The 112,198-nt window shown below is 39.3% G+C and overlaps 5 protein-coding genes, 1 long non-coding RNA gene and 1 other non-coding gene across 11 annotated transcripts; 4 read left to right on the top strand and 3 right to left on the bottom strand.

Moving 5' to 3' along the window:
- Nucleotides 1-59,603: 59,603 nt before the first annotated feature.
- On the bottom strand, nucleotides 59,604-62,915 carry pomp (proteasome maturation protein). Its single transcript, XM_028005832.1, has 6 exons — nucleotides 62,781-62,915; nucleotides 62,358-62,455; nucleotides 62,229-62,289; nucleotides 60,352-60,453; nucleotides 60,146-60,239; nucleotides 59,604-59,923 (listed from the first exon to the last, which is right to left on the bottom strand). Exons 1-6 carry the CDS (start codon nucleotides 62,856-62,858, stop codon nucleotides 59,856-59,858), a joined length of 501 nt encoding a protein of 166 aa, XP_027861633.1. The 5' UTR covers nucleotides 62,859-62,915; the 3' UTR covers nucleotides 59,604-59,855.
- Nucleotides 62,916-63,059: 144 nt separating this feature from the next.
- trnac-gca (transfer RNA cysteine (anticodon GCA)) lies at nucleotides 63,060-63,131 on the top strand. The gene has a single exon. It is a non-coding gene; the product is annotated as a tRNA-Cys (tRNA).
- Nucleotides 63,132-64,018: 887 nt separating this feature from the next.
- LOC114136590 (uncharacterized protein C11orf65 homolog) lies at nucleotides 64,019-68,413 on the bottom strand. Of its 4 annotated transcripts, none has more exons than XM_028004643.1 (9): nucleotides 68,246-68,411; nucleotides 67,161-67,239; nucleotides 66,311-66,403; nucleotides 66,177-66,230; nucleotides 65,857-66,042; nucleotides 65,623-65,753; nucleotides 64,763-64,960; nucleotides 64,265-64,320; nucleotides 64,019-64,107 (listed from the first exon to the last, which is right to left on the bottom strand). In XM_028004643.1, exons 1-9 carry the CDS (start codon nucleotides 68,266-68,268, stop codon nucleotides 64,094-64,096), a joined length of 834 nt encoding a protein of 277 aa, XP_027860444.1. In that variant the 5' UTR covers nucleotides 68,269-68,411; the 3' UTR covers nucleotides 64,019-64,093. The 4 variants fall into 4 exon arrangements, with proteins under 4 accessions (XP_027860444.1, XP_027860443.1, XP_027860445.1 ...); XM_028004642.1 differs by having other exon boundaries at nucleotides 65,857-66,060; nucleotides 68,246-68,410; XM_028004644.1 differs by having other exon boundaries at nucleotides 65,857-66,060; nucleotides 67,161-67,292; nucleotides 68,246-68,371.
- A 756-nt stretch (nucleotides 68,414-69,169) lies between these two features.
- LOC114136589 (uncharacterized protein C11orf65 homolog) lies at nucleotides 69,170-74,695 on the bottom strand. Of its 2 annotated transcripts, none has more exons than XM_028004640.1 (9): nucleotides 74,545-74,695; nucleotides 73,415-73,493; nucleotides 71,511-71,603; nucleotides 71,377-71,430; nucleotides 71,056-71,259; nucleotides 70,827-70,957; nucleotides 69,918-70,115; nucleotides 69,420-69,475; nucleotides 69,170-69,262 (listed from the first exon to the last, which is right to left on the bottom strand). In XM_028004640.1, the coding sequence occupies exons 1-9, from the start codon at nucleotides 74,565-74,567 to the stop codon at nucleotides 69,204-69,206; spliced, it is 897 nt and encodes a 298-aa protein (XP_027860441.1). In that variant the 5' UTR covers nucleotides 74,568-74,695; the 3' UTR covers nucleotides 69,170-69,203. The 2 variants fall into 2 exon arrangements, with proteins under 2 accessions (XP_027860441.1, XP_027860442.1); XM_028004641.1 differs by having other exon boundaries at nucleotides 71,056-71,241.
- A 1,649-nt stretch (nucleotides 74,696-76,344) lies between these two features.
- LOC114137202 (sialic acid-binding Ig-like lectin 13) lies at nucleotides 76,345-79,843 on the top strand. The gene is made up of 6 exons (XM_028005823.1): nucleotides 76,345-76,372; nucleotides 76,567-76,953; nucleotides 78,300-78,599; nucleotides 78,676-78,921; nucleotides 79,036-79,117; nucleotides 79,516-79,843. Exons 1-6 carry the CDS (start codon nucleotides 76,345-76,347, stop codon nucleotides 79,841-79,843), a joined length of 1,371 nt encoding a protein of 456 aa, XP_027861624.1.
- A 10,277-nt stretch (nucleotides 79,844-90,120) lies between these two features.
- LOC114137201 (vascular cell adhesion protein 1-like) lies at nucleotides 90,121-97,423 on the top strand. The gene is made up of 6 exons (XM_028005822.1): nucleotides 90,121-90,193; nucleotides 91,007-91,309; nucleotides 95,812-96,078; nucleotides 96,168-96,246; nucleotides 96,565-96,604; nucleotides 96,685-97,423. Exons 1-6 carry the CDS (start codon nucleotides 90,121-90,123, stop codon nucleotides 96,901-96,903), a joined length of 981 nt encoding a protein of 326 aa, XP_027861623.1. The 3' UTR covers nucleotides 96,904-97,423.
- Nucleotides 91,481-92,872, top strand: LOC114136559 (uncharacterized). The gene is made up of 3 exons (XR_003593832.1): nucleotides 91,481-91,812; nucleotides 91,915-91,945; nucleotides 92,170-92,872. It is a non-coding gene; the product is annotated as an uncharacterized LOC114136559 (long non-coding RNA).
- Nucleotides 97,424-112,198: the final 14,775 nt, after the last annotated feature.

Below are 112,198 nucleotides of genomic sequence, written 5' to 3'. Positions count from 1 at the left end.
CGCGGCTGCATCTGCTCCCGGTCAGACGTCGCTCATCTCCTGGCAGCATGAACCCAAATCGTTCCGTCTGTCTCCCTCTCTCCAGGAGCAAAGAGGTTAGCGGAAAAGATACGACGAGGAGAGGCCTGCAATCTGCCGAGGATAAATTGCTCCTGTTTTAAAATCAAGAGCTCCAGAGATGGCATAAATAAGGCGTGGTGTCCTGGAGATGAACAAGTCGTTCACATTTCTGATTTGGCTGGACATTTAAAAAGAAGTCTAAAATCTCTTTAGGTTTTGTGGCGTAAAAGAAAAACAAAAAAATCATCAATGTCCAGGTGTTTTGTTTGGATTTTATGAGATGGAACCAACACAAAATAGTGAAGTGGTAAAAAAATAAATTAATTCTTAAATAATTTGCAGTGTTAACATTTCTGCGTCAGCTCTGCAGATCTAGTGTTGCCTATTCTTCAACGCAAAGAAGCTCAAATCCAACAGATTGGACGGAGCACGTCTGTGAACATTACGGCAATTTTCACGTTTTGCCACCAGGTTCCCAATTGGACTTATGTCTGAACTTTGACTAGGACAATTCTGTAACTACTGTTGTCTGCCTGTAAGGTGAACATCAGATGCGCATGTAGTCTGAAGGTTTTTTTTAACCCTCTAAGCTTGTTCACTACCTTTTCCCTGATAACATTTGTTGCCCCTCATCATGGTGTCTTACAGAAAAGCTCAGGTGGACTGCCTTCACTAATTTACTTCTTAAGGAAAACAGTTGCGCTGAATTTCACTAAGTGAGTATCACAGCAAACAGGGCTGAATCCACGGAGAAGAAGTAACACATAAAATACAGATTCTTCCACTTTTGTGTGTGTGTGTGTGAGAGAATCCCATCTTAGGAGGCTTTGTTTCCTATATTACTCCTGTGTCTGGGTGGGATCAGGAGCGGATCGCATTTCCTCTCCAGATGTTGCTTTGAATTCGGCTCGAAGCTACAGCACAGGCTGATCGCTGCGCAGTGAGAAGCAGCCTTTTCGACAAGGCCAAAGACTGACTGATGTTTAATCAGCCAGCTGAGCCCAACTAAACAGGTCAAAAAGCTCAAGAAAAGCTCTTCATATTCCAACAAGTATTTTCCACAGTTGGATGGTTATTTGGCTCTAAATCCCCAGTCGATGCAGAGTGGCTTAAGCTTACATGCAATTTTTTTTCTCTCTCTCTATCTCTATTTCTCTGACTATTGTTTAATAGTCAGAGTCTGTTAAACAACAATAGACTCTCACTGTTGTTGTTTAAAATGAATCAGGAAGTCTAATTTGGCTTTTAAATGAACATTTCTGAGTGCACATTTAGTCATGCGGTTCAAAAATTTTGTTTCCCAGCTTGTACAGTAGCCGCCTCCTACATATCAGAAACAGCCTTGCCAAAAAACTGTGCAAAGAAGAAGAAGAAGAAGAAACCCCCGCTGTGATTTTCACCAGCGTGCATCCCAACTCGAGGAGCACATCCTAAAAAATCCGGCTTTGCTGTCCGAAACCTTTCATTTTGTCATTTTCAATCACGCCTTGGCTGAGCTCTGACGACCAAATGACACAGGAAATGCACACATCTGGGGTCCCTGGCTCCGACCACCCGCCCATCAGTGATGTAATTGCGCTTGCTTCCTGGACGTTTTAACACAAGGCAGAGAGGCTGCTCTCTATTAACCCAGCCGTAATGCCCTGCCATGTGAAGCTGTGCGCTGGCTTGTTTAAACCTTAGGCACACACACGTGCACCCCCACGCACGCTCACAGTCAAAATGGGGGCCTGTTTTGTATTAAAACAGCCTGATTACATCCCACACATTGCCATCATTGGAAAAAGAAGGAATATTTACATAATGTGCTCGACTTTACACCCGCCTGGAATGAGAGGGGGGGGGGGGGTCTCTCAGTCATGGGTTTAGGATAAAAATAAAAAAAAATTAAGCAACTTGCAAAACGCAATTCTATTTACCGCGAATCAGAACAGAAAGAAATTAATGAGACGAAGAAGCTCAGTTAGTAGAATGGGTGGTTGATTTTATTCCTACATTAGCCGGGGAATCATGTGGATGACAATGGATTTCTCTGGTTTTGAAAACAGGCTGGAAGTCTTTAAAAACATATATTACATGTAGAGCTTAAAAGAAAGCTGCAGCTGTAATAATCAAAGCATCTAACTGGTGCTAACCCTTTGAATGTTTGGTTTTTTAACATAATAATTTTTAAAAAAAGTTCATTTCTTTTTCTTTTTTTCCAGTAGCAGAGCTCATGGTGAATCATCTAGGAAAATCTTTAGAAATGTTTAAAAGTAATTCACCCCCCCCCCCCCCCCAAACTATGAATATAGTGATACCAGATATTCTAAAACATTTATTTAGCACCTATTTCCTATATTCCCTATTTGAAAGAGCTTTAAGCCTGCTATCCTGTGTCTATGTTTGAGACTCTTATTTTGAAGCAAGACAGGAAGTAGAGTTCCTTCCTGTAGAGTTTTGTTGTGATGACAGTTTGTTGTGTCGGGTTTTTTGCGGGATTGACTGACAACATTCGGTTAAAAAAGGCATTAAAAAGCCCTCCAGATTGTCAATCATGCCTGTGTACGCGCTGCTCAAGGTACTAATGGCGATGAAGCGGATTACTGTTACAGGAAAACTGTTTATCTGCCGACTTTGGTAGCTATGCTAACTAGCCTGAGCATTACAGGCACTGCTGTGGGGAAGAAGTTGCAACATAGCATACAGCAAAGAGGAGGGCATGAGCACCATTTACATAAGCATGATAGACTCTGCTAAGACCCTCCTCCTGGGTCTGATTGGCTGTTTCTAACAGAGCTGTGTATTTTTGCAGATTGCCCTGGAAGAGCTAAATTTTTTTCACAGATTATTTGTCTCATACTCTACTGCGATGGCATGGTGACAGTTTTAACAAATATGTAAAAAAGAAAAGAAAACTTAAAAAAAAAAACTGACACTGCAGCTTTAAAACTAAAAAAATTTAATAGGTGAAGGGAAAAGTAAGGTGTCCGTATTCTGAGGTAGCGTCACAGTGAAAATGACACTGCACAGACGTATCCATTTGAAAAGGGTACGAATCCCTGCTTCTCTATTTATGAACTTAATCATCAGTTTCTTAATCGTCACAGCAGAGTAAGAATTTAAGATAACAGAATTCGAGAACGTCTTTCCGAGTTTTCTTCTGTTTTAAATCCTGTCATCCCTTCTTAAAGGTCTCTTTCATAAAACTTTCACATTAGACCTCTCCTTAGAAAATTATGACTGATCTGAAGCTCAGGAATTACCTCCAATCATTCTTCTCAAGTCTTGAGAGAAGTGATAAATCTACAGGGATCATAAGTTAATCGTGTTTCTTCCTCCCGGGCTTTACACACTGTCATACTCGCAGTTGTCTCTTCCTGCCAACTCTTAATAGACAGACAGAGCATTGAGATAATTCAGGAGATCATATCCTGTGCTTAATTTATTTTTATTTTTTTATTAAGTCACAATGTAAATATCTGGTTCTGAAAAGACTAAATATCACAATTCTCCAACTGCTGCAAAGTACTTTGAAGGAAAAATGCTTGAACATAAAATATCCATTTTATCGCTTTTAGTATCTTCGCATGCAGACATGTTAGAAGAAGAAGCCAGAAGAAATGAGGCCAGATTCATGTTTCTTTCTTTTTTCCCCGCTACCCTCTCACCAGGTGGAAATTTCAGAACGTGGATGTCCTGTAAAATGTTGTCAATCTGACAGATTTTTAATAACGTGTATCAGCCGGTATATCGAGCTTAGATAGTTCGTGTAATAGCTCCTCGGAGAGACCTCTCATAAGCCTGGAAACTGTAAGCTTCAAAGACGGAACGGGGGGAAGTAATTCACCACGCTCGCACACAAACAACCTCCGGGGAGATTTTCCCTCTGATTGGACGTGGTTACAGTATCACAGAAAACTAGAGTGCCCCCCTCCCGCTCCCCTCTGCACCGAAAATGTTCTGAACGTTTCCTGTAGAGAGCTAACAGTTCTGTACGCTGCACGGTGCAACTACCCCTTCGCTTTTAGACCTGTGACTGATCCTCAACACGGAATTGGAAGTGGGTCAGATTGTGCTTCTGGCAAACGCTCTCTTTCTCTGGCTAAGAGGTCAGGCAAGAGTTTATTCCTTTTTAGGCTTGGGCTCGTGGGACTGCAGCAGATCGTAACAGAACTGTCAATAATTTCAGTGGGAGAGGAAGTGCAACACCAAAAGAGGGAATAGCCACCCGGTCTCCTGTTTTAAGGTTGAAGCTGCAGTATGTAACTAAATAAAATATGTTAAAAATGTTTCAGGTGTGACAATGTCATTACTGTATATTATGTGATAGATAATCTGTGGGGGGGAAAAAAACAAAACTCCTCTGCCTTTGTCCAGTGTTAACTGCAGAAATACACAGCTCAGTCAGAAATAACCAATCACAGCCAGCGGGAGGGTCTTAGCGCTGCCAATCATTCTTGGGTACACCGCTCACACGCTCACCCTTTTGTATGCTATGCTACAGCAGAGCCTGCCAAGAATGCTCAGACTGTTTTCCTGTAACAGTAAGTTGTTTTTCCGCCATTTAGCGTATTAAGCTACATGTTCACAAAAGCATGAGTGACAATGTTAAGACCCTCCTCCGGGCTCTGATTGGTTATTTCTTCAGACAGCAATAGTAGCACTCGAGGTGGTGGAGGAGCTTCATTTTTTTCCCCAGATTATTTGTCTCATACTGTCACGATATAGTACTAGTTCAACAGATTTTCTAAAACAAATATATTATTTTATTTTTTTAGTTGCATAGCCAAGCTTTAAGGTTATAGCTTCCAGAGTTTTGTCTTCAATAAAATCTTAGATTTACCTTCCCAAGCTACAGCAATGAGCTGATGGGTTAATTTCTGGGATTTGTGTTATCTTTTATTAAGGCTATTTCTGCTACCCACAGCTGGGGAGGTTGCACTCCAGTCCCAAAAAACAAAAACAAAACCACAACAACAACAAAAAAGCATTTATTTGTCATTGAACTGAAACGGCACACCAAAATACAAATTTTCCAAATGATGAGATTAAAAAAATAACAATAAATGCAGACGTAAATAAATAACTTCAAATACAGTTATGAAACATTTTAACTACATACTCTAAAACGGAGCACAAATTCATTGTCCCTGATTATCGCAACTTCTTTTATAAGCTTAAGGATCAACATGTTGTTGAAGACCTAAAACCCAGAAAACATCCAAACATTTTTTGTGGACCATCATTTACATTAAGGCTGCAGGATTTGGTGTTTTAACAAGGATTATGTTCGGGAAGCAGAAAGGATCATTCAGCATAGAGAGAGAGAGAGTGGAGTCGCTGCAGCAAGGTGAGCAATACCATCAACGCTCTACTTTGAGCCATTATAATTGATTATCGTTTCCAGAAACAGTTATTGCGCCGGTCCTCGCTGATTGCTGAACTGGTTCTTGGCTCTAGGCAACGCGTCGTCTTCCTCTGAACCAATTGGAAGAGCCGCCTGCAGCCCGGAAAAGTGGGTTAGCCAAAACCGGTTCACAGAAAGAAGAAGAAGAAAAAAAAAAAGAGCATGGATTAATTCTGTGATTCACTAGATGAGTTTTATTCTTATTCTAAGAGCGACTTCGGTAACCCAGCTGTCGGAACAGATTAGACCTCAGTGTGAATCGGCTGAACAGTGAACACCTTGAGTGTCTCGATTATTGCTGACGCTCGGGGCCAGTCAGCCACCCAAATGATTTTTCAAATGTGTCTGAATTGTAGCCCAGGTTCATAAAGTGTGAAGCAGAACAAGACTTCACAGACTCAGTTTCTTTTTTTTTTTACCCCCCTTCTCTCTCTCTCTCTCTCTCTCTTTCTTCTTTTGTCACTTCAGCTCAAATGTTGGAGGGGAAAATGCGCTCTACAGAAACTAAAGTCATTTTGAACTAACCTCAGGTCAGACTCTGGTCTGCTTCAATTCAAATTTAGATTTTGAAAAGATAAGAAAAAAATGTTAAGTGTCTCACTGTGCATAACACATTGAAAGGAAATGTATTTTTCATTTTTGTTTTGCCAGTTGGTTATAATTGTGCAAAGATAAAATCCATAAAAAATGTCTTTGTTGGAAATATTTAAAAATATATATTTTCCATACACATTTTTTTTTGCTTGATTGCTTTGTGATTAATTCAGTAAGCAAGCTTTAAGTTTTCTAGGTTGTTTGCAAATTAAAGGTTTCTAGTTGCTTGCAAAAAGACATTTGAAATTTGGGTAATCTGAATGTATAATCATATAAATTTGTGTATAAAACCCATAATATTACATAGGTTGCCTAAGTAAAACTCTTTCAATGGCATTTCTTGAATGCTATTCACTCAGCTATTCTCACGCAACATTGATACCAATTTATAGGCTATATAGCTTTTTTTTCAACCCCTTAACTCGTAAGCGAGTTCCTGTGATCACATTTCATCTCATTTGATGCCAATTGTAGACCATAAAGTCAAAAAGCAAAAGAGTAATTTGTCTTTTCTTTGTCATGTTTTACTGTCTGGAAATTTTAAGGAACTCTTTTGGTTGCCTGGCATATTTATTATTTATTTATCTATTTATTTTTCTTATCAACGTCCAGATATAACATCTTCCTGCCTCGGCGTTAAAACGGCGAGGCTTTCAAGCTATCGCTTTTCACCAGGCGTATGAAGGTGTAAATGCGCAAAACCGCAACAAACCAAATGAGTTCAGGGCCGGGAACAATCATGTGCCACGGGGGGGAAAAAAAAAACGTTAGCCTGCACACGCTTCTCAGTTGAGCGATCAAGATAAAATAAAGGTGTTATGACAGTAGAGGCCTTTTTAAAATGTTAATTGTAAGCAAAAAGCCCAGGGCCGTCGTTGGCAAATTGGCTTCATCAGCCGAGAAGCACTTTGGAAGACGGCTATGTTGCAGATGTTAAGTGGATATAAATTGAAGTCAGGAGGACATTTTCCTTTTAAATGTTATAGGAAATCTGTCGGTCATTAAGCTGGGGGTAGCATACTGATGGGGATGTGTTCCGTTTCACTGACAAGAACGAGTTTCCAACCGGCGGTGCGGGGAAAGGATGGAGAATTTCAGGACTACTCGACTCCGGCTCACACAGCCTCATTTAAACATTTTTGTGAGAGTGCATCTGAAGCTAGGCTAATAAATTATGTATCCATAAATTGCATCAGCGGGCAACTACACTTCATCTATTGTTTATTTCTTGCCTCGCCCTGTTGTATTTAACATAAATCCCTCGTGGTGTCGTGATCATTTTGAAATAAGAGGAAAGAACAAAGAGACCTGAATATGTGCTGCCGCTGCGTCTTCCAACAGGATAATAATCTGAAACAAAGTCAGCACAGAAAAGGTTCAACAATCAATATTTCGACCTAAATCCAATAGATAAAAGGCTTTGTAAGCTGAAGAGAACTCTGTATTCTCCCACCTTCTGTAAGGTTATAGGAGAAGACAGAGAGCTGTCCTATTAGCAACATGTAGTTGTTCTGACACCAACAAGTGTGCAGTTTAGCTAAAAACTACTATTTCTATTTCTGGATTTCTCCCAGTGAAATTTCATCAACATGACCTTTGCGAGATCTGTGCAGCCGTAATAAAAGATGAATTAACTTTAAGCCTCTTTAGACGTCTTTGCCAGGGCAGCCGATAAATGTGGCCAGCGCTATAAAATACTAATAAATAATACAGTACACATTTCAATTCCCAGCTCTCCACGAGTTTGTCAAATTTGTGACAAGTGAGCCGTATATCAAAACGAATGCTAAGACACTTCGCCGACTTCCACAGCGATCAGCGGAAATTTCAACAAAACAGGGGACAAACGGACGGAGGGCGTGTGTGGGTGTGTGTGCGTGTGTGTCTCTGCACCCTGGTCCCTGTCCAACACCATCCTGGCAGCTTCGCCGATGAGACAACATGTCTTTCCTGGCAGGGCCCCGGCCCCCCTACACACATATGTGACAGCATCACAGGAAGCATACCTGCTGTTTTTGACCCTGACTCATGAACCACACTGCCAACTAGGGTGAGAATGATGTATAATGTGTTTATGTGTGCCGCACCAGTTTTTTTCTCTCTCTCTCTCTCTCACTCTCTGCACAGAGGATGTAATAGGTCACATCCTGTGATATTTACTGTATGTTGACCTTTTTCCTCTTGAGTGCGATCTTCCGATGGCACGTAGTTATGAAGTTCTCACGTAGTCTATAGTGCCGAGAGAAAGGTCCGGAACGTGACATTTTCCATCACGCGACAGCAAAGACGCCCCAAAAAGTGAAATGCCAGCAGCCTCTCCGATTGCGAGTTTGTGCAGAAGTAGCGATTAGCGTTCACCTTCAAAAAGTGTTCACTGTGCATTAACGAGTTAGATGAACACTGTTGACTGAAGGTTGAGAAAGCAGGTTTTTGTTGGGTTTTTATCCACAGTTCATGATGTGGGCCAGCAGTCTGCCCCATTGGGGTAAAGGGCTGACCTTGATAAATACAGTGATCCACATCACAGCTCAATTCCACTGTCTCTATATAAAGAGGTACAAAAAATTTTCTTTTCCTTTTCCTTGATAAGCTACTCATTGCTCTGGAAAGGTTTTCAATACCCTTCTACTTATTCACAATTGGTCACAGTAGAAACATATTTTAGTGTTTTATATTGGGATGTAATCTAACAGACACTAGTACATCACTGTGAAATGGACGCAACCTAATAGATAGCTATATAAATATATTACCTAAACAAATTCAGAAAAAGTTTGCTATGACTGAGCAATTTTAAAACATGGATCTTCTTTGATCTAAACTACAGCAGCAGGCTTTAATCTCCAATGGCATTGCATAAAGTGAGGTTCATTGTTACACACATGGACTCTTTGGACCAATCGAGTGAGTTATGAAGACAGTGGGTTGAACTGGTTCTTATTTAGGGGTGCCAGAGTAAAAGTGGATGAAGACAAACGCGTGTAGACTTACAAAATGCTAAAAATCACATTTCATTTTCCTTCAGCGTTACAATTTTGTGCTCATTTCTGCTAGTTTGTCAAATGAAACCCACCAAAAAAAAAATCAGTTTGTAGGTGTAATGCAACAAAAAAAAATGTTAAAGGTTTAAAGTACTTTCAAATGCCATTGGCAAACTTCATACCTATTTACCTGTCGAGACCTGAAGGTATTCACAAGACGATCACGTACTTGCTAATTCCACTGCTCAATGACAACGATTTCTCTGCGCAGATAGAGTCGGAGTTTGTAGTAAGGCTGTTTATTTCCTCAGAGGAAAGCCGGGGATATATACTGAACAATATGCAGATAATAACTCGTGCTGCCTGCTCGGGGAATGGAGGCCCCTCAAGCAACATTCTAAGCAGGTTCCCCTGTCTGATGCTGATTTCTTTGCTCTCATCCTGTCTAATGAGCACAGGGATGACTAACATCATTAACATGCAGCCATTCCCCCACCGGTTTGTTGTTGGATGTGATCTCACAGTGTGTTCTGTGCGTCTCAGTCTGCACCCTTGAAGGACTCATAAAACCCCCGCCGCGGTTCTTCATCGCCATTAAGCCGCATTAGATGTGCAAACATTGCTGCTCCTGTTCTGTTTCGCAGTGAACCCATTCCAACGTCACCAACCTCACCAGCGGACGATCCAAACAGCTGCCGGCGTCCGCTTGCTGTCTGCATGTCAAACCCTTTGCGCGCTGCTGTCAGCATTATCATTCGTTTGACCCAGTAAAGCCTCGCAGCGTCCTGGCGCTAAAAGCCTTATCTAAAGCTGCGACGGGCAATCTGTGCAAGCTGTAATCAACGGCTAATAACCATCCAGGCGGCTCAGCCAATTGTTTAGACAGCCAGGTGGAATTGGATTAGCTGATTGGGTCGTTCGCAATTTAACTGCGAGGCTGAGGGGTTAGATGCTCCAAGTGGGAACGGCGCAATCGCTCTGTCGGAACCACGTGTCATAAACTCAAGAACGGGCGAGCAGAGATGCTACCCGGAGATAGCCTCCAAAATGGCTGAGCAATTTCTGCGATTTGATTTGTGGTTTTTAATATTTGGATGCCTACGCTAAATGGTGGCAGGGTCATCGTGGGTTCTTTAGATGTGAGAGTGACTGCAGATTCTGTTATTAAAAGGGAGATAATGCCTGGTGTGGCCCGTCTAATTCACTTGTTAGTTGTCGTCATGAGGAAAGCCAGTCGGAACAATGAGTCTGTAAGGCTTGCAAGTACGAAACAAAGTAGTTATGTTGCATTGCTAATACTCTAAAAAGTAGCATATTCTATGTGGTGAGTCATGCGAATATTTTCTGCAGATAAAACTTTAAAAAGGGACATATTATGCAAAATTTCCATTTAACACATTTTTGTATTTCCATTTGGGTTTCTACTGCTTCTGAAAATAGTCCAAATGCTGGGTTAAGTCTTTAGTTTGGTTCTGGAAAATGAGCCGTTTCAAAAAGAATGTAACGTCACAAGTCAGCAAACACTGTCCCTCACCTAACACAATCTGCTCTAGTGGGCCAGTTTCACGTCCCTAAATAGCCTGTTAAAAAAAAAAAGATAAAAGAATGCGTTTCACCCAACTGGAAAAAAAAAAACTGGCCCAGGAACAGCTCAGTGGTACCTGGCTTACATATGTATGTATTGTATGTGGCGTTTGAGTGCAGGAGTTGTAGTTTCTCATGACTTTTCATGTCACAGACATAAACTTTATATGATTGAGTCCTACACACAAAACTGACTATGTCTAATGATAAGGTGAAATGAAAATGACGCATCTTTTTTATTGGATTAAATTCTTCCCTTTGAGGTGTCCAAAAATCTGAAATCGTCTAGAATCATTTCATCTGTTCAGCATGTTGCTGTTTTTATGCGTTTCTCTAACTATAGTGGCCCCAATGTCAAAGAAAGATGCGTATCTTTTTAATTTTGTGTTTTTAAAAGCAGAATAATTGCTTTATACTCTATACAGGATTTTTGTAACAACTGAAGATAACATAGTTACTTGGCAGTGCTATAAAACAGAATCATGTGCCCAGACAACAAATAGTACTGCCTCTTTAAATAACCCAGTTCAAGTTTGAGAAGTTTAGCTGTATTCTGGTTTGACCAAGAAATGATCAGCTGCAGGTTAGCCTCCTTCTACAACAGAAAAATAACCTTTGCTGTCAGAAGCTGAGAACCGGATTCAAATTTTAGCCATATTAGCCGTCCATAATACTCAACCACATTTCCTTACAGTAGTGACACCAGACAACACAGTTCCTCTGCTCTCTAATGACTAGACATGCAGATAAGGAATGGAAAAGTTGACAGATACACATATTATCTGAAATCCATCCTTGGGTGTTAGCCATGTTAGCCACATCAAAAATCTCCAGTCTCAGCATCATGCAGGCCCAGAAAGATGCTTTTCAATAATGTTAGATATGTAACATGAATCTTCACACACACAAAAAGTGTAAAAATAAATTCATGACCCTGGCCAGAGTCCTGAGGAAATAGGATGTATCACGGCACATTTCAGGGTATTCTGCTGGCCAACGAGCAAAGCCAAATTAGACTGAAAATAACTAAAGAAACTTGAAGCAGAAAGTAATTTGTCCCGTTTTTTAGTTTTTGTTTCATGTTGTAAATCGGAGCAGAGCAATTCGAAATCAAGTGAGAATATTTCCACACGTGAGGGAGAGGTTAGCTGTGCTCACACGCTGTGTGGAGCGAGAGGGTGAGGCGCAGAAATCAGCCGGCAGAGGTATTAAGAGAAGCGCCGTTGAGCAAGAAAGAGGCCGCACGGCGGCATAAAAACCGCCGGCGGCATAAAAACCGCCGGCAGCAGCTCTCAAGCTGTCACTCAACAGCTGCTGAGTGAAACCCAATTGGATCAAAGTTCAGACAGTTTTCATTAAAAAATAAAAATTCCTAAGACGGTCGTTCCCTGTGTTGCTAAATGAAAATTTGCTCACAACAGCTACAGAATCTGCTTAATGGATCGAATGTTTGCAGAACAGGTGTTAAATTGGATCCCATGCCAACAAGCTGGGGTTTTTTTGTTATTCTCGCATTGGTGTGTTCAGCGTCTTACTTTGGGATTTTTGACTCTGTCTTTTCCTTCTGTCCGTTTCTCCACAACTGGCAGTCTCTTTGATTAAAATTATGCTGTCATCTGCTTTCTGTGTTACTCACCCTCAGAAATGGGACATGTCCCACCCACTGCAATCTGTCTCTGTTACATAGCCGACATTGGGGAGGGACTCCGGCTACTTCGCGCGTGCACACACACGCCTACACACGCACGCACTCTTATCCTTACACACCCACTTGTCATTTGGTGCCCAGATGGAGCCCAGGCAGGCAAAGCAAGCTAGCTGTGCACCCTACTTTTTACAGGAGGATCTGCCTCAGGGCATGGATGGTAAAAGAAAAACATTAATGAGTAACTGTGATATTCTATATGTAGTAGAGGAAGGAGCAAGGTGGTAAAACTTAAGAGTTTCCTTGAACAGTAGCAAGACCAGATAATAACTATGTTTGCATTCAAATTTGCAGGAACGTATTAGAAATATCTGTAGGAGTTTAATCATAAAGTGGATAAAGTTGCTCTCAAAAGTTTAAACACGTTCTGTTAAAAGGTTTTGTAATTTACCAACACTCCGACACGTGAAATATTGTTAGAAACTAAATTAACAGAGGACAAATAAGCAGCTACAATAATTAAATGCTTGCATTAGCATCATGTGACTTCACATAGGTCGCCAAGTGTCCCAAAGTTGCTTTGCTGTATGTTTTTAGTTCTCCCTCCAGGTATCGAGAGGAGATCCTTGTTAAAACTCGATGGTCTGATAACTAGGATGCGCTAAAACCACTAAAAGCTTTGAATACAGTATGAACACCTGAAATCAATTCTTAAATGGACAGGTAGCCAGTGTGGGGACTTTAATATTGATGTGATGTGAGCTTGCTTTCTGGGCCTCATTAGTATTCTTGCAGATGAATTCAGGAGCTATAGATGTTGTAAGATCAGAAAGCGAGGCATTACAATTATCTATTCTAGAAATCTTTAAAAGCCTTACCGTCCCTGGATTGGACGTGGAGAGAAACAGCTACACTCTGGCAACGTTTTCTCAGTTGATAGAGCGCTTTTTGTGACATTTTTGATGTTTTGTGTGAAATTAAAGTTGCATAATCTGAATGGTTCATTTCCAGTGTTCCAAGTTGGGTTGCAGGTTTCTCTCTATCTGAATGTCTGTTTCAATAACCAAAGCTTCGGCTTTGACATGATTTAACCAAAGAACATTCGATGCCATTAATGACTTAATAGGAAAAATACAGCTGAAATGGACTTTTTTGAGCTTTATAGCATGTTATAATGTTATTCCCTTATCAAAAACACATCTGGAGTGTTGCTCTGATCCTTTCATGTATGATTGAGAAATCCTATCTTCGATAGAAACCATTAAGCTGTGCTAAAGGTGGACTTTGTGACTCCCCCACTCAGCTCCTTCAGACTAGCCAGCAGCAATCAGCAAACACAAGACAGAGTTTCGTGAAGCACAAGAGATTTTTAGAAACAGACACCCAATTTCCAGGCGTTGAATTACAAAGTCAAATTTCTTTTAAGTCATATTTGATACGTGTAGCATTTTTTGAACAACCGAAGGCAACATAACAGAGTTATTTTACTGTGCTGCCCCTTTGAAAAGCACGTCAATGGATCAATATGCCTGAGGTAATCGGAAGAGATGACAATAATCAGAAGAGCTGTGCAGCAAGAGGAGAACATAAAGCTCTGTCTGGAAGACCCAGTACTCTTAGTAGATATAATGCTGCGACTTGTATTTCTTGTAAGTTGGATAAGAGGGTTATGTAAGTGACAGCGATTAATCTGAAGCGCACTGTTGTGCACCCAATGCAGTTTCCAGGAAAGCTCAAACACATTAAACACAAGAGCTCAAAGCCCGTTTTGCCGCTGCATGCAGAGAAGGCCACTGCTGACCTGGACTGTGACTTTGGATTGGCATGAAATATTTCAGAGCCGTTTTTGAACTACATGCAAACAGTGACACGGTGATCCCAGGGGAGTGCAAGATTTCTATTGTAATGCTTTCTGACCATAAAAATTTGCGAAGTTGTTGTTTGAGCAAAACCTTTGGGTAAAATTGTACAGAGTTAATGAAGGTCACTTATATTAGTAATTCAAATAATACACAAGTCAGTCTGTGGCCTTTTTCTTACTTACCGCATTTAGACACATTGATATGTACAATTAAGTTATACATATTAATTTCATAATATGTATAGAGCTAATATATAACTTTATACATATTAAAGTTACATATTAGCTTTAATATGCAGCGTTTCCCACAGTGTATTATAAGCCTGGAGGGCCACCAGGCTTTAGTTGTTTTTTTTATTATTGGCTTTTTTAAGACTTTATAATTGGTGTTTATGTATTAATCTTCCAGTCTTCCAATAACGCATAACTATCAAGTGATATTTTCATATTTCCTGTCAACTTTAAACATTTTTTAACTCAAAAACATGGCTGCCGACTGGATAATTGCCCTAGTGCCCTGAACACCAGGCTTAGCAAGTTTTCCATATTGTGGAATTATGCCATAATTCCATGATTATTCCAAAATATGGAGTAATTCAAATAAAATGCAGCTTTATAAAACATTTTAGAAACAAGTTCTGCTGGGTAAAAAACTAAGACCCTCATATTTATTCCCACTTAAAGTTGCATTAGTTATCTATAGGTGGATCACATCAGGAGGTCACAGTAAAAAACAGTTGATGCCTGACATGTTAGGTTTTAGAAAGTGGAAGCATGTCCTACTTTTGTTGTTAATTTTTGTTTAGTGATTAAAACTAAGTACATTTTTGTTGTTTACTTGAATTTAAATCAAGTTCTTTTCCAAAACAGAATTTTAAAAAAGATCAACAATTCATATGTGAACACTTTTTTTTCAAAGGAATTGAATGTCTTTATATCTTTGGACATCTCATCACTCATGCTTTCCCTGACCTAAAAAAAAACAAAACACATTTAGTGCCCCGTTTTTGCATTTTGATTTATTCCCATTTTTGGAAATCGGGGAGCGAACACCGTGGCTCTGCAGAGTCCAGCCTACAGTCGGTCCTGTTGTTGGGGGAAATCTGTGGTCTCCTCTCTGCAGCTGGCCACCACACAGAGGATGCACGTTTCCCTTTGAACGAGGACGCTATCGGCGCCGATGCCACACGTGCTACTTGATACTGGCGGGGAGGTGAGTCTCTGAAGAGATGAAATGCACTTCAGCGTGTTGTCAAAAAATGAAAAAACAAAACCACCAGAGGCCTGGCTCAAGACTCCCATCAGCCAGGAAGCGGGGGGCTCGGCTTGGATTACAGGTTATCCTGAAAATATATCCTCCCTCGTGGTCTGCAGAGACATCAGCTGCACACTCAACCTTCTCCTGGAAAACTAGTGTTGTACAGACTTATTTTCTCACTTGACAACATGCTTGAGCGGAGTTAAGTCAGCGATCCTGACAGCAAATATTACTACAGATGCATTCAGTGGAGCCAGTAGTTGACACTTGTGATTAAATTGGGAAAATCCCGACCTTACACATGCCACAAAGACGGATATTTTACTTCTTATTGGCTTTTCCTCAATGATCTCTGTAGAGCCATTCCCCTCACAAAACGTTAGTTTTTGTTTCAGTTGTACGCCTTCCATTTTTGTACGATTTAATTTTCTGTAAAGACAGTTTGGAATACGTACCAGATTAAATTTGAATAATTAAACTAAGAATGACTTGCAATTTCATGCTACCTTCTGGGTCAGAGTAATCAGTGGTGAAGTCAGCTTTTGTCAAAGTCAACCCAGAGTCCACAATTTCAACTCTGAGATGATAAACTCTTGGCATTGAAGAATGCTGTCAGATTCTCCAATAGAAGAACTCCTCTTTCTATGTTTCTATGACTTTTTTTCTTTTCTTCTGTGAGACTTTAGTGAACAGTTGCTAGGTAACTTGTATAAATTTCCTAGAAAGTCTCAGGTTAAATGATTAAAATGTCCAAAGTGCTTGCCAATACCAGTGTTCGCGGTTATATTCACAGTATCCTATTTCATTAATTTGTCTTGAAGGACCTTTTCGTTTCAGAAAGTATTGGAAGGATAATAACGCAACAGGTGGCAGTTATCTATTTTTCATAACCCCCCTCAGGCAAACTGTCTAAAATCCTTTTCTTTTTTTTCAGTAGCACTGTCTTGCAAATATCATTCCTGCTTGTGTGACATTATTGGACAAACTTTCCCGATGACAGTGCACCTACAAGAGCCATAACAATAAACCTGATCTTAATACGCAGAGAAATTTCATGAAGACATTATCCCGTTATTGTCTGTGCTGCAGGCAGGCGCTATGAAAGTGGCTAGAAGACAGGAAAATCACCTAATCATCAGCGTCCATAAAAACCTAATGCTTGTCTAGCAATGCCAGTTATGGGAGGACATGAAGATTTTATGGAGTTAGAGATGACTGGGGCATAAAATTCAAGCTGGTAAGATTGCCTTGAAGGGGGGCTTTTATGTCCAAACTGTATGAAACTTTGAAAAATTGGACACGTTGGATGGTGATGGGCGTTACCTACTCCAGACACTCCACAGGAGCCTGTCAAGGTTTCATCGGCCTCCCTCTGTTTCAAGCCTTGCCGTACTGCTCGTTTTCACCCAGGTCACAGTGCATCGGCAAGAAGAAGCGACGGATAAATGTCGATTCAACCAGCATGGCGGTTTCTGTCCAGGAAATGCCAGGGTCTCAGAGGGAGGTCGGCCGAGACAGCGTCAGCGGCGTCACCGGAACCGTCTTTCAAAATTTCTTTGGGTGCAACATGCCGTTCAGTGTCGCTGCAGCACATTGAGACTGCGCTTGCAGCACTTTTCTGTGTGTGTCAAGGCTGGTTGGTCAAGGGCAAGCTAGCTGTAAATCTAATTGGGAGAGTTGGATCGCAGAGCCTGTCACTTAGTCCTGCCAACAGCTGTGCCCTGCCTTTGACTTATATCCAACATAATTCTGATGAGAGGATATGACCTGACCTCTCTGTTTAATCTTCTTCCCCTCTTTTCCTCTGTTTACCTTTGTTCGCAACAGCTAAACCAAGGGGAAAAAAGGTCAAACATTCAGTCACAACGTCACATCTTATCCGAAGCTTTGATGAATCAAACTCAACGGCTCATCCTGAAGAAAATCTCTGGTCATGGAGCACCAGTCTCATTAGGCATTGCTTAGATGTTCTTGTTCATGTATTCATCTATAACGGCTGAGTTAATTGTGCCAATGAGGGATAACACAGCTTACAAAACTCTTCTTACATACGACTCCCTCAGTGATGCGAGGAGAGCTAGCTCTCTACTCAGAGGCACATTGGGGTGAACAAAAGGACAGATACATTGAAGAGACGTGCACGTGGCATCAGTTCATTATCTGTTTCCTGAGGCAACCTTGGCACATGACAAAACAGTATGTTTGCTGCTTAATTCAAGGTGTCCTGATTGTGTTTTCATCAGTCAGGAGAGGCACTCTAAAGAGAAGTCGTGCATATCCATGGTTCTCAAACAGTGCCACTTGTTGGTACTCTGCTAACATTTTACGGTCCTCAGAAAAAAAATTGGTGGTGATCAACAGTTTTACAGTGTAAACAAAAGGCTAAATACAAGACGATGAGAATAATTGCTTTAAAGAACTAGAAGAAGTCAGAACATGGATCTGGGAATGACATCATTTCCATTTTAGCTGTTTTCAGCAAGATAAGCTATTGGGTGTTGGTAATGCTAAAAAAGCCTTATTTCCTTAGCTTTAAACCCATATGTGCAGAAGCCTTGGAGTTCCTGCAATCTGCGATTTTGCTGACCAACCTAAACAACTGGAGTGCCTCTTGCAGTGTTTCAAAACCTTTCAGCCTGGATTGATTTAGATCTGTATCTGTACTCTTTGGATCCCGACAAACAGCGCACGTGTTTGATTCTATCAGCATCGTTGTTCTTTACAAGGAATGTTCCAGGATTTTTCTCCATGGCCAACACGGAGACATTTTACACCGTGTGCCTTTGAGCTGTTTTCTCTTGTTTCGCCTCAAACATTCATTCATACCGTCAGCCGGCCTTGACGTTCTGAACACACTGCATGGGGTCTTTTAATCAGTCTGTGCTTACCTGAATAAATGAACACATTATGTTCAAAGTTTTTTGATCTTCATGTCAGTAGGGAACGTCCAGTTTCCATTTTTAATGTTGTTTTTTTTATTTCCCCGTTAGCTCAAGAACACAGCATCGTTATGCTCCGATCTCTGCACAGGTTTCCAACTTCTGTAAGAGTTTTTTTTGTTTGTTTGTTTGTTTCTAAGATAGCAGCACAGTGTTTAGCGAGAGCTACTATTGACAATCCAGGAACATTCCCAGTGTTGGCTTTAAAAGTAGTTTTAAATCAGTAATATTTTAATCAAAGCTATAAGATTTTGTAGGAAAATTCTAAATATATTTTTTCCCTTGAAGATTTAAAAGTTTGGACGGAAATTATCTAAGGATCCATCCAAATTTGTGTGTGTTGTAATTCTATAAATTCCTTGTCATAGCAATCTCTCGCTGTTGTTGCCAAAAGACGGAAATTCAAATTCTTATGAATGATAAAACTTACTGATGCCCTGATAGATATAGAGTATATCATGCAGTCTAAAAGGGTCTAAAAATGTTGTATTCCAACTTGTATTTTCACTAAGAAAAAGAACATTTGTTAAAGCAACCATGTCTTAAGGATTCTGACTGAAACACTTGGTGACCTTAACCAAATCCTGTTATCTTCTCTATTGCATTGATCCCTTCTGCCTTCCTGACCTAAAATATGCACTAATCGTCCCAGTAGATCAGCCAAGGCCATTAGATGACAACTGTCTTCAGTTGACTGCTCAGCTGTTAATGGAAAGACCTCAGTACTCAGCCAGTAGGACTACGTTTTAGGCTCAGCAGGGCCTCTCTGAGCAGGTGTTTCAGCTTAAAGTCAGCAGACATGAACAATGGCAATAATGTTGAACAAACACGCAGAGGATCCCTCTCCTAGAATGGTATTTCCTTTTTTTTTTCCCCCTTTCAAATCTGGAAACCATTTTAGCCAACTGGGTTTGCCAACTCCCTCTTTTCACCACTCACTGGCATGTGTTATATGGCAGCGTACACACACGCACACACACACACACCCCATACCTGCTCTCTCCTTCTTTGTGGTCTCTGTAGCTTTCAGTATAGAAGTCATTTTTGATTGATGGGATTCTGTTTCATAGACCCATCTGGGCCCTTTGATACTCAGAAGAAAGATGGAGGATAAAAAATGGTTTTGAAAATACTTCCACGATAAGATAATGCTTCCAATGAAAGTTGTCTTCAGTGTGTATGGATTTCATTTTTGTTTTTAAGGATGGGTAATACCACATCGAAAGACTGGTGCTTTGAATAGTTTTCCTGAGGTTCACTTAACCGTGAAATCCTCAACATGAAGTTTATTATTTTTGACGAGACATCTAGGATGTCTCCGCAAGGTACTTCTGATCTTGACCGTTCTTGCCACATATCTCCAAGGGTCACAAGAATAGATTTTTTATTTTAATCCAAACTTTTAATGTAAATCTGCTGGAAACTGAGCTTGACATGCACTGAACAAGAACAACAAGCGTCTCACTGGTCCCAATTTAAGATGGGAAACTTTCACACAGTTGTTGCCGCCGCATTCTCGTGGGGCCGATCTGACAAACACGACAAGAAAAATAAATCTTTAAGAAAGTCACACAAGACGTTAAGTTCTCAGACAGGCAGAAGTCGATTTGTCAGAGTGATGTTCAGTTGCTCGCATGCTGTAATCTGTTGGAATGGGTGGGAAAGTCCTAGCTGTGATTGGTTTGCGTTGAGGTTTAGAAACATGACTGTCTAGGAACCCTGCTGTCTGAATGTGTGACTGTCCCCTAAGTGGTAACAAACCTCTCTGACATGGTGTCAAGACAATGTTTGCTTGGTGTGAGTGCCTGGTGGTAAAGGGGGGGCTGGAGACTCTGCCCGAAGTCTGTATGCTGTACAATGTAGCCGGACTGCTCTTTGGGATTTTTATGAATTGAGCCTCTAGGGGGCGCGCCATCTGCAGTTATTGTGTCACGATACGCCTTCAGGGATGTGGTCACGCTACCCCTTGAGCTTTGTTTACTTGAGATTGACTGCTGCCTTAAGTCCAATGTGTTTTGTTAGCAAATCCTATCAAGACATTTATTGTACTGCATGTCTTGAGAGATGGCATAGTAGAGAAAATATGTGCTGAATTTAACACAATAAACAGAAGATATTAACTTATTCAGAGAAAATTGGTGAATAACAAATATTTAGATTTGTAACACATGGTCCAGAAGTGACCTCCCACATTACTTTCTCATACATGAACTGGAATTTTCCATGCATTATAAAATTAAAGACGGAATGTGCAATTTTGCAATCTTGAGATTTGTCATGTGTCAAGGAGGCTGAATGAGAAAAATGTTCTCTATTATAATTGATAACGACTTCATCTGATCACGTGGTGACGATCCAAGATGCAGCATCCAAAATCCTTTTCAAACCTTGTCTATGTTTGAACTATTTTTTAATACCACACTAGAATTGAAAATATCCTGCCTAGTGTACACCGTTAATTCAAAGTAAATAGTTCATTTTTGTTTCTTTTCTGATTGTTTTAAAGGTTCATTTATTATTGCCATTTAGGTTTGCCGTATTCTTCATTCCTCATTCATTCATTCCTACGGTTTAAGTGCGTAGAAGGTCTCACCATATTTGTCAATGTTTTTGTTTCCCAGTTTTTCTTTGTACATTTCAATTTAGTTTCCTTAAATTAGTGTTTGCTTTCTCCCCTTGGTTTATTGCTTATTTATGTCTACTTCAACCTCCCTTGTGTTAATTTGTCAGGACGTAAATAAAACCGTGTTGCTTCTGATTTCTCTGAAAGATAATGGAAAATCTTACTGAAAAAGTAAGTTAAGTGTGCGTTAATTAACTTTCTTTCTAAATTAAATGAATGTAGCTTAAAAATAAAGTAGCTGAACAAAGATAAATACTGGAAAAAATACTGAACACTTTCTGTGGTTTTACCAGCTTATTTAGTTTGTTTGCTCGGTTATTCAATTCTACCTATTTTTTAAAACTAATTTTGACTTTTGCTGGTAAATTCAGATCTTCTGCACTTAAAAATGTAACATCCATACTCTATGATAATGATCACTGTGTTATGATGGTTTTTTTTTCTAATTTCAGGAAATATTCTATCAGTAGTATACTCAACCTCTTTAACTCAGAAGTCATCTGCTTGCAAGCTTTCACTAGCATCTTTATTCTATACACCTCACACTAAAGCCAAAAACGCTTTGGCAGAGGCTAAAAGTTGTTTTTTTTCTCCTCCATCTTTGTAATTGCATTCAAGTTGAGATCAATATTTACGGCACATGGACCCCAAAGGGCCGAAGGACTAAGCATTTCTTCTTTTTTTCCGGTCTTTCATTTGATTAAGGAAGACTGCAGGCAGAGCTAAAGCATGCCTGCTGATTAAAAGCTGAAGCAAAGCAGGGGTTATTCTCTCCTGGTAAAAGGCGTCAACCTTTGACCTTTCACTGTACCTTTAGCGTAAATATGGTTCTTAGGAGAAAAACGGTTTAATTCGGAATTAATCTCACCTAACACGATTGAGATTTAGGCAACTGACAATAAATCAGACACGAAAAAAAGGTGAAACTGAGTAGAGAATTTATTTATAAAGAATAAAGTGAGTAAGTTAGATGGCAAAAAAAGACAAAAATGGTTGGTGAAGGACAAGAAACACAGAGAAATGAAGTCTCCAGAGTGTGAAAGGCCAACGTCCCACACTGTGATTCCATCTGGCCTCCATCTCAGCATGTGTGTGTGCGCGTTTGGGCGAGTGGAGGAGCGCCAGAGCGAGAAATGACCCTGTGTGTGTTTGTGCATGTAAGCGCCAGGGCTGCGTTTGTGTGTGATGACATTCTTGTGGGTCTAAGCATGTAAGTGTTTTTATTTTGTGTGTGCGCGTGTGTGTTAATGCGCACTGCCTCTTCTTTGGCGTTGCAGTGTGTGTCATTACCTGACCTGCTTACAGAAACTTAACTAAGCCAACAGGGAGGCATCTGTGACACAACATGACACGCCGTTACCGGGACGACTGGAGGTGATTACGGAAATCGGCCATTTGAATTTTAGAGTTTTGCTGTTTTGAAATTCCCAGCAAACAACCGTGTGATAAGACAAGTATTTTTGCTTCACATCAAGCTTCTTGCCTGGGAGCCATTTGAGTGAACTAAATACAAGTGAGAAACCAGTTAGGTGGGTGACGCTATTAGATGAAGCTCAAATGGTTGGAAGGAAAATCTGGAAAGACTCATATGAGCGCCACTTGTTACTCAGAGTTGTCCTGAGTCACACTCATTTTGGTTATTAAAATGCAGTGGTTACATAAATCACAGAAAATACTGTTTGTGACTGACTTTTCTTTATTTCCTAACAAAATAAAGAAATATGTGCCTCACACACTAATTTTGACCTATTTTAACCTTTTGTCAGGCCAGTAACAAATGGATATACTCACTATAAGCATAGACCCTTTACTACATCAATGTATCAATGTCAACGATTTGAAAAGTCATCATTTTGAACCGTTTCTCCATTTTTTTGTAAAGTGCCTTGAAACGACGAGTTGTCAACCGGTGTTATTTAGAGAAACTGACTTGAATCAAAACTGATCAAAGTCTTTATTACACCATTCCTGTGGCTTAAAGACATTCATTGTGATGGACCTCCAGCCGTAAGGCTAGTGTAAGGACCCATAATGCACTACTTTCAGTGTCATAAAGCTAACAAGTAGCTAAGCTACATTTGGCTAAGGGCTACAGCATTCCAAATATAGCTTTTCCTGCTCCTGCAGTCAGCTGTAGCGAATCGCTCACATTGATAAACAATGTTGCTATTTGCACTCAAGAGATTGTTTAAAACAGCAAAACATTTGCGATTCTCTTCTTTAAGCATGTGAGCAAGTAAGTAATTAAATTCTATTTCACCTTCCAGACATGTAGACCACAAAGTGCTACACAAAGGCAAAACTATGAGAACAAACAACAAAAAAAGAACGTTAACAAAAAGCCTGCCTGAATAAAAGTGTCTTTAGTTGTTTCTTAAAAGAGTCTTTGCGGCGTAGGGCCAGTGGGAGGGTATACCAAAGTCTAAGAGCCACCGCTTGAAAAGGGTTTTTAAAACCGGTCAGATGTACAGCCAACAACATTTGACTCAAGTACCTCGGAGTCGTAGACGGAGCTGGAGGATCCAAAAGGTCCAGAATGTACTTAGGAGATTGGCCGTGGATTGCCTCGAAGGCTAAATCCAAAATTTTAAAATTAATCCTCAAGTGCACAGGAAGCCAGTGCAGGGAGGCAGGGATAGAAGTTATGTGTGATATTCTGTGGGTTCTAGTCAATAGCCTCGCTGCAGCGTTCTGTACGGACTGAATTCGAGCCAGAGACGCTTTATTCCAACATTAAAAAGAAAAAGACCATTGCAATCGTCTAAGCAGGACGAAATGAAATCTCTAGCTCAGTCTATGACACAAATGGTCGGTATATTTTGGTATAAACTTATCTGATTTTGTGAAAACTAATTTACTTAGATTTCCAAATTCCTCTGAAATAAATCTGGTTTCTTAACATTTATAGTTTGTACTGCGCTGTGAGGTCATTAAATCATTTTATTGGTTCCATTTTAATATTTTTCCTGTGTTTACCTTTTGCAGTTTTATCAGTTTCGTCATTCTCTTTCTCAGTTTAGTAGTTTAGTTGAGTGTAACTAGTTTAGTGAGCTTGTTGATTGAAGTGTAAGGTGAATTCTTTGTTAATTTAGACTTGTACATTGGAGAGACGTTGTCTGTGTTTACTCCATGCACATGTGTTGCATATTATTTTCCAGGGAATGCCAGAGCTGGACTTATGTCTCCATTTATTGTTTTAAAAGCCTAAGCCTCATCAGGCAGGTAAATCTAACAGACTTAACTCCTTTGCTACTATTTTCTCAATTACCAAGTGGTGCCCTGACTTGGTCATTTTAATTTAAGTGACCAGTTTTGTTTATCATTACCCTAAGCGATTATTTAAAATTATTACTAACCAAAGTAGGCTTCTCTGTGGCACAACAAGTGGATGCCAGAAAAAGTGTGACACTGTCCAGATTCAGAACCGCCTGCCACTTTGGAACAAAGAGTCATAAAACTCAACCATGCGCTAAGGGTTAACCATAAGCTGGACAAAGAATTGTGTCTTTGGGCTCGGCACAACAACAGAGCGTTTGGGATGAGAGAAGAAAAGGAAACGAGTAAGAAAAAGATGGAGAGGAAGAGGAAGCGGCGGGGATGGACCGACAGAGTGCCAGATGCACGTTCATTTCAAAAGTTCTCCAGGTTACACTTCAAAGGTTTGAAAAGCCTTTTCTACATCCAACAGAATGCAACGGGAGCAGATCAAAGCTGTGTGTCTACATAAGAGGCCAGGTCTCAAAAGACGACTCTCATTGGTCCAACTTCGGGTTTTATAGAGGTGGTCAGTTTCTTGTCAGTGACTCAATAAATGCTGGGGAATGCGGTTCTCTTAGTCCATGTGAGTCAAATGGATGATTATGTTTGTGTTCCTCAACAGGTCTTGCCATGTTTAATTCCATTATTATTGCTTTGGTAATTAATTTGTATTTAGTATCCTAATTTGTCCTGGTGTTTTGCTCTTTGTGCGTTGGATTTTTTTCTCCTTTTGTTTAGTGTTTTTTTTTCTCTTGCCCTTTTTTGTAGTTTCCTGGCGTCCCATCTGTTCTCCAGTGTTCATTCATCTATGTATTAATATTGAAATAAATTAATAGTTTAGTTTAATTTTTTTCTCTAACTTTGCTATTTTTATTGAACGCAAATGAGGTGCAACGACAGAGCTCAAATATTTAGCTTTATTTTTTCTGAAAAAATAAATATTCAAAACTAAAACACAGGTAAATAATATTGGTAGCTGCTAAAATTGTACATTTCATTTAAAATAAATGCAACACACACGACACGTATTTGAAATTAGCTCAGTCAGTGTAAGGCGATTCTGTCGATGGCCTGTTCTTGGAAGCTCTTTGCGGCACCTATTAGATTAAATGTAAAGAAGCCATCAGCAAATTCCCTGCAGGTTTGCCTCGGGAGGAACACTAATGTGTCGGAGCCTCCGCTGTAGCCAGTGGGCAGCGAAATGTGGTTTATGCAAAGGATGAAGGCACACGAATGAAGAAAATTACGGTCAAATGAAAAGGTAATTTTAAATTGAAACTAAAATATTTAAGTCGGATGTCATAAAATAAGGTTGAATCACATCAACAGGCAGACAAAACCTGAAACTGCGCTGAACTGTCTCAGATGTAGCTAGCATAGCAAAATTACTGTAAGACTCGCTCGGTTTGTCTCACTTTTGCCTAAAATCGTCTTAATGATTCAAGACTTTAGGGAAGCTTCATGTCCCACTGAATCTGGTGTGAAACAATCACGGCAGTTTAGAAAAAAAGAACAGCGTGCCGACTGTCAGGCATAGTGGTGGTAGTGTGATGATGTGGGGCTGCTTTGCTACATGGGCTGACACAACCATGAATCAAATCGCTACGCGAACATCTTAAAGGAGAATGTCGGGCCACCAATTTGTCTCTGCAGTGACTTAAAGCAAACCTGCAAGTTCACCTTTGAATAGCTCAAAACAATAGAATAGAGTTCTGGAGTGGAATAATCCAAATTTTTGCATACATTCTAGACTTCAACTATGCCATTCATTCCTTGATGTACTGCAGCCTGGCCTGAAGAAATACAGTTGTGTTTCAAAATCCTTCTTAAGTCAGTAAATCAAAAGAACTTAATGCATAAAACAGTTGGACCAGTGATTTGAGTCAATTACTTTACCACGTAAGTCCAAGTTGCTGTGGATAGCTTTTCATCTGTAAATCATCATTTGAAAACCGTGTTTTATTATCTGTGTCTGTATATTGACCTCCTGACGTAATATTGCTGATGAAATTTTTGACTTGGATTCATTGCAATAGGAGAATGTGGCATCTTCGTAGGGCGAGTGGTCAGATAAGAATGTGGAGTCAAACAAGACAAGAGAGGAAGTGTGCAAAGGAAACACGCAGAAGACGTTGTGAAAGAAGACAGACAACAGTTAAGTCCTCGTCCTGGTAAGAATAATGCACAGAGCACATGACAGGACATATAGATCTTTTTCAATGAGTGACGGCAGCAAAGCAGAAGGAAGTTTGCCCCATAATTACATCTATTGTGCTTCAACATCAGCTCTTTTAATTCCACCGGTTGTTGTGTAACTTATACTGGTTTTCGAAACCAGTGTAAGATCTTTTGCAGATCTGCTTTTCAAACTTTGACAGCTTTCCCCTTTATAGCTCCCTGAACAATCCCAGCTTCCTGTGACATCTGCACAGCCCACAAGGTACAATGCAGCTCCCTGCACATTAAACCAATTACATACCGATCTCTTGTCTGCATGTGTACCAAATTACATTCAAATCCCCCCCCCTCAAGTTTCTTGACTTCTTTTTGTTGTTGTTGTCAGTGAGCGCATATGCAGCTATGGATACCTTCCGTGGGTATCAATCAGACATCTGAGCGTATGTTATGAAGCACTGTAGAATCCGAATCTGATGCTTTGCAAACCTCGAGTAGATGGGAGCACTCCTGGAGTACTCTCCAGGATCTGACAACAAAACATCAAGCGATTGTTTTGCGGTTACTTTTGGGTATCATCTACGCTTATGTTAGCTCAAAAGAGCTTCTACTAAACGCAAGAGTCCGCTTTTTGTGTAGAGAGTATATTCTTTCTGTTTCTTCAGCAAGTGTTGGTGGAATAAGTCAGAATATCTTGATTTTATAAGATTTCTCTACTTCGCTTGTTCTAGTAAGGAATTAATAATCAATGTGGTGAAGGTCCAGAAAGCAAAAACAATCGCTAAATACATTCCCAGGGAGCTTATGATGTAAATGGATTACAGTCAGTTGGTGACCTCAAAAGTATCTTTTTGCATTTTATGAAGCGTTGCCCTTTTGGCCTAGACTGCTTAGCAAAAGCAAACTCCATATAGTGCTAAAAAGAGTGATAAAAAATGCAACCCCAGCAGTATAATCCTAACCGCCTCGCTAACAAATGGTGATGAAACAAATAGCTCCATAAATCCCTGTGATTCTTCCCTCCTTCACTCCCCGGGCGCTCTTGTCCCTAAATATCCCCTGACCCACTTCAGGCTTTTGTTGAGGCCCAGTTTAGTTAGTCTTGCATAAATTGTTGTCTGGAGTTGCTGGAACAACTCCAGACAAGTGCCTGATCCACTGACAAAATGGGGCGGGGGTGGGAATAAGTTTGGCACCGTTAGAAAAATCTTGCTTCATTTTATGGGCAGATTATGTGGGTTAAATAAGGAAATGAGAGGGAGTTTGGAGGCTTATTCATTTAAACGGCATTAGTTTGCATTTGTCAGAGGTTCATTGTACAGTAATTATGGAGTCAGTGTTAAATTATCGTGTTGTTTGACATAACAGAGTATGGCAAAGCTGTAAAGCAGAAGGAACATTTTAAAGAGATATATTTGTAAAAAATCACAATAAAAATCTGAATTTCAGATACTCCGAAATGAAATCTAGTGCAACTAACTGTTCTTGGTAGTCACTTTATTGATAAACAGAGTCTGGAAATACACCCCTCGAAGCAACCAATCAGGAGGCAGGAGAAGGGTCTTAGTGCTGTTCATCACTCTTGTGTACGCACACAAGAGTGATGTGTGCATACACAATATTAGGTGATATTAGATGTGTCATGCAATATCCCAGGAAAATACATTGAACTTTCTGGTTGTGACAAAATGTGAAAAAGTTGAAGTGGGTGGAATAATTTATCCAAACGTCATTTCAGCATTTGTTTTGAAATCTTTATAATTCACCTTGTAATATCAGATCTTTTTTAACCTACAGTAAAAAAGCTTAACTTTCGCCCCCCCGTATTTAGTTTTGTGTAAACGAAAAAAATCCCAAAAACTCGAAGTTGTTTCCAACAAAATTTCATCCATGAAAAAAAAAAAAGAGACCCCTGTAAGCCCCTCAATGTGCCTCAGGCTGACCTTTATCTATTCCAGTTTTTTTTGGGTCTCCGCGGGTCAAAGTTTCTATTTCGTATTCTAAGGCTTTGCTGCTTCACATTTGAGTTCCAGGGATGAGAAGCAAGGAAAAGATTTAAAGAGGAGAGGGGGGAAAGTGTGCACGGAGACGTTCTGTCTGTGCAGAAGTGGCCTTTGACATGTCTTTCCCAGCCACATGAAACGACGGGATGAGCACATATTTTGAGTGAATTCAATGAAATCTACAGACTCGTACAAGCCAGCCAGATGCAGCGGGGAAGATTTTTCTTATTCTGCCTGAAGGATCCAGACGGAGTGGCCTTTTACAGCACTGCAATAAAGAATGCTGGCCTCCTCCAGCTATTCATTATCTTAAGTGTGTCTGCAGCAGACTGTGAGCAGGGAGCATTCAGATGCACAAGGGAAAGGACTGCTGAAACAAGCTTTTGAAAAGAGAAAATCTCGGCGGACGCTGTTAATTAAGCAGAGGATGTGATGGCTCTGACTGAGAAGGCTGGCATGTTCGTCCTGTCAGCTTGTTGTTCAGCAATGTTTGACTCGCTGCTCCAAAAGGGTAATGCATTACTTTAAAAGAAAAAAAAAAAAAAGCCCGCAGCCTTCCTGTTAAGGTCTACTGAAAATGTCTGTGCAGTTTGTAAAAGTAGTACTCATACGCTGTGCCTGAATAGAAACCCCCCCCCAAAAAACAATGCAAAAACTTTAAAAAGATTTGCAGGGTACATTGAATAAAAGTCAGCATCCTGAACTTGTAGCTGGAATGAATTTAATATCTTCACTGATGGTGATCAGCTGGTGCATTAGACTTTAATATTCAATCATATTTAACCAACACTTAGTCGTAGTGTACTATAAAAAAGGGTTTCTTAAACTACTCCGAGACAAAACACCTTTTGCACAATATCCATTGATTGAACCAATAGCTGTAATTGCTGCGTAAAGTGAGGCGGTGTGTACAAGAGTGAGCCAAGTTGCCAAGCCAACAATAAGTGTGCACTTTTGATCATCTAAAATACAGAAATAGGTGAATTCACACCAGCCAACACCATTTATCCCGCTGTAATCAAACTCCGGTTTGTTTGTCTCGAAAGTCCTGTTTGTTTGGTGAGGTGGGAATGCGCAGTTGCACGAACCAAAAAAAGAGAAGTCTGGTCCACCCAAAAACCTAGGTGTTGGTTCTGTTTAAGTGACCGCCTGAGCGACACGAATGCATGTGTGGATGCAAGCGGACCAGAAACTGCACCCAAAGCAGGAAGCAAACTATAGTGTAGGGAATGCTGGGTAAGAGTCTCACACTATCGAAAAGAAATGGGTCGTGGTCTTTCCCCAAAGGTAGAGGAGAAACCCTACGATAGCTAAAATCTGACGTTACTCCATTTTTGTTTGCATTTTGCAAAGAAGGGTGTTGCATTGATGTCTTCTTCAGTGGTTTTCGTGTCATTTCCTTCAGGAGGTCTTGGTGCAGCGCCACCACAGGCGAGGCGGTGAACAGGATTTTCAAACGGTTTGGATCACTAGACGCAGTGCAGCATGAAAGCAAACTGCAACACCTGAAAATGAAACAAATGTTGCAATTTTGGTCCCCAGTGGAACCGAGACAACCGGATTATCAGATCTAAAAACAGCCTCACTGCTTATTCATTCTTAAAGATTATTTCTCCTAATTTGAGTGTTTTCTTCCTCATTCATCTTCTTTTAGGAGAACTGAAATCAAATCTCAAGATATTGACACTGCATGCATTTCACTTTGTGAGGGGCTTTCCAGGGACCGATATCTCTAATCTAGACATTAAATGACTTATTTTAAGCATTTTTAATAAATGACAAAGGTGGGGTGATTTTAGAGGAGCTGGGATTGCCGTTTGAGTGGAAAATGGAAGAAGAAACCTTCGTGGTATGTGAAGAAATGTCAAAAGACTATCGGCGTAAACAAGATGCGACCATACCATGCGACATCCATTGTAATTTGTAATGTACGACTTGTGGATTTAGTTTATTAATAGGAATTTCTGTTATAGTAATTATGTGCAGCACATACCTGAATGACACAAGCATGTTATTGCTTGAAATAATCCCCTTTCGACTCGTCTGTAAAGACGTCCTCCTCTCCATTTGCCTCTGCTTTTCTAAGTCTGTACAAGAATTTGAGCATGGGAACTAGTACTCCACAGCCGCTATAGTAAAATGTATATTATCCTTCTTATATCATTGCTGGTTGTTCCTATATACAAAGCAAGTGTTTACTTTTTCTGAGGCAAGAAAGGATTAAAGCTTATAAGTTTTGTCTTCCTCATATACTGGGCTCATAAAAGAAATACATGAACACAAGGAAAGCAAGCAAAATGTGGTGATGCGACAAGTAGCCAAATGCAACTAAAGTTACTCTATTTATCTCACAGCATCATCTGACTGTATAAAGTCTAGACAGAGATCAAGAAATACTGAAAATTAATGCATTTTTAAATTATTGTTATTGAACTGTTTCAATCTGTCTTTTGAGCTTTGAGCCGGTGCTTGTAAAGAATGAACCTGCGCAGTTTTATAAGCCTTCTCCCTGTACGATCATGTAAGATTTCTCTACTTTCAAATGCTAATGTTACGACATACTGGATAAAATTTCTAAATTAAAACAATGGCATTCTTTTTCTTTTCTTTCCTTGTGTTAATATTGTATTGAGCAGCAGGGAGAAAATGGAAAATTTGCACTTGCGGAAAAAGGTTTTCAAAAAGTGAAACGAGAAAAATAGAAATGAATTACTCGTGCTAATATAAAATATTAGCACCAGTTTTTCACCTTCGTTAAACTAGTTTTGATTTGTTGTTTTTTTCTTTGTTTTAGCAAATACAGTCATATCAAACGAATTAGGCAACTGAACATTTCCTTTGTTTAGATAACTCAATTCAAGTTAAGTGAAGCAGATTAATTTGCACATTGGCTGATGCTTTCAAGCTTTCCAAGCTTTTATTTTTATTAAGCGTGATGATTTTTCACTTGCAGCTAATGAAAACATGACATACAATTTGACTTCCAGAATTCAGAACTGTTGACTTAATAAACAGTATGTTTAATATATATTTAAAGGTTGTTGTTCAAGACGTATTTTTGAGCTGGCAAACAAGCCTCACTGGAACAAGTACTTTAATTTACTGAACACAGCTGTAAACATGGAAGCCAATTTGTTCTTTAGAGAGATAATCACCCTGGCTAGACATTCAACATTTTCAGGCATTCATCGTTTTTATTGGCACAATAATGTGACTGGTGATATGAGTCAACGAATTATGTTCTTCTTCTTTCTGAAACGCTGATTTCGTTACATTTTTTTTTAAGCGTTCTACAAACATCCACCATTTCTATAAGAGCGTGGCCTCAGGCGTCTTGTTTATCCAACCATCCATTTTCTGTTCACCCTTGTCCCTAATGGGGTCGGGAGGGTTGCAGGTGCCCATCTCCAGCTACGTTCCGGGCGAGAGGCGGGGTACACCCCGGACAGGTCGCCAGTCTGTCGCAGGGCAACACAGAGACATACAGGACAAACAACCATGCACACACACACTCACACCTAGGGAGAATTTAGAGAAACCAATTGACCTTACAGTCATGGTTTTGGACTGTGGGAGGAAGCCGGAGTACCCGGAGAGAACCCACGCATGCACAGGGAGAACATGCAAACTCCATGCAGAAAGACCCCGGCCGGGAATCGAACCCAGGACCTTCTTGCTGCAAGGCAACAGTGCTACCAACTGCGCCACTGTGCAGCCCTGCGTCTTGTTTAATTGGTTTTAAAATATCCAGCTAGCTGTGCTGTGGGCGGTCATGGAATTAATTTACTTTTCTTGAACGTTAATTATCGTTGGTGCCAAACAAGTCATTTGAGCAGACATGTCGGATCCCAAAAGCAGTAAGCGCCACCATTGTTGAGTTTGAATCAATCCCCATACAATTTCCTTCCCAATCAAAGCAAACAAAGAACCAATTTGGAAACATAATAGAAAGGCAGATAAAAGGTGATATTTTGGTTGAAGCTAAAATAATTTTTCCTGTGATATCACTTTTTCTTCCCATTTCTGCGACGGCACAGGAGGTTAGAGGAATGAAAATACAATCAGAATTAGAAAAGGCAAATCTGCGTTAAGTCACATTTCCCATTCAGCCTCTACTTGTAAAAAGCCGGTCATGCTTTTCAGCAACACAAAGACAAGGAAATTCAAATGACAGCTCCTTATCTTTCCAGTTCCGCAACAATGAAAACCCAATATATTTTATTACTTACAGGAATTGTAATTAATGTCTGCTTTCTAAAAAAAAAAAAGAGAGAGAGAGAGAGAGTACAATCACTCGGGTTTTATCTCCAGCTGGAGCTCGACGCATTTGAAGCTGCGGAGGAAAAATAGCGAGGACTCCGAGATGACAGAGCGTAATATCTCATTTCTGAGTAAGGAAAAGGTGGAGCCCCAGACTTTCTTTATGGTGAACGGCCTGACGCTGCATCTCGGGCTGCCTCGTTCTGCTTCACTTCACTCACTTTGCAGATGAGGTTGGCAGTGGCAGCCTGCTCCGTATTTCAGACTAATTTATGGCCTCTGCAGAGCAGGGTGCATTAGGAAGATAAGCCACGTCAATGGTTGCCATGCGGCAACAACTGGCCACGACGGAGGCCCGACAATGGTATAGGACACGTGGAAGCAAATATGAGTGCCTGTGCATTCAGTGGAAACCGAAATTGATCAAACCTGAAGACCTTTTGGTTACTCTTTAAAGGTTTAGCTGTTACATTTCTACTGCTTTTTGTTGTTAGTTATATTCTGTGCAGTTAATTGGTTCTAAAGTCCAGCTAACATGTAAAAACAGTGCAAAAACATACAACCTTACCAAGTACTTTTTGTCTAGTTTCCTGTGTAAATGTCCTAGTTCACTGGAATTAATACAAAACTAGCATTAAAATAACTTAGCAGCCAGATACAGCAGCTTGTTTTAAGTAAATAATTGCTTGATATTAATGAAAAAGTACTACTTCAATTGGCAGATTATTTCACTTTTACAATAGCGAAATTTTGCTGTAGTAATTTATCTGCCAATGGAACTACTTTTTCATCAATATTAAGGAATTAACTTACTTAAAACAAGCTCTTGTGTCTGGCTGAAAAGAAACTTGTTTTACTTCATTAGACTAAACTACTTGGCAAGATTTTGTGTTTTTGTAGTGAAACTGAAAAAGCAAATCTATAAATTCTTTTGTTGAGCCTAAGAAAATGGATGGTAAAGGACAGAACACTGACTTAACTGACCTTTCTGTCTAAAATAGTTGGATTGCCCTGTTAACCATAGGCACAAAAGCCTGACATTTCTCTCAGCAATCAGTTGTATACGAGCCTCTTTTTCTTTTTTCTCCATTCTTTGTTGGGGTTTTTTTTTTTCCCCTCCCTGATGACGGAAGGGCAGATGTATAGCCAACAGGACGCAGGCACTGCTTTGCCTCTAGCGCTGACCTCCTCTGATGACAGCCATATGTTTCTGCATTAAATATTTATGGCTGTGGGAAGATCTGACAGAAATTCAGTGTGGTCTAACCGGCTTGAGTCGATCAAACCTACACGCGTCTATGGGGCTCGATGTCAACAGCCTGCGCTCCTGTCACGTTAATTTATGCGATTAATCTAAAAAGTATTACATAATGCAGAATAATAGCGTCACCCTTTTTGACCTAAAAGCCTCTCTCCTGTGGAGCTTTACCCAGTTTAAAGCAGAGTGTGAAATGTCTTAACGCTTATCATTAACTGATGATGCAAGGAAGTAAATCTATTGTATATTCAAGAGCACTCTTGCTCAAACTGAAGAATCATTTTGTAACATTGCTAACGAGGACACGCATGAATTCTTTCAATGCCGCTGTAGCTCTACCTGAAGCATAATGTGTGGAGTATTTTCCGAGGGTTCTCGTCATCACGGCGAGAGTGCTTGCTCGCACACACCAGGAGAATGTCGCGCCGAGAGTTGGGACACCAACATGTCGAGCTGAAGTGCTCCTTCTCCTCTAGCTGTGTGGTAATTGCTCCACAAATCACAATGACTTCCCGGAGAAGTGGAAAAGACAGCAGCCCCTTGCCGCCCCTCACCATTTAGAAGTAGGTTGCTATGGCCACAGATGCATTTTGTTTTTTGTTCCCCCCGCCCCCCTCCCACCCCTGTGCTCACAGAAAATGTAATTTTCCTCATTTGGAGAAGTGACTCAACATGCTAACTTAATTATATTGCATCAGAACATCCTGAAGCAAAAGGAAAAACTTTTTTATTGACATTCATCTTCCTCACAGTTGTTATGGAAGGCATTTTACTTTCATCCAAATATGTGGTTCACCTCTGTTTTAGCGTGTAGGTCACGAGTTCTTCTGGCATTCTATAGGCTGTGGTCTTTAAATAAATGCTTACTGTAGTTGTTGCACTCAAATAACTGTGTTCCCTCCGAGCATAAGTGGGTGGCAAATGTTATTCTCTACACTACGCTCACTCTGTTTTTATTGACAATCTGCATCAGAGCAGCCCCTAAATAATGGAGGGACTTGCTCATTACAACCCTTCACTTTTAGAAAGTTTTATTAACATTTGTTTTTATTACATTAAAACTTAAGAAAACTAAGTCATTACAGTCCATGTCTACTGATTTGTTTATGCACCTTTAGCAATCCACAAGCTTGGCATACCTATCTTTTGGCAGAATCACCTAAGGTCGTATAAGTTAGATGGCCAATGATGAGGTATCTTCAAGTCTGGGTTATGGCTCAGGTACTCAAGAAATTTCCCAAAGTTTTCCTGAAGCAACTCTTTTGGTATTGAGACTCTATGCTTGGGGTCATTGTCTTGCTGAAAGATGAACCTTCTGCACAGTCTAAGGTCGAGATCTCTCTAAAGCGAGGTTTTGATCCAGGATGTATCTGTAGGTCACTTCATTCATTCTATCCTGACTAGTCTACAAGTATCTGTTGCCAAAAGACATTGTCGCCGCAACATGTTGCCACTGCCGTGCTTTGCAGTATGGATGGTATTGGCCCCGGAAAGAGAAGCCTCTGGTTTCCTTCAGACAAGTGCTTGGCATTCATTTTAAAAGTGAATTATTTGTCTCAAAAGACCAGATATATTTCTAGTGGTCAGAGTTTGGAAAACTTCAGGTGAACTGCCATGTGCCTTCTATGAAAGACAGGCTTTCTTCAGGTCACTCTATGCATCACCCCTTTGCCAGAGTGACCACTAGCTTTTTGATCACTTCCCTGGGCCTACACTATACAACATTTTCATTGGCTGTATTGAATTCAGACTCAAACTGTACGCCCACATCACAAGGTTCAATAATTCACCGCTTGCATGTTCTGACACTGTGCAACCCGCGGCTTGGATGTAACCTGACTGCTCATAATATATGTAAGTTTGCAACATGTTGTAGCCTTGAATCTTAAACAATGCACTAATCACAGCATTAATCTTTAGATAAAGTACAGTACAAACCAATTATTTGCAAATACGGCTGCCACTATCTTAGCAAAGGTTTGGTAACAAAATCAATCCTGCAGCAGCAGCACCAGGAGTAAGGTGGTTCCATTTTCCACCTTGAATGTTCAATATCGTCACCTTCCTAAAATAACGGGCCTTTTTTTTCCGAAAGTGATTTTTTTGCCCAAATTATCTATGGGCAATAAAAAAGTGTTTTTGTTTTTTTTTGCCAACATCACTTTTGGCAAAAAAAATATCTTAGGCCATTTAATATGCTTTTCTTTTTTCTGAAAAGCATATTATCATTCAACAGTTTTATCAAAAGCCCACGGTTCCATCACTGAGGTTCATGTATTTGATAACGCTACAAAGAAATCATTATTGACCTTAGAGGAGAGGGTTGTACGACTTCAATCAGCATAAGAAGGGAGAAAAGCCTGACTTACTGAGAAGCAGCAATATATACAGTAAGAAGCTAATGTTACCTTTTTTCAATGCTGTATGTTAAAACTGTCTACATTTCTTTCTTTATTCACAGAAAATGCTACATTTTCTGCATTCATTTTGCCAGCTGTTGTTTAAAAGAGGCAATATTATGTATTTTCTACCGCATAGAATCATTTTATAGCAAAATCAAGTAACTATGTTTCATTCAGTCATTATAAAAATACTATATATCAAATATAGCTTAAAAGAAATTTCACTTCATAATTTAACGCCTTGAAACTGGGCCTCTGTCTCTTTAAGAAAGTCTTTCCCTCAAGTCAGTAAAAGCATAGACGCCATCTGCAGCCTCAAGAGAGGCCATGCACAGAAATAAGCAGATGCAGCATTGTTCAAGTCCACGACAGTGTAAAACCAGTCTCTGCAGTGCTTTCTCCATCAGTAAAAGCACTGGCTGGTTTCAATACACTTTGCCAGAGAGTCGTGACTCTCTATATTGCTGACATCTATCCATCCATCCATCTATCCATCCATCCATTTTCTAACACCCTTGTCCCTAGTGGGGTCTGGAGGGGTGCTGGTTCCTATCTCCAGCTAACCTTCCGGGTGAGAGGCGGGGTTCACCCTGGACAGGTCATCAAGTCTGTCACAGCAATTGCTGACATGAACATTTAATTTTAGGAGATGGACGTTGTAAGTGGTCTTTTTTTTTAGAGGCCCAAGTTGTGACCTTTTTTTACACCTGAATTCTCACATTTTACACCTGAATTCTCACATTTTGATGAGAAGAGTCGTAAAAGGACAGACAGAGGAAAACCTCCCAACCAAATTTTATATGGTTTTGCTTCAGGACAGAGAGCATTACGACTAAATTATATTATCAGTATGCAAGTATGCAAATTCCTCCATATTGAGGCTTATATTACTCCTCTGCATTTTCCTGAAAGCGCAGTTTGAGGCTTCATTGGCCCTCTGTACCAGCTTTTATTCGAGCCGAACTCTGCCTTTCAAATTAGATGGAAAAGAGATAACTGTTTTGCCTAATGCTATGCACTGATCCATCTTTATCGAGCATGACATTGAGAGCCATGCTGGCATCCTCCGCATCTGAACCGCGGCCAATAAAACCAATCAGAGCACGGAGAGACACCCTCCGGCCATCTAGAAGCAGTGGGAGGAGGAGAGAAGACTGGAAAGAGAAAGTCGGGATGAGAGAACAGAGGGAAGAAGTCTTTAAGTCAAACTTCGGGATGCATCTCAAGGACACTTAGAGAGTACTTCTGATGCCAAAAACGTGTTTAGAGAAACTCTTTTAATCGTATTCTCTTTACGAGACACTTCAGTGACTTATGGAGCGTATAGAGTGACGACCAATCGCAACAGGTAATTCACTGATGGTGGAAGGAGATAGATGTGGGATAAGATTTACGAAAAATGGTGTAAAAATGTTTGTGAAATGGCACTATTCTGAGTGAGTTAACAAGCAAGCAACAGTTTTGGACTGCAGCGGGAGACGGGGACATGCTTCCTACCCTTGGCTCACCGCTGTTCTCTGTCCTTCAAATAGAGCTGCTATCCAAGGATCCCCGTGTAGTGGGTTTGCTGAAAGAACTTTTTATCTCAGGCAGAGAACACAATCGCACAACTTTCCAACTGGCCTTTATATTTTGTAAAGGGCATGCTGTGTACTTCCTTATTGCTTTCTTTCTTTCCTCGTTTCTTTCTCTTCCTTTTGTTGTTCAGCTTCTATGCGCCACGGATCTGGAACAGACGTCCAGAAAACTGTAAATCAGCCTAAACACTGAGCTCCTTTAAATCAAGGCTAAAACCCCACCTGTTTAAAGCTGCTTCAGATTGGTAGTAAACAGAACATTGATCAACATATTTCATGTGTATTTGCCTGATTATTTTTGACGATGGCGTTTGTCAAAATGCGAAGTTCATTGCTTGTTTCATAATTGATGATTGTGACGTTTTGGTAACACTTTATTGGTTGGGGTGTGCATAAGACTGACATGACACTGTCATAAACGTGACGTGACACCTGTCATGAACATGAAAGAGTCTTCATAAATGTTTACACCGTTTTCAGTGTTGTCATGAAGCGTCACTCGGTAAATAATGACAGTATTAATGTAAAGTTGCACTAAAACTCGTCTTAAAAGTCCATTAAAATGGTCAACTCTGCATTAAAAGTGTCGTTTTTTTATCGAATGACACTTCATGGCAAGAGTCACGTAGAGTCATTCATCTTCATGACAAGTGTTGCCGATGTTTTTATGATATAATGCACTTTGGATTGCCGTATCGATGTAATGTGCTATCCAAATAAATCGATGTAATGTGCTGTCCAAATAAACTTGACTTTCTTCCTTTCTTTCACAGTTCTACTACTTTTTGTTATCTGTCACATAAAAGTTTGTGGTCGTTTCTTGACAGAACACAAAAAAGATCAATGGGGTATGAAAACATTCACAAAGCAGGTTGTTAATGTTTTCAACTCGCTGACATGCTTGTCAAGATAATTTACTTTTTATTGCATTGCCATAAAAAAACAAAAAAAACTGAGTGGTTCCTAAAACTGTACTTCACATTCCTTTCTTTCAGTTTTACTCTTACTGCAGAAAAAGAAAGTTCAACCCAGGCCACCTTCACAGCTAAGTGATTATTGACATCAACCGCATCTCCCTGATCCCAGTAGGAAACTAATGAACTTCCTGGGATTTGTTGATCGTCTTTCTCCGATCACAAGCGCATATAGCTTGACTTTTAAAGATTTGCCCGTTCTGTTTGGATCAATGCTGTTTCTGCTTTCTAACCCAGTGTCCTTGCCGCACTGCTCCGTTTGTTTCAAGCCTGCGATGAGCTCGCTCTCTCTGTTTCTTCCTCCGTCCACCTCACAGGTTTGGTTTTCGTTTGCCCCGCTCTTGGCAAGCCGTGGGTGTCGAGTTGTTATTCTGTTCGCATCCTGGCTCTGAAGCAGCCCAAAAACACACTCTTCAAGGCCTCTGGGCCCTTTTTAAGCCGGTTTTCTGCCAGCCCACATGGTTAGGAGCTTAGCTAAGTCAGGGTTTTTTTTGTTGTTTGTTTGCTTTGCTAAGTGTGTCTCCCCGGCCTTGGTCTGTTCAAGATTCCCTCTGCAAAAAGTCAATAACCCTAGAATTTCACTGACCTTTGCTTTTGTTGAGGAAAAAAAAATAACTTTCTTCAAAACTCAAGTCTGGGTCAAACTTTCTTTTTCAGTACTTTACAGTGCAAAAAGTGTGAGAGTGAACTTCTTCAAACCGAATTAGGAAATGCTCTATGTGTCTTTGATGTTGTAAGGCATCACTGTGGATTTTGTACAGCCTTGTGGTTTATAGAGTCTTATTTTTGCTCTATATCAATTGGGACTTTGCAAATAGCGAAGTAGGCAAAGTCAAACCGGACCTTTCTGGGATAAATGCAAAATGATTTAATTCATTAAGACAAAATTACCCAACCCAAACCAACATGGATCTACGTGAAAAGATAATGCTCCTGCAATCGAATAACTGGTTTAGCCACCTTTGATGGGTGACAGCTGGCAAAGAGTCCTGAGGTCACTGTGAATAAATTTTTGCCAACTTTTGTCAGCATCTCAGTCAGAACAGTCGATTGCGGCAGGACAATGCAGTCCACCTTAACACCTGAATCTCTCCTTTGGGGTTTTCTGAATAAGGTAGGTAAGGTAAGGTCATTTTATTCATATAGCACATTTTCAGCAACAACGCAACTCAAAGTGCTTTACATGAATTAGAAGGAAACACAAATAAAGTAACAAACCAAAGGAAAGAGCAAAATAAGTAGAAAAATCTCCTACATATTAGTTCCCCATGTTTAAGAATAAGTGGTCCGTAATTTATAAACTAGCAGAGGGGTTACTCTGGATTCTTGGTCAGATAATTCTAATCTAATGTTATGTAGTAAGGTGAGTTCCTCTGGATTCTAAGTTTATTGTAATTCCTGAAAGAATAGGTCCTTTGGAGTAACGTATATAAACTAAATGTTCCTGTTCTGGAAAGTTGTTTCTCTGGATTCTACGTTTGTTCTAATTTTTTTTCTGGGTTGCAAGATAATTATAAGTATCCCATAATCTATATAGTCACATCGATTGCAGCCAACCAGAACTGCAAACACAGTACCTCTGCAAAGTTTGACAGTCAGTATGAGGTTTCTTTTTGAAAAGCTGTGTCAGCTTTACACCAGATGTAATTGCACACACACCTTCCAAAAAGTTCCACTTTTGTCCTGTAAGTTAAAGTGTTTTCCCACAAGTCTCTGGGAACAAGAAGTTGTTTTTGGCAAATGGAAAATGTGTTATTTCATGTTCTTTCAGTTTCTTTTTAATCTTTAAACTCTCCTATGTAAAATGTCTTCGGCCAGTCTACTTCATGAACGCTGTCCCTAACTGAGCTTAATGAGGCCCGTAGTACTGTAGATGCTTTTTGTTGTTATTTTTCCCTGATGTCCTGGACGAATCGTTTTTGTTTTCAGGGCACAATTAGCCCTTGGATTTTCCTCTGCTGGGAAAGTCCAAGTTATTTTTTTGATTCTACATGTTTTTCCACTTCTCCGTTTTGGACTACTTTGTACATAAAAGGCTTCTGACTGTAATGTGACAAAATTTGAAAAAGCTAACAGAGTTTAGATGATTGCACAAAGCCTTGTAAGTCCCTGTCAGGCCCACAAATAAAATCTGGGACGTCTTCACATAAATGAATATATGAAAACATTGTCTTAGTGTCTTAGCCGTCCTTCTGGTTCGGAAACAGAGCAAGAGTTTTGATAAAAACTGATGTCAATACCAGTCTTATTCTCCCTGGTTTGTCATCCACATTTGAAAGACACTTTCTACACTGGATTACATCGGCATCTATTAAAGGAACAAACTTATTTGTGACTGTTTTTTTCGGCAACGTTAACGCCAATGCAGAAGCTGCTGACGAGAGACTTGTGCGGAGGAAGTGAGGAACGGACCTCCCACTGCGTGTGACTTGCCTGATTTATATCTGCTGCTGCCATGACCTTTTTGGTAACGCGTAATTGCCTCAACGACGGCATCAATAACGTCATTTTGAGACAAAAGGACTTAATAAAGGTAGAACAGAGTGAGCCAGGTTGCAGAAAGCGCCAACATAAATTTTGAGAAGAGGTGAAAAGTTTAACTTCTTAACAGGTTTAAGTGAGCCATCCTTCTCCTTCAGCACTAACAAGGTCCAAGAGAGCATTTTATTAGCACTTAAATCATGGCTACATCGATAGCTGGTAATCCTCCTTTAATGAATTAAGTAGATTATTTAAACACTAAACAAATGAGATGTTGTATTTCTGTAAAAAGAGGGAGAGTTCTATCTTGAGACTGTTTTTCAAAATGGGAAGGACAAGAGAACATGAATTCTCACATTTAGTGTGAGAAATTACGCATATACTGCCACAACATGGTGACAGTTTAATCAAGTACATTTTAAAGGTTTTTTTTTTGTAGAAAAAAAAACCTTCAAAAAAACAAAACAGGTTTTTAAAAATAAGTTACTGCATCCTTCATTTGTATTTCCTGAATATGAGAAAACCTGAGAGCCAAAACCTCTTTTAAATTAATCAAGTAAAGTTGACTATGTGAAGAGCTAAACTATGCATCACATTTTTTTTTTTTTTTTTATTGTTTGGCCTTAAGTTGTTGTGCTTCATTTATGGATGTTTTACCTCCTTGACCAGCAACAAACTTCACATAAAGCCGCTAAGATTATAAACGTAATACATATTCATTGGAACCTTTCATTTACTTGAAACAAATCATTTCTACTGCAGCGCTTTTCAGCAGAGGCCCAATTGTTTTAGACTTGTAGCTCTGCATAATAATGCTGTGTCCATTACCTCAGTGGCACCTCATTCAGTCAAGCCCTCATGGAACAGCTTATCAGAAGACATACAGTATGTATGTCTACCAGCTACAAAGTGCTGTCAAGTCCACATACTTGGAGCAGAATGTGTTTGGCTCCTACATCCTTGATTGAAAGCTCAGAAGAAACTTTACATTTTAGAGTTCAATGTAAGAAAATCCTTAGCTGTTACACTTCTCCAGAATGCCGCTTATTGACTTATTATTAAAATTATTATAGTAATTACTGAACACAAGGTCCTAAAGTGCAAAGAAACCAAGGCGGTTTCATATGAAGCCGCCTTTTCTTGTTGGGTTAGAAGGTTTTTTTGGCCAGTAAAAGCAGCTTAGTTTTAAAAACGGTAATAAAAAAATAAAAAGAAGAGAAGAAAAAAAGTCATGACTGTAAAAGCAGGAACAACTTCTAAGATGCCAGTATTCTCACGCAGCGGGGGGGAACATTTGGAGTCTAAAGACAGCTGCTGACAGGATCAAGCAAACTTCAAAAGACCTTCGGGAAAACTGAAGACTAAAAAGCAGAAGTGCTGTGCTCCGTTTCCCAGGAACACCTGAAGGAGTCTTAAATCCTTGGAAAAGGATTTTCGAAGAAAAGCTTTTCCTGAAATCAAAAATACATTTCTAAACATGCCAGGCACCAGATCTCACGGCTTGGGGGGGGGGAGCCGGTGGGCACAGCCTGAACAGGCTAACTGTCTGTCACAGGGGGAAGCGGGTTTAATTTTGCAGAATAAGTTAATAATGAAAAGACTATGCCCGTTAAAAGTTTCAAAAGTATATCTTAATTATGTACTACATCAATTTTTCATTGAGGAAAAGCAGAAACGAACAAAAGCAATGAAAACTTAATTAATATGTCATTGTAGTCGGGGTTTAAATGAGGTTTAACTATTTTTAAAAGCAGTTTTTGGAAGAGTAAAAGCTAGGAATCTGAGAAACATGTTCATGCTACAGTGATATTCAATAAATTAAAACATGCGTTCAGATGAGGCCCATTTGTCACATTAAAGTACCTGGAAAATAAACATTAAACAGGTAATGAAACATACTTTTCATGAAATCTGTATTATATTTCCGCATATATATATATATATATATATATATATGTATATAGATATATACTGTATATTAATGGGCTGGTGTTATATCTTAATTTTAAATGTCTGTTTGAGTGTATAATTTTAAGCCTGTCACAATAATCAATAAATCAATTAATCACATGATAAATTAAAACAAACTCAATCATGTCAATTGGCATGATTTATTGTTTTTGAGTTATAAGTCTTTTGTTTTTGAATTATAAAAAGAGACCAAATTATAAAAGATTTGGTCTCATCTAGTCCTTTTTTTGAAGGACAATTTGTTTGGAGAGACTTCATAATTCAATTTATGTGTCTTGATTATTTTGTATTATTAAAAATGTCTTCCAGTGTTTAGCTGTTCATTAGAATTTAAAGTTTATTGATCTTTCAGAATGTATTCTTGCATTGTTTTGCCGTTACCATTATAAAAATTGAAAATGGTCTTACGACGCAGAGTTTAAGCTCAAGGCGATCAGTTACACAGTAGAACAGGGGAATGGGCTCTTTGCACCTGCCGCGCTGACGTCACAACCGCATGCGCAAATGCGGCTCTCTTTTTTTCGCTTTGAGTTACCATGACAGCTAGAAAAGACAAAGTCTTATTTCAGACGCAAATAAAACAGTACTATGAACATTGCTGTCTTCCTAATATAATGGGCTTTTAAGTTTTCATGGATTTCCAAACGATCCTGAATTAAGAAGACGGTGGCTTGTAAATATTCGTAGCTACCAGTTAAAGCCACCGTCAGCGCGGCAGGTGCAAAGAGCCCATTCCCCTATTCTACTGTGTAACTGATCGCCTTGAGCTTAAACTCTGCGTCGTAAGCATGACTGTTAATAGGAGCCATTTTGGGGTCTTTACACAAAACCCAGCATGCACCACTGGCTGCATCGGCGGCTTCTTTCCCCTTTTCTTCTTCTACGGGGAAAATGAAGTTGGCGTCTGCTTTCCCCTTTTCTTCTTCTACGGGGAAAATGAAGTTGGCTCTGATCTCTGTCATCTGTCTGCTTGACAACGCACCCAATTCAGTTTCTTTCTCCGCCATTTACCTTCCTCTTCCGACTTCCAAAACGTTGTGCTTCTGACTGCTGTTCGCTGGAGATAAATTTACTGAGTCATAAATACTTACAGACTTGACATCACTTTAACCACAGACCAATACATACACAGTTCCTAAGAATAAAATACACAGATTTTCTCTTAGCTGTGTCTAGTTCCTTCCTGTTTTCGAGAGAATATTTGCAAAGAGGAAACTGAAATGCGACCACAGTCAGTCTGATCCGTAAGTCACAAGCGGCACTGTGGTTCTTCTCAACCACAGCGAGCCGGTTCTGTCAAATTAAACTAGGCTGACAGATAAAACTTATTTATCTGCAAAGAAGCCTCAGACATGCCCTTTGGTACGGTGTGGCTCTTAAATCTTAAGCGCACACACTGTTTCAACCCCCACGGCCTCCATTTGACTGCGGTCACCTCTCTCCTGGGATGCTCCTGTGAAGCAGAGTCTGCTCCCTGCCAGGCATCAGTGCCAGCCGCCATCAGCCGTTTGTTTCTCTTTAACCTTTCATATAAATGTGACATGTAGGAGCTGCTATTGACGCTGGCGGGTAATCTGCGTTTGCGGGAGACTGCTCCGTTGGTGTCTATAAAAGTGTGTGTCAGTGTGGGGTGAGGGCTGTGCGTGGTGCACTTCTCCTTCATCCCCTCTTTCACTAATGCAATGAGTTCCCGGGCCCATCAGTCCGCAGCCAGAAAGACCGCAGTGCTGCATCAGGCCCCATCGTTATTCTCTTTACTGCCTTTTCGCCCTCAGCTTGGTAACAACGTGAGTGTGTAATCATATTTGGAGCTGTTGTAAAGTCCTGGCAAAAAATAAAAAATACAGCTCATGAAGTTCCCTTTTTTTTGCCTGACACCTGAAGTGGTGTACAGCACAGATGATTTGTTCGCAGTATTATTGCATGAGCTAACAACTCTGGCCTTTTCTTTTAACAAAAAAAGTTTTTTGAGGCACTAGTGGCATTCATATGCAGTGTTTGGGACAGGACATGGGCAGAGAGAGAGAAAGAGAGCAAAGATCCAGGGTTGGGAATTGAACCCCGCTGGGTTGAGAATTTATGCTGCTTTTCAGTCGAACTTTAAGCTGGGAAAACTGACTCCCCAGTCGGAAAAATCAATTGGAACACCCTCCGAAGTTGAATTTCCCACTGGAAAACTAGGAGAAGTTCAGACAGCCCCACACCCGCCTCCCAATTACCACTTGTAGTGCGTTTCAAAATGGCCGCTTCTCGCATCAACAGTACTAAGCTGTTGGTGTGTAATGGACACATATTTATTTCACAAGACCCATGTATGATTGCATCTAAAATCAACGCTGCATGTAGTTTGGTACTTTTTTCTGAAATAGTCTTGTTTATGGTTGTGTGTAAAAAAAAAACAACTTAATTTGCTGAGCAGTAGAACTTAATTAAATTAATTAAGTTTAACGGAGGCTTTCTCGCTAAATGGAAGCACCCATCACACTTTACTATCCACAATTAGAGTGACCTGGGAGGAAACACAGCTGTGTCAAATTAAACTGGTGCAACAGATAATTTAAGTGTTTCAGGACTTATTTATATGAAAGCAAACAGAGGGAAGTAGTGCCACTTGTTTTGCTTAAAAAATTTCATCCAATTAAATAATACAAATTTGATCTTTACTGGGGGTTTTTTTTGTTGTCTTTGACCTTATCTAGAATTGGGATTTGGAGGTTGAAACAAAAATGAAATTTGTGAATTCCTGCGATTTTCTGCACTTTGATCGGCTTCTGCATGTGTAAAGCAGTTTCAGGTACACTGTTCAGAGTTTTGCTTGTATAAAAATAAACACAAAAGTCTAACAAATAAAATCTATGTGTACTTTTATAGTTGTCACTTTTGCAATAAGGCGTTGTGCTGCCTCCCTGGTTTTCTTTCAATGTGCTCCATTTGTTCGGATCTTCTTTTTAATCCAGCTGTCTAATCCTGGTTCATCCCCGCCAAACAAAATAAATGTGTTATTCTCCTACCTTCTAAGGTGAAAACCGACCTAAAGGCCGTGATGTTATTGGAAATTCAAAAATGGCAACGCCGAGCAGGGATTCTTCCATCTGTGGTCCCGCAGTGAATCATCAGGAAGTTGGATGACACTTTGGCCAGCAGACGTCAAACTCATCCCCGAATAAGGACCACCGCAGCAGAAGACGGGCGTTTAGGGCTGGAACTGTAGCCATGAACAGCAGAAAATAGCTTGGATTTGAAATTCGTGCGTGTGCAGATGAATGTGCTTTCGCCTCTGTGGGCAAGTCTGTGTGGGCACATTCACAGACATAATGAAAGTTTTGGAAGACGTGACGGTGACAACGTCTTGATGCGTTGACAGTCAGCACATTGAGCACATCTGACATGAATTCAATTACAAGACACATCTCTTGTCTCCCAGTTGCAAACAGATGTCTGTCATCCCCTCCGAGTGGCAGCTCCGAAAGCCCTATTTTGGGAACGTGAATTTTCCTTTTTCACCTTTTTTTGGGTTTCTCCGTCTCCAAAGGTGCTTAAAAATGGAAATAGAGGAGCTGCAGGGTGGTCTATTTGAGAAGGTGGAAATTTGTCATCTTCTCATATAGCATGACACCTTAGAGTGCTTTTGTGACTTGTGAAGAAATATGTTTAAATGATTGTTTTCAGAAATATACGTCTTAACAAAGCAAGCAGGACACTGCCACGCAAAAGTATTCACACAATATCAATTTTTACCTTATTTTGTTATATTCCAACCACAAACCCCGATGCATTTCCGTATTCTTTTATGTAGCAGACCAACAGAAAGTTGCACATAATTATTAAAGGGAATAAAACCAAAACATAAAGTAAAGATCTGAAAGGTGAGGCATTCATTTCAACTCAGATTCTTACACTAACAAAGTAAAAACCAACTTCATAAGAACATGTTCAATCTCAGTATGAAACAAATTGGTTGAATAAATATTCATGGCACAAGCATTGTGATTAAAATGTTTGAAAGAATAAAAAGTATATAAGATACCTTTTGTTGGTCTGTAACTTAACATAACATAACAAAAAAAGCTTACATTGAGTTTGGTGATCTCAAAGCTGGAGTATATAACTTTTATAAAACAGGGTTTGTTTTTTTTTACTTGTTTGTTAAAACTGTAACTATGTCAGAATGGTATAATATGAGGAAATCTGTGAAAAAAAAAGTTGAGTTTCCCTTCCTTCTCCCTGTGGTCTCACTGAAGAAATACACTCTCCTTCTTGCGCTGCTAGCTAGTGCTAGCTTGCAAGCCAGCTAGCATGGCAATCAGTGGCCATGCTAGCTGTTTATATTTAACATTTTTTTATTTTACTCTCTACCTGCTGCTCACACTCCTCTGATAACTGCCCTACTGTATTTTCGTTAAAATATCATGTTGAGCTATGCTCACTTCACTTTGGGCAGTTTTCTTTTCACTGTTAGAATAATAACAAAAGTCACTAAAAGTGCAAATAAACCAAAGCCAGTATGACAAAATGAGCATTCATTTCCTTCTACTGTCGTAATTCCAAGTAAAATAATTCTGCATAAAAAACTGGAGGGTGTTTCAGGGCAGAGTTAAGTTTCAGGGTTCTGCTCAAATGCCGAAGTGAAATCAGGTCAGACACTTAGCCGTGTTTGTCCTTATAACACAGATAGGAGATACGTTGGCATCTTCGCCCCAGGCAGTTAATGGATCAGCTGTCGACCCCCAAGTGTTACTTATAATCTCCTCCCCATAGACTTGATGAGCTTTAAGACCTTCTCCTCAAAAAAAAAAAAAAAAAAAAAAAAAAAAACACAAACAGCAGCTCTGCAGGGAATTAGAAAAGAAAGTTCCAGGGCAAAAAAAAAAAGAATATGCGTCGCTACAAAAATAGCTTTTTAGTCAGACAGGGATTAAAGTTCATGAAAACCTTTGCCTTTGGACTTTGGGAAGGAACCGTTTAGATACAAAAAGAAAACAATTTTCTTATTTATTTTGTTTGTAGGGTTTATTTGAGTTGTCAGTCATCCTCTTAATCTCTGCTCTGCTGTTTGTGATTTGGGAACAAACTCAGATAGTTTGTGGTAACCTCACAAATAAACTGGAATTTTTTTTCACTTCCATATCTTCTATATACATCAGTCAAAACTAATTTAGGAGTCATCCTTTTTTTTTTTTTTTTTTTGGAAGAATCCACTGAGCTGCAGTGTTACGAGTGAGAACAAAACAGGATTAGAACTAAAGGATTACAGTTTCTTTGAACAGAATGTTTTAATCTTGTTGTACTGGGCTCTGAACTGATTCTGATATCCGATTTTAAATCTGCTGCTAACAATATTTCCCAATATTTTTGTTAGGAGGATGGGGACGCAACATATTTTTTTAATAACTTATCTCATGAACAAACTTATTCACTTGGGATTTTAATTGTATTTCTTATTTAATGTACACACCACAATTACGAAATGGTGCTTCTTTTTGCCATTAGCAGGATAACAGTAAAGCTTTGCACACATTTTAAATATAAACCCAGATATAATTGCCCCTGTGGGAAACCCAATGTTTCCAATCTCTAGTTTTTGTCTTAGTCAACGATAATCCAGCATAATTTCTTCTTGCACGATTGTTTGCATATATAAATATGGCATCTTGTATTTTTTTCACTCTTCACACTGGAAAATCTCTAAAGGAGACGAGGCAGATCACTCTTCCTCTGTCCCTGACAATGTGACGCATGTACAAACTTTAATCGACCTCTTTTAGTGAGCTAAATAAGTCGGCTGCTGCACAACCAGCAAAGCTTCTTTGCTGGATCAAGCTGCCTCCAGACTCCCCTCTAGAAACTACTTTTTGGCTTCGGTGGCATTTAAGCCATACTACTGAACCTCTTTACTTTGTCCTCTTGGTGGCCCACATGAACTTTGTTTTGTGGGTTTCTTTTTGTCCCTCCTTACTAAGGCCCCTTTTGCTTGCACAGCTTCATTTTTTCCCTCTATTTTTGTGAGATTTGGCGGTTTCTCCTCTTTTTATTATGTATATTCTTGTGATTTATGTTTGTGTTTACTTTTTTGTGCTTAGTCTGGTTCTGTTTAGTTATGATTTCCTTTCTGTGTTTGCTCGGCCTCAGCCAGCCTCACTTCGTCGCCTCGAGCTTTCTGCAACACAACTGCTTCGACTCTTCAACCGTAATCAGTCTCGGCTGTTCTTTGTTCAGCGATCAGCGTAGCGTATACACCTCCTGATTCATTCAGTCCCGTATCAGATCCATCCGCTGTGCTCTGATTTTAGCTGGTGCTTGGGTGGCATCGGCCACAACCTGTTGGTTCCAGTGTTTCCTGTTGCCGCCCCGCTTGAATTTTGTTGCCAAACTTGGAGATCAACTACATTTCATCGTAAAAAAAAATCGTATTCGCCTACATCCTGCTGGTGTTTGGGTCCTTCACACTATTTTATGATGACGACAGGCTTTTCTACACTTTTTTTGTGTTTTTCTTCCATACATTTGATCAATTTGGTGCCACAAAGTATGGCTGTATCCATGCATTTGCATCTTATTTTGAACTTACAGCACAACCACAATTATTTTATTTATTTTTTTCATCGATTCTATGCTTGTGTTGAAATGACCTTCTATTGCAAGTACTGCCTGCTTTCGGTAAGAGCATGATTTTTATCCCCGTCCCATAGGAATACAAGAAATGTCATCGTAATCCATTTCTGAGCTTCTCTCCATATTACAAACACCTGATGTCTGTCACAGCAGCATGGCGCAAATAAATCAGTCAAGTTCACGTTATCTTGTCACGCTGTCCTTTACTCCCTTCGCACGGCCGCGTTTGGCTGCTGCAGGCCGACAGCAAATGAAAACAATAACCATAAGCGTATGACAGAAGAAGTAAAAAAAAAAAGATTGCTGTTCCAACCGCTTCGAACGCCTTTTAATCATCTTAAAAAATACGGGGCTCAGTCAGGCGTGTGCACATCCGAAGGAGAAACGGAGACGGTAAAAACCAATGAGATGTGCGGCTGCAGATAAACATAATAGACTGTATGACAGGGAAGCAGATTCGGGTGCCTTCGGCGAATTGAAAAAAGGGCATTTTATCACTTAGCATTGTGATTTCGGTCTTAGGAATCCACCCATAAGTGATGTTTTGAACAAACAAAGTGGCCATTTTTTGTTGTTTATTCTGCTTTAAAGTGGGACAGACCGCTCCTTCTGTTTAATTGTCGATTCTTCAATAAAATGTTAATTTAATTTCAGTCCTTAAGTTGTTTTGGCACGCTCCAACCAGCGTTATTCCATGAAGAAAAGCGTTGCTTATTGCCTTCTAATCGCATCGATGTTAATTACGGTAGAGCTACAGTTCGCCATTCAACATGCATCCTAAGCATGTCTCTTTTTAAGATGTACATTAAATCAGAAAAAAATCATCCGAAAAAAAAAATCTCCTGTTTAAAGAAACAGGAGATTGTAGATTAGAGGTCTTTCCTCTTCTCTCTCCTCTTCTAGTTTGTTGAATGCCTTGTTGTAGCTAAATCTTCGTTTGAGATGACCTTTTCTGCCAGTGACTCACTGGCCTCTTTTTGAGCTCCCGGTGGGGTGAGTCAGCACACAATCACTACTTGATCGCTCCAAATATCATCCTGTCATCAGAGACGGCAGCTTTGCTTGGGTTTGATGGAGGATTAGGAGGAGGGAAAATGGTTCGTAAAAGTAAGGGGGTTGGCGAGGAGGGCTGTTTTTCACAGGTGTGGCTCAACAGTCTAAATGAGTACAATTAATTTCAAAATGAAAGTTTTCCCCAGCGAATATGGATAAATTATGCGGTTTTTATGCCATTCTTCAAAGCCGGGCAGGAATCAGTCAGCTGTTATGATTTTCCAAAATCCATGTTCTTGTTTTCAAAAGTATCAATCTTTAAATTTGATACCACGGGCATTGATTGTTGCCTTTGTTTCCACTTCCCGATTGTTCACTCAGGTTTTCTATGAAATTGTATTTGATCTTCTTTAATCAGCAAAAGTCCAAGCGTAACTTGATATACTTCAATAAAAGCTGAACGTGTTGTGATCCTTCAAGTTCCTTAACGTGGGACAGCTGAAGACAAACAGCGAGCTTTGGAGAGATTCGCCGAGTGACCTGAAGTGAGAACTCAAAAGAAGAAGCAAAAACCAGCTGTCACATGTCGCCTTGCTTAAGCTGACAAACTGTTGATGTATGAGAAGCAGAACGGCGCAGACTCACCACGGGGGCACAGGATCAGTTATAGTGAATGGACCCATCTCAGCCAGTCATAACTGAGCCACATCAGCAGACGCAGGAGAGGAATTATGGGAACACATGGGGGATCCCTACATCTAATTCCTGCCTTTAACTCTTTGAGTTTTTGCTGTAATAAAATACTTTAGTCAATGCTCTCATGGCTGTGTAGACGCCTCAAAAAACCCCAACTGAATGACTACAATCTCTTATTAAAAATGGATGGTGCTGTCTGGCCATGGGACGAAACAAACATTCAGCTCTGTTTTGCCAATATATAAAGTCCACATTAGAACGTTGCCACCGCATTAAGCAGCATTACTCAACCACTGCTCTGGGGAAAATCCGACTTGATCCAGAGACTGGCTTCATTTACAGTCCTCGACTCTCTGCTGAATTTAGAAAACCTGCTTTTAGCTGTGTGTGCTGCAGTGTTCGCAGAGCACGCAGAAAATCAATTACTTGGCAACCTGAAGTCAAATGGTGGCAAGTGTTTTTGGCAGGTTCCGCACCTGTTAAAACACATTGTTTCACAGGGCCTGGTCACATCTTGCACCCGCATCCAAGGTATTGCACTTCTGCAAGAGCGTGTATTATTTTCTCTGTGGAATAACGGAATGTTATCCAATTATTTCCAAGTAGTTTTTCAGCTAATTTACTGATCCTTTGCAAAAGCCACCTAATCAAGTTGCGATGCCACGACGGACGTCAGAAGTGAGGAACAGGCGCCGGGGTTAAGCATGACCCACGTAAGGAGGCCCTATCCTCAACGTGGGCGTCGCAGGTTTGATTCCCAGGCTGGTGACCCCTGCAGTGTGTCTTCCCTCTCTCTTTACTTACTTTCCTGTCATAGCACTTTCAAATAAAGGCCACGAGAGCCAAAAACACCTTTAAATAAAAAAAGAAGAAGGGAGGAACAGGAGTATTGAACAGAGCGACTGCGATTGTTTTCCCAAGTTGCTTTTGTCGATGTAGCCGTGGCTTCCACCTGTTCAAGTCGAGATAATTCATCTGTGGAAGCAGAACGCTTAGTTGATTCTAGAAACTAACCAATACCTTATTCATCCTGATGTGTTTGTTGATTTGATGTTTTGTTGACATGCCTGAATTCATGCGGCATGATTTAGACCACTGTGTCATCAACTGCGTTTCCCCTCACACTGGAGCAGAGTTAAAAGCATACAAAATCTAGATACTTAGCAGGGTTTTTTTGTACATCGCAGACTACATGATGGACATTCTCTCCATCGTTACTTAGGATTTCTGCTAATTAATTCTTAGCCAGTAGTTGGAGGATTTTCTGGTGCGTTTTGGGTCATTGTCATGTTGCTGGTTCCAGTTCTGTATCAGCCTACATTTTAGTAACAGATCGTCTCATAATTTCTTCTCACACTTTCTGATACATGGTAGAATTCAAAGGACGGATGATGTTTTATGTGCTTTGGTTTATGTGTATTTGGTTTATGCCAAACGTGTCCTTTTTTATAGTAATAATTCAAATTTAGACTAATCTGACCAGAGAGTCTTATTTGTCCTTAGAAATTAACAATTTCCTCCTTGTACACCTATAAGCTGACATTTCCTGTAGGTTATAGGATGGTTAGATTATAGAAAATAACTAATTGATTGTCAAAGCAGGTATGAAACTGGGACAAATGGATTCAAGAACGGTATGAAATGTTCATTTGCAAACAACTCCATTTTGTACCTGAAAAGTTGGTATGGAGCACTCAAGATACCAAAGACAGGAAGTTGGTGACACTCCATGTGCAGCACCTGGGATGTACACCATCACGGTAAAGCGGCAAAGTGTTGAACTGTTGTCTTGTGACTTATTTTGCTTCTTAGGAAAGACCTGAACAGTCAGGTTCACTGTGGGCTTCTCTTCTCTCCGTTGCAGAACAAAATCCTTCACCTCTCCACTGCTCTCCATCAATCATTGGCTCCGAATCCGACCCGGGGCTTTTCCGGGAACGGAGTTGGTTTTCAGCATGCAGATAGTAGAAGCAATCTCGTCAGAGTTTCTTTATCTTGGAATGAATTACGCTGCTGAGTGCCTGAACAGCTCTCTGGAGAGTTTAGAGGCTCGTGTACAATAAAGAGAGTGATTTTATTGATTGCCCAGTGAAAATGTGGCTTCTGTAAAACTTCGTCTTCACGCCTGCTTGTCGGGTCTTCACTCCCCAATTTGGTCCTAGTGACAGCTCCTTCTAGAAAATATTCAGTTTCTTCCTGCAACTTTGCTCCTTATCAGCTCTGCTCACCAGTCTTGATGCAACTCAACCTGACACCATCGTCTTTACAGTCTTTTCCCCTCATGAGTAATCGAATTAAGTCCTTCTGATCTGATCTGAGAGGGAATTCATCAAAAATAATCCGACTCGCGTACTGTTTAAAGTTTCTTCTAGCAATCCATATATTTGACTGTAACTGCTCTCACTGTGCTATCGTGTTACTGTTAGTACACATCATATAGATCCATTTTACCCTCGGAGAGGTACACTCAAGAGTGATCTCATCAAGTGAGCTTCTCCTGGATGATGCCAGCGCAGATCTGTTAATCACCTACATGCTGGATCTGAAAAGTGCTGCAACCTGAGACCTGATAGGTGTCTCATGGCTCCATGGTATCACATCCTCCACGGCTGTGAGCTCAGGCCCTTTTACAACCATCGCTGACCACTCAGTTCCTTTGCGTCGACGCGCTCATGAGCGTGACTAGAAACAGTTGAAACTGTGCCAGACCAGGGCAGAGAGAACACCAGCACCCTATAAGGCGCGAGCATGAAGACATTGTGTCGCAGCCCCATCTGACCGGACTAATTATCTATAATCATAGACCCAAGGCTGGAGTAAGCCCACCATATTTTATTTGAGATTTAACTGCTTTCATTTTTAGATCGTAATTTGAGGAAGCAGTGTAGCTTCTTCCATTTATAGCTTTTGTTTAACATCTTCCCACTCCATTTTGTCGCTTGTTGTAATGCGACAAAACGGATCGATCATTGGGGATGTGTGGTTGATAGGAGCGGTGCAGTTACAGTCTAATGAAAATCGGCACCTTACTTTCTTCAGGTCAGTAGCTCCAAATATACCGTATTTTCCAGACTATAGAGCACACCTTACTATAAGCTATAAGTTTTCTTTATTTTCATGACTATTTATAAGGCAAGAAATCCCACTTATTTACCTGACAGGGCACACCTATGAAGTGAAAACCATTTCAGGTGACTACCTCTTGAAGCTCAACAAGAAAATGCAGAGTGTGAGCAAAGCAGTAATCACAGCAAAAGGTTACTACTTTGAAGAAACTAGAATATAAGGGGTATTTTCAGTTGTTTTACACTTTTTTGTTTAGTGCATATTTCCACATGTGTTATTCATAGTTTTGATGCCTTCAGTGTGAATCTACACACTTTTAACTTATTGAATTAAAAGGTGTGTCCAAACTTTTGGTCTGTATATATATATATATATATATATATATATATAGCACCTTTTTCCATTCTATTCGAGAAAACTAAAATGCAGGGTGCTTGGGCTCGACATCAGTCCGGTACCCCAATCGGTGTGCGGCACCAATGACCTACCTTATGACAAATACGACCCAGAGGAATGTCGAAATTTTAGGCAAAATTATTCAGCCTAACTTTATTAAACTAAAATGACAGAAAACCTATTATTTAGTCACCATCGTAGCTTTGTGGTTGAAAGACCTTTCAATAGGATCTAAACAAACATAAACCTCTTTACATAAGGCAAAATAAATAAAATATTAACGGCCACCCTTTTTTGTTTTTTCACAGCACCAGGACAGAACAAGAAATGTCCAATTATATCAATATACAGTTCTAAACAAAATATAACCCAGTCAGTTTGTTACTCACGACCTCCAGGAAAGTGTGAAAACGTTGCAGGCCTGTTAGAAAAACAATGAGTCGAAATTCACTTGCAAAACATTGAGAGCGTTGCAAGTCACTCGTCCTCACCTCGACTTCCGGTGAACGCAGCTGAACGCGTGGTGCTGAAGCGGCTAGCTCACTTAGCTTAGCTCAAAACTCGTCAGGACTACTTGCGTCCACCTCCTCTGGTCCCGTCCCTCTCACGGCGACCAAGCTCTTCTAACGTCTCCCGAATTTCGTCCTCTTCCGTACTTTTGTCCAGTTTTTCTCTCCCTTGAGTGTGTTCTCTTCACTTCTTGTCCGCTCGTCTCACCCTCCGTTCTCTACCATCACGGTTCTCCTGTCCTTCCTCTTCCCTCCACCAATCACGAGTCACGCACCGGACGGACCGTCTCAGTGACCAATCAAATGGCAAAGCCAAATAAAATACGTCACACACTTACATCACACTAATACTTCTTTCAATTGCAATATTTACATAAAATAATGCTCTTAGTTGATTTATAAATAATACAGTTTTAATTACTAAGTAAGCAAATTACTTAATAGCTACCTTTACCCTTTAAATTATTTAAATTAATTAATTATTGATTAAAGTAAAGGAAAATACAACTGTATTTCTTCCACATACAAGAATATGAAATCCATAGTTATCACCAATGTTATGCATTAGTAAATAAACGTTCACTTTTAATATATTTCGGTCTTGTCTTGAACTATGTAAGATTTCTATTAACCTCAACATACATCATTACAGTAACCTCAGTTTACCACAGGGCTACATATATATATATATATATATATATATATATATATATATATATATGCGTCCTATATATAAATATAGGACTCAAGAGCCATTGAGGATTCTTGAGGACGCTGCTCTCAAGGGTTGCGTCTTTGAGAGCGGCTTTAAGTTGAGGGCTGCCAGATTGATAGCCCTCATATTAAAAGCTGCGTCATGTGAGTTTGAATAAATTTCTTTAAATGAAAATGAGCACTTTCTTCTTTGATTTCCAATTTTTACTTCAAATGATTCACTTCCTGCTAAAGAGCCCCCTGGTAGTTGAAGAAAAAATCCACATAAAAGCCCCACCGGGCTACAAGCCTCATGGTTCAAAGCGTGAGACAAAAGTAGCGGCTTGTAGTCCGAAAAATACGGCGTATTATATTCCAATCACTTCAGCATAGCTTGGACAAAAAAAAAAAAGATACTGTATATAATATATATATATATATATATATATATATATATATTATTATTATTCTCCTCGCAGTCCTGAAGTTGCATATCGCCACCTACCGAAAAGGATGTGTAGTGTGCAACTTTATGCTACTCAAGTAAAGAACTAATTCCCTAAGAGTGTACTTAAGTACTGAGCCCAAATAAATGTACTTTGTTACTGCCCGCCCGGTTCCACATTTAAACATATAAATATATGAAAACATTTTTCTTCCCTCATATCTATAAGGAAAGTGTTTCCACAAAGAGGAAGACAAGGTTGAAAGTGGAGCAGCACTGTGCATCATGTCAGGACACTGAGTGAGCAGGAAACTTTACCACCAGATTCTTAGTGTACAAGATACTGACCTACATCTAGGTCTTGCCAAGTGCGCACTTTTAAACACTGACAAAGCCTATGTTTGGAGGTATGTGGGAGGACAGTTTGACAATGAAGCTGCAGGAGTTCAGGCAGAAGCTTCTCTCTAGTCTAGATTATATCATCAGCACAGCCTGCTTTCTCTGCCCATTTGTTTATTTCGCTTGTTCTACATAATGTTTTCAATTGCATAGTCGTTTCTTTTAGTCCTCTATTTTGATATGTTGACGCCTGCGGTACACCGTTTTCCTGGTTTTTGCTTGTTTGATTCATTTTGTTTGCCTCACTCTGCTGAAAAGCTCTCTTAAAAAAAAGTTTTATGCTCCTTTAATTCAACTGACAGCTGAAATAAAATGGCGCATTACAAAAGCATTCAATTTCAGTCTTTAGATCCATAAAACTGGTAGAGTTTTATCTTGTAATTGTTTGGACATCACCATAAGTGCCACCAGTCACTTACAGAATATAAGCAATGATTATAAGATGGGTCTTAAATGCAACCCTTTAAAAATTGGTTTAAAAAGGAAAAATGTGAGAAAGACTTCTGCTACAGCGTATTGAATGTAGACTCTTTTGGTTCTAGCACAAAGCAACATGATCTTTATTCAGAACATTTGTACTTTTCTCCTTAAAATCTGAAATGTTTCCACAATAGAAAAATACAAACAGTTTGGGGTATATTAACCTCACATTCAGAGACTTTTGATTTGAAATGTTCCGTTTTATCACGTGAACCAATTTCCTTCAACTTGTACTGTCTAAGAAACGCAATCTTCTGACCTCGTCTTGCATAGATTCGAACATTTCGTCACATTTTCTTAGGTCTGGATTTCCCCTAGTTCTTGTTAAACCATTTCTTTAGCAGCTTCTGGCAACTTTATGTCGGAGAGCAAACAGGGCAACTGTTATACAGCACATGTCAAGAACCTGCTTTGGCTCTAAATCTTTATAAGCACTGGACCCATTTACTGCCATTTTACCAGATCAGAAGGCGGGTTATAAATGAGCTGACAGGTTCAAATAAAATGTGGATTTATACTGCCATCTTGTGGCCGGAGAGTAAGCTGTCCCTCTCACTCCTTCAGACAATGAATTTCTAAAGGTTTTAAGACACAACGGTTTCCAAGTAGGTATACATAAGAAACTGTAATAAATCACTTAATTGTTTACGTTTTCGTATTTAAATGCTGATTTTAGAAGACTTTGTTAACCAGTTGAAGAGGCTTTGGTCTGAAACAAGCTGATCTTCCGAGAAATAAATGGGTCCAGATTGCAATACCTAATTGGAGAGAGCAGTTTGATAAGCTCAAACTAAATCCTTATTGTTATATTAATTTATACTAAGAAAAAATATTTTGTGAACCTAAAAGAAGAAATATTTCGTGTCATTATCATTAGCTATGGAATGCACATGTTATTGCATGTGGAAACGATTCGTTGAACCTAAACTTAAGGTGCTTTTTTTTATGCCAGAAAAAACATTTCCACACTTTTCGGAATGAGCCTGCCACTCACAACATGGCGGACTAGCTTACGTATGGTTCCCTCAGACAAACACCCTGCATACATACGTATTATTCCCAGCATGCAAAGCGTCCTGAGAAGAGGTTTATGACCGTGAAAACTGTTTAGTTTTAACCACTGGGAATCTTAAGTCGCCTTTAAAAGTAAGTTATTGAACTACACATTTAAAGTACTTTTGAAAACATGCGAAAACCTTCTGAAAATAAAACCAAAACCATTTAGTAGCTAGTAGAAGAATTTGGTGTTATATATAGGTGTCAGTGACGGATTTCTTCCCGGTTGGTCCGAAGGCGGTGAGGTTTCAATTGATTGCTACAGTGAGTAACAGAACTTCTACGTTTCTTCTCTCCCCTCCCTCACCGCCGGTATAGACTAGCCTTTTGTCTTAATGATTCATTTTATTTTTAAGAAAGTTGGTGAAATGAAATGACACCAAACTAGTGTAGCTCTTTTCAGAACCATCAACGATGCTTTACAATGAAATTAGTCATTTCGATAGAGGCACACATCCATAAGTTACCTTAACTCAGTCTCAATTTGTTTATTTACTGGTGTTTCTCGTATTTAGCTTCATCAGCTTGGAACAACGTCTCTTTCTCCTTCTCCTTCTCCCATCGCCTTGCGTGTAGGTCAGGAAGTTTCATTTTGGTTTAATCCGCACCTTGAATGTTTGTCTTCTTGTAGCAAACACCTTGGGGCTTTCTTAAATTTGCATTTATTAATTAGATGACTTTTGAAGGCAGATGCTTGCAGTAGATTTAAAATAAGTCTGTATCCTTGTGCTTACTCTTGATTATGCAGTAATTTGCCTATTACATAAAACACAATATTGCTACTTATAGCTGTGCAAAGATGTTAAAATCTTATTTCACTGTTTATGATTGGATGAAAAGGTTCTGTAGAGACAATAGTTTACCTGATTAGTGTAATTTTAATGACTATATAAAACTGTAGATACATAACAGGAGCCAAAGTCCTGCTTTGGGAGTTTTATAGTTGGAGAAATGAAACCACACCATGAAGAAGAATGTCATTTATTAGAAATATTAACCAGATTCAAACACAACAAAAAAGAAGCCATGAAAACCGGTTCGAGTGACTGCTATAACTCTCTGTTTCATTTACATCTGGCCCACCTTCTGCTTAACACGTGTCTAAAAACAACTCTGCAGCAGCCCAGCTGATGACTTCTGACCTGGAATGGACAATCAAAATATATTTTGGAGAAAGTAACCTAAACGTGTTGTGTATTTTCTACGTCCAGCAGCTTTCACAGCAATCCCAGTTTGTATTCGACCATCATGTGAGGCTCGCCCATCACTTCACTCTGGCCTGGATCTGCAGACAGACAGACAGACACACAGGTGGTCAGGCTTTATGTTGACCCTGATCGGCGTTCAACCAGATTCACGTAAGCAAAACCTGACTCTGAACCTCTAAACAACCTGCATAGGACACATGCCTTGGACTTTATTGTTTAATCTATTTAAGATTGATCTCGGCTTGAGCTTGATCAATCTTTTCTGAAGTAAAGTCTTCACTGAGGAAGGAGACACTAACCGCAGAGGACGTCCTCGAAGCCGATGCACTCATCGCTTCCTCGCAGGGTGTCCAGAGCCAGGTTGGAGCTGGGTAAGAAGGGCAGACGCTGGATCTGGAACACAGAAGCACCTTTCATCAGGACTGATAAGAGGAGACTTTAAAAAAAAGATATAAAACAGGGAGGCTAAAGGGAAGGGGCTGTCAACGGGGTGGACTGCCCTTACCTGTCTGGCTGCTCTGTACTCCATCTGCAATTTGAGTGGAGCGTGAAGACCCTGGATGTTTCTGAGCGTAGAGAAATTCATCTTGTCCTGGTTAAGCTGGAACTGCAAACCACAGAGAGACACCGCGGTAATCAGCCTGCAGGCACATATAGCCAGACGGCGGTTTTAAAGAGGAGGAGCAAAAGCAAATGAGGTGGATTAGCAGCATTTGCCAACAACTGCTGGTCATCCAGGACAAAGCGGAATATCATCTCTGAAGGTAACCGAGCCACTAAAATGTCACGACAGTCATGAAACTGTTACAAAGCAACAGTCTTCAGTCAGAGGTCTCTTCAGATTCGCTGCGAGACTGACTGCTACTGGATATCCTTCCTGCCCACAGCGTGACCATCCACAATGACTCTTTGAGGATGCTGGGAGGGAATGAGTTAGGACGACATTTATTTTTTCATTTGGGATGAACGAAATATGTTGAATTTGAATATTGCTGGTTCTCAAACTGTAGTCGAAGTGCTACTGGTGGCACACCAGTTGTATTTTGTGGCATTAAGATGGAATAGTTAAAATATTAAAAAAAACAAACTGATTAACAGCTCAGGATTGGTCAGAAACCTGCAGCGTTTCCATTTTATTAGTTATTCCCGATTCACACGTCTCAAACTTAGATTTCTAAGCGAAAAGGGTGAAACAAAATGAATTTAAAAATTGGAACAAAAACATAAAAATAATAACACATTCAACATTTCTTATACTGTAGAGAGCAGTGACGTGCGGTCAGGGGAGGCAGGTGAGGCAGTGCCTCACCAGCCATCATGGAAAGAAAGAAAATATATAATCATAAAGTAATTTAAATTGTTATATTCATCCGGTGGTTTGTACTAAAAAATATTTATTTTTCATGTAGCTTCACCAATTTCGATTTTTATTTGTTCAAAATCGCTGAATTTTCTTATTTTCCCATTCAAATGCTTGGAAGCGATGCCGGTGAGGCAGCAGCGAGCTCTGCCTCACCTTGGATTGCGCAACCCCTGGCTCTGCGCTGGCTGCTAAGCGGAGAGAGCATGTTGCTGTACGGCGTCAATAAAATGGTTTAAACAAATTTAATATGTGAACTTATTTCCAATAATTTAGCTTATGTATATAATGTACAGTGCTTTTTGTCACCAACTGTGTTTGTGTAACGTGTTTCGTGTAATGAGCGATTATAAACGGCAGAGAACAGGTTCGAGGTGAGGCAGGCAGTTCTCTTGCCTCATGGCAGGGGGCGCTCAAGATCCCAGACGTTCGTCTTGTTCACTCCTCAACTGCCGAGTAAGTGACAGCGAGCTAGGCTAAACGATTCGGGAAGCAAGTCAAGTGCAGCGATAGATTATAATGGAGATAGTGATTTTTTTCCTCTCGCTTATCCCGACTTTCGACATGGATGACTACATTACAGCACTAAAAAAGTTTTCTCAAGTGGACTTTCAATCGAAGCAGGAGATAATAACCAAAGGAAGACCAACGCCGGAGCTGAAAGGTTTGTATGTGTAAGGATGCAGAAGTGAAACATAACCTGTAAACTGCTGTCAATCTATGCATCTATTTGCAAATCTGATTCTGATGACGTCAGTGCCTCACCAGCTATGAACCTCACCGCACGTCACTGGTAGAGAGTGTTGTAATAATAGGTTTCTAGGTAGTTTGTGTGTGTGTGTATCACTGAAAACGTATTTCCAAACTCCTTTCCAGTAATTTAAATACCGACTCAAAATATATATTTGCCGCATACATACAGGCATTTGTTGAGCTGCCAATGAAGGGGTCTTATCCAGGGTATCTTTTAAAGCTGGAGCCATGAGGATGAAACTGAAAAGGACACAAACTAGATAACTTACATTCTTTTCTGACAGCTCCAGTGGGTGGCTTGGAAGAAGCTCATTCTTTACACTCGTGAAGCTGTTGAAGAGAAAAATGATGTATTATGTAATATGAATTATGCAAATATATATCCCATAGTATCTTACCCGCTCCGCAGAGAGTCCTGCACCCCATAAGCTCCCTGTGGACACAGTCCGGCCACAGGTACGCTGTCTTTAAGCTGAGAACGGAGTCCGCGGCTGTTCTGTGACGCACAAATATATATATGTATATATATAAACATCCAACCTTCATATCTGCTCACAATAAACTAACACAACATGCATGCAAACATTCGGAGCTGACTTTATATGAGAAAGTCCAGGAAGACATCGTTGTTAGCATTAGCGCTAATTTAGCATTAGCTCGAGTGACTAATCAAATTCACGACTCAGCTCCACAACATGATCAGACGAACCGCTACACAGGGCATGACAATACAATGTATAAATGTACATAAAATAACGCAATGGCCTTGAATCTGTCGCCGACGGTAAGATTTAAAAAGTGATATAAACACGCCACAGTACCATTGTGTCTTCTTGCCTTGCACTTTCCTTTTCACACGCTTGTACATCCGCCTGCGTCGAGTGGTATAGGCGAAACATCCGGTCGAAGCTCCGCCCTTACAAAACTGCTTCGTAATGCATGCGATATTTTCACGAGATTTTGTAGTGCTGTCATCACACAGTCTGTTTTAATGAAATTCCGCTTTTATTGAAATACATGAGTCCCATATATCATCACTCCGCCTTCCACACGTGGCCGCCATATGGCTAATAGAAGAAGCTTACATTGTGAGCAACAACGGGGGTATAGCTCAGTGGTAGAGCATTTGACTGCAGATCAAGAGGTCCCCGGTTCAAATCCGGGTGCCCCCTCTTTTGTTCTTTGCTTTAACTTATTGATCGCTCTTGTTTACACAGAAAATATTACAAAATATTTTCAACTCTTTAGACCGTCTCATTATTTTTAGTGGTGGATATTATCCAAAACATGTGAGGTGACAAAATAACAGAAAAACATTGTGCCTTAAAAGAACATAGAATCAGTCTATTGTTGCATCTCTTTTCCTATAAATATGACTTTAAAAAGTCATGCACAGATATTATCAATTAGAACTTAAAAAATAACTTTATATACAGGTAATTCTCGAGTGAGAGTGAAATGTTGGTATTATACAATTCACTGACCCTTTCGTATGAGTAGACGTTTAGGGGGATGCAGGTAAAGCATATACAAATTGATGTTATATTGCAAAACAGAGCTGCTAGGATTATAAGCAGAAAACATTACAGAGAGCCAACAAATCCATTGTTCTTTAAGTTAAAATTAATGACATTTTACTTCTTGGTAGCCATTATATTCTGTAAGATACGTTTAAAATACATATCATTATATTATATTAACACATTTGTAAAAAAGAACATTTGTTAAAAGTGATACCATTTATATTTTGAGAGGATCTGAGATTTTTAAAAAAAACCAAAGGTCAGAGCTAAACAAATGGAACATTGTATTTTTGTTTGTGCAAAAACAACAAAAACTTGTGGAACAATAAGTCTAAAGAAACTGAAGAGAGTAGATAAATTTTTACTTTTTCTCACCTCTTCTGAAATTCAAATTCTGAATATGGTTCAAATTGGATGCGTAAATAATCTTATTTACAACATAAACTCACAGAGAGTGGTGAATTAAAAACAACTTGATCACACAAATGGCAGCAATGTAATGTAGTAAATACCCAGTAAAGCTTTTGGAGACAGAGTCCAGTTGCCATTCTTAGTTTTATTCTGTTTGACCTAAGTTACTGGAGCTCCCAAGTGAGTCAGATTCACCATCGTTATGTTGGACGATCTGTTTCGGGGGAAAAAGAGAACATTGAGGTAAAATACCACAAATGATTTTCTTGAAGGCATATTTAATCCATGAAGACTAAAAAACACATTTTGATTAAAAAAAATTAAAAAAAACAGAGTGATGAAAAGGTAAATGTAAAAAGATATTTGTTAACCTTTGTTCGGCTCGGACGTGTGACTGCAGGCCTGGTTTTTCCACTCCTCCATGTACCTGCATAAGCAAAAATATCAAAGCAAAACTTAACATCAGGGAGCTTTCACACCAGAGATGGACAGGATAGTCTTTGTCATTTCATCAGGTGAGAAATGAAATTAGAGACATAAACAAAAGGGGGCATGTGACCTTTGATTTACAAACAAATATGTGATCTGAAAACTTTTAAAAAATTACCTTCAACTACATGGAGCACATGTAGTTGAGGCAAAAAGTCAGTGGTGCTAATTTATGCTAATCGTGAAATTTATGCTAATCATGAAGACAAGTACAAAATCCTGGAGGAACCGATGAGTGTGAAAAAAAAACCAGGAATGAAGATAGGAAGGTTTCGTCTGACCAATCGAACCAAGTCCATTGGCCCATGGTGTGGAAGCAGCCTTAGTTTTACAGGACAATGTAAAAATGCTCATTGAAAAGAAATGCTTGAAGAGCTCACTCCTCAAAGTTGAGGCTGCTTGTCCAGGCCAACAGTTCGTCCAGCTCCCAGTCCAGTATTTCATCTTCTCCTTTGTCTTCGATAGACTGCATTATGTCCTTCGCCGTTTTCCTCTCTATTGTGAGCAAGTCAGACTGATCGGACTGCTCCTCCAGAGTCTCCTGTAGAGCCTGCTCCTCCTCTTGACCCTCCTTGTACCTTTATGTAGCAGGAAGATAAGAAATAATCAAATGCACCTCTATTAGATTTTAGACAACCGAGAAGCCTTTATGTGTTTTTACCTTGTAGACCAGAGACTGAACTTTGGTGAAAAACCAGCGATTTAAAAAAAAAAAAAAAAAAAAGTCTCTAAAATGGAGGTATTTAAGGCATCTGTTTTTATGTAAAAGTGTGGACTGAATATTTGGAGAGTTAACTCTCCAAGCTAAGTTTTTTTTAACTTGGAGATTTTAAAAAAAGCATTGATAAAAAAATTATTTTGCAGATGAAGATGCAATATGCTTTTTAAAAAATCCTTTAACTGTGATCGAATTGTCCTTGCAATGAATTTTACTGCCGTTAATGTTGATGTCACTGCCACCTGCTGGCCAAACACACTTATAGTTAAAATACAGATATCTGTACATGTAACATGTTGAATTCAGTTGTTTATTCAGTAAGAAGGAAAGATTTCACAAAACATGAACGAAAAGCACCAGATGCAGTTAAGAGTTGAAAGTTTCACGGTTACTTGTATGTTTTATTGAAATTGTGATATGTAACTTCAACAAATACAGTACATATGCTTTTTGTTGTTTGCCTTAGTTAGATATATGTTAAAACTAGTTAAAACTGTTAAACAGCATCTCACTATAACTCACATCCGCTTCAGCCACTCAATCTTCCTCCTTTTCTTCCATTTCCTCACATCCTGTATCCGCTGCAACTTCGACGGATGAAAGTCCATTTTTTTGGTGACAAAACACTCTATGGGTTCTTCCTTGGTAATGGCCTGTTGGAGAAGCGAGACATGTAAGCTGAAAGACAAGCTTTCTCTGATCACCAGAAAATATATACACATGTATACTGTATGTATATGTATTTTCCCTCTTTACTTTGCAACAGAAGAGCCTCCAGTTGTTGTTCTCCACACGCTGGTACCAGCCCGTTCTGTCCGTCGTTTGCAGAGTCGGATCCCTCTCTTCAGTCAAATACTTCATGCGCTGCAGCTGATTGTAGTCCTTTGGGCTGCTTGCGCATATATCCACAATGGGCCGGTAGGTGAAGATCTTGTAGTAGACCTGAGGAGGAAAATTGACCTGAATGGAAAGTAAAAGCTTAAAATGAGCAGGTTCGTTCGCACGATCTTTTTCCATTATCACTTTTACGAATTTGTGGGGTTTTATGTCCAACTTTTCCCCTGTTACCAGCTTACCCCTCCTAGTCGAAATCGGATGTACACGCCTGCCGCAGGATCGAGCAGCTCTGCCTGTGAGACACAGTCGGATTTGAATAGTTTGGCGTTCGACTGAGATATTTTTGTTGTGGCGAGATCTGTCAGTCCGCTACCTCTCGAGGATTGACGGTTCGGAGAAGGGACCTGGGATCCTGCTGATAGCATTGGCTGATCATCTTCCGGACATGCCTGAAGACTTCCTTGCACTGCGTTGTTGACAGCGTCGGGATTGTTTTCATATTACAACCACCTTGTATTTTATTGGGATTTTATGTGGTAGACTAACATAAAGTAGCACAGGATTATGAAGTGGAAAGAAAACGATTGATTGTTTTTCACCAGTTTTTTGAAAAAATGTTGCATGCAATTAATTCAGACCCCCTTTACATTGATTCCCCTAAAAAAACAAAAGAAGAAAACAAGTTCAACACACCATCTCCATACTGACACATGGACGTGTTAGCATCAAGCTGTGTTTTTTTTAATTATTATTATTATTTTTAAAGTTGTATTTACTTTTTTGCACAAATGAAGAAAATTAAACATTCTTTTCTTAATGAATGTATTTCGCAACATTAATTCTCATGTACAACTCAGAGGCCCGAATCATGTGAGTGTATTATTTTAGGATTTCTATGAACATAAACAATATTTAATATTGGACTGATGGAAAAAAAAAAACATCCGTATTGCAAGCTCAAACTCTTTTGCAAAGCACAATTTTTACTGTGCAGATGTGCAAATCTGGTAGATATAACACAAAAAACACGCGGCTGCAGCAAAAAGTGGTACTGGTTAAAAGGTGGCAAAAAAATAAATAAAATTCAGTCAAACCTTGTGTTGAGCGATCACAAAAAAAAAAATCCCAATAAAACTCATGAGGATTTTTGACTGTAAAGCAGCAAAATGTGAAAAAGCTAAACACAAGTATGAAAACTTGTCACAAATACATTAAGTACGTACCACATATCCTCTCCAGGCCCGCTGGATTATTTTTGCTGCTTCGTCCCATGGACTGTACTCGACCTCCACTTCCTTTAAACTAAGGGTGGGTAAGGAAACGGGAGCAGTGCATTTTACTCAAGCTGGCTGACTCTTTGTTGTTGGAAATAAACATGCAGTAGCTCATATTGTTTACTCTGGTTCCATTTCATCTGGCATTTCTCATATTTCTTTGTACATAAGGCTCTAAAGCATTGAAGTAGCTTTTACTAAATAGTGAATCCCAGCCCTCCAGTGAGTTTGTTTGGGATTAACGATCTTCTTGTGTAATCGTCGAATATCTGGGGCTGGATAAATCGAGGTCAATTACAAGGCCTTTCAGATTGGTCTGATTAAATTTGATAGCATTTGGTCCCATTTGGTCAAATGGGTAGTAATACACAAGGGTAGACGTATAGAAAATAGAATAGAATAGAATTCAACTTTATTGTCATTGCACTGTCACAAGTACAAGCAAAGAGATGTAGTTTGCATCTACCCAGAAGTGCTCTATGAGATATAAATATTTATTTACGGATGTACAAGACTATGTATGTATGTTTTAAAATAGTTTTAGATATCATAATAAATCCCTACATTAATGCAAAAATAACTTCTCTTTTTTGCATCTCTGTCTGTCTGTCTGTAGATATCTTGCTGTGACAGAATGGACATTAGAAATAATTACACCCCCTCCCTTTTCTTACTTTATTTAAAGACTGTAAACTACACTCATAAGCTGCACTTCTTCTTGAACTGAGATGCATGAAACTGCAGTTACAGCAGTTCGCCACCAGATGGCACAATAGAGCACGGTGAGCGCTCCTGAATTGCCAATTGCAATTCAGCGCAATAATGGCGTGTCAGCGGAGGCGCTCACCGTCGCTCGTTTGTGAACAGCGTTCATCGAATAAAAGGACCTGCGAAAACCACACTGACTAATCATTAAGTGTGCAACAATGCAAACATTTTGGGATTGGGCTTGATTTAAATCTGAAAGTTCACCTATGTTGACTAACATAAATCCCATTTTGACGCATAGTTTTTGAAATTTACATCGTACTCACTCATGAACACCACTCTGAGACATCCTTTGTAGAGGCGACTTTGATAAAAACGAAAAAAATAACCCCAAAAACTCGAGTTCCCCAAGAGGTGACAAAAAAAAAAAAAAAAAAAATGTCAGAAGCGAGAACACCGTAATTCTCACCTGGCAACGGGAGAATTCCGCACGACACCCGGAAGCAGCTCCGGACGTGTTTGGAGTAAAACTCTTTCAAAATAAAAGGAGGCAAACTCTTCGATTTTGCGCCAATCATACATCCTAAAACTATTTCTATCTACTTAAAGCCAGAAAGATGTGACAGGGGTTTTTCCTCCATTTTCTTTCTTCCAACTATTCTGAACCACGATTATAAAGTCCAAGACCATGATGTCATGGCGTCTTCCCAAGTTTTATATAGGTTTAGCTAGTTTCCTTAAATAAAGTCACTACTGGACATCTATTTTAAGACACCACTCTAAAAGTCACAGATATGTGTTTTTTCTCTGCACAGTATCACAGCAGAGCCACGGACGGGAAAGAGTAGTGAACACAAGAAGAAAGTACTTTAAATAGTGGCAAAAATGTAGGTTTCTAACTATTATCTTAAAAAAAACCAAAAAAACATTGTTTAAAAACTACAAACATGCTGAGACTTGTCAAAGACATACTCCAATAAAATTTATATAGGAGAATATCAAACTCACATTTAAATAAGTGTCCCTGTTTGCTCAGCTCTTTTTAGTCCAAGTTCAACTTTTCAATAAGAATTGCTCCAGATCTTAACTGTATCTCTATTAATCCAGGTACTGTTTTTTTTTAAACATCTTTTTTCCACAACGACCCAATGAAGACATAAATCAGCACCTCTGTGTAAATTGACTTTAAATTAAAAACAACTTGATCACACAAATGGCAACAATCTAATGTAGTAAATACCCAGTAAAGCTTTTGGAGATATTCTTAGTTTTATTCTGTTTGACCTAAGTTACTGGAACTCCCAAGTGAGTCAGATCCACCATCGGCGTTAATGTTGGACGATCTGTTTCGGGGGAAAAAGAGAACATTGAGGTAAAATACCACAAATGATTTTCTTGAAGGCATATTTAATCCATGAAGACTAAAAAACACATTTTGATTAAAAAAAATAAAAAAAAACAGAGTGATGAAAAGGTAAATGTAAAAAGATATTTGTTAACCTTTGTTCGGCTCGGACGTGTGACTGCAGGCCTGGTTTTTCCACTCCTCCATGTACCTGCATAAGCAAAAATATCAAAGCAAAACTTAACATCAGGGAGCTTTCACACCAGAGATGGACAGGATAGTCTTTGTCATTTCATCAGGTGAGAAATGAAATTAGAGACATAAACAAAAGGGGGCATGTGACCTTTGATTTACAAACAAATATGTGATCTGAAAACTTTTAAAAAATTACCTTCAACTACATGGAGCACATGTAGTTGAGGCAAAAAGTCAGTGGTCCTAATTTATGCTAATCGTGAAATTTATGCTAATCATGAAGACAAGTACAAAATCCTGGAGGAACCGATGAGTGTGAAAAAAAAACCAGGAATGAAGATAGGAAGGTTTCGTCTGACCAATCGAACCAAGTCCATTGGCCCATGGTGTGGAAGCAGCCTTAGTTTTACAGGACAATGTAAAAATGCTCATTGAAAAGAAATGCTTGAAGAGCTCACTCCTCAAAGTTGAGGCTGCTTGTCCAGGCCAACAGTTCGTCCAGCTCCCAGTCCAGTATTTCATCTTCTCCTTTGTCTTCGATAGACTGCATTATGTCCTTCGCCGTTTTCCTCTCTATTGTGAGCAAGTCAGACTGATCGGACTGCTCCTCCAGAGTCTCCTGTAGAGCCTGCTCCTCCTCTTGACCCTCCTTGTACCTTTATGTAGCAGGAAGATAAGAAATAATCAAATGCACCTCTATTAGATTTTAGACAACTGAAAAACCTTTATGTGTTTTTACCTTGTAGACCAGAGACTGAACTTTGGTGAAAAACCAGCAATTAAAAAAAAAAAAAGTCTCTAAAATGGAGGTATTTAAGGCATCTGTTTTTATGTAAAAGTGTGGACTGAATATTTGGAGAGTTAACTTAACTCTCCAAGTTAAGTCTATTTTTTTACTTGGAGATTTTTTAAAAAAGCATTGATTTTTTTTCTTTTCTTTTTTGCAGATTCAGATGTAATATGATTTGGGAAAATCTTTTAGCGGTGATCGAATTGCATCCATAGAAGGTTTACCGGTTTCACTCCTACTGTGTTATATGGAACAAAATACCTATTGCTACTTTTATTCCCACTCACGCTCACAATCACACAGCTTAAAACGATGTAAACAGCCTTTCAACGGGCTTCTGGCACAGGGCTCTGTGCACCTCTTTCACAGAATTTCGAGCAGGGACTCCGCCGTCCCTCACGGATTTTTGTGCAATTCTATGGTACAAGAATAGCACCATAGAATTAAGAGTTGAAAGTTTTACGCTTATCTGTATGTTTTATCAAAACTGTGATATGTAACTTTTACAAATACATATGCTTTTTGCCTCATTTAGATATTTGTTAAAACTGCTAAGCAGCATCTCGCTATAACTCACATCCTCTTCAGCCACTCAATCTTCCTCCTTTTCTTCCATTTCCTCACATCCTGTATCCGCTGCGTCTTTGATGGACGAAAGTCCATTTTTTTGGTGACAAAACAGTCTATGGGTTTTTTCTTGGTAATGGCCTTTTGGAGAAGCGAGACATGTAAGCTGAAAGACAAGCTTTCTCTGATCACCAGAAAATATATACATATGTATATTTATATGTATTTTCCCTCTTTACTTTGCAACAGAAGAGCCTCCAGTTGTTGTTCTCCACACGCTGGTACCAGCCCGTTCTGTCCATCGTTTGCAGAGTCGGATCCTTCTCCTCAGTCAAATACCTCATGCGCTGGAGCTGATTGTAGTCCTTTGGGCTGCTTGCTCCTATATCCACAATGGGCCGGTAGGTGAAGATCTTGTAGTAGACCTGAGGAGGAAAATTGACCTGAATGGAAAGTAAAAGCTTAAAATGAGCAGGTTCGTTCGCACGATCTTTTTCCATTATCATTTTTCACAAATTTGTCGAGTTTTATGTCCAACTTTTTCCCTGTTACCAGCTTACCCCTCCTAGTCGAAATTGGATGAACACGCCTGCCGCAGGATCGAGCAGCTCTGCCTGTGAGACACAGTCGGATTTGAATAGTTTGGCGTTCGACTGAGATATTTTTGTTGTGGCGAGATCTGTCAGTCCGCTACCTCTCGAGGATTGACGGTTCGGAGAAGGGACCTGGGATCCTGCTGATAGCATTGGCTGATCATCTTCCGGACATGCCTGAAGACTTCCTTGCACTGCGTTGTTGACAGCGTCGGGATTGTTTTCATATTACAACCACCTTGTATTTTATTGGGATTTTATGTGGTAGACTAACATAAAGTAGCACAGGATTATGAAGTGGAAAGAAAACGATTGATTGTTTTTCACCAGTGTTTTGAAAAAAATGTTGCATGCAATTAATTCAGACCCCCTTTACATTGATTCCCCTAAAAAAAGAAAAAGAAAAGAAGAAAACAAGTTCAACACACCATCTCCATACTGACACATGGACATGTAAGCATCAAGCTGTGTTTTTTAATTTTATTATTAATTTTAAATTTGTATTTACTTTTTTGCACAAATGAAGAATCTTACTCATAATGGATGGGGAAATAAAATAAATATTCTTTTTTTAATGAATGTGTTTCGCAACATTACATCTCATATACAACTCAGAGGCCCGAATCATGTGAAAAAACTATATAAGCACCCTTCTGTCAAAATTTAATTGGTGGAGTGATTGATGACCCTAATCATTAATTGCTTTTAATTTCCGGTGACCGGCTGCCCCCCCCCCCCCCCCCCCCCCCACCCTTAAATAAACATTCCTTTGACATCTGTTAATCCAATCATTGGGATACATTGTTTTGGTAAACTCCTTCTGACCTCCGAGTTTTAAGAGTAATACGATTAAAGTATGGAAGAAAAAAAAACAATAAGTGCTAGATAATCAAGAATAATATATATAGTATATAGTATACCTAGAGAAATAGATCTGGATGTTGTAATTACTTCTGGTTTTAAACATAACATCTTTCTGATACACAGCATGAAGCGGGAGAGGGCTGGCCCCGGCCCTGCCATGAGGTTCATTCTCACGACCTCTGATCACCACGGGTGACCCGCGTGACACTCTATGTTTCCAGTAAAGTCATTTCAGTCTCTACCAGGGCTGGTAGGTACAATTCAAACGGCACCACAGGATGGTTCAGGACACTTACTCACTGACTCAATTCATAGTAAACAATTAAAATGTAGGTTTTCTTTAGAGGTATCTGTCCAGTCTTACGGGTGCACACGACCCCACACACGCATGGCCTCTGTGTGGAATGGGACCCCTCCTCTTTTGCTGTCTCTATCAACCTGTGTCTCCCACACAGCAACAAAGCGTTAAAGGTATATATCTTTCATTCATCTGAACCAAACTTAGTATTTATGATAATTATTATCTAATATAAACAATATTTTAGTGAAAAGCATTTTGAAAACGCTTTTATTACAGATTTCGAGTTATACAGTGATCTGGTGAGATCACACACACACGCAGGTACACTGACCACCACTGCCATCGACCCCTTCCCCAGAGGTCATCAGAGGTCCTGAGAATGGGGGCATCCGGTCACATGAAATTAAAAGCAATTAATGATTAGGGTCATCAATCACTCCACTGATTAAATTTTCACAGAAGGGTGCTTATATAGTTTTTTCATGTGAGTGTATTATTTTAGGATTTCTATGAACATAAACAATATTTAATATTGGACTGATGGAAAAAACAAACATCCGTATTGCAAGCTCAAACTCTTTCGCAAAGCACAATTTTTACTGTGCAGATGTGCAAATCTGGTAGATATAACACAAAAAACACGTGGCTGAGGCTGCGGCAAAAAGTGGTACTGGCTAAAAGGTGGCAAAAAAATAAATAAAATTCAGTCAAACCTTGCGTTGAGCGATCACAAAAAAAAATCCCAATAAAACTCATGAGGATTTTTGACTGTAAAGCAGCAAAATGTGAAAAAGCTAAGCACAAATATGAAAACTTGTCACAAATATATTAAGTACGTACCACATATCTTCTCCAGGCCCGCTGGATTATTTTTGCTGCTTCGTCCCATGGACTGTACTCGACCTCCACTTCTTTTAAACTAAGTTTGGGTAAGGAAACGGGAGCAGTGCATTTTACTCAAGCTGGCTGACTCTTTGTTGTTGGAAATAAACATGCAGTAGCTCATATTGTTTACTCCGCTTTGCTTCAAAACCTGCTACGATACTTTCTAATGAAATAACCAATAAAATCAGATAAAGGAGGCTCTCTTTAAAAAATGCTAGGGATCGTGCATGGAGCCCTCTATCCATCTGGGCGAGGGAGAATGGAAAGCTGGGACAGAAATGTGAGGTCAGAGGCCAATTAAAAAGTTAAAAATGAAAAAAATAGACCTGGTTCCATTTCATCTGGCGTTTCTCATATTTCTTTGTACATAAGGCTCTAAAGCATTGAAGTAGCTTTTACTAAATAGTGAATCCCAGCCCTCCAGTGAGTTTGTTTGGGATTAACGATCTTCTTGTGTAATCGAATCGAATATCTGGAGCTGGATAAACCGAGGTTAATTACAAGGCCTTTCAGATTGGTCTGATTAAATTTGATAGCATTTGGTCCCATTTGGTCAAATTGGTAGTAATGTACAATGGTAGAAGTAAAGAAAATAATTTTAGATATCAAAATAAATCCTTATATTAATGCAAAAACAACTTCTCATTTTTGCATCTCTGTCTGTCTGTCTATCGATATCACGCTGTGACAGAATGGACATTAAAATAATTACACCCCCTCCCTTTTCTTACTTTATTTAAAGACTATAGACTACACTCATAAGCTGCACTTGAACTGAGATGCATGAAACTGCAGTTACAGCAGTTCGCCACCAGATGGCACAATAGAGCACGGTGAGCGCTCCTGAATTGCCAATTGCAATTCAGCGCAATAATGGCGTGTCAGCGGAGGCGCTCACCGTCGCTCGTTTGTGAACAGCGTTCATCGAATAAAAGGACCTGCGAAAACCACACTGACTAATCATTAAGTGTGCAACAATGCAAACATTTTGGGATTGGGCTTGATTTAAATCTGAAAGTTCACCTATGTTGACTAACATAAATCCCATTTTGACGCATAGTTTTTGAAATTTACATCGTACTCACTCATGAACACCACTCTGAGACATCCTTTCTAGAGGCGACTTTGATAAAAAACCCAAAAAGCTTGAGTTCCCCCAAGAGGTGACAAAAAAATATGTATGTCAGAAGCGAGAACACCGTATTTCTCACCTGGCAACGGGAGAATTCCGCACGACACCCGGAAGCAGCTCCGGACGTGTTTGGAGTAAAACTCTTTCAAAATAAAAGGAGGCAAACTCTTCAATTTTGCGCCAATCATACATCCTAAAACTATTTCTATCTACTTAAAGCCAGAAAGATGTGACAGGGGTTTTTCCTCCATTTTCTTTCTTCCAACTATTCTGAACCACGATTATAAAGTCCAAGACCATGATGTCATGGCGTCTTCCCAAGTTTTATATAGATTTAGCTACAGTTTCCTTAATAAAGTCACTACTGGACATCTATTTTAAGACACCACTCTAAAAGGCACCGATATGTGTTACAGGAGAGCCATGGACGGGAAAGAGTAGTGAACACAAGAAGAAAGTACTTTAAATAGTGGCAAAAATGTAGGTTTCTAACTATTATCTTAAAAAAAAAACATTGCTTAAAAACTACAAACATGCTGAGACTTGTCCAAGACATACTCCAATAAAATTTATATAGGAGAATATCAAACTCATATTTAAATAAGTGTCCCTGTTTACTCAGCTCTTTTTAGTCCAAGTTCAACTTTTAAATAAGAATTGCTCCAGATCTTCACTGTATCTCTATTAATCCAGGTACTGTTTTGTTTTAAACATCTTTTGCCACAACGACCCAATGAAGACATAAATCAGCACCTGTGTGTAAATTGAAAAGCGAAAAATGTTAGGCATTATCGTTATAAAGTGTTTACAATAGTCATCCTCTACGGTGTCAGTCTTATTTGACAAAATTCTTTACGTCTAGATAATGTTACAAATGTTATAAATTACAAATTTGCTAAATTTGCATCATTATGATCTGCATCAGGCTCATCCAGTTGAATCTTGACAACTTAGACATCATTATTCTGTATTTTTGTCATTTTTGTTGTGACTTTGCTCTACAATAATTTTTTATACATGCAAAACTCAAACTCAAATGTCGTTCCTGGTTTGTTGTAATCACAAGGCTTATCCACCCATATAGGGTAGAAATGAAACTTACACTGCAGATAAATATGTTCTCTAACGGAAATCTGTTTGTAAATGTTATTTTAAATAAATATTCAGGGTAAAATCAGAAACCTTCATGATTATGTTTATGTTGAAACTATTTAGTGGGCATTTACATATTTAACCCTGTCATTGTTTTCATTTTATTTTATTTTATTTAAACTAATCAGTCATTCGAACCGATGAAATTAAGATAGTTGACTTTGTTTGCTTAAACAGCAAATTTGTTTGTCGTCTTTAAACTTCAAATAATTTCATGAAAGAAAGTGTTGCAATAAAAACACAAAATGTATATAAGTTACACTTTAAGGAGTGTAGACAAAATTACTCAGACCTCCTTATAACCAACTGTTAAGTTTGTTCATAGTCTCTTTTGTTCATGTGATGTGAATTTACCAATGACTCATAATCTTTCTGCATCAATAGGATGTTGCAAAAGTGTAAATGTAACAGAAATACATATTTATTTGCAACACATCCTCAACTTGTAGTCTAATGTCATTATTTTGGAACTGTTAAAAAGGAAGTGATCGTTTTTTTAGAGTCTTGTAAACCAGTGGTGACTTTAGCTTTCATATCTTTGTACGTGAAGGACCGTCAGGGTCTGACGGCGGCTCTGTCTGAGAACATGCTGACAGTCAACATGTTACTGAGTGTCTTCCTTCTGCCAGGTGAGATGTTTGTTCAAGTCCTTTCATTTAGAGACATCACACGAACCATTTCTAGTCTGAAATGGTTGCTCTTAATCTTGTTTAAAGACTTCACATTTAACACGCTGCAGCTGAACTGGAGTTTATGAATCGTGAATGTTTCTCTACAGGAAGTTGCTGCTTCACATTATGTTCATCATTTATCTCTTCTTAAGGTGTTTTGGCTGATTACTGTAGCCGTGCTACACCAGCCCTCTTCGTCACTGCACCGAAGGAGATTGAAGCTCTGACTGGATCTTGTTTGCAAATCCCATGTAGCTTTAATACAGGACAGACAACATTTGGCAACAGCAGAGCTGTTGTTGGAATTTGGATGAAACATAACTTAGATTTTAAAGGTGATCCAAGAAATGTCATTTTCAATAGCACTAGGACAGATAGTACCTATCAACTGGAGATTATTGGAAACTTGAGAGAGAAAAACTGCACTACTCTGTTTCGTGACTTAAACTCCAGTCATGCAGATAGATACTTCTTCAGAGTTGAGAATGGGCCATTCAGAGCAACAGCTTGTAGCAGTCCAATTAAGATAAAAGTTAAAGGTAAGAAAATCTGACTTTAAAAGTTCTGTAATATGAGTCCAGTGTTGAAAAGGCTGTTTATCAATGTTTTGTTGTCTGTGTTAATGTACCGTAACCGTAAATCACTGGGTCACTTTCTACTTTTTTTTCATGACTTGAACTTTATTGATTTTCCAACAGAAAAATATGCCACAATTCCACACTTAGCATATCACAATTTAGCATCTGCTAAACAATGGTTAGTCCTTGTGGATTCTTTGAAGCCAATACAGTTAACAGAAATTACTTAGTGCAATAATAATAATAATAATAATAATAATATTAAAGTGACAAGACACATAAACACCAACTGAAATTGACATACATAAACTAAAAATGCCCCGTAACCCTGATACATTTAAATAATTACAGCATTACAGTAAGTTCATCTAGTCTAATTACATCTGAGCTGGAAATACCATTTAACCCACATGTAAGACGTAGCAGGACCACTTCCTGCTGAACTCCTCTACCCTATTTAACAATCTATAAGATAACCTCCAGGGAGCTATACCAATGAGGAAGAGAGGGGATAGATGGACCCTTCCACTCCCTCACCAGCAGCTTCCTCCCCAGCATTACGACTGTCTGCTGCGAGAGAGAGGAAGATATTTGACCCAATAATGAAGGATCCCTGAGAATATAAAGCCTGCTGCAAAGGGGTATTTTCTGGCCAAGTATTTTTTCTAAGATTTTGTGAACTGATGACCAATAATCTTGGATTTTTTGGAGAATCCCACAACATATGTACCAGTGTGCCATTGTCTTTCTGGCATTTCCAACAAACTGGGGTTTCCGATAAACCAGCCCTGTATAGTCTACATGGTGTCCAGTATAAACTGTGTAGAATCTTAAATTGCACCAGTCTTGTTTTTAGTTCCCTTGACATTTCCTTCCCATTCCTAAGAATCGAATACCATTCTTCTTCTGTGAGACTAAGATTTAGATCCTTTTCCCAAGCTCTCTTAAGAGACGTAATAGTAGGATCCAAGGCTGTCAATAATCTATAGTAAACTAAAGCTTCATGCCAATGCCCAAACATCTTATTTATGTCTGCCAATGTATTGCAACTTACAGGAGTAAAAGTGGGGGAACCAAAGGTTTTGTACATGGAGTGTCTTATTGGTAAATATCTCCAGAGATCTTGTCTAAGTAACTTAAATTCCCCCACCAATGTTTCAAAGGATTTTAATGACCCGTTCTCATGTAAATCACCTATCTCAATTATTTCTTTTTGAAACCAGGACTTCCAAAAAAAAGGGGTTTTGTCTATGCAGAGTTTGGGGTCAGTGGGTCACTTTCTAAAAAATTCTGCTTTAAAACTCCAGATTCTCCTCAGCGTCCCAGCATTAATGTTCCCTCTGACCTGAAGGAGCATCAGTCTGTCACTGTAACCTGCTCAGCTTTCACTCCCTGTCCACAATCACCTCCTGAACTCACCTGGAATCTCCAACAAGACTCTCTCAGACAAACAGAGAAAAACACAGATGGAACCTTTACAACTAAAATCCAGGAGACCATCACTCTGTCAGAAACACATGATGGATACAACATCAGATGTTCTGCCAGATATCCTGTGATTGGAGGAAACAAGACAGAAGTGAAAGCCGTAATGCTTAATGTTTCATGTAAGTGATCCTGTCAGCAGGTCATGGTTCAGCTGTTTCTGATCAATAAAGTTCATGTGTGTCTCATTTTCCTCAGATGCTCCTAGAAACACCTCAGCATCCATCAGTCCATCAGTAGGTAGCAGGGTGGAGCTCAGCTGCTCCAGCAGAGCCAAACCTCCACCCAGCTTCGCCTGGTTCAGGAACAACAAACATGGAGCCATGAATGTATCTGTGGAGCAGATTTACAGCTTCAATGTTACTGATGGAGGGGAGTATCACTGTGTGGCTGCAAATCATCTGGGGAATCAAATGTCACCAATAATCTCTATAAGTAACAAAGGTAACTATTGTGTTTTTACACATTCTTGTGTATTTAAACACTTAAAAATTATTTCCATCCTGAGAATTTAAAAAAAATTTATAATTAATATTTAGATGTGTTTTTTCCCCTCAGGTCCAACAGGCAGTCCTGCAGACTGGAAGTGTATTTTAGTGGGAATCACTGTGTTCATCTGCCTGATTGTTGTTTGTGCTTGGTGAGTATCAGACATAACTGATCTGAACTTACGAAACAACAACATTTCAGTTTAATCATCATAGAAAACAATTATGTAATGTTTCAGGCGGCTGTGTGTCGGGCCAGTCATTGGTAATGTTGCTTCGTAGCAAAATGCTCTGGAATGATTGTTGTTTCCTGTCTGAGTGGAGTTTGAATGATCTCTCCAGGCCTACGTTGGCATTCCAGTTTCAACCCACAGCTTTAAAGACTAGATGTCAAGTTTACCGGGTGTTTCTAATTTGCTTGCTTTAATTTATGACAATGTGATTTTACTGTTGTTCTTCCCCTGCTAGTTCCGGGTCAGCCTTGACTCTCTTAGTCTGAGACTCCTGAAGCTCAGCAAATTTGTTCTGACGGCTCTCTAATGTCTTCCAGGCACTTGAAGTGCAAACGTCCAACTCCACAACAGACTCAGGTAGAGACGTGTTCAACTTCTGCGTCTAGCAATGCACCGTTCACATTGTCGATTAGCAACACCTTCAACATGAACAAATGCATGTACTTTCTAACGCAGAGTCAAACAGGCGAGGACGCTACTGTTGAAAAACCAGCCGATGGAAGAGAGGAAAAACTTCATTATGAAGAAGTGGGCTTCCTTCAGAGGAGACCTGGAGCTTCCTCCATGTCAACACAGGTAAGCAGGCAGCAGGAGACGGTTTACTCTCAGGTCAAGGTGTCTGTTGCCACTGCAGAAGATCTCTGAGCTCAAGTGAAGGAAATATGACATGTTTTATGTCAGAAGGCTTGACTTTTTGTGCACCGAAGATTTTGACTTGTTGATTTTGGACAGAGTGCAGTGGGAGAAAGTTTTAAACCCACTGGTCTCATGATCTTATCATAAGTATCATTGTTTTTATTATCGATCTTTGGTCCTCAAACTGTTATATCAACTCAGATAAGTCGTAGAAAGAATGTGTTTTACTGATTAGATATAAAGTCCTTCCTCTGAAGCTGTAATATCTTTTTGAAAAATGTTCTCAAGAACTCCGACCAATTTTTAATTGTACATATGTTTGTATCGTCATGTCAGAGGAGCTTGTATGTATGCCATCTTAAATTTAATATAGCTAAACACACAAAAAGCATGGGAATTTTAAAATGCTCCATATTTTTTGCTATTTTAACAACAATGTACTTGATATGTAATTTATTTTTCTCTTTTGCATCATTTCATTTGTTTGGTTCACATGGTATGTCCAAGAATGATTGATTACATCTGTTTTTTGTGCATCAAATTTTAAATAATGAAAAATATTCCCATCTACTTGTGCTTAGGTTTGCTTGCTCACAAAGAAAACAGATTTGTTTTAAAATTGACAATGTAGCTTTTGCATGGTAATTATGCTGGAGCACCTTTGCAGCTTTGCACTAACACATCGACATTTTGTTCGTTATTCATATTAATCATGAATAAAACTAGACTGACTTTACCTATCCAATATTTTATTTCAATATTCAATACTTTTCCCTCTGTAAGTTCTTCCTTTAGTAAAAAATAAAGAAATAAGAAAGCTAAACACATTTTCAGATTTTGTTTTTATATATTAATATGACTAAAGGTCTTGATAGACATTCAAAGAGCATGTGCTTCTGTTGTAACCTGGAGAAGATGCTGAAAATGTTTTGTTGACCAGTTACAAAACATTGCAACTGTTGTTTTGTGGCACGCTTCGGTTGCCACAAGGCAACTTAACAATGTGCATAACATAACTCCAGTGTAGTGTAAAGCTTCACCAGCAGTCTCACCTGCAAAGCAAAGCACCTGGGAAAATGAATTCTGCCTTATATGTAGAAATTATTATTCATTAAAATGAGCTGGAGCACATAGCAGGTTGTAGAGAACACAAGATATATTTTGTTGATCTGTCTTTCTAGACAGCTGGTAAGTCTTTAAGGGAAACGCACTTTGACCTCCTGTAACACACATGAGAAAAGGTGCGCCCTCTTTTTTCACTAATTTAATCTATGCTGCTACATCATATAATGGGGCTTCCATACTTTACGTGGGTTACACACAGAGACAATCAAATTAAACACTTCAAGCTCTTTGGCTCAGATCTTCTTATGCTGACACTTATGCTGATTCTTTCATCATGTAGGTCAGAAAAGCGTGTGAGCTAGTCGAGTTAGTCGGTCTATGCGGCTGCTTCATTCGCTCTACTTCACACACAACAAATAAATTTTACTTATGCAATCAGGACAGGTAGCGAAGTTGCAAAATGTCCTGCACACCACCGCAGCTTCCGCCTATGGCTCTGAGGTCAGAGGCTGTTCACACTGGTTGGGAGTGTGAAAAGCTCTCAACACATGTTGCAACTATGTGACTTTGATAGTATGTTCCGACTATCGAAGTCTATCTTATTAAATTCATGTCCTCTGGTGACAACTGCGAACGTTGAGCATTCAGAAGAATAAATCCGAAGTTGCAGCGAATGGCTTATTCTTCCTCTTTCAGAAACTAAGGAAGAATAAATTTAAGTTTTCAGAAAATGACATCAACACCTTGGTTTAGGAATAAATCCGTATGACTGTACTCATGCTACTGCTTTTCAATTCCCTTTATTATTTTAAGAGTTCCACTGCAAAAAGATGTAAAGAGAAAAAAGTTGATTTTATTTCAAAATCAAGAAAAATTGATACAAGTGTTTGATCTAATAATAATGGTATTGTATTAACAGCTGGTTAATTATTAACTAATATCTTAGGTGACGTGGGTGTTTTTTTGTATGTTTTTTTTTTTTTTTTTTTAAATCAAGCCCTCCCCCAACGCGAGGGAGGGCTTGATTAGTTGTGTAAAACAACTCTCTGATGAGACAATGAATCATTTTCGAATTCCCTCATGACCTCACAAAACAACTGTCATTATTTTTAATAGGAGTTTAAAAATGTATATTAATAACCCCAGGGTTTTACATGCACACAACAGAAATATCAACACAAAAGATCAGAATGAATCCTAAAGTGGGAACCTCCAACGCCGTGTGACTGCAGCCCAGCTCGTCAGTAAACAGAGATCATAATGGCTGTATTTTGGATATTAATATGTGGAAGTAAATGCTGTCACCTTAAACATATATATATATATATATATATATATATATATATATATATATATATATATATATATATATATATATATATATATATAGTTTTTGTTATTTATTTATGTGAAATAAAAATTTATACATATTCTATATTGAATCTTACACAGTGGCATCTCTCACAAAAGTCATATGTCACTCAAGTTGTGTGATATGTTATGGCATCTGTCACAAAAGCCGTGTCATTTGACATGCGTCAATTACGACATGTAATTCATGATTGCTTTACAGCTAAATGTGTCATAAGACATGGCAATGGCATGTGTCACAAAAGCCATGCATATGTCATAAAACCTGCATCATATGTCACAAAAGCAATGACAAGTCATAAGAGTCATGGCATTGGCATATGTCACAAAAGCCAAGGCATTTGTCATGAAAGCAGCACATATGTCACAAAACAATGTCATATGTCACAAAGCCGTGATTATGTCACAAAAGCTGTGACATTGACACCAAATCAGTTGCAGCTCTGTGTGTGAATATGTTTGTATATATATTATGTTTTTTCTAAAATATTTGTTTATTTTTGTTACTTATTTGCTTGAAATGAAATTCATCTTTATATTGTATGTCCAATCTGTCACAAAAGCCATGGCATATGTCAAGAAATCAACATTTGTATTTACCTTTATCTAAAGGTAACTGTGTTTCTCCATGTGCAACAAAGGCGGATAATCACGCCGCTGGAGACGAGATTGAGGCCAAGTCCACGGTTTCAAATAATTTACAAACTGCAGCTTTTATGAAATGTTATGTTTTACATATTTGTTTTACTTTACAGAGTTGAGTAAACATGACATAGCATATTTTTGCTTGCAGACAGTAAAAACGAGCTCAGTGGTTCCCAAAGTGTGGGGTGCGCCCCCTCCAAGGGGTGCAGTGTCATTGCAGGGGGGTCAGGGGGAACGGGAAGCCGTATGGATGAAAAAACAGAAAACAAAACAATTACACAAAAGTGTTTCACTGTAAAGATGGCTTGTAGTTTGCTTTGTTGCAACCTGAAGTGTGAAATAAACTTCAGTAGAGTTTGAAAATAAAATATGTGTATAGGTTTATGTCTGGTTGATCAATGTGTGTGCCCAGTTGATTTTTTTATTATTATTTTTTTCTTTTATGGGGCGGATTTTATTGTAATCCATAGGGGGGCCCAGGAACCAGTGGGGAGGGGCGGTGGTGGTGGTGGTGGTGGTGTGTGTGTGTGTGTGTGGCGGGGGGGGGTGGTTCTTTGGGAACCTCTGAACTGGCTGATGTGGATGCTTGAGGAGTGTCATCATCAAAATATGAAGTTTGGAAGGCTTTTTTCTTTAAACAGCCAAACCGGAGCACCCGGGGAAAGTTAGGCTATCAAAAGGTATCAGACACATAGGTCTAATAGGTTTTTATTTCTACACCTATTAGGAATTTGTCATTAACTTCCACTCAATTTAGAAACTGTGATTACGGCTAACTTACACACTTTCTCCATCCTTCACTCAGAAAAAGTACTTCCACCACTCCTTCCACCACTCCTCCGAGTCGGAAGATGAAGAGTGTGTTGAATCATCCGTTGATGCTTTGCAGTCAGACGTGTCCTCTGTTATGGTTTCTGAACTATCAGTTGCAGAGTAGGAATCTGTTGACTTTGGTGACTCATCCTCTGACTCACGCTTTACAAATGCCCTTATTTCAGGGATCTTCCTTAACGTGAGTACTGGGTGACTCCTTTTCTTTCTGGAATCGTCTGTTGACTCGTCTGTTGTGTCGCTTTCCTCATACTCGGTCTCACTTGAAGACTCCTCAGAAAACTTCTCTGGTTCCTTGTGTTTGGAAGTCTTTCCTGTTAACTTCCAGGCCACTGAGGGAGGAATGGAAGAAAGAGATTTTGATCTCACAGCTCCAGAATAAGGGTTAAGGTCCCCCAGAAATCTCTCAATTTTTGGTTGAAAGGATGTACATTCCTGCTGGAGAGCATTGATTTTATACTTGAAAGTATGTAAGCGTTTGACAATTTTGTCACTCCTACTTTTCTCTTGTGAAACCAAGGAAAGCCTCGATTCGCTCCCAACTTTTATATTTTTTCCTGTCAAATCTTCAAACTTCTTCAAGTGACAACAGTGAACTTGCTTAAGATTTTTGACCTTCTTGTCCATGTCTTGGTAAGCGGTCTCCCACTTAGTTTGATCCGAAAGTCTCTCTGTCAAGATCTCAATCACCTTGTCTAAGTCGCCGTTGAGGTCTTTGAGCCTTCGTTCCTCATCCACTGCACATTGAAACTGATATTTCAACAAGGGCACATTAATCGCCTGCTGTCTCAAGGTTTTGATCATTTCCTCGAGTCTATGATTCTTATCGGCCTCTTCCTTCACACTTTCCTCTTCTGCCTTAACTTTTTTATTCACATTGGCCACATTGAACACTCTTAACATTTTCCTTAGGTCTCTAAAGTAGCTGTCTTGAATTGCCATCATCTCCTTGCTTTCCGCTTCTTTCTCTGTGTACTCATCAAACAGTTTAGATTGATGTGCAAGATGCTTTGACAAGGTTCTAACATTTTTCTTTAACACCTTGTGAAGAAAATTCAGCCTTTCATGCTGTTGTTGGGCCGCCTTGATCATTGATTTCATCACGGGCTCCTCAATGAGGTGATCGTTCATGTCTTTCAATTTTTCGAAAAGCTTATCTCTCCTTTTGGATAAATTATCCAGCTGTTCTTGCTCATCAGCCCAGATGTCAGATTGCGAATTCAACATAAAGAGTCGTTTTTCGGATTCTTCGAAAAACGCCTTCTCGTCCTTCTCCAGTCTGTACCGATTGCGAAAACGGCTTCTGCGCTCGGAGGCGTTCTCAAGCTCCGCATTGATCTTCAGGAGCTTCTGGAGCGCCCTGTTGTTCTTTCTGCGCGCTCTTTCAGCATCAAAAAGGGCAGCTATCGCTTTCTGCCTCTCAGTTTTGCACATTTTGAGTTTTCCCGTTCGACTTTAAAGCCAAAAGTGTCGGAGCCAAGCAAAATGTAGGTCAGGGGAGCTTTGTGTTCACAAGCAAAATGGAGAGAACCCTGTCAACTCACAGACAAAAGCTGTAACATCAAAGGGCGTCATCATAAGGCTGGGTGTGTGTGTGTGTGTGTGTGTGACATCATCGGTGTGGTGCTGTTGGGTCTAAATACCTATTAAACAAAACACAGGAAAGACAAGAGAGTTAAATTCTTTTTGTACTCGCGAGGAGAGCAGACAGAGAGATGCTTTCAGTTACAAATCTCCAACCGCTCTGAAAACACATCTCCCGCTCCCTCTATTTTATTGCTTTTTTAGGGGACCCTCTTACACTGAGCGCTTTAACTCTCAAAGGGAGGGGAAAACAATTTATCACATTGTTGCAGCGCTAATGACATTTACTATTAGACACATGTTATCTACACTCTAAATCTTTCTGCTCCAGTCGAGTACCAGACACGGCGTCGAGTACCACAGGAGAGCAGACAGAGTTGTCTCCGCTATCTCCACGAAGGCTTCACTGCTCTCTTTCTCAAAGAGGTCACAGGAAGGAATCATAATTATTCAACACACAGAGACATTACTTAGAATAGAGGAAAAAGAGAAAAAGCATATAATTAAACATTATCTAAATGTTACTACAAAGCTACATGATACAACGAATATTTGATAATTACTAAAAATACAATTTATCCAACAGGTGCCATACCTTCCCAGCATGGTTCTGTTCTCAATCATTGTTTGAGTCACCTAAAATGTCCTGAAAGTTGCATTGTCTCACTGACTGAAGCGTTTTCGGATCTAAGTGTCTTAAGTTTACTCAGGAGCGTGACGCAGCAGAAACGTAACATCCTCAGTCGTCTGCAGAAATGTTTGTGAAAGTGATTTAAAGTAAGATTTTTGTTTCGTTGAACAGACTGAGAAACCGCTGAAAATCAAATAAAAACAGGAAACGTGATGGACAGTTTAGTGGCAGCGTGCGGCCTATACAAATTAAAAGTTACATGTCGAGCATTATAAGTAACACACAATGTGTGATTTAACCCTTTGTATATTCTAGTGAGCTGATCCAAGAGAACCGGCTCCGTAAAAAGAGACAGACTTCCAAACACTAGAGTATTTTATGATCTATAGGTTTCTATTTAAACCGGTTACTCATTTCTGCTTTCTTTCACATAAGTATGTTTAGCTTATTCATAATTGGACTTAGCACTTTGTAATTTAAATAAACTATAACTCCATGGCAACTATAACACTTTGGATTTTGCTGGTATGTAGTTTAAAGAGCTAAAGTTGGTTCCCTCATGTTGCACTGAGGCTAAAAACAAACAATTACTAAGGAGAGGTGCTATTGAATGTGAAAGGATGGTAAATCAATAAACCTCTGAAAAATCTGTCTCCCTCACTTCTGAGATGATGGTTACCCTGGTTGGTTCAACAATAATTGAATACATTTTTTGAAAATACCATCTCCTGTTGACATTAACCAATCGCTGTATACATTATGAAAATGCAATACATCCACCTACTTTAATTCTAAAACTTAACTGAAGTATCAAAAAACTAACAGAAACGGAACTGAACGTCAGCAATATTTAAGTCACGGAAACTAATAAAAACTAGCAACACCACTCTAATAACTAATTAAAACTAACTGGATCATACAGACAAAAAGTCTCGACAAAATAAAACTGAACTATAATAAAAATAACTTGCGATGGACTGGCGACCTGTCCAGGGCGTACCACTCCTCTCGCCTGAAACGTTCGCTGGAGATAGGCACCAGCAACTCTCCCAAAGCCACTAGGGACAAGGATGTTAGAAAATGGGTGGATGGATGGATGGATGGATGGATGGACGGACGGATGGACGGACGGATATAATGAAAAACCCAAAACTATCGTAACCCCATGATACAGCCATGGAGTTATAGTTCATTAATATTCCGAAGTGCTAAGTCCAATTATGAATAAGCTAAAAAATACTTATGTGAAAGGAAGCACAAATGAGTAACTGGGGTTTTGGACTGTTTAAAGAGCCTTGGTGCAACATGAGGGGACCAACTTTAGCTCTTTAAACTACACTGCTCAAAAAAATAAAGGGAACACTTAAACAGCACAATATAACTCCAAGTAAATCAAACTTCTGTGAAATCAAACTGTCCACTTAGGAAGCAACACTGATTGACAATCAATTTCACCTGCTGTTGTGCAAATGGAATAGACAACAGGTGGAAATTATTGGCTATTAGCAAGACACACTCAATAAAGGAGTGGTTCTGCAGTTGGGACCACAGACCACTTCTCAGTACCTATGCTGTCTGGCTGATGTTTTGGTCAGTTTTGAATGTTGGTGGTGCTTTCACACTCGTGGTAGCATGAGACGGACTCCACAACCCACACAAGTGGCTCAGGTAGTGCAGCTCATCCAGGATGGCATATCAATGCGAGCTGTGGCAAGAAGGTTTGCTGTGTCTGTCAGCGTAGTGTCCAGAGGCTGGAGGCGCTACCAGGAGACAGGCCAGTACACCAGGAGACGTGGAGGAGGCTGTAGGAGGGCAACAACCCAGCAGCAGGACCGCTACCTCCGCCTTTGTGCAAGAAGGAACAGGAGGAGCACTGCCAGAGCCCTGCAAAATGACCTCCAGCAGGCCACAAATGTGCATGTGTCTGCACAAACGGTTAGAAACCGACTCCATGAGGATGGTATGAGGGCCCGACGTCCACAGATGGGGGTTGTGCTCACAGCCCAACACCGTGCAGGACGCTTGGCATTTGCCAGAGAACACCAGGATTGGCAAATTCGCCACTGGCGCCTTGTGCTCTTCACAGATGAAAGCAGGTTCACACTGAGCACATGTGACAGACGTGACAGAGTCTGGAGACGCCGTGGAGAGCGGTCTGCTGCCTGCAACATCCTTCAGCATGACCGGTTTGGCAGTGGGTCAGTAATGGTGTGGGGTGGCATTTCTTTGGAGGGCCGCACAGCCCTCCATGTGCTCACCAGATACCGCCTGACTGCCATTAGGTACCGAGATGAGATCCTCAGACCCCTTGTGAGACCATATGCTGCTGCGGTTGGCCCTGGGTTCCTCCTATGCAGGACAATGCTAGACCTCATGTGGCTGGAGTGTGTCAGCAGTTCCTGCAAGATGAAGGCATTGAAGCTATGGACTGGCCAGCCCGTTCCCCAGACCTGAATCCGATTGAGCACATCTGGGACATCATGTCTCGCTCCATCCACCAACGTCACGTTGCACCACAGACTGTCCAGGAGTTGGCGGATGCTTTAGTCCAGGTCTGGGAGGAGATCCCTCAGGAGACCATCCGCCACCTCATCAGGAGCATGCCCAGGCGTTGTAGGGAGGTCATACAGGCATGTGGAGGCCACACACAATACTGAGCCTCATTTTGACTTGGTTTAAGGACATTACATTAAAGTTGGATCAGCGTGTAGTGTTATTTCACTTTAATTTTGTGTGTGGCTCCAAATCCAGGCCTCCATTGGTTAAGAAATTTGATTTCCATTGATGATTTTTGTGTGATTTTGTTGTCAGCACATTCAACTTTGTACAGAACAAAGTATTCAATGAGAATATTTCTTTCATTCAGATCTAGGATGTGTTATTTGAGTGTTACCTTTATTTTTTTGAGCAGTGTATATACCAACAAATTCCAAAGTTTTAGCTGCCAAACTCTGATAGGGTGGACACAATTACCCTCAAAAATCTAAAGGGTTAGCAGCAGGTCATTGAGTGCCAAATGGCAACACTGGACATGAAACGTTCAGTAAAACACCATTCCTATGTACAAGTTATTACATGGCAACCAAAAAGGAATGAAAGTGACAGATAACTGGGTAATAAGAAACCTCATGATTTAATGGCCCAAGAGGCTAGAGAGAGAAAAGTCTTGATAAGCAGAAGATGGGTGGGTGGGTGACATGAACCATGAAGTGGCACAACGCTGACGTTTTAGTCAAACGTGACAGCACAAATGTACAAAATTAATCAAAATAAACACAAATTGAATGACATATAACTCACTCTCCGAAATATTTCTTAGAGTGAGTGAGAGTGATATCTGTAAAAACCCTGTACCGATATGCGCCTGGTTTCTCCAAAGAGCAAACATCTTTTTCTCAGACAGTTCTAATCTCTCCCTACATGCATCATCGTCCTACTGCTGGTCTCTGGTCTAATGTCTCCTCCCTGACTTTGCGCTTTCTATTGTGACTATAAAGATTGCTTTTAAATATGCAGACAGCAACCGTGAGTACAAGTTCTGTATGGAAATTAATGAGTGTTGGGTTTGTTCCTGGCATTAGCTAAAAGGCAATGGATGTCAAACAGGTGACAACATCATATTGATCTCTAGCTTAACTTGAGATACTGGAGTGGAGCAGTCTTTTAGCTAACATGCAACAAAAACAGCAAATAAAGTAAAATGTCAAAGATATTCTATGCAAACAGAGGTAAAGTAATGGTCATTTATAAATACTCATCTCTGAACTGAAGTCGATGTGTTTTAGGGAAGTGGTGAGATGTAAATAGAGACTACTAAAAAAAAAAGGCGAGAAAAACTGGCAGTAAAAATAAACTGGTGCTCAGTTGGTCCTGCAGTTTCCTCATACTGGTTGAACTTGTTTCTGTTTTCACTGGACATTTGGTAAGTTAATCTTTGTTTTTAAATTTAAGAATAATATATGTAGGCTTTCAGACATCTTATTTTATCATTTTGGGGCTTTATGGATATATTAATTTCAACTTGCAACCGTTTTTCTTCTAGATGAAGGTTTTGCATTTGATTGGGTGAATTAGCAGAAGTTGTGAAGAAAAGAAAAAAAAACTTTAAAGCCACGTTAATCTAAAAGCCAGCAGCAGATGGTCTAATGTATTTCCAGAGATGAAGGTCTGTCGGAGTCTGTCTGAGAATATCCTGACTGTCAACATGTTACTGAGTGTCTTCATTCTTCCCGGTGAGATGTTTGTTCACTTTGCTTTATTTGGAGATGATGTGAATCATTTCTAGTCTGTACTCTCCTGATGGTATTTAAAAGCATTGCATGGAACATGCTGCAGTTGAATTGGAGTTTATGGATCATGGACTTTCTGTGCAGACAGAATTTGCTCTGCATTATATTTATTGTGAATCTCTTTTTATCCAGGTGATTCGTCTGATTGTCCCAATCCAATCCTTATTGCTAACACACCTCGACAGATTGAAGCTCTGAGTGGATCTTGTTTGCAAATCCCATGTAGCTTCAATTCAACACATTATACATACAACAACAGGAGACCCATCTATGGAGTTTGGTTGAAAAATATCTCAAATTTCAATGCCGAACCAAGCCCTGTTATTTTCAACAGCAGTGGGTCAGTTAACATATTTTCACTGAATTTGACTGGAAACCTGAGTGAGGGAGACTGCACCACTCTGTTTCCTGATTTAAAGACAAGTTATACTGACAGTTACTTCCTCCGCATCGAGAACTGGCCATTCAGGGCAAGCGCTAAGTGTCACCCTCTTCAAATAACAGTTGATGGTGAGAAAAAAATACGACTTTTAAAACCATATTATCTTATTTTGTAAATGTTCCCTTATTCTTCTAGTCTATGTAGAAATTCAAACCATGTTTTGATGTAAAATTTGTAATCTCAGTCAGAGCCTATTTAAAGGAAGGCTCTGACTTCTTTTAAACATGAAAGCTTTTGTCGTCTGCAGCACTTCAACTGGAACGCATCCAAATTGTCAATAGTCACTTTCTAAACTGTCTTATATGAAATTTTAGATTCTCCATGGAGTCCCAGCATTAATATCTCTGTTGGTGACCTGAGGGAGCATCAGTCTGTCACTATAACCTGCTCAGCTTTCACTCCCTGTCCACAATCACCTCCTGAACTCACCTGGAATCTCCAACAAGACTCTCTCAGACAAACAGAGAAAAACACAGATGAAACCTTTACAACTAAAATCCAGGAGACCATCACTCTGTCAGACACACATGATGGATACAACATCAGATGTTCTGCCAGATATCCTGTGATTGGAGGAATCAAGACAGCAGAGACAGAAGTGACTCTCAGTGTTTCATGTAAGTGATCCTGTAAAAGTAAATCTGATTGTTGTTTTAATTGTTCCCCTTTTTAAGGTTTAGTATACAGTGATTAGTATGCAATAATTTATACATATTAAACTTTTGCTTTCAAACCATAACCTCCAATATAGTAATTTTTGAGGCTATTTGATATAGTAGTGTAGAATAGTGGATAATATTTGACCCAATACTTGTTTATCTGCATGTAGAGTTTTGACCCAAGTCTTTAGGGCTTTATGTCTTGGTAAGTTTGATTCCGTGTTTCAAATCCTTCGAGGATTTCTACATGGATTTATATTGTGTTCAATAAAATACAAATTTTGTACATTTTTAACTGCACACAGCAGGAATATAAACCGATGAATCAGAGCCAAAACATTCAAGACAATCTCATCGTACTGTTCTGTTACAGATCATCAAGAGTTTGGACTCTTTCTCTGTGCTACAGTGAAGATCCTGGGAATCATAATCCTCTGCAGTGCAGTCGTCACCTTTGAGTGGTGAGACTCACTTTCCTTTGAGTTGATGCTTTGCTGCTGGTCTCTGCTTCATGCTGGGGTTTACTCTGTGTTATGTTAATCAGAATTACATTTTTCTTTCAGCTGGTTTAGATCATCCAACAGATCAAGGAAGGTAAAGGATATGAGTTTCTTAACATTAAAATAATTTTAAAAGTAATTAGTTAGAGGCCAAGAGTCAGTCAGAATGCATTTATCTCTTTTTCCTTGGATGGATTTATTGTGAATACAGCCAGACTAAGTAGTGACTCTCACACTTTGAACGTTCAAAATTTTCCTCTGAACATTTTTTGTAAATTTCCCACAGAGCAGCAACACTTTGCTTTTTCATGTCCACAGGATCCAGCAGAACCAGAGCGGGTCAACAGAGTGATGGAGATTCAGGCATCATGAGCCACAAGGAGGCGAAGAAAACGTTCACTATTAGTGGGACAATATCTTTCTTTTTTCTTGCATTTGAATTTGACTGTACATGTGTTGATTTTTATTACAAGATAAGCAGATAACATTTGAACTTGGCATTAAAATCTTCTTAAAATGGAAACAAGGAAAACTTGAGATACTGCACAAATTATTCATCTTTTGTTTGCCATGTTTGCTTGTTATTTTCTTTCCCCTTTTCTGTCATTTAACCATCAGCCTTTATTGAGGAAGCACTTTTTCCTTAGACTAAATGCTGCAAGCAATTTCCAATGCATTTAAAAAATAAATAGTGACCTGTATTCTATTCATTTTGCTGGGAATAAATAAATTCATTTTTAGACCAAAAGAGACCGAGCACATTGCTTATATTTTTAAGTGCTGTGTCAAATTTTACTGCTATGTTTTAAACCAAGTTAGTTGAAAATTCTCATATTTCTTGTGTTACATAATTTTGTTCTGGCACTTTGATGTATTCGGGCAGTTCCTCTTTTAAACTTCTTTACTGAATAGTGAATAGTCTGACGATGACAGTGTCAAAAAAAATGCCGTCATTTTTCACCACTCTGTGAATATTAGAGTCGATTTTTGTTCCTATTGCTTAAGGCTAAGCTGTCAATTTTTTGACTGCTAATCTGAATAACTAACATGGTCTTTGTTGACATTTTTTTGGTAACCATGACAGCACTAGAGTTGTTGCATTGCACAAAAATTAAGAAATCATCTAAACCTTCTTCTGGAAAAAAAAAAAAGAAAGAAAAAACACAAAGAAGATATTAAATTTATCTGACAGCATAATCAGGAAAGGTATAAAATACTTTTAGATCATTACAAGGATTCTAATCAACTAAAAACATAAAGAAAAAAAATTAAAGATGTTTCAAACTGAACACCAAGGCCGGTCCCTGGATTAAGCTGCATAAGCAAATCCTGAGGGCGCCAACAGTGCAGGGGCGCCATAGAAAAGGGCAAGAACTAAAAGTAACTTTTAACTATTCTTTTTAAAACTTATAGGGGACAATATATTTTAATATAAAAAAAAATCTACATTAATTTAGCTGCACAGCATCAAATAACAAATGCACTACATTTAAAAATATTTTGCACACAATCTTCAAAATTATGCGCTGAATAGATGTGTCAGGTTTGTATATTTCATTGATCAAGAATTCATTTCGCCGACTACTGTTGCTGATGTTACTGTGTCATAAAATCAAAATTTACAGAGCTAAAAATTCAGATTCTGAAATTATAATCAGGATCTATTATGTTTGTTGTGTGTTTATGGATGGTACATCTTTTAAAGTGAATGGTTTTCTCCAAATAGCAGCGCAACACTGTTACAAATATTTACAGAAAGCTTTTTCTTTGTTACGTCCCCATCTGAACCACTATGACTGTGTCACAGGATTCAGGTGAAATGCAGACAATGTTGGTTTTTGAGGTAAAAAAAAAAATGAAGAAGTTCTGAAAGGTGCTGAGAAAAGATAAACTCAAACATCATCACTGATGTCTGTAAATGTCTTATGCCAAAGAGAAACGTTTACAATTTACCTGGACTCAATAGTGTGATACAGTTAGAAGTGAGAAGATTACATTTGATGTTTTAGTTGATTATTGCGAGGCAGCTGTGAAATAGTGTTTAAATGATGATTGCAGAATAATGTTGCTTAAATGCGACTTCCTCTTCCTCAGAGTTGTTATTTCAATATCAAGTCTGGCTTTCTGTGCCATTCTCTGTGAGGAAACCGGAGCTGTGTGTTTGTTCTGCTGCTGATCAACTAATTAGCTAACACTAAACCATTTTCCGTTTTTACAGCAAATTATTGGTAAGTTAATGTTAATATGTTTTCGACCGTTTTCATGATTCCTGCTAAATTACTTTGTACAATGAATCCTTCTTAGCTTCATGATGGAAAATCAAGTTTGATTTGAATTTTACTTTCCCTTTCTAAAGAGAAAGTGTTCAACTCATGATTCTAACCCACAGCAGTCTACTTCCATCGTTTTAGGAATTTGACAATGTGGTAATAAATATGAATGTTTTTGCTTAGAGTTTCTTAAATTAGCTCCCCAAAGTAAAGCAGCTGATTTCATCGTGTTTCCATTCAAGAACATGAAGGACGACAATCAGAGTCTGATGGCGGCTCTGTCTGAGAAAATGCTGACAGTCAGTATGTTACTGAGTGTCTTCTTCATCCCAGGTGAGATGTTTCTTCTCTTCGATTTATTCAGACATCACATGAATCATTTCTAGTCTGAGAGGCTCCACCTGTAACACGATGCTGCTGAGTTGACATTTGTGGACCAGGAAGTTTCTCTGCAGTCAAGATTTGCTCCACATTATTGTCATCATTTTTTTTTTTTTACAGGTGTTTTTGCAGGTGATTCGGCTGGTTGTCCCAATCCAGATCTTATTGCTGACATACCTCGGAAGATTGAAGCTCTGAGTGGATCTTGTCTGCAAATCCCATGTAAATTCAGTTCAACACATTATACATTCAACAACAGGAGACCCATCTATGGAGTTTGGTTGAGAACTATTTCAAATCTGAATCGCAACCCAGAGGCTGTTATTTTCAACAGCAGTGGGTCAGTTAACACATTTTCACTGAAAATGACTGGAAACCTGAGTGAGGGAGACTGCACCACTCTGTTTCCTGACTTAAAGACGAGTTATACTGACAAATACTTCCTACGGATTCATAAAGGGACATATATGGCAACAGCTGAATGTCATCCTCTTAATATAACAGTTAAGGGTAAGGAAAAAAAGACTTTTATTTCCATGTTGTTTTTGTTATTTTGCAAATTTCCTCTTACCATATGGTAATTTCCTCTTACCATACCTCTTACACACACACACACACACACACGCACACACACGCACACACACGCACACACACACACACACACACACACACACACACACACACACCTTGGTTCAATGTGTGCGTGTGTGTGTTCTTTTTGTCTTTGTGTGAATATGCATGCTTCCATTTACCTAGCTGCTATTACAAATGAATTGTCACTCTGTGGGACAACAGAGGACATTTCTCTCGTAGTAAAATAAAACATTTGGTTTGGTGTAAAAAAACAAACTGAAAATAAGATCTGACTTGAGTATTAGAAACAGTTTGTTGTCTGCACTGTAAAACACACTCTTTGATGTGAAATCCCAGATTCTCCATGGAGTCCCAGCATTAATATCTCTGGTGGTGACCTGAAGGAGCATCAGTCTGTCACTGTAACCTGCTCAGCTTTCACTCCGTGTCCACAATCACCTCCTGAACTCACCTGGAATCTCCAACAAGACTCTCTCACACAAACAGAGAAAAACACAGATGAAACCTTTACAACTAAAATCCAGAAGAACATCACTCTGTCAGACATACATGATGGATACAACATCAGCTGTTCTGCCAGATATCCTGTGATTGGAGGAAACAAGACAGAAGTGAAAGCCTTAATGCTTAATGTTCCATGTAAGTGATCCTGTCAGCAGGTCATGGTTCAGCTGTTTCTGATCAGTAAAGTTCATGTGTGTCTCATTTTCCTCAGATGCTCCTAGAAACACCTCAGCATCCATCAGTCCATCAGGTTTGGTGTCAGCAGGTAGCAGGGTGGAGCTGAGCTGCACCAGCAGAGCCAAACCTCCACCCAGCTTCACCTGGTTCAGGAAGTGTGAACATGGAGCCATGAATGTATCTGGACAAGGTTATGGCTTCAATGCTACTGAGAGAGGAGAGTATTACTGTGTGGCTACAAATGATCTGGGAAATCAGTCATCATCATTGATCTCTGTGAATATGATCAACAAACAGATAGGTTAATATTTCATTTCATTAAATCCCTTCTGTTTAAAAGTCTAATTCGTATTATTACAGGTTTAAATATTTACTAATTGTTTTCCCAAGATACAACTACAGTTCTTCACTGGCTGCCCGTTGTGGCCGGGTGTATTTGTTTCATCTGTCTCATGGCCATTGTTGCTTGGTGAGTATCAAAAAATAAAAAGCCTCTAAGTTCTTTAAAAACACCGGAATCTGACCTGGATCCGATTTTAAATCAAGAATGAGGGGAAATGCATCATTTTTTTCTCCCAAGCTGTTACTTTCAATTATGTGCAGGTGAAAGTTGGAATCTTCCAACCAGACCAATGTTTTTACAGCCTCTCCTTTCCTTTTGTATTAGTTTTCTTGATGTTTCGCCCCTTGTTTCACATCAGCGTTCTCTCTCTCTCTCAGTCTGAATGTTTGTATTGTCCCCTGAAACTCACCAGACTCATTCTGACGTCTCTCTAACGTCCCCCAGGTTGTGCAAGCTCAGACGTTCAACTCCTCAACAGACTAAGGTGAACAAAAATTTAGCCTCTTTGTTTGGCACAATCAAGACCATCAAGATAAAGACTAAAATATGTATTTTCTACTGAAGCAAAGAAATGAGGATCCTGCTTTCCCAATGAGAGCTGAAAAGACAGAGGAAGAACTTTATTATGCAGAGCTGAACTTCCTCCCAGCTTCCTACTTCCTCCCAGCTTCCTCCACCTCCGATCAGGACGGAGAGCAGCAGGAGACGCTGTACGCAGAGGTGAAAGTGTCTGCTGATGGTCTGGAGGGTCTCTATGCTGAAGTGAACAAAAAAAGAAGATAGTTTTTCGTTCTGAGATTTATTTTTTGTTTTTGTTCGCAGAAAATGTTTGTCCATTTCAAACGCAACATCTGTAATCTTAACATTTGCAATTTCGCTGTTGCTTAGTTGTAGTTTAACCCATGAGTCGCTGTTACAAAATAAAGACTGGAGTGGAAGCACAGAGAGAGAGAGAGAGTTTCATGTCTGCTGACTTTGAATTTGATGATAAGAACATTCAGCTTCAGCTTGAAATCAAACCTTAAGCATAATATGTATAAACCAGCAAATGTTTAAAAACAATGTTGATTACATTTTCTGTAATTGTACATATTTGGTAACAATCTGCCTTTGTTTTCGTTTGGTTGAAAGAAAATAAGAATGTGTCAATGTTCATTTTTTACTGTTTATTTGACAAATGAATCAAAGTGAACATCCTGAAATGTTCTGAGGAAATACTTTTCTGATTAAGTTGGTCATTTGTTTTAGTTAATTTTTTTTATGCCCTTCTAAATTTAAAATAAAAACATTTCACCAGTGTCTATATCTTGTACTTTGTATGGTATGTGAGCAAACACTCAAAGTTTCAGTGTTTTATCAGAGCTCTAAATAGAGAAGCTCTGAAGTCGTCTGCCTCCAAAGAATAACATCCTGAACTCTGTTTCCATGTCTGAAAGGTTTGACAAATGCTGATATAATCTTCTTCAGCAGCTGAATTATTTTGATAACTCTTTGGTTCCATCTATAGGTTAACACGTGATGGTGCACTTTTTAAGATTTTGGTTTGTTTTTAGCATTCTATATAATAATAACAAGTTTTTTTTGTTTCTGTAGTTTATACAATTACATTTTTAAATTACATTTTGATGTGGATTTTTTCACAGAGTGAGTTTGCCCTGCAATCGGCAGGTTGCTGGTTCGATCCCTGCTCCACCATCTGGTGTCCTTTTGGGCAAGATATTTTACCTGCCTCGCCTGCTGGTGGGGGTCAGTAGGACCTGGTGGACCCCCTGCATGCCAGCTGTAGCTACTATCCAGTAGTTTCTTGCCCCCATCAGAGTGTGAGTGTGTGAGTAAAAGGGTGAACGACTGTAGTGACTGTGTGGTCTTCTGGACTTGATAAAGTGCTGTACAAGTACAAGCCATTTACCATTTACCTCAGTATCTGGATGGACACTCAATTAATCATGTGTTAAGAGGTATTTATTTTGATTTCCAAAAAAAATGAAAATAAAAAATAATGTTTTTTTAAATTTTGACCATTGGGTGGCGCACTTGACTAACTATTTTCCTTATGGTCTGTAGTTTTCTCCTCTAACAGCTTATATTCTGCCTTCATGTGGCCTCCTGGACTCTTGTGGAGCTCCTATAGGCCATTCTTCTCAGTTCTCTGTAGGCTGCAGTTCATCTTTTTTCCCCCAACACTTTTTTCTTCCACTCTACATGCCATTAAATTGACTGTATACAGAATTCAGTGACCAGCTAGCTACCTTTTATTTTGACCGTGACATTTTTTCACTTACTCTCCTTATGGAGCGTGTCACTGACTCCGTCTTGGATAACTCTCCAGCATTCTTCTCTTTATTATTGTAGGTAATAAAATGGCCATAGCATATTATCAGCCCCTCCATTGCTTAGATCCCTCACTCTTCCAGGGTCATTTGGTGGGAGGGTGTTGCTGATACGTTGCGTTAAGTGTGAGTTTGTGTGGATTGAGGATCTGTCCAGAGTGTCACCCAGTGAACACTGGGGATCAGTAAAGACCGTGAAAGAATAAAGCGTCTGTAGAATATGAATGAATGTTGCGTAACTTTTTCAAGCCTTATTTTATTCCAAAAGTCCCTGCAGCTGTTTGAGTCCGAGTCAGACTGAATTAGGATTTGTCACAAGATTCATCATCATATTCTGCCCTCAAGGTCAATTATTTGATCAGAGTTTTGGTATTTCATCTGCTAAATATTACAACCACACATATGTGTATTTTTTCACAGACAGACTTGCGGCTCGTCTCTCGGTTTTTTCTGCAATGATAACACGCAAAGATCAACGTGGACTTCAAACATACATACAGGGAGTTTTGTGAAAGAAGCCGATCCAACACGGTAATCTCTGCCATTTTGCTGCTAATGGTTTGACATTTCATTAAGAGTGGGGGAGGCCTTTGTTTGTCATGCCACCCAGGCAAATGCCTTAAGATCAAATGCAGTCAGGGAGTTTGCTCTTCTAAATGTCAGCTTCAAACCCAACTCTGTCTTAATGGCTCTCATATGGGAATATATTACTGTAAACTGCACTGTGTTTAAAGAGACAGTCCAGAAATCCATTTTTTCTCATTGTGCTGATCTTACTTGCTACCGACGGACTTGTGGAAGGAGAAGCGAGAAGAATCTGCCACATTTGACAGAAGGACACGATTGTATCTGTTTTCATGTCAAGACTGCATTTTGAGTAGGTGGGCTAAATTTAGATAGCCTATGTGTCACTAAATGATGCTGCCCCCCCTCCTTACTCCTCATCAGCCACACACTGCAGCTGTGTCATTTCCTCCTCTGGTTACAGATTGCTTGCAGTATCTCAATGGCAGCTAAAATGAGTTTCCCTCCGGGCCCGGGAGAGATGTCACCCATGTTGCAGTTCTCTTCGAGACAGGAAATGATTCGTCTTTCCAGACTTTTATCAGCTGCGTTTGATTATTCAGTAATGTTAAGAGAGGAGGAAGACTCGGATCATTTCCTATATTGCGGCATGCAGCTCACAAATGCTGATAGATCTCGGCTTATCGTGGTCCATCCATCCATCCATCCATCCATCCATCTATAGATAGATACATCCATATGTGATGATCTGGCTTCATCATCTCACAGACTTTGAAACGCTGGACACCAGCCAGCATCGCCGTGACAACATCCGTCTCTGTGGCCGCTCTCACATTCAACAGGATGTTTAAATCTACTCAAAGGACCTTCGACTTTACTGACTTTTTCTTCTTCTTCTTCTCTTTGCTAGGTCACATAACTTTTATCAGCTTTCTTAGTCTCCCTCACTTACTGCTGTCTCATGTGAACAAATACCCATATTATTTACCAATATCAAAAAAAAAAGCACCGACCACTACTTTTTAAAATCTTCCCGTTGGCACAAACATTCACCTAATTTAGCCCTCCAGTAAATCAACTAGCAATTTTCTTGAAATACTGTCAACAACAGAAGCAGCTAAATGCCGCCAAATGAAAACCTTTTATCAATGTTTTTTTTTTTTTATGTCCTACTTGCAAATAGCCCTAGTGTTCTCCATCGTATGCCAGAAAGATTCCTCCATTAAAGAGGCATCACTCTCCATTATCCGCTTCTCTGCGTCACAAGCCTTCTTCATTTCACCTCAAGGTTTTGCCTGCTCTCCTGGTCTCTGGCAGTTTATCCGTTTGCCTACTTGGCTTTGAAATCCATCGATTCAAATATGTAAACTGAACTCTAAGACGTCCCAGTTTGTGTACAGCATCTGACACTGTTCTTTAGTCCAAATTAATAGGTTGAAGAGTAGCTGAGTGGTGATAAAAATTTGTTTAGCACAAACAGTGAAAAACCCTAGATTGTCGGACTGTGAGGATTTGGGTTTTCTGTGTGATTATTTAGGTTTCTGCGTTCAGTTGAGTCTCCTTGTTGTCCCGTCTACACCTTGATTGATCCCAGCTGTGTTCTGTTTCCTTGATTGCCCCTTTGTGTATTTAATCCCACCTGTGTCTGTGTTTCCTCGTCTATTGTCGTGTCACAGGTCTTGGGATTTATGCCAGTTACTACCAGTATGAGAGTCATTATCGTTCCCTCACCTGTGCTGCCTTGAGGTTTGCACCAGTTTGCCACCAGCATTTGAGCTCCTTGCCTCTGCTCACCTGTGCTGCCTGGATTGTGTATTTGTGACTCATTAAATCATCACTTCTCTCACTTCAACCTGGGTCCACCGCATCTCCCTCACCACCTCACAGACAATTCCTGACAGAGACAAAGTAAATGAAAATGATATTTGTGCATTTCAGGGAAATGATGGCCATATCACGCCTCTGCCATGCTGTATATTTGCAGTTTGGGTTCATATTCATGAGATTTATGTAAATTACAGCCAGAATAAATACTATTGATTTCTCAAAGACCAGAGCTGTTGTATTATGCAGATTATGCAGAACAAAATACTGCCAGTTCAAAAGCTCAGGAGAATAAATAGGACAAAACAAAAAAGAAGCTTGTCAAACATTTTTTTTCAGATTATTTTTCTGTTTAAATTAATAATCTTGATTGTTTAAAATCAGATTTTTACACCTTAATACACTAAATAGTTAATCATTTTATCCCAGCTCCCTATGTTCATGCCACCAATCATCTGTCATGCATTTTGTTACTCACCTGATCCTTTGCATAGTAATCACCTCCCCAGAACTTAAATACAACTTTCCTCAGGCAGTTCATTTCCAGATTTATCTGTTATCCTGTTACCATGTCTGTTGTCTACAATGTATTTGACAGAACAGGTGAAAGGAGTTCTGTTTGAATTTATGATATTTCCAGTATCCATGAATCACTGCCATCCATTTTCCATATTTAAAACTTGCCCTTTAACAAAAATGATTCTACTCCTGTCACATCATAGCTTATCCACCTTGTGCTTTAGTGGCCTAGCATCAGGAAAATTATTTTCCAGAATTGCCATCCTCTGCATTTTACACTGGAGTGTAAAATTACCTCAACATTTTATCTCCATCTTCTATGTCTTATGGACATGTTGAACAATGGCCCCCAAGTCAGAGACGATACGGACACACGTGAACCTCTGAAACGGAGTGAAAATAAGTAGAACTCAAGTTTTCCAGCAATGAGCCAATGGTAACATGCAGCTGCACTATGCAAACCCTCTGTCTGCACCGATAAAGATTGAAAAAGTGGTGAAGAAGACTGAAGTAATTCAGGTAATTATTTACTGACGTTGCCACTTTCATTGACACTGCGTCGGATGCTGGATGTTCATCTGAAATATCAAAAAGAAAAATAAGAAAGACGGCGACATCATAAAGTTACACGACCTTGCCTTGACTTTGCAGAACACTGAATTTCACACACTTCATCCCAATATACACACACTTATCGCATATAAAGTCACATCCATATCTTAGAGATTTGATTGGAAATGTTTGTCATACAATATTCCTTTACACTGAGACTCATGCAGGGCGTGTTTTTAGATATAGCAACATATCTGATAACAGTGAGAGTCAGACCACAAGTGGGAGAAGTCGGGACAAACAATGAAGGGAGACATTAAAAACTCTCTTTTAATGTCAGGGCTACTTAAATGAAAAATAGCTGCCATGCCAAAAGGGAGTTTAGTTCAACTTAATCAAACATATAAAAGCCTGGGCACCCCTCCAGAAACTCCTGTAAAACACAGTGATGAGAAATAGGCAGGACGCTCCTGCGCTGACCTGTAAGACATTCCAGGTCCAAAAAAGAAACACTTCATCAGAGCGCTGAAGCACGTTCACACGTAAATCAATATGTGGTGTATTTAGTCATGACTTCCACCAATTGGAGCGGTATTAAATCGGGAGGGGATGTACGGGCGACTGTGGGTACTGAAAGCTTTTTTTTTTTCCCATTTAGCTAACAGTTCTCCACTGCCTCCACTGATCCATAAATGTCGTTTTTGCACCATTTTGATTTCTTCCTGCCTAAGAATCGGAAAGACTCTCCGCTAGAGTCCGCCATCCCTCTCTCCTACTTTTATGTTCACATCTTTGGAAATTCCTTGTCCTCTCAGTGACTCAATAGTACGTGGGTGGCTGTGCTTTAAGGCTCTATGCAATGCTACTTCCTCTTGATGGCGAAGCTCCATTAGTATTTTTCCCTCTTTATGTTGAAGCAGCTCTTGCCATTTCATATTAACTAGATTACGAAACTGGGCGCTAATTTGCCATTTGCTGTATCTTTGCCCAGATTACATTTCCTTCCCTTAATGTATTCCTCAGTCGTTTCAAAGCATATGAAATGCACACCTCCTCAAGGTTCATTTTAATAACTCAATCTATACTGTGACTGTCTGTCTGCAGGCCCTCTGCAAAGCTCCTGGGTTCCTTTCCCTTATTATTCAATTGGCGAGCTACTTACTTCTGTCTGTCTGAAGCACCTCGTGACTCTGTCGCTGTGGGTTTTATGCAAACTGGCTCTTTATATCTTAAGAAGGAAGAGGGACGCTCCAGAAAGCTAATATGGCTAATAGTATTGTTGTAAATAAAATTTACACTGCAAAAACACAAAATATTAACTGGTAATTGTTGGTATACGTAGTTTGTAGAACAAATATTGTAATACATTTGAAATAAGACGAAACTAACAGATTTTCTGCAAAAATAAGGAGCTAGTTTTAAGTAAATAAAACCCCAATGCTGGTGATAAAGTACTTGTTCCATTGGCAGATTAGTTCACTGAAAACAAGGCAAAAAAATGACTTGTTATAAGTGAAATAATCTGCCAATGGAACAAGTCAGTTTCCCCCCCCCCCCCCAATTTTAAGGAAATACTTATTTAAAACTAGCTTCCATGTCGTGATGAAAAGTTACTTCTGAGTTTTGTCTTATTTCAAGTGTGTTAAGATGTCTGTACTAGTAACTAGACCAAGAATACTTGGTAAGATTTTGTGTTTTTGCAGTGTAGAGAACTGATATGTTTTAACCCGCCAAAAGCACAACATGAAAATTAAGACAATTTTCTCTTATATAGGGACACCAACTCTAAATGATTGGCTTAAACATCCCCTTTTTGTTCTTTTACAAATTCACTATTTTGGGAAATAGTGAAATACGGCATATTTGGCAAAATAGAGACGGGATTACATATCAAAATGAGGCTCGCTTTTCCACACTAATCAGCTTTCTAATCAATAAATAAACGGTCAGGTTAACTATGTGACGTCAAGGTTAATTGATACTGATTAATCCTGATGAGCTTCAGCTGGAAGACCACACCCGCTGGTTCACCCAGTCAAAGTAAATGAAGGTAACACATAAACCTCCATGCACTCACACACTGTCCTGCAGACAGCTCTATGGATCTGCCAGAATAATCAAAAAAACATGAGGCCTGTTTTTAGCACAATGAATTTACTCTTATATGATATTTTGCTAGTCCTTCATATTGGTTCTAAGTCTGATTGTTCTGGTTCAGGGTTCATCTCAATCTTTGGCAGCTTACACAGTTTGATGTTTCATCATTTCCTTCACAGCTACTTTCTACTTTGTGCCAGGCTAACAAATAAAATCCCTGCGAAACATGACAAAGTGTTGTTTTATTTGTCAGGTGTTTAAAGGATTAATTGAAATTATTTTGAAGTGAGTTTCTATGAAGTTACTTTTGGTTGTAGATGGCATACCTGTTGTAAAAAAAAGATGTTGCCTCAATGAGTTTGGCGGGAAAGTGGGCACACAGTGGTGGAAATCTAACAAGCTAAGCATGGATGACAATCTGCCACATGAGCTGATCCAGACACAGAGCGAAGATCCAGACTGCTGCACACACACAATCTAAAAGTTTATCCTGGTCTTGATGGAGGAGGAAAAGTGGTGAATTGATAAAACCACCAAACTCAGTGAACCGTAAATGCACTAAAACACAATTTGTAATGCAAATCATACCCGCTAACAATGTTCTATCCCACTCATTTCAGTATAAATTTAATCAAACACCTAAAGTTTTCCAGAAAAGTTAACTAGCTGTTGTCGTTCAGCTAATCTCACTGTGATTCTCAGAAGCTTACTTCAAAAATCCAAACTAACCCTTTAATGTTGAAACGTGTTCTCCACATCATATTTTCGTTTCTTTTCTCTTTCAAATCACTTTTCCCCTTTGACTAAATCTGCAGATTATAGTTGCCAAATGACTTTCTTTCATCTTTGAGATGTATGAAATCAGTTGAGATCAGATCAGAAACAGCTGACGCCTGCATGGAGGACCTCGCTCTCTTTCTCTCTGCTCTACCTCCTGCATTAATGTTCAAGTTTGCTCTTCATGATTACCTTTTGAGTCTTTGCAAACGTTGCATCTCTCAGCACAATGGTTTTTCATCGTATGTTTCAAGTCCACAGTGATGTTAATTTTTGCTAAAAAAACGAAGTTTTCTGCTTTATATTAAATAACGGCATTCCATGTAGTGATGGCCGTCAAAGATCCACATCCAAACTCACAGCAATATGAATAATGTTAACGTTGTTATAGTATATGTCCAGAAAATATGCCTGTATTACATAAATTTAGTAAAGATAATCCTCTTGTAGCTTAAAAAGCTCAATACAAATTTGTTTATAGTGTACGGTTTGCTCTTATGGCGATTCTGAAACTCCAGGTCAGCTGGTGGAAACGTCGCCTCTTGACATGACGACTCTAAGCTGCGTTTGTCGAAAACTAACATCAAGACGCCGGAAAGAAAAGCAAAATAGATTAACCTGTTTTGATACAACACAAAATACAATATACTGCATTAAAAATATGTATATCCTGCTCTGCATGTAGTGAGTATTTTTAAGGTCCAATAGAAAACAATTTTTTAATCCATAAATTGCTTGAACCCGTTTATTAACAAAGCATCATTGGGGACAATGTACAATGCTGTGATTGTGACTATGATAAACAATAGAAATGCATCTATTTGAAGGTTGAAGAGAGCTAGCAGTGCGTACACGAGGGTGACTGACAGCACTAAGACCCTCCTCCTGATTCCGATTGGTTGTTTCTGCAAATGTCAGTACGACAACAGTGAGGAGGCAGAGGAGCTTGATTTGTTTTTTCTCCCACAGATAATCTGTATCATTCTTTCAGGACATAGTCACAGTTTTAACAAATATATAAAGAACAAAAAACATTTTTAATTAAGGTTACCCACTGCAACTTTAAATATAAGTTCCTGTTTAATACACAATGAACAGTTCAGGGAGTAGCAGCACTAATCAATAGGACACCTTGAAATAGTTTGTACTTGAATGATTTTGCTCTTGTTGATTTCTTCTACAATACGAGACATAAAAACATTACATTTTGATTAAATCTTTTGTTTGAAGTTAGGTTGGTTGCTTTATGTAATTTATTATAGGTGTAGAGAATAGCTTTAGCTCAGAAGCTGGTGTACTGCTTTGTTTAGAAAAAAAAAAGTTATCTGGCAGCAGAGCACTGACAATGGACAAAAAAACCACATTTAATTTCAGACAATATAGATAATACATACCAACTGCTGAAACAGAACAAAGTCAGAAAGTGAGGCACGATTTTATTGTTTTGTTCTCGCTGTGTGAAGCCAGAGAGAAAAACAATTTATTTGCTTATTTGTTTGAAATAGATATCAGGTATGGGTGTGTGTCAGAACAAGTTTGCTTTTAATTGTCGACGGATACTGACAAACCTACTCAGACACGCACACACACACACACACACACACACACAGCCTCTCCTCCTATCTTTGACTGGTGCCTTTTTGTCTCACTGTTATTCATTTAAAGACGAGCCTGATAGGATTCAGGGCTTCATTAGGCGAAGCCTTCCTGTTTTCCATCTAAATAATGGAATGTAAACAAATAACCGCTCATAAACAAACTAGTTTATGATTGTCTCTGCTGCTGCACGTTTTAATTATTGCTGACAGTTTATAATAAATTGTTGTTATGGTGTTTTAAGAAACTAATTCAAACAGATAATACAAAAAACATAGAGCGACAGACAGAAAGGAGAGAAAAATACAGTAATAAGTTAGATTAACTTCTTGGTTATGAGAGAAACGATGCAGGGTTTTTTTTCTTTCTATTTTGTCACAGTTAAAGATTTCAGATCCAAACACATTTTATCAGAATAATTATCAATACCAGTTTGAATGATGACTATAAAAAATGATGATGTCCAAACCAATTTGTCGTCATGTGTAAAAAGTAAATGCATTACCCGCTTTCAGTCCTACTATTGTTACTAAATCAAAATTTAAAAGTGGTTATCCCCATTTCTGAGGACGGCAGAATTCCACAAGATGCATCCAGGCTTGAATCTCATAAAACCTCTCTAACAACGTGAAATCGGCAAAGACATCTAAAAAAAAAAAAGTAAAAATCATTGTCTTAGTCACAGAAAGTATACACACAAACTGGTTGATCAATCTGGAAAGGATTGCAAATCTATTCCAGAGGCTTTGGTAAATAAATGCAGGATTTCCTGCGGCAGAAAGTGTTGAAGGAGAAAGTCAGGCCTGCAGTGCCTGACCTTAAGTTTGAGTGCGATCAGGTAACGCAGGAAAAGACAACGATCTGAAGCAGACCAACCTCTTAATTTCTCAAAAAAAAAAAAAAAGGTTTCTGAGTCATATGTGTGAGAAAATCTGGAAAGTCCTAACAACTTGTTTCAGAGGTTATAGTTGTGACTGTATGGAGGTGGGTCTGTATTGTATCAGCGTTGGTCCCCACGAAGATACCACAAAAGAGTGTTGCTAAGAGACGCAGGTGCTTCCTCCCCTTGCTGCTTTTCTCCAGTGACCTTTGCTCCAAAGATAACTTTACGTCCACTGATATCAACAGCGCACACACATCCAGATATTTCTCTTCTTATTTTTAGGCGCCTGACTCATGCCTGCCTCCATTGTTCAGGATTAAGGCTAAACAGTATATGAGAGTTTAATACATCCTGAAACACAGAAACAGCCTCAGCTGGGTGTCTTTATTGTTGTCGCCGTCTCATGCTTTGTGTCATACTAAACACAGATTCAAATAAGGCGGTTTTTTGTTGTTTTGTTTTCTTTCTCACCAATTCTAAAGGTTTGATTGTGTCGTGTTTTCCCACTAAGCTAATTGACAAATGAGTGGGACATTAGAAACCTCTGACGTTGTCCAGGTGAAACGAGGGATGCAATCAGAAGAACGCACATTTGCATTTCCTCCAACTCAAGCAGACAGTCAATAACTTCGTGATTAGGGAATTGCAATCAGCTAGTTATAGATGCGGACTCTTAATCAACTTTTTAAAAAGACATGAGCGGATTCACAAAATGCAACATGAACAGAAAGGAGCCTGGGGGTTTCCTCAGGATGGGTGGCCTGGTGTTTGGCACGTGCAGGACCGCCATGCGTCCAGGTGCTTCACCAGACAAAAAAAACCCTGCAGCCGTCGTTAAGGAAGAAGGCAGGAAGATATATCCGATGTGCCGACGGTCAATAAAAAAGGGAAGCAGGAACATATCATGACAAAGCTTCAGGTGGTTGGGTCGTTAGCAGTCTGCGGCCGGAGAAGCTTAATGGCCAATAAGGAGAAGGGACTCTCCATCCAGGGGAAGAGGAAACTGGTAAGTGGTTTATTTATGACCGCCATCGAACCGGGAAGAACTGCAAACATCCGTGAACAAATAAGTGGAATTGTGATCATTCTTAACCACAAGTCCCAAAGTCACCAGCAGCAGACTCTCAGGCAAACACAAACAGTGAGTTGCAAAAGGAAACATTCAAAAATTTGTGACATCCCAAGCACTTAACTCGGTTCTATAACTTTTACTTTTCTTGAAATTCCCATAAAAAGTGGTGTGTAGTTGTAAATTTCAATATTTAAGTGAAATTAAATGTTTACAAGTGTGTCCCGATAAAGATCATGGAAAACCATCCAGATCGCGTCCCTGTAGGTTTGAAGATCTACTGTGCCCTTTCTATTTTCTGATGATGGATTGACTGATATAAACTTAGGATAGGGCTTAACTCTAATTCTGCTTTAAATATCTCCATCCCTTTCTCCCTGAATTGCCTGACGTGTGCCTGGATCTTGATAAGTTTTGGTTTCTAAATACTAAGATATAAATATATAAAGAGGAGGTGAAAAATGTTCAAATTTCATTTTCAAAATTGCAAAGTATGTATCGATTTCCTTCCACTACACAGTTAGGCACTGCTTTGTGTTGGTCTATCGCTTTAAATTCGAATAAAATAAACTGAACGTCGTGGTTGTGAGTTGAGACAATGTGACCAAATTCTAGTTGTATGAATACTTTTCTACATTCCTATATTAGTCGAGAAAGATGGGGAAAAAAACCCCACATCAGTTCAAATTCATTCTTGATTATGAGTAGTCCTCTGAAACGAAAGCCAACAATGGCATATTTTTCAGAAAAGATAAGAAAAAGCGAATAACTTCCTAATATCTATACATCTGGGATTGAAAAACTAATTTCCGATTCTTTTTTTTTTTTCTTTACATTTTTTTCTCTTTTGTGACATTTTAAAAGTAGCTTCAGATTAAGGACAAGATAAAGAAAAAGAGAAGATTTGTTCCTTTAAAGGCCTGGTTGAGTGTGTCTGTTTTAAATTAGAAAAATAAAAAGCAGTCCTGATGAAAGTGCTGCACATCATTGGCACTGAAGCGTCGTAGGCTTCTAACCCTTCATCTGATTATGGCAGCAGAAGTGCCACAGCGATGGAAATAGATGTACTGTGGGCGGTTCTGCCAATCAGTGTTGCAGTAATTACACCTTTTTTCTCTCCTCCGTTATTGGATTTGACTCCTTTACTTTACATCTTACAACGCATTAGTGCAACACAGGATCGTGTCATGACCCCGGTGGACACGTGGAACATCCCCACCGCTCTGTGTTGCGTCATGAAGGATACAAGAAAACTGATTTCCACTTTCTTTTCAGATCATTAAGAGGTGAATTTATGTCTAATTTACGTAGCGTCTCGTTCTTTATCAGTAGAAAACGGCATTAAGTTTAGCACTTGTACTTCGGTTTATTACGGTGAAGTGTTTTTCCTGTCTAAAAGACATTTAATCGGCTCTAATGGTGAAGGCTGATGGTCACATAAAGGAGACGCTCTCGCTGTCCTTCAGAGGAAATGTTCAGGCGGTTAAAGTGGTTTGTCATAAACTCTAAGCAAAGACATCTGATTCATTGTTTCAGGCTCAGGGTCACTTGAAAAATAAATCAACTAAAAATCCATCAGTCCATCCACCATGTCCTCTTTTGCTTTATTATTTCTGAAAAATAGAAAATATCAATCAATCAAACTTGATGTATATACACAGAAGCACCTTACAACAATGCCTTGCATTGACCAAAGTGCTTTACAAAATAAAACAGAAGTAGTGCCAAGAGGAAAGTTACAATGTTAAAAGAAAGATAAAATAGAAAAATACTGAGAGTCAAACATCAAAGGCCTTTTTAAATAAATGGATTTGGATTTGAACAAAACCAGGTCAGAGATGGTGGGTCGCTCACGGGGAAGACTCTTGCAGGATGTTGCTTCCACCTGGAGTGAGGCTGGTGGCTGGTGCAAGATCATTCAATTCACTGTAGTAAAATAATAATAATAATTTTTTTTAACGAGGAATTGCTGATCAACGCCTCTCTGGCATGTATCATCACCTAAAAGCAACTGAACTTAACTTTTAATTTTCAGCGGAAAGGATGGAAGTTGGTAAGACAGAAACTTTAGCATTAGCTCATTAAATATGCAAATGACAAACAAGCAGAGTGCTACACTTGCTTTCTTGGTTGTCCTTGTCAATACCTGAGTCCTTCAACTGTCACACAGCATTTAACTAAAGCCACCAGCATTATTAGTTGACTCATTAACAACTTCTCTAGACAAATCAGCAGAACAAACATACACCGCTTCACATGACTCACATTTCCTGGAGCCAGAAGGTTTGGTTAAAAAAGCCATTATCCCTGCAAGTACGTTGTTGTGAAACTCTGGAATTTTTTCTTTGCCAAATGGTGGATGATCTAAGTTCCCGTCTCATATCCAAAGCAGAATCAAAAGCACTGACGAGCACCACACAGAAACTTGTTTCGACCGCCAAATTCAAGCTTTCCTGTCTTCAAAAGTAGACTCTGTGCTTCTTGGTGGTTTGAACATTTCTCATAGCAGCTGATCAAGTGTGCACAAACCTCTCTCACCGGCTGCTTTCTGCATTTCTTATAAAACTCCTCTTACAGTAAAAAGTTCTGGCAATCATTCTGCATTCATGTTGCTGTTTGGTCCCAATTTATGAAGAACATTCTATTAGTTAATAAAATCTCAAATTCTCGAACATGTGTCGTTTATGATCGGAAAGTTGACAAATCCAGCAACAAGTTGCATCAATTTACAGTAAAATATCTTTAGATCTGATATTTAGTTGTTGTTCAGTCAAGTGTGAGATATATTTAGCAATCAGCTTCTTTGCCAGTTCCACTCTGCTGATTTTTCTCATCAGTTGACGGAGGAAACGTTGTGTAGGAGGGTGAGTTTGCCCTGACGTATAGCTTCATATTATTATTTGCTCAGGCAGTGGAATATCAAAATTATATACCATCAATGCTCTCGGAAGGCAGCCTTCAACACAGGCTGTGTAAATGCAGCAAAAAATGTCACCGAGATCAAGGCTCAGCTGTAGAGCCAATAAAGCATTGACAAAAATATATATATATATATGATGATATAAAACCTGACCTCTCAACAATTGATTCCTTTATTACTAAGAGATTATAAAGTAAAGAGAAAGTTGCTCATAAATCAGCAAATGAGTGAGTCCAACACTTGTATTATCTTTGTTGTGTTTTAAAGACATAGGAAGATTTAAAGGTTGCCTTAGCTTTGTTTAATAGTAATTTGTCAGAAAACAGAGCAGAGAGAGAAGGGGAAGACTTTCAGAGACTGAACTGAAGCTGATAGTCAAACCCATAACTAAATCCTCCATATGCAGTGTCCTAAATATTGCCAGGTTTAGGTCAATTATGCTCCAAGATCTTTCTTCCTTAAACTGCATTTTGCACAATCTGATCTGCAGCTAAGTAAAGATGCTATTCATTTATTTTGGCAATACAAAAAAAAAGTAGCATCATGAATATTACAGCTCAAGAGTTATATAATCTATATGAAGCATAGTTTACATAAGTGCTTATTAGAAAGTTGCTGCAGTGACCTTTCATGCTACACTATGCAGACTCTCATTCTGCACTGTTGCAGAGTGGCTCACTTAAACATGCTGAACTGTTAAACTGAAGACAATCTGATTAGTACATTTTAACCACTATGGGACACCCACACTCTGACAGCCAGGTCATCCTTAAATAGGAAGAAAATCAAACAAGAGATGATGATGCCACTCCTTTTTTTTCCTCATGCAACAGAACATTGTGATTTCCACTCCACTTTCATGAACAAACTATGCAAACAGGAGGATAATAAAATGCAGCAAACATCCTTAATAGATGTGACAGAACATCATGTACGATGCTCCGCCTGATATGGGGTTAATTTTCTCTTTCCTATGCACATAATCT

This window comes from Xiphophorus couchianus, chromosome 21 (assembly GCF_001444195.1).
Source record: "Xiphophorus couchianus chromosome 21, X_couchianus-1.0, whole genome shotgun sequence".
NCBI classification, from domain to species: domain Eukaryota; kingdom Metazoa; phylum Chordata; class Actinopteri; order Cyprinodontiformes; family Poeciliidae; genus Xiphophorus; species Xiphophorus couchianus.
The sequence above is the reverse complement of the archived record's forward strand: the minus strand, read 5'-3'. Positions and strand labels throughout refer to the sequence as shown.

Bases quoted from the DNA above. Each gene is read 5' to 3' on its own strand.
- LOC114137201 (XM_028005822.1), top strand. From the start codon at position 90,121: ATGAAGGTCTGTCGGAGTCTGTCTGAGAATATCCTGACTGTCAACATG. The intron at 96,079-96,167 runs GTTAATATTTCA...TGTTTTCCCAAG, and splicing joins TATGATCAACAAACAGATAG to ATACAACTACAGTTCTTCAC. The intron at 96,247-96,564 runs GTGAGTATCAAA...AACGTCCCCCAG, and splicing joins CTCATGGCCATTGTTGCTTG to GTTGTGCAAGCTCAGACGTT.
- LOC114136590 (XM_028004645.1), bottom strand. From the start codon at position 68,268: ATGTCTCAGAGTGGTGTTCATGA. The intron at 66,061-66,176 runs GTAAGCTGGTAA...CTTTCCATTCAG, and splicing joins TCCGATTTCGACTAGGAGGG to GTCAATTTTCCTCCTCAGGT. The intron at 64,961-65,622 runs GTGAGTTATAGT...TGCTACATAAAG, and splicing joins ATTGAGTGGCTGAAGCGGAT to GTACAAGGAGGGTCAAGAGG.
- pomp (XM_028005832.1), bottom strand. From the start codon at position 62,858: ATGTTTCGCCTATACCACTCGACGCAGGCGGATGTACAAGCGTGTGAA. The intron at 62,456-62,780 runs GTACTGTGGCGT...TGTGCGTCACAG, and splicing joins CAAGGCAAGAAGACACAATG to AACAGCCGCGGACTCCGTTC. The intron at 59,924-60,145 runs GTTAGTGTCTCC...GTCTGTCTGCAG, and splicing joins CTTCGAGGACGTCCTCTGCG to ATCCAGGCCAGAGTGAAGTG.
- LOC114137202 (XM_028005823.1), top strand. From the start codon at position 76,345: ATGTTACTGAGTGTCTTCCTTCTGCCAG. The intron at 76,373-76,566 runs GTGAGATGTTTG...TCTCTTCTTAAG, and splicing joins GAGTGTCTTCCTTCTGCCAG to GTGTTTTGGCTGATTACTGT. The intron at 78,922-79,035 runs GTAACTATTGTG...TTTTCCCCTCAG, and splicing joins AATCTCTATAAGTAACAAAG to GTCCAACAGGCAGTCCTGCA.
- LOC114136589 (XM_028004640.1), bottom strand. From the start codon at position 74,567: ATGTCTCAGAGTGGTGTTCATGA. The intron at 71,604-73,414 runs GTACGTACTTAA...TCAACAACGCAG, and splicing joins GGGCCTGGAGAAGATATGTG to TGCAAGGAAGTCTTCAGGCA. The intron at 69,476-69,917 runs GTGAGCTCTTCA...TTGCTTATGCAG, and splicing joins AGCAGCCTCAACTTTGAGGA to GTACATGGAGGAGTGGAAAA.